Consider the following 144,179-nt stretch of genomic DNA (forward strand, 5'->3'; position numbering starts at 1 on the left):
CATGGCATTAGTAGGGGATGCCTGTCTGACCGGGGCAAAGCCCTCCAAAACTTATCAGTCACTATGCGGTCCAGCATGGCTGTGGGGGACAACACCTCAGGCTGTAGCCACTTTCGTGACAGGTGCAACAGGTCGTAATACTGGGACCGATCTGTCTTGGAGAGGGTAAACTCCCACTGGTGTATTCTCTGGGTTCCGATCTAACACATTTACCCCAAGACGTGCCAGTATCTCACCCTTGATGATTGTGTAGTCCGCCCTTTGCTCCGTGGGTAGGTCCTGATATGCTTTCAAAGGTCCTGGGGCCAGAAACAGAGCGATGATTTCTGCCCACTGGTCCCGGGGTAGCTTCTCTCTCTCAGCGACTCCTTCGAACATCTCCAGGTACGCCTCCACATCGTCCGACTTCTCCATTTTGGGAACTGCTGTACAAACCGCTTTCCGGACATCATAGATTCCACGGTTAGTTTCTTTTGTCTGCACTGTCGTGATATGCTGTATCAACAGCTAATTGGTTTCCTGCTGCTGCTGCATAGCCTGCTGCTGCATAGCCTGCTGTCGCATGGCCTCCTGCTGCTGCTGCATGGCCTCCTGCTGCTGCTGCTGCATAGCCTGCTGCTGCTGTGTAGCCTGCTGCTACATAGCCTATTGCTGCTGTCGTATGGCCTCTATGAGCGTTTTGACCGTAGCCTCCATTTGTGGAAAGTTCCCCGCCTGGGTCTGTGCCACTTGTTTCACCAAGGAAATAGGCTGGGGTACAGATCAAAAATAAGCAAAAACAGCCTGGCCTCACTGCATTTGCCCGCATTCATTCCACCAATTGTAGGGATTCGCTCTGGTAGGTAATAGCAAGGCTGCAGTAACGAGGCAACACACAGGCTTAAAGTCCAATTTCAGTGGTTTTAATGTCAAACGTGACCATGACCTCATCGTAGGTCCTGTCTTTAGGGAAAACCCCGGGCCAAACAATAATCTGCTGGGAGAAATGTATCTCCCATCCAGAAAAAAACACCCTTTACTGTACCACAGTACACACACACACACATACACACACATACTTACATACACACACACATACACACACTCACACACGTACTCACATACACACACGTACGTACTCACATACACACACGTACTCACATACATACACACGTACCCATATACACACACACGTACTCAGATACACACACATACTCACATACACACGTACTCACACACAAGTACTCACACACACACACGTAATCACACACACGTACACACACACACACACGTACTCACATACACATACTCACACACACACATACTCACATACACACATACATACTCACACACACGTACTCACATACACACACATGTACTCACACACAGAATCTTGCTCTCACATATTACTCCCTTATTCAACATCTGTGACAGCATCCCCTTCATCTCTTGGTACATTTGTGGGGGTATCTGGCGATACCGTTCCCGGACAGGTGCCGCATTCCCGGTGGGTATTTCATTGCGGTGGTGCCCCCAAAGTCATCTTAGTTTTTGGAGAACACTTCCTGATATTTTCCTAGCAAGGACTCCACTCGGGGAACCTGTTGGGGGGTCAGTTCCGAGAGTTCCGCCCGCATGTGTTCCAGTATCCGTCGCCCCTCCTTCAGCAATCTGGAGTCTGGGGTTACTTCAGCCCAGTCAATAGCCATGGATCTTCTGGTTTTGCAGTCAGCTGTACTGTTTCAGATGGCACAAGCTCGTCGGCATGCCTAGGATGTGGGCCACTTCACTCCTGGGAGGCAAGGTCACGTTATTCTCTCCCAAATTTACACAACGCACGAGGAAAGTTCCATTCCGCACCATAGCCAGGGTCCGTGCGACTAACATTCCTGATGGCAGCTGGTCAGCTTTGCTGGGTTCAACTTGTACCTCCACCCCTTCCAGGGGAATACCAGCTCAGACAGGCAAGGGAAGCACGGTCTGTCCAGGAGGCAACACTCGGTTGACAGAGGCGGATACGATTACTTTGCCAAGCGCCTTCCCGTCACTGTATGTTTCCTGGACCTGAGCTGTACATATCAGTTGCTGGAAGACCCTCCTTTGGGGTGCGCCGTGCGCGCCAAAATCAAACTTTTCGGATTTTGGCGCGCACGGCGCACCGTCAAAAGTGCGCAGCGCAGGTCAAAGCGCAACTAGCGCACGGCCTGCGCACGATCTGCGCACCCTATGCTAAAGATAGGGTGCGCCGATCGCAGGCGCCGCTGTGCGCTAGGAGGCGGCGCTACAAGCAAGGGGCGGGCACGCCGGGCAGAGAGCCGTCTCGGGGGCGGAGCTACCCCCGGCCGTGCGTGCGCTTAAAAAGCGCTAATGTGAAACCACCCTTACAGGGTATAGACCCTTCATGCAGGGAGAAGCAGTGGGGGTTAAAAGTGATAAAGTAAAATGGTACACAGCAGGCTAGGTAAAGCTATGAAACAGTAAAGAAGAGTAGAAATGGTTAAATGGGAATTCTTGTAACTTATCAGTCCTGTGAAGTCTTGATTGCAGGGTCTCTTTCTCCAACGTTGGCACCGTCAACAGCGACACTTGAAGTCTCTGTAGTTTCTCCTCTCTTTGAAACCAGGAACTCAGGGGTTAAAGCAGGAAGTAGGGAGATGTTGTGAACCTGAGTCTCCCCTGCTCTAAGTCTCTGTATGTAAAGCTAACAGTCTCTCTGCAAGAACGATGCTACGCACACTGAAAAGTCTCTCTGCCACACTCAGGGGCTCCGGCCTGTCACTGCGGGCACTGAGGCTGTGCGCACGGGTCACTGTCTCTGCACTGTCAGAGGGAAAGCCTCCTCTGTTCACAGGGGCTACAGAGTCCACGTACTCACAGACGGCGTTTTCTATATCTCGTCCTTCAGCCCCCGTCCTCTGATGGGGAGTTCTCTCTCTCCTGGAGCGTGGTCCTGCAGCCTGCTTCTTATATGACGTGCGCTGCTCTGCCTCTGGCAAGCTCTGCTTTCGTGCCCTCAGCCTGCACAGCTTCCGGTCCAACGCCCCTTCTCTTCCCCCACGGCCCCTTTCAGTCACATGGTGCAGTCAGTCCAAGTCAGTAAGTCTTCCCCCTGGCAACTCAGCTGCCCGGCTATGTGGGACAGGTAAGGCCTCTTTCACACATCCGTCTGTTACCATCAGTCAAAATCCGCCGTTTTGCAAAAAAAACGGATCCGCCATTTTTCTTGGCGGATCCGTTTTTCTTCCGATTGACTTGCATTATCGGCGGATCTTGACGGATGGTCATCCATAGTATCCGTTTTTTCACGGATCCGCCAAAATTTTGGTGTCTGCTGACATGACTGGACGGACACTGAAACTTTTTTTGCTGGCCGGATCCGCATTTGCCCGGAAGAATTGCCTTTGCTGGAAATTTAACCCTAAATCCTGTTCTGGCGGCTGAGAAATTCTCTCTCTCTCCTTTTACCAGGCACCGGTTCCTTTAAAATTCAACCTTACACGGATCCGTCATCACAACAGTCCAGTGCCACCCGTTTCTTTCAATCCGCCTACGGATCAGTTTTCCGCCATTTTAGCGGATTTCGACTGAGCTGAAAAACGGATGTGTGAAACAGGCCTAACCCCCTTCTGGCTCTTCTTTCACCCCCTTACATTCGCATGACCCAGAACCTGGAGCACCGGATTAACAATGGGTTAAAAGGGGATTTCTGAAGAACAAGAGGCAAATATGATTATTTTATGTATTCTAGTACCTGAAGGCCTATATTAATAGAATAAGTGCGTCCAAGGGGCTGACAGATTCCCTTTAAGCCTAGGGATCGGGTACTTGTGTTAGTGCCCACAGGGGAGAACAGGATCCTTAATCAGTGGCAGGGGCACTATAAGGTGGTCGAAAAGGTGCAGAGGTAAACTATAAAGAACACTGACCAGGGAAAAGGAAGTCTTTTCCCATATACAATGAACAAAAACATAAACACAACACTTTTATTTTTGCTACCATTTTTCATGAGCTGAACTCAAATATGTAAGACTTTTTCCATGCATACAAAATGCCTTTATTTCTCAAATATTTTTCACAAAGTTGTTTAAATCAGCATGATCATCGCACAGGTGTGCTTTATGCTGGCCACAATCATAGCCCACTATAAAATGTACAATTTTATCACACATCACAGTGCAACAGATGTGGTAAGTTTTGAGGGAGCGTGCAATTGGCATGCTGACTGCAGGAATGTCCACCAGAGCTGATACCCATGAATTGATTGTTCATTTCTCTACCATAAGCAGTCTCCAAAGATGTTTCATAGGGTTTAGCAGTACATCCACCCTACCTCACAACAGAAAACCACGTGTAATCAAACAAGCTCAGGATCTCAACATCCAGCATCTTCACCTTCATGATCATCTGAGACCGGCCACCTGGACTGTTGCTGCAACAATCAGTTTGCATAAACAAAGAATTTCTGCACAAACCCATCTCAGCAAAGCACATCTGCATGTTCGTCGTCCTCATCGGGGTCTCCACCTGACTGCTGTTCGTCGTTATAACCAACCTGAATAGGCAAATGCTCACATTCGGTGAGAGGCCATGTCCGCAACGTTGGAGAGGTCATTGATGAAGGTAGATGCCGAAATGCCCGTCGGGGTGGGCACATCCTTGCTGGCTCCAATATAAGTATATACTGAACCTTATCATTATATAGTTACCTACATGATTATTTTCTGCCACAACCTCATATATAATACTTTCTATTCACTTGGATTACCACCATGCTTTTATTCTGGTTGTTTCCCCTACTCTTGTACACTAAATACTTGATCAATAAAGTTTTGATTTCTGTTTCACCATTACTATTGACCTCTCTGTCGGTTTTCTCTTCGTTTTGGGTTTCATGGGTTATACAGTGCCTTGCGAAAGTATTCGGCCCCTGGAACTTTTCAACCTTTTCCCACATATCATGCTTCAAACATAAAGATACCAAATGTAAATTTTTGGTGAAGAATCAACAACAAGTGGGACACAATTGTGAAGTTGAATGAAATTTATTGGTTATTTTAAATCTTTGTGGAAATTAAAAAACTGAAAAGTGGGGTGTGCAATATTAATCGGCCCCTTTACTTTCAGTGCAGCAAACTCACTCCAGAAGTTCATTGTGGATCTCTGAATGATCCAATGTTGTCCGAAATGACTAATGATGATAAATATAATCCACCTGTATGTAATCAAGTCTCCATATAAATGCACCTGCTCTGTGACAGTCTCAGGGTTCTGTTTGAAGCACAGAGAGCATCATGAAGACCAAGGAACACAACAGGCAGGTCCATGATACTGCTGTGGAGAAGTTTAAAGCCGGATTTGGATACAAAATGATTTCCAAAATTTTAAACATCCCACGGAGCACTGTGCAAGCGATCATATTGAAATGGAAGGAGTATCATACCACTGCAAATCTACCAAGACCCGGCCGTCCCTTTAAACTTTCATCTCAAACAAGGAGAAGACTGATCAAAGATGCAGCCAAGAGGCCCATGATCACTCTCGATGAACTGCAGAGATCTACAGCTGAGGTGGGACAGTCTGTCCATAGGACAATAATCAGTCGTACCCTGCACAAATCTGGCCTTTATGGAAGAGTGGCAAGAAGAAAGCCATTTCTCAAAGATATCCATAAAAAGTGTTGTTTAAAGTTTGCAACAAGCCACCTGGGAGACACACCAAACATGTGGAAGAAGGTGCTCTGGTCAGATGAAACCAAAATCAAACTTTTTGCCAACAATGCCAAATGTTTGATGTAAAGGCAACACAGCTCATCACCCTGAATACATCATCCCCTCATCCCCACTGTCAAACATGGTGGTGGCAGCATCATGGTTTTGGACCTGCTTTTCTTCAGGGAAGATGGTTAAAATTGATGGGAAGATGGATGGAGCCAAATACAGGACCATTCTTGAATAAAACCTGTTGGAGTCTGCAAAAGACCTGAGACTGGGATGGAGTCTTCCAACAAGAAAACGATCCCAAACATAAAGCAAAATCTACAATGAAATGGTTCACAAATAAACGTATCCAGGTGTTAGAATGGCCAAGTCAAAGTCCAGACGTGAATCCAATCGAGAATCTGTGGAAAGAGCTGAAAACTGCTGGTCACAAACAATCTCCATCCAACCTCACTGAGCTCAAGCTGTTTGCCAAGGAAGAATGGGCAAGAATTTCAGTCTCTCGATGTACAAAACTGATGGAGACATACCCCAAGCGACTTGCAGCTGTAATCGCAGCAAAAGGTGGCGCAACAAAGTATTAAGTTAAAGGGGCCGAATAATATTGCACGCCCCACTTTTCAGCTTTTGAATTTCCACAAATATTAAAATAACCAATACATTTCGTTCAACTTCACAATTGTGTCCCACTTGTTGATTCTTCACCAAAAATTTACATTTGAAGCATGATATGTGAGAAAAGGTTGAAAAGTTCCAGGGGGCCGAACACTTTCGCAAGGCACTGTATCATGTAGATGTCTCAATTTATAAATTATGTGGTATTGGTGGGGTATTGATGTTATAATAAATATTCATAATTTATTGATAATAGTTTGTTAATAATATACAGTTTTTATATGATAATTTGTAAGTAATCATTTTTACGTAAATTGTGATGTCACCACTTGCCTCTATAAAGGTCAAGGGTGACTTCCTGTTTGTATATATCTAATGAAGTTTGATGAGCCGTCCTCGAAACATAAACACAGAAAAACTCAGTATAACAATAGTATAAAAATACTCTGCTGTAAAAAAAATAACAGTAAACAGCAAGTGCTAGTAAAAAGATGATAACAAAGCAGGGTATTTGGTTGATACGTTTTTAGCAAAAAAATGTATACTAAGCTGCTCTCACAAACGCCAAGGTACACCCATATCAGAGCAGTCCCTAACCGATGCATTTAAAACCTGACCATGTGTATGGTACCTATATGAGCAGGATTCAGAACGGGAATGTCTGATGTGGACACGCTGTGGAAGACGGCTTATATGTACATGGCCCACAAGGGAGGGGTGGAGACCTCCCTAATCTTGCAGAAACAAGAAACCTTGAAACATGTCGTCCATTAGAGTCTTTAATCCGACCTAGAATCGTCTTGTTTCTATTTATTCTAAAACGCTCTTTATATGAACAAGATCAGTGAGTCTCATTCTACCGAGCAGAGAAGTTCCAGGGACAAAGACCCCATCTCGTACTAACACTAACATCAATTTATGTGCAAGAAACAAACGTTGGGGGCATGACAATGTAGTGTAGCTAAAAAGTTGTGCTTGAGCTGAGCTCCCACCATTCTGATCATCAACTTGCACATATACCTCGCTAAGAAAACTACTGTGCCCATACATTACATCCCAAGAGGCGGAATCTGCTGGGCTTCAGAACAGTTGCTGTGGTGAGGGCTCCGGCTCACAGGATCCGTGAAACCTCAGCATGAAGAAAGTACTTAGGGGGACGGCGGATATTTTTTGAGCCATGCTCTCGGCAGTCTGGGGAACGGAGCTAGAAATTCCTTCTCTCCTCTGCACTTGGTACGGCAGCGTTCGGATCTTTACCAGAAGCTAGGAGGGAGCCATGTTGCGTGCCCTGAAAAATTGGCCCCATGGCCTCTCTGACAGCTGCACAGCTCTGCATAAAGCGCTGGTCATCTTGGTTATTTAACCTGAAGCCAGGAGGTGAGCAGAAAGTAACAAGACCTAAGGGGTCATAGCAAGTACACATCCCTCAGTTATTAATATATCTAACAGGCAGTGGTGAGATAAACCATGAAGCTGGTGCTGAAGGATAACAGTACCAGCCATAGAAATCCTTTTATTTTACACCTCTGAGCAAATTATTCGGGACAGTATGAAACTCCTATTTTGCAGTACAAGACACCACTATCGTAAAAGGTATCTATTCCTGTGCCATATTTAACTCTGAATCTCCATAATAATGAGCAGTGTGAAGGGTTCCAGTGTAGCTGGTAAGCTTAAAGAATTTGCTAGGTGGGACCACCCAAGTACTCCCTGCGTGTTAAGAAGAAATAACCTCTCCACAGCCAAAGTATAGGCCAAAACTCCAATGATGAGAAGAAGGGGAATGGGAAGCCAACTCTGAGACAGGTCTATGAACAACTTCTGCAGGCCATACCTATCTGCAACCCTCTGAAATGGGTCTTCTTTGTCAGGATATTCAGACCCTAAGGAATCATATTACAGAGGTCGAGTCAAGGCTATCTTACCTGGAGGACAAAATGTCACCTATGACTCACTGAACTAAAAAAAGTGGCAGGTTCAATGAACGTTTGACGTCAGAAAGCAGATGATCTGGAAAATCAGATGCGCCGTAGCAATAGCCGTAATATAAGCCTACCAGAATGCTCAGAGGGACAGCGGCCGGAACATTTTCTAGAAGAATTGCTTAAAACCACCCTGGGAGATGAATTTTCCCCAACATTTACTGGGGAGAGGACTCATAGAATTCCAACTAGGCCTCTTCCTCCGGGAACCCCACCTGACCCCTTTCTCACATGACTTATTAATTGAAAAGATAGAATTACTGCACTCTGCGTGGTTCGGCAGAAGGGTCCACTTAAATATAACAGTGCTACCATATCAGTCTTCCATGACGTATCAGTTGATCTACATAAACAACAGGCTCAATTCATAGAGGTCAAAAAGAAACTCATAGACACAAATATCATATACTCTATGTTTTACCCAGCTCGCCTTCGTATTGTCCATGAAGGTTCTTCAATATTTTTGAGTGACCCATGCAGAGGCAACAGAATGGCTACAGCTTCTTCCGGGTTCAAAGGAGAAATAACTTTTTTCTTCGTATTCCATTTTTACATTTTAGGAGAAAAAGGAGCTGAAATTCCCCTTTAATTTGCAGTAAAAGGTTTTCTCTCTTTCCGCATCCAGTATAACATCTACACCAAACACTCTGTTCAGTGAAGGTATCCCTTTTTTGGAATAATGTGAAGAGCCTTGGACTTAGCTCTTTGTTTATTTTTCCTTTCCTCTTGTCTTTTCTCTCCTTAGTCATGTTGACTAATGTTTACAGTAATCCGAAAGAAAAATTGTACACATGAACCAATAATTATTAAAAACGTACAAATTTTATTGATTAAGAAAAAAAAAACCACAATAATGGCGGACAAGGTTTAAACAAGTGGGAAACCACAAAGTGGCACCAAAACACACAATATGTCAAATAGAGGCTGTACACAAGGGGTTATATGCTATAAATCACTTTCCAAGGTAATATATACAAATCAGAGAACACCATATAGTCATGATATTCCCAAAGAAAAGCACAAGGAAGCCAGAAAACAGAGGATCAATAAAGTACAAAGATTACCTCTTGTGGGTGATGGTGCCAGCCCCAATGCACGTTTCGGCTACTGCCTTCTTCTGACCCCCAGAAGAAGGCCGTAGCTGAAACGTACGTTGTGTACAGCCTCTATTTGATATATTGTGGGTTTTGGTGCCACTTTGTGGTTTCCCACTTTTTAAACCTTGTCCGTCTTTATTGTGTTTTGTTTTTTCTTAACCAGTAAAATTTGTACATGTTTAATCATTTTTGGTTCATGTGTACAATTTTTCTTTCGGACTTCATTTATTTGTACTGAACCTGATACACAGCTCTGGCAAAAATTAAGAGACCACGCCATCAAACCCCTGTCATGGGCAGCCCGTTCTCCTGACCTGAACCCCATTGAAAACCTCTGGAATGTAATCAAGAGGATGAAGGATAGTCACAAGCCATCAAACAAAGAAGAACTGCTTACATTTTTGGGGTGGGGTCTATTTGTCTCCAAGCAGAGAAATCGCATGTTACATCCCACACATAAAACTGTGTAGAAAAGGGGCGTGGAGTAATGAGAGGTAAAGTATAATAGTAACACGTCACCACTTCCGTATTTACCTCCCACGCCTGGTTTTCGCTTACAAATACTGAGGTAAAATACTGACCAAATACTGAAAGTGTGAAAGTGACCTGAGGAGACGTTTCCATCTCCGAGGATCAGGCAGTGTACAGGAGCCGCTCAGCTCACACTGCATACACTGAGGCCCCCGATCATGTGACCCCTGACTCCGCCCCTCCTGTGACCTCATCCCAGGTCCTGTGCGCACAGAGCAGCCATATATGTGGAGTGCGGCGCTGCAGGTGGAGGTAGGTGCTGGAGATTCCCCATTACTGGGCACAGGGGGCAGTAACCCCTTCAGCGCTGAGACTATTTTGGTGTTTTTCTGTTGCCACATTATAAGAATCATAACGTTTTTTCTTCTTTTCCTCTGATAGACATATACGACCCAAATATGAGGCCACATCATGGGAACATGTATTATTCTCATAGTACGATGCCACATTCTTGGCCCTACACAGTTTAATGCTCCTACAATGCTGCCATACCCCCTACACACAGTATAATGTTCCCACTGTGCCGCTATCCCCCCCACACACAGTATAATGTTCCCCCAGTACCGCCACCCCCCCCACACACAGTATAATGTTCCCCCAGTACCGCCATCCCCCCACACACAGTATAATATTCCCCCAGTACCACCATCCCCCCACACACAGTATAATATTCCCCCAGTACCACCATCCCCCCACACACAGTATAATGTTCCCACAGTACCGCCATCCCCCCACACAGTATAATGTTCCCACTGTGCTTCTATCCCCCCACACAGTATAATGTTCCCACAGTACCGCCATCCCCCCACACACAGTATAATATTCCCCCAGTACCACCATCCCCCCACACACAGTATAATGTTCCCACAGTACCGCCATCCCCCACACACAGTATAATGTTCCCACTGTGCTTCTATCCCCCCACACAGTATAATGTTCCCACAGTACCGCCATCCCCTCACACAGTATAATGTTCCCACTGTGCTTCTATCCCCCCCACACAGTATAATGTTCCCATAGTACCGCCATCCCCCACACCAGGGCTGTGGAGTCGGTAAGCCACAGTTGCGACTCCGACGCCTGGATTTTATCAGGCTCCGACTCCGACTCCTTCATAAATGGCCAATTCATAACAACAAATTTACTGTTGTAAAATATTAAACATCGTGCTTATTCAGTTTCTCACCATCATATAAGTAATCAGACCACTTAGAGCAAAAACTACATTTATTAGAATACAATTAGAATATAGCAAATAACTTTTATAAACTTTTCTAAACTGTAAGTAAATATGCAATAAACACTTTTATGTAGTTAATAAGAAGAAATCTATAAATTTGTCCTCAGAAAAAGTATTGCCTCTGTCAGATCCTCCTTCATGGATGCCCTCAAATCTGATCTAATTATTTTGAGAGCAGAGAACAACCTCTCTACACTAACTTGTGTTGGTGGCAAAGCAGTAACCACTCGGGCAACATCTCTGACAATGTCAGGATACAGAGGAATCGCTTGTTGCACTGTTATTTTTGATGAACGGTCAAATTTCTCAATTTCTTTTAGTGCACATGAAAAATTCTGCTGAAATGTACTGGCTGTGTTCCTTGATGGGGATGACTCTTCTTCTATGCGGGAACGCTTTGCACGGTCCTTGTGATCCAAATATTTTTCCAAATTAAATTCTTCATCAGTTGATGATGAGGGTGAAGATGTGGCAGGACGACCAAATTCTTCTTGTTCCTCCTGACTGTTCTGCAACCCTTTCATCCTTACTGCTATTTCAAACAGAGCTTCTTTTCCTTTACTTAGCTGTTGATCATCTAGAAGAATCCGATGCATTGGGTCTACATAAACAGCTGCCAAAAGAATGTTATTTTGTAATAGTAGCTCCTCTCTCCGTTTCATTGATGTAGCAATGCCACTTGCAATTAACCCTCCTCTTTGGGACAGGCGAAACATCAGGTTCTTCCACTCCTTTAAGAAAATACCTGGAGTTAAGTCCTCTGCTTGTAATTTTTTAGTTACTGTAAATGGGTGCTCTAGCAATTTTTCCAGCTCAGTCACCTGATTCCACTGACTTTCATTTAGCGTCAGTTGAGGGTTAGCCATGTCTACAAGAAAGGTTTTCAGTTCAACCAAGCGCTGAATCATTAAGTAAGTACTGCCCCATCATGTGGCTTGATCAATAATTGCCCCTTTTCCAGCACATCTCTTCAAAATTGAGTCAACTTTAGGGGTTCTGGCAACAGTAGCCAATTTTGTCACCTTGCCAATCAGTGCAGCAGCATGTCCTTCTTGCAGACTGTCTCTTATAGCCAGCTGTAGCGTATGCACAACACAGCGCATGTGATGAATGAAAGAACATATTGACACAGTTTCAACAAGATCATCTAAACTATCATGTTGCTGTTCATCTGAAGCAACTTCAGTTTGCTCCTCAGTTACAATACTGTGTTCCTCTATTTCAAACATTTCTGTGTCTGTGGACCCAGAATGTTCTTCTAGCTGCTGGTCACCATCATTACTCTCATTCATTAGCTTAATAGTACTTATCATATTTGAAGCATTGTCAGTTACGACAGAAAGAACTTGCTCTTTTTTAAGTTCATAGTCTTGCAGAACCTTTTCCACCAAGACCTGGAGAAACTCACTGGTGTGATGAGCTTTGGTGTCTTTTACTGCCAATGTCTTGGTAACTATTTCATTTTTGTCACAAACAAATCAGACATTGATGGCAAAATAGTTCACTCTGTGACGTGTGCAGGCATCCATTTTAAGAAACAGAAAGCGTCCCTTGGGAGTTTTTTTTAAGTTCTTCCTTTTGTTTAAAAGCTTCTTCGATTACTAATTTTCTAATACTCTCTCTCTCCAGAGAAACACCAAGCTTGCGGGCCATTTCCCCATTCAGACACATAAAAGCTGGTCGTGAAAATAATGAAATAGGCACAGTACCGTCATCCCCCACACACAGTATAATGTTCCCCCAGTACCGTCATCCCCCACACACAGTATAATGTTCCCCCAGTACCGTCATCCCCCACACACAATATAATGTTCCCACAGTACCACCATCCCCCACACACAGTATAATGTTCCCCCAGTACCGCCATCCCCCCAACACAGTATAATGTTCCCACAGTACCACCATTCCCCCGCACACAGTATAATGTCCCCACAGTGCCGCCATCACCCCACACAGTATAATGTTCCCCCAGAACCACCATCCCCCCAAACAGTATAATGTTCCCCCAGTACCGTCATCCCCCACACACAGTATAATGTTCCCCCAGTACCGTCATCCCCCACACACAGTATAATGTTCCCCCAGTACCGCCATCCCCCCACACACAGTATAATGTTCCCCCAGTACCGTCATCTCCCACACACAGTATAATGTTCCCACAGTACCGCCATACCCCACACACAGTATAATGTTCCCACAGTACCTCCTGTAATATATAATGATTTGACCTGTCTCTTTAAGAAAAGAAATCTTGTGACTGGAAGGTTATAGACAGGAAGTGGGTTGGTGTAGTTTCAGTTTCAGTTTAGCCTGATGAGGGAAAAATGATGCTGTGTGCTGGAGGAAGGAGAATAATAAAATACAGTTAAAGCATTCTCTCTTGAATTCCTTATACTGTGTGGACTTTACAACTGGCGACGAGGATGGGATGCAATCACCTGCTGCTGTGAGTACCAACCCCTGCTTTATTGCTTCACGCGCCAGCACCACTGAGAGACGCCATCATGGCTGGCCACTTGCACACATTCCCACAGTTTGATATGACGGATGTCATTCATCTCTCTCATAACTGGAGAAAATGGCTAAACCTGTTTGAGAATTTCCTGGACGCTATGGACATAAAAGAGGAGAAAAGAAAGAAAGCCGTGCTCCTGCACTGCGTGGGCACAGGAGTCTATGACATCTACAGCACATTACCTGCAGCAGAGACAGACACGTACAGCAACTGGACCAAAACTCTCACTGACTATTTCAACCCCAAACAGAACATCAGATATGAAAGATACAAGTTCAGGATTGCTAAGCAGCTTCCAGAAGAATCCATAGACACCTATGTCACAAGGCTAAAAGAGCTAGCACATGGATGTGCATTTACGGATGTAGATGATGAAATTCTAACTCAAGTAATTGTCACCTGCTCGTCTAATAACATAAGGCGTAAAAGTCTGCAGCAGGATCTCTCTCTGCATGATTTACTCAAGATGGCCCGTGCTATAGAGATAGCAGATCATCAGGCCACCGCAATGGAGAATGGGGATAATTTACATGTGCATAATCTCAAACATAAAAGTGCATACCAGCTCACATCCTTGAATGGCCGACTAGGCGGTGAGAACTCACTCTGGGGATACCTCGGGAAGATGACATGCGGTGTGTGCCCTGAGAGATGGGTCCCATACCCACTCATTAATAGCATGCCAGACCCGTCAGTGCCACCATATTAATGGTCCCTGGACTCTTGCTGCTGTCACTGCAGGTGCTTCAGGTCCTCTCAGCTGTGTAGAATCCCGGTAACAACCCGGAGCCTATTATAACTTTAAAAGCACTATATAATCCGTTTGGCCAGAGCTGTTTCAAGACACATATTTTGTATAATAGTCCTGCTGTATTTGTGACGGGGAGTGAGAAATCCCCATAAATTTAAGTTCGGTCATCCTGCTGTACCAGATTGCTGTAAACAATAAATCGTTCAAGGGAGTCAGGAATAGCCGACAAATTAAAGGAGTTTGCCAGAACTGATACATCTGATAATGCACGGTCCCTCAGACACAATTCCTCACAAGCTAAGACTGCAGATCAGCGCAAAAACCGTCCCTCTGACAGTGAGGAGGGGAGTGAGCAGGAAAAATTGACTCTCAGACAGGCGTCCGAACAGTTAATGCAGGACATATCCTTAACCAGAACATTCCTGACTGGGAAAAGAGGATATGTACACTGAGGTGAGGCGTCTCCAGCAGGACATGCAGGCCATGAGGGGGTGCATTACAGAAGTGGAAACAAGAGTGTCCCATATAGAAGATACTATTGCACCCCTGGAGGTTAAGTGGCTGACTCCATAAACGCCTGGAAGCAAAAACAGACAATAGACTACATTGGATCAATATCCAAATCATTGGTCTGCAGGAACATTCAGAAGGCCAGCTACCAGAGAAATTTTTAGAGGACTGGCTTAAAACTTCCCTACGTTCTCTGTGGAAAGGGCTTATAGTGTCCCTACAAAACCTCTTCCCCCGGGCGCTCCTCCTAGACCCATCCTGGCATGCCTCCCCAATTGCAAAGACAGGGATACTATTCTAAGTCTGGCATGGCAAAAAAGCCCCATTAAATTTAATAATGCTACGATTTTAATTTTTCTGGATTTCTCTATGGAACTCCAGACACGGTTCATGGAAATTAAGAAGCAACTTACAGAAAAGATGATTTATCCATGTCGACTCCGAATTGTCCACAAAGGTTCTTCCATATTCTTTTCGGATCCAGCAGAAGCAGCTGAATGGCTGCAGTCCCATAGGGGGTCATAGTAACGTAGTAACATAGTTTTGAAGGCTGAAGGAAGACCTTATGTCCATCTAGTTCAGCCTATTTTTAGTGCAGCTGTTCTGCATTGTTGATCCTGGGGAAGGTAAAAAACCCACAGAGTAGAAGCCAATTTTCTCCATAGGGAAAAAAGTTCCTTCCCCTAAGCTGGGTCAACCATCTACCTATAATATTCTGTTATTCGTAACCTTCTATACTGTTACTCACAAGAAAAGCATCCATTCCTTTCTTAAATTCATTCAGTGAATTGGCCATCACCACTTCCTCAGGAAGAGAATTCAAGAGTCTCACTGCTCTTACCGTGAAGAACCCTCTTCTATGCTGGTGCAGAAATTGTCTTTCCTCCAAACGAAGAGAATGCCCCCTTGTTCTTGTCACAGTCCTTGGTACAAACAGTTCATTGGAGAGATCTCTGTATTGCCCTCTGATATACTTGTACATATATATTAGGTCTCCCCTAAGTCTTCTCTTTCCTAGAGTAAATAGACCTAATTTTGATAACCTTTCTGGGTATTGTAGTGAACCAACTCCATTTATCATTTTAGTAGCCCGCCTTTGAACACTTTCAAGTTCAGTAATGTCTTTCTTGAGCACCGGCGTCCAAAATTGCACACAATCCTCCAAGTGTGGTCTGACGAGTGATTTGCACAGAGGGAGAATTATGTTTTCATGTCGTGTCCCCAGACCTCTTCTAATGCATCCCATGACCCTATCTGCTTTGGTGGCAGCTGCCTGACACTGGGCACTCCAATTTAGCTTCTTATTGACTAAGATGCCTAAGTCTTTTTCCATGTCTGATTTCCCCAGCAGTTTCCCATTTAGTAAGTAATTGTAGCATCTGTTTCTCCTTCCCATGTGCATAAACTTACACTTATCTGTGTTAAACCTCATTTGCCATTTTTCAGCCCAATTCTCCAATTTACTCAAATCTGTCTGTAGTTGCAAACTGTCCTCCTTTGTGTTAACTGCCTTACATAGTTTTGTATCATCTGCAAATACTGATATTTTACTGTGTAAGTCATCCACTAGATCATTAATAAATATATTAAATAGTAGGGGGCCCAATACAGAGCCCTGTGGTACCCCACTAGTAACCCTAGCCCAATCTGAGTATGCCCCATTAATAACCACTCTTTGTTTTCTATCACTAAGCCAGCTACCTACCCATCTACACACATTTTCCCCTAGCCCAAGCTTTCTCATCTTACTTACCAATCTTTTATGTGGGACAGTGTCAAATGCTTTAGAGAAGTCGAGATAAATGACATCCAATGATTCTCCTTGGTCCATTTGAGAGCTTACATCCTCATAGAAGCTGATCAGGTTAGTTTGACAGGAGCGATCCTTCATAAATCCATGTTGATATGGAGTTCAACATTTATTAACATTGAGATATTCCATAATGGTATCCCTTAGAAACCCTTCAAAAATTTTACCCACAACAGATGTTAAGCTTACCGGCCTATAGTTTCCAGGTTCCCTTTTATACCCCTTTTTGAATATTGGTACCACATTTGCTTGCCGCCAATCAAAAGGAACATACCCAGTTTCTATAGAGTCTTTAAATATAAGGAATAGAGGCCTGTCTATCACATTACTTAACTCCCTTAATACCCGAGGGTGAATGCCATCAGGACCTGGTGATTTGTCAATTTTAATCTTACTAAGGCGGTTCTGCACTTCTTCCTGGGTTAGGCAGGTAGTACTTAATGGGGAGTTTACATTATCACTCTGCATTTCCCCTGGCAAATTCTTTTCCTGTGTGAACACTGTTGAGAAAAAAGTATTTAAAACATTTGCTTTTCCCACATCGCTCTCTATGATTTCTCCCTCATTGTTCTTTAAAGGGCCGACACCATCAATTTTATTCATTTTACTGTTTATATAATTAAAGAATAGTTTGGGGGTTGTTTTACTTTCCTTAGCAATGAGTCACTCAGTTTCCACTTTTGCTAAATGTATTTGTTTTTTACACATTTTATTTTTTTCTCTAACTTTTTAATTCTTCTTCATTGCCCTCTTGTTTTAGCTTCCTAAATGCCTTGTTCTTATTATTTATTGCCCTTTTTATATCCTTATTTAGCCACATTGGTGTTCTCCTGTTCCTAGCCCTTTTATTTCTATATGGTATGGCTAGCTCGCAGTGGGTGTGTAAAACTGATTTAAATATTTCCCATTTATTTTCTGTGCTCCTATTTTTGAGGACATTGTCCCAATCAATTCTGTGAAAGTCCTCTCTAAGCTGATCAAACTTTGCTTTCCTGAAATTCAGCGTTTTTGTAACCCCCTTCCAGGGCACCTTACTGAAGGACAAGTGGAATTGTATTATATTGTGGTCACTGTTCCCTAGGTGTCCATCGACTCGTACTTCTGTTATTCTATCTGGCCTCTTGCTTAAAATTAAGTTTTGGAGAATAAATCCTAAAATGCTTGCTGTCAAGCAGAACTCTTCATACAATGATATGATTGGAGCTCTTGCCATGGGTGTCCAGTTTAACAATAATACCGGACACTGCACACAGTGAGGGTATACCCTTGTCCAATTTATGATGGGAGCGCAGGACTTTGCTCCTATACTGTTTGTTTTTTTTTCTGTTCTCTCCTTTACATTGGTTTTATTGGTTACTGTTTATGTAGAAGCCACTGCCAATAATGTTCTCTATGTGATGGTTCTAAATTTTGCTTGAGTGAGAGTATGTCATATTCAGATGAGAAGGTATGGGATCTAAAGTAATATGTATGACCTGGAATGTGAGGGGTCTCAAATCTCCCCGGAAAAAGATTAAGGTTTTTTCGCAGATCAGGCGCTATCATCTGCACATTGTGGCTTTGGTGGAAACGCACCTAACCAGGGATACAGCCCGGTGCGTACAGAAACCATGGGTGCAGTGGTTCATACACGCGTTTCATTCTAGCTACTTGAGGGGGATTTCACTATTGATATATAGAGCCATCAGGTGGGAGGTCAGGGAGGCTCGGAGAGATCCAGAGGGTTGCTTTGTTTTTGTATATGCGCTGATAAACTCAAGAAAATACGTCATATTATGCATTTATTACCCGCCCCCGGCTAATACGTCAATCCTTCAGATGGCGATGAGTTTCGCCTTAAATTATCTGGACGCGAATGTCATTTGCATGGGGGACTTCAATTCAGTCATGGATAACTGTCTCGATAGATTGTGATTGGGTGATGGGATATCTGGGGGGACGCCCTCTTCGGTTCCATCCCAGCTGGCATTATTCATAGAGGGCAGTGGATGGTTGGACCTGTGGCGAGTGCGTCACCCAGAGGTGAAGGAATATACCTGTCATTCATCTACCAGGCGCTCTCTGTCATGTATAGATTACATATTTGGATCCAGTGGTCTAGCGATGTGGGTAGACACTGTAGAACATGGTAGTAGTAGGGGGATCTCGGATCATAGCCCGGTTGTACTTAAACTTAAATATGGGCAGCTGAATAATAGTATAGTATGGAAATTTAACCCTTTTTGGTTGAAATTAGGAACTAATGATAGAACGACTGATCAGTAAAACTGAACCTTGGAATGTCAATTTATTCTGGGATGCCCTTAAGGCATATTTAAGAGGATGTTTATCTTCTACAATTTCTTATATTAAAAGGGTGACTTCGAGGGAGGATGATGAGATGGAGCAACGACTGAAAGATTAAGAAGCAGCATACATATCCAATCAGACCAATGGAAATAGAATTGAGTGGTTAGCCTCTCAAATGTTAAATACCCAACACACAGACACTAAGTCTAAACGTAAATTATTCTTTACCCGTCGGTGTTATTTCGAACTGGGGAACCAGGCAAGCAAATTTTTGGCCTTCCTGGTGTGTCAACACAATACGTCGAATACTATACTTCAGTTACACAAACCAGATGGTTCGATGGTGTCCTCAACTGAAGATATTCTTCATTGTTTTTACGATTACTATAAGCTGCTATATGAATCTAAGAGTGATTCTGATATTATAAAATGTCTAGATTATTTGTCAGATATCACATTTCCTACATTGAGTCCTGCTCAGCGGGCCTTTATGGATGCTGAGTTTACTATAGAAGAGATAGAGGATGCCATGGCCAACATGGTTTCCGGGAAGGCCCCTGGACCGGACAGGTTCCCCATTAAACTATAAAGGAAATATCGGGACATATTGGCACTACTCCTTTTAAGGGTATTTCAGGAGATTTGGGGGGGGGATCTCTGCCCGAATCCTCCTACGAAGCAAATATTATTGTGCTTAGGATAGAGGGGAAGGATCCTCTGGAATGTGGATCTTACCGCCCCATATCTCTAGTAAATGTAGACTATAAAATCTTTACTAAGGTCCTAGCCACCAGATTAAACTCGATCATACTAGACCACATACGTCCGAACCAGACCGGCTTTATGTCTGGTAAGAGTACCTCTATTAACATCAGGCGAGTTCAGTTGGTGGTCCAATATAGCTCTTTGATACCAGACAACAATTAGGCATTGGCGTCGCTGGACGCAGTCAAGGCCTTTGACTCTCTTGAGTGGCCTCTCCTGTCTGCATGTTTGCAGAGATATGGTTTTGGTGATAAATTTTTAAAATGGATTGGCATACTTTATATGAAACCCAGAGCTCGCATAATTGTAAATATTTCTGTATCTGAATCTTTTTTATTCAGGGGAACACGTCAGGGGTGTCCCCTTTCCCCGGCCCTCTCTGCTCTTGCGATCGAGGCATTGGTAATATGCATAATGTCCTCTCCTGGGATCAAAGGTATAGGTATAGCAGATCGTGTGGACACCATTGGTTTATATGCCGATGACATGGTGATATTTATGGATAAGGCAGAGGAGACATTGACACAAGTGATTCCTACTATAGATTAATTTAGTAAATGCTCTGGCCTATATATAAACTGGGAAAAGTCCGCTCTGCTACCTCTCTCCCATAGCCCTATGACCCATCTTGAGACTCTTTCCTCGCTACCTATTGTATCCAATTTCAAATATCTAGGAATTAATATATCCAAATGCAGTAAACTTGACCTACAATTCAATATTTACCCATTGTTAGAGCTAGTCAAGTCTAAATTTGCAGCTTGGAGTAAACTCCCGTTATCTGTAGCCGGTCGTATAAATCTGATCAAGATGATATTACTTCCTAAGCTCAGTTACTCCCTTCAGCACAGGACTGTATTGATACCTAAATCTTTTTTTGCAAATTTAAATTCTCAACTCACATCTTTTATATGGGGGAAAACTAGGCCCAAACTCAAGATATCTACCCTACAGAGACCTAAACAGGGGGGTGGGGCGGCACTACAGGAGTTCTTCCTATATTATCTAGCTGAGCAGGTTAAAGCACTGAATAAATGGATGCCTGACAACTATCTAGCTGATTCTGAAAGTCATTTGATTGATGCTGCACGGATTGACTGCCCACTGGGTTTCCTGGAATCAGATAAGACTAGTGTCCCTCGTTTATTGCTACTCCGATTAGCACGGTCAGTGTGGAGACAAATTAAAAAAGTTATTAGATTCGACGACATCATAGCTGAAATGCCCTTGTGGAACAACAATTATTTTCCGGTGCTGCTAAACCACCCGTCTACTGACTTCTGGATTCTATATGACGTCTCCTCGGTGGGCGATTTATATGACCGTGGTACCCTGATGTCCTTTGAGCAAATTCTGGCTAAATATAGTATCCCGAGATCCCAATTTTTTCATTACCTCCAGCTAAGATCAGCTTTCCAGTCACATGTGCGCTGTATGGGTATAGGCTGGGCTATCTCCTCTCTACCCTTGATTTAACTCACAGGGTCCCCAGGGCCTCATCTCCTTCTTATATACATACATGCTATCAGTGGGAACTGACTGCTATGAGATCAATTAGGGGGAAGTGGGAGGGACTCATCCCTGATGTGCAAAAAGAGGAATGGGAAGAGATTCTAGAATCTCCGATCAGGGTGTCCCCATCTATTAATAATAGAATGGCCCAGTTATATATTATATATCAATCCTATTTAACTCCGATATGACTCTTTAAGATGGGTCGATTCCAGACATCAGAATGTCTGCGATGCCACTTATCAGATGCAGATTTTATAAATATGATATGGGGATGCCCTATTATCCTTCTCTATTGGAAAGAAATGACGTCATTGCTGACATCCCTGGTACAAACTCCGGTTCCTCTTGAACCATTGGTCTGTTTGATTGGGGTGTTGGATGAGGAAACTTGGGGACATTATGCGGGGATCTTCCTGCAGGAGACGCTTTTCATGGCCAGGAAGGTATTGGCATTACGGTGGATGGGGGCTCACACCCCTCTCTCAGAGCCTGGATTGAATTGGTGAACTCGGTTATTCCATATGAGCGTACACTATATCAAAATAGAGGGTGCTTGGGAAAATTTGATAAAATTTGGGATAGGTGGAACTCTTCTCATCTTACTGTATGGGTGCATAGTGACTCGACACCAAGGTATAATGTTAATTTTTACATTTTGGGGCATCACATGGGGAATACTACAGTGCAAAGTGTTAGGCAACGAGATAGTAGTAGTTGTTGTGGTTGTCCTGTAGGGAACTTTTATGAGCTATATTCTGTTGAACACGTGTAAGAATGAATGATACTCAACGTTCCTTGTTTAATTGTTTATTGGTTTATTGCTTATATAATAACATAAAACTTGTATAATCTTAGTTTATTGTGCAACATTTATTGTCCTCTTGCAAATGCTCTGTAAGATATACAAATGTGTACATTTTGTATTATGTTTAAAACTATATACAACCCCTGGCAAAAATTATGGAATCACCGGCCTTAGAGGATGTTCATTCAGTTGTTTAATTTTGTAGAAAAAAAGCAGATCGCAGACATGGCACAAAACTAAGTAATTTCAAATGGCAACTTTCTGGCTTTAAGAAACACTAAACGAAATCAAGAACAAAATGTGGTAGTCAGTAATGGTTACTTTTTTAGATCAAGCATAAGGGAAAAATTATGGAATCACTCAATTCTGAGGGAAAAAATTATGGAATCACCCTGTAAATTTTCATTCCCAAAACTAACACCTGCATCAAATTAGATCTACTCGTTAGTCTGCATCTGAAAGGAGTGATCACACTTTGGAGAGCTGTTGCACTAAGTGGACTGACATGAATCATGGCTCCAACACCAGAGATGTCAATTGAAATAAAGGAGAGGATTATCAAACTCTTAAAAGAGGGTAAATCATCACGCAATGTTAAAGATGTTGGATGTTCACAGTCAGCTGTGTTTAAAACCTGGACCAAATACAAACAACATGGGAAGGTTGTTAAAGGCAAACATACTGGTAGACCAAGGAAGCCATCAAAGCGTCAAGACTGGAAACTTAAAGCAATATGCCTCCAAAACAGGAAATGCACAACAAAACAAATGAGGAAGGAATGGGTGGAAACTGGAGTCAACTGTCACGGAGTGACCTGTCCTCTATGCCGCGACCCGCAGGACAGCACTAACACCAGGACAAACAAGGGGAACACCGGGGAAAACAGATACAATGGTGGGCCCTGCAATAGGGAACGGGGACGTGGAGACCTCCTGCACTCCCCTGAGGCAGTGTCCCTGCACTCCTAACGCTCCCTATACAGACTCTTCACCTGTCACCGAGCTGGATACCTCAATCCCTAGCTTGCCCTGCACCTATCCCTGACTAGTGAACTGGATGGTGCAGACACTAATCCCACCGCTGTACTAATACACACACAAGGAAAAATATAACAAACAGGGAAAACACCACTTAACTTTGCTCTGTTGCTGTTGCTCCCAGCAACAGAGTCCGGCACCCGCATACAGCTTTCACCTGAAGCTGTTACACCAAAGCTCTGACTGAGCTGCAAGGAACTGCTCGCTATAGCTCCTTTCTTCACCAAAGTTGGCTGGAAATGAACAATATCACCAACAGTGATTGAGAACACTTGACACTCCTTTATAGGTAGGAGCCAGAGCAATCCCACCTGCTTAGTAATTCACCTGTAATAACCCCAGCGGCCACCGGGGGCAAAACCAGAACTAAATCAACTACAGTGTAATAATCCCTGCAGCCACCGGGGGCAAAACTAACCTTAAGCAAAAGGCTTAAAGGAAAAAAAGGTTACTTGTGCAAAATCTGTCACAATCCAACATGGATCGTGACATCAACGTCTGTGACGGAACTAAAGGAAATGGGATTTACATACAGAAAAGCTAAACAAAAGTCATCATTAACACCTAAACAGAAAAAAACAAGGTTATAGTGGGCTAAGGAAAAGCAATCGTGAACTGTGGATGACTGGATGAAAGTCATATTCAGCGATGAATCGCAAATCTGCATTGGGCAAGGTGATGATGCTGGAACTTTTGGTTTGGTGCCGTTCCAATGAGATTTATAAAGATGATTGTCTGAAGAGAACATGCACATTTCCACAGTCATTGATGATATGGGGCTGCATGTCAGGTAAAGGCACTGGGGAGATGGCTGTCATTACATCTTCAATAAATGCACAAGTTTATGTTGATATTTTGGACACTTTTCTTATCCCATCAATTGAAAGGATGTTTGGGGATGATGAAATCTTTTTTTAAGATGATAATGCATCCTGCCATAGAGCAAAATCTGTGAAAACATTCCTTGAAAAAAGACACATATGGTCAATGTCATGGCCTGCAAATAGTCCGGATCTCAATCCAATTGAAAATCTTTGGTGGAAGTTGAAGAAAAAGGTCCATGACAAGGCTCCAACCTGCAAAGCCGATCTGGCAACAGCAATGGGAGAAAGTTGGAGCCAGATTGATGAAGAGTACTGTTTGACAATGATTAAGTCCATGCCTCAGAGACTGCAAGCTGTTATAAAAGCCAGAGGTGGTGCAACAAAATACTAGTGATTAGAGTTGAGCGACTTTTGCTTTTTTAGGGTCGCGTTTCGTTTCGTGAAACCCGACTTTTCCAAAAGTCGGGTCGAGCAAGATCGTCCGATTATAGGGAAAAGTCGGGGTCGTCCCGAAACACGAAACCCAATGTAAGTCAATGGGGAATAAAAGTCGGCAGTGAGAGGAGGACAGGAAACACACCTACAGTGCCCATTTGAATGCCAAAAGCATCAATTCTTCTTACTTAAGCTTGTCAACCTTAATTAACTTCATAATACAAGTTACGCACTGAAAAATGGGGGTTATTTGGCTAAATTTGTGGGGGGGGAGGGCTGGCTGCAGGTTTTCATGTGCCCTGGGCGAAAGAGCGCCCCTTTAACACATACCACAACTCATCATGCTCCGATACGGCAGAGAAATAGCGGTATAGTACAATGAAAAATACCTCACTTTTTACATCTCATGACGAGGCCCATCTATTTCTCCATACAAAATCATTGGTCCCATATAATGTTTGAAACAGTATATGATGAGCTCCACATAATGCTACAGTATATGTTGGTCCCCATGGATGAAGCTCCACTGTCTTATGGGCCCAAATAATGCTCCAAACATAATGGGCCCCATTTCTAATGCTCTAGTGTATAATGGGCCCTGTAAATGCTGCTCCAGTGTCTGATGTCCACCTTTGGAATGTTCCAGTGTATGGTGGGCCCCATCTATCATTCTCCAGAGTATAGTGCTCCCCAAAAATTGCTGTCCCAACATAGAAAACAATCAAATAAGTCTCCTCGCTAGAGAATCCCTGTACTTGTCTGGACAGGTGCTGTAGCTTGCTTAACAGCTCGCCAGCCGTTCTCACGCCCAGTATGGATTGCATATGATTGCACAAAGGTTAGAAAGGGTACCGTATCCCTGGATAACATGTATGGATAGCGTACACATTCAAAATATATGTCTATACAGCATGAGGCAGGCTCAGACGGTGTTAGGCCCAGTATGGATTGCACGTCATTGCACAAAGGTTAGAAGGGGTACCGTATCCCCGGATAACATGTATGGATAGCGTACACATTCAAAATATATGTCTATACAGCATGAGGCAGGCTCAGACGGTGTTAGGCCCAGTATGGATTGCACGTCATTGCACAAAGGTTAGAAAGGGTACCGTATCCCCGGATAACATGTATGGATAGCGTACACATTCAAAATATATGTCTATACAGCATGAGGCAGGCTCAGACGGTGTTAGGCCCAGTATGGATTGCACGTCATTGCACAAAGGTTAGAAAGGGTACCGTATCCCTGGATAACATGTATGGATAGCGTACACATTCAAAATATATGTCTATACAGCATGAGGCAGGCTCAGACGGTGTTAGGCCCAGTATGGATTGCACGTCATTGCACAAAGGTTAGAAGGGGTACCGTATCCCCGGATAACATGTATGGATAGCGTACACATTCAAAATATATGTCTATACAGCATGAGGCAGGCTCAGACGGTGTTAGGCCCAGTATGGATTGCACGTCATTGCACAAAGGTTAGAAGGGGTACCGTATCCCCGGATAACATGTATGGATAGCGTACACATTCAAAATATATGTCTATACAGCATGAGGCAGGCTCAGACGGTGTTAGGCCCAGTTTGGATTGCACGTCATTGCACAAAGGTTAGAAGGGGTACCGTATCCCCGGATAACATGTATGGATAGCGTACACATTCAAAATATATGTCTATACAGCATGAGGCAGGCTCAGACGGTGTTAGGCCCAGTATGGATTGCACGTCATTGCACAAAGGTTAGAAAGGGTACCGTATCCCTGGATAACATGTATGGATAGCGTACACATTCAAAATATATGTCTATACAGCATGAGGCAGGCTCAGACGGTGTTAGGCCCAGTATGGATTGCACGTCATTGCACAAAGGTTAGAAAGGGTACCGTATCCCCGGATAACATGTATGGATAGCGTACACATTCAAAATATATGTCTATACAGCATGAGGCAGGCTCAGACGGTGTTAGGCCCAGTATGGATTGCACGTCATTGCACAAAGGTTAGAAGGGGTACCGTATCCCCGGATAACATGTATGGATAGCGTACACATTCAAAATATATGTCTATACAGCATGAGGCAGGCTCAGACGGTGTTAGGCCCAGTATGGATTGCACGTCATTGCACAAAGGTTAGAAGGGGTACCGTATCCCCGGATAACATGTATGGATAGCGTACACATTCAAAATATATGTCTATACAGCATGAGGCAGGCTCAGACGGTGTTAGGCCCAGTATGGATTGCACGTCATTGCACAAAGGTTAGAAGGGGTACCGTATCCCCGGATAACATGTATGGATAGCGTACACATTCAAAATATATGTCTATACAGCATGAGGCAGGCTCAGACGGTGTTAGGCCCAGTATGGATTGCACGTCATTGCACAAAGGTTAGAAGGGGTACCGTATCCCCGGATAACATGTATGGATAGCGTACACATTCAAAATATATGTCTATACAGCATGAGGCAGGCTCAGACGGTGTTAGGCCCAGTATGGATTGCACGTCATTGCACAAAGGTTAGAAAGGGTACCGTATCCCCGGATAACATGTATGGATAGCGTACACATTCAAAATATATGTCTATACAGCATGAGGCAGGCTCAGACGGTATTAGGCCCAGTATGGATTGCACGTCATTGCACAAAGGTTAGAAAGGGTACCGTATCCCTGGATAACATGTATGGATAGCGTACACATTCAAAATATATGTCTATACAGCATGAGGCAGGCTCAGACGGTGTTAGGCCCAGTATGGATTGCACGTCATTGCACAAAGGTTAGAAGGGGTACCGTATCCCCGGATAACATGTATGGATAGCGTACACATTCAAAATATGTCTATACAGCATGAGGCAGGCTCAGACGGTGTTAGGCCCAGTATGGATTGCACGTCATTGCACAAAGGTTAGAAGGGGTACCGTATCCCCGGATAACATGTATGGATAGCGTACACATTCAAAATATATGTCTATACAGCATGAGGCAGGCTCAGACGGTGTTAGGCCCAGTATGGATTGCACGTCATTGCACAAAGGTTAGAAGGGGTACCGTATCCCCGGATAACATGTATGGATAGCGTACACATTCAAAATATATGTCTATACAGCATGAGGCAGGCTCAGACGGTGTTAGGCCCAGTATGGATTGCACGTCATTGCACAAAGGTTAGAAAGGGTACCGTATCCCTGGATAACATGTATGGATAGCGTACACATTCAAAATATATGTCTATACAGCATGAGGCAGGCTCAGACGGTGTTAGGCCCAGTATGGATTGCACGTCATTGCACAAAGGTTAGAAAGGGTACCGTATCCCCGGATAACATGTATGGATAGCGTACACATTCAAAATATATGTCTATACAGCATGAGGCAGGCTCAGACGGTGTTAGGCCCAGTATGGATTGCACGTCATTGCACAAAGGTTAGAAGGGGTACCGTATCCCCGGATAACATGTATGGATAGCGTACACATTCAAAATATATGTCTATACAGCATGAGGCAGGCTCAGACGGTGTTAGGCCCAGTATGGATTGCACGTCATTGCACAAAGGTTAGAAGGGGTACCGTATCCCCGGATAACATGTATGGATAGCGTACACATTCAAAATATATGTCTATACAGCATGAGGCAGGCTCAGACGGTGTTAGGCCCAGTATGGATTGCACGTCATTGCACAAAGGTTAGAAGGGGTACCGTATCCCCGGATAACATGTATGGATAGCATACACATTCAAAATATATGTCTATACAGCATGAGGCAGGCTCAGACGGTGTTAGGCCCAGTATGGATTGCACGTCATTGCACAAAGGTTAGAAGGGGTACCGTATCCCCGGATAACATGTATGGATAGCGTACACATTCAAAATATATGTCTATACAGCATGAGGCAGGCTCAGACGGTGTTAGGCCCAGTATGGATTGCACGTCATTGCACAAAGGTTAGAAAGGGTACCGTATCCCCGGATAACATGTATGGATAGCGTACACATTCAAAATATATGTCTATACAGCATGAGGCAGGCTCAGACGGTGTTAGGCCCAGTATGGATTGCACGTCATTGCACAAAGGTTAGAAAGGGTACCGTATCCCCGGATAACATGTATGGATAGCGTACACATTCAAAATATATGTCTATACAGCATGAGGCAGGCTCAGACGGTGTTAGGCCCAGTATGGATTGCACGTCATTGCACAAAGGTTAGAAAGGGTACCGTATCCCTGGATAACATGTATGGATAGCGTACACATTCAAAATATATGTCTATACAGCATGAGGCAGGCTCAGACGGTGTTAGGCCCAGTATGGATTGCACGTCATTGCACAAAGGTTAGAAAGGGTACCGTATCCCTGGATAACATGTATGGATAGCGTACACATTCAAAATATATGTCTATACAGCATGAGGCAGGCTCAGACGGTGTTAGGCCCAGTATGGATTGCACGTCATTGCACAAAGGTTAGAAAGGGTACCGTATCCCTGGATAACATGTATGGATAGCGTACACATTCAAAATATATGTCTATACAGCATGAGGCAGGCTCAGACGGTGTTAGGCCCAGTATGGATTGCACGTCATTGCACAAAGGTTAGAAGGGGTACCGTATCCCCGGATAACATGTATGGATAGCGTACACATTCAAAATATATGTCTATACAGCATGAGGCAGGCTCAGACGGTGTTATGCCCAGTATGGATTGCACGTCATTGCACAAAGGTTAGAAGGGGTACCGTATCCCCGGATAACATGTATGGATAGCGTACACATTCAAAATATATGTCTATACATCAGGAGGCAGGCTCAGACGGTGTCAGGCACAGTATGGATTTGACGGCCCAGATTACACAGCGGAGGAGCAGGGAGAGGTAAAGATTGCAAATGCTGGGGCCCTGGCCAAGCAAGGGGGGCACACTCGTGGGCGTCGGTACTGGCACTGGGCCCCTCATAGTACAGCGGTGTGTCTGACGGCGGGTGTGCACCACCACCGTCAGAGACACTTGATTGCACTATGAGGGACCCTGTGCCAGTGCCCGCGCCCAAGAGTCGGCCTACCCACCTGTCCAGGGCAACGGCACTCGCACGGTGTCGTGCGCTAGGTGGTGACCCCGGCCATGGGGGGGGAGGCAGCACAGTTAGGGAGTTTTAGAAAGTGGCATATGTTGATGTTGGACATTCAACTGATGCAAAAGGTGAAATAGGTGAAGTACCAGGAAGAGGTGGACCAAAGCAAGCCATTTTTCTGTCACCCTATGTGTCATCAGGGGAAGGTGGGACAAAATCCTTGGAAACCCATGCGTGGTTCATTTTAATGAAGGTTAGATCATCCACATTTTGGGTAGACAGACGGGTCCTTTTTTCTGTCAGGATTGATCCAGCTGCACTGAAGACTCTTTCCGATAGCACACTTGCAGCTGGGCAAGCGAGCTCCTGTAAGGCATATTGGGCCAATTCAGGCCAGGTGTCCAGTTTAGCGGCCCAATAGTCAAAGGGGAATGACCTGTGTGGGAGAACATCGATATGGGAGGAAAAGTAGTTTGTAACGATAGTTGACAACTGCTGTCTCCTGTCACTTTCCATCGATGCAGTATTACCAGTTGTGTGAGCGGTATTTGAAAAATCAGTCCACAACATTGTCATGAAACCCCTGTCTCCAACGCCACTTCTGCTGTGTGCACCACGAACACCTCTGCCAAGCTGCCCCCGGCCCGTACGGCTCGTGTGAGAACCATCACCGCTGCTGTGTGCTGGGAATGCCTCAAGCAACCGATTTACCTGAGTTGCTTGTTTATTAGCCAATATTAGGTCAAGGTTCTCCTGTGGCATGATGTTTTGTAATTTGCCTTTATAGCGTGGATCCAGGATGCTGGCCAACCAGTAGTCGTCATCGTTCATCATTTTGGTAATGCGGGGGTCCCTTTTTAGGATCCGCAAGGCATAATCTGACATGTGGGCCAATGTTCCCGGTGTCAATGATGCACTGCGAGTGCTGGGTGGAGGAGCACTTTCTGGCAAATCCACATCCCTCCAGTCACGCACAAACCCTGTACCAGACCTTGCCACGCCAACATTTTCACTTGCCCCACGAGATGCATCCTCCTCCCCTAAGTAATCATCCCCATCATCCTCCTCCTCCTCCTCCTCTTCTTCCTCCACCTCGTCCAGGAGAGGTCCCTGAGCAGACAATGGCTGAATGTCATCAAGGATTCCCTCCTCCTCTTCCTCCTCATCAACATTGGCTGCAGACGCCTGCTCCTTAAGGTGCGTCAAAGTTTGCATGAGCAGACGCATAAGTGGGATGCTCATGCTTAGGATGGCGTCGTCTGCGCTTACCAGCCGTGTGCATTCCTCAAAACACTGAAGGACTTTACAAAGGTCTTTCAGCTTCGACCACTGCACGCCTGTCAACTCCATGTCTGCTCTCAAAGTGCCTGGCCGTGTATCCTCCCACAAATGCATTATGGCCTGCCTCTGCTCGCACAGCCGCTCCACCATGTGCAGGGTGGAGTTCCACCTTGTTGCAATGTCGATAATGAGGCGGTGGTTGGGAAGGTGGAGCAATCGCTGCAGCTTCTGCATACGAACGGAGTGTACAGGCGACCGGCGGATGTGCGCGCACAGTCTTCGCACCTTCTGGAGCAGGGCTGTTAACTCCGGATAATTTTTGAGGAAGCACTGCACCACCAGGTTCAAGGTGTGAGCCAAGCAAGGTATGTGGCTGAGTTTTGAAAGGGCTATGGCTGCCACAAAATTACGGCCGTTATCACTAACTACCTTGCCTGCCTCAAGATGTACACTGCCCAGCCATGACTCAGTTTGTCGCTTCAAGTACTCGGCCAGCACCTCGGCGGTGTGTCTGTCGCCCAAACACATCATCTGCAACACAGCCTGCTGACGCTTTCCACTAGCTGCTCGATAGGGGGACACATCGTGTGCAACAGTGGCAGCTGCAGATGGAGTGCTCGTACGACTGCGCTCTGTGGACGAGCTGTCGCTTCTGGAGGAGGAGGAGGGTCGAACGCCTACAGCCAACTGTTTCCTAGACCGTGGGCTAGGCAGCACTGTCCCACCACCGCTGTCCCCTGTGGACCCTGCATCCACCACATTAACCCAATGCGCAGTGATGGACACGTAACGGCCCTGGCCATGCCGACTGGACCATGCATCAGTTGTGAGGTGCACCTTTCCGCTCACTGACTGCTTGAGTGCATGGACAATGCGGTCTTTCACATGATGGTGGAGGGCTGGGATGGCTTTGCGAGAGAAGAAGTGGCGACTGGGTAGGTCATAGCGTGGTACTGCATAGGCCATGAGTTCGCGGAAAGCTGTGCTTTCCACCAACCGAAAGGGCATCATCTCAAACGAGATTAGTTTGGCAATGTGGGTGTTCAAACCCAGTGTACGCGGATGAGAGACTGAGTACTTTCTTGACCTACTCATAGTGTCTGGGAGGGTGAGCTGGACTTGAGAGCTGCATATGGTGGAAGTAGCGGTGGACAGGGCGGACTGAGAGAGGGTTGATCATGGTGATGGAGTTGGTGTTCTTTCTGATGGCCTAGAATCAGTCTTTCGTTGATATAACAGTGGGATTCCCTGACTGCTGTGGCCTTGCAACGACACCTCAACATTTGCTGCTGTGCTAACCGGTGTGCTTACAGTGGGGGAAACAATGTAGCATTGCTGACTACCTTCGTTGTGATCAGTTGCACATGTGGCACTTGAGGTTTGGTGTTGTGTCCACGCTTGCAAGTGCATGCTGGTTAAATGTCTAAGCATGCAACTGGTATTCAAATTTTTCAGATTTTTCCCTCGGCTAAAGGTCTTTGCGCACTTCTTACAGATAACCTTGGCCTGATCATGAGGATTTTGTTCAAAAAAGTGCCACACTGCACTCTTCCTACTTTGGCAGACATTTTGCGGCCTAGCACGCTGTGATCTTTTGACCCTCTGGACAAGCTGTCCAGCAACTCTTTTGATGTTTGGAACCTGTCTTTGGAGTGCTCCGGGCCTGCCAGATAACAGCTGTTGCGATGTCGATGTCTGCTGTGGATGCTCCTCATCTGAGCTATTGGAAGCAGCACCCTCTTCCCCCAATGGATGCCAATCTGGGTCAACAACTGGGTCATCCATCACCTCCTCTTCTATGTCATGTGCACCTTTCTCTGTGTCACCGTGTATGGTGGTATAGTGTGCGGGAAGGGGCACCTGAGTCTCATCAGGGTCAAAATCTGGCTCTGTACACTGCGAGGACAATGTAGTGCTCTGAGTGAATGTACCAGCAGAATCATCCATCAGCGGCTGTGCATCAGTGCACTCCATGTCAGATTCATCTTGGCCTGGGTAATTCACCATTTGACTTGATAATCCAGGCATGGTATGTGAAAACAGCTCCATGGAGTAATCAGTAGTATGGCCTGCGTCATCCTTCAATCTTGGTTGGGGTGAAGGACACAAGGAAAGGTGTGGTTCATGAACATGAGCCTCCAATGACGACTCAGTGCTTTTACTTTTTACAACTGAAGAAGAGGAGGCGATAGAGCTGGAGGCTGAGTCAGCAATGTAAGACAAAACTTTTTCCTGATGCTCTGCCTTTAAAAGCGGTTTGCCAACTCCTAGAAAACTAAGCGTTCGAGGCCTTAGGTAGACAGACGATGACGCAGGGTCAGCACCTCCTGCATTTGGTCCTATTTTGCTCTTGCCACTACCATCAGATCCACCACCAACACCATCATTACCAGCTGCCAACCCCCGCCCAATTCCACGGCCTCTTCCACCAGCCTTCCTCATTTTTGGTAGAAATGTAGACAAAATCCAACAAACTATATAGTAATGTAAAACAAGGTACAAGGTGTCTATAGGACAGGGGAGTTTTAGAATTTCTGCACACACTTGTGGACAGTGGACACTTGTGGATTGTGTGCGGCCCACTGATATCTGAGCGCTATGTGACACGCTCGATGGCACAGCTGCCTGTGACCAAAGTGACGAGAGGATAATGGAGATTTTGAATCTCTGCGTACACTTGTGGACAGTGGACACTTGTGGATTGTGTGCGGCCCACTGATATCTGAGCGCTATGTGACACGCTCGATGGCACAGCTGCCTGTGACCAAAGTGACGAGAGGATAATGGAGATTTTGAATCTCTGCGTACACTTGTGGACAGTGGACACTTGTGGATTGTGTGCGGCCCACTGATATCTGAGCGCTATGTGACACGCTCGATGGCACAGCTGCCTGTGACCAAAGTGACGAGAGGATAATGGAGATTTTGAATCTCTGCGTACACTTTTGGACACTGGACACTTGTGGATTGTGTGCGGCCCACTGATATCTGAGCGCTATGTGACACGCTCGATGGCACAGCTGCCTGTGACCAAAGTGACGAGAGGATAATGGAGATTTTGAATCTCTGCGTACACTTTTGGACACTGGACACTTGTGGATTGTGTGCGGCCCACTGATATCTGAGCGCTATGTGACACGCTCGATGGCACAGCTGCCTGTGACCAAAGTGACGAGAGGATAATGGAGATTTTGAATCTCTGCATACACTTGTGGACAGTGGACACTTGTGGATTGTGTGCGGCCCACTGATATCTGAGCGCTATGTGACACGCTCGATGGCACAGCTGCCTGTGACCAAAGTGACGAGAGGATAATGGAGATTTTGAATCTCTGCGTACACTTGTGGACAGTGGACACTTGTGGATTGTGTGCGGCCCACTGATATCTGAGCGCTATGTGACACGCTCAATGGCACAGCTGCCTGTGACCAAAGTGACAAGAGGATAATGGAGATTTTGAATCTCTGCGTACACTTTTGGACACTGGACACTTGTGGATTGTGTGAGGCCCACTGATATCTGAGCGCTATGTGACACGCTCGATGGCACAGCTGCCTGTGACCAAAGTGACGAGAGGATAATGGAGATTTTGAATCTCTGCGTACACTTGTGGACAGTGGACACTTGTGGATTGTGTGCGGCCCACTGATATCTGAGCGCTATGTGACACGCTCGATGGCACAGCTGCCTGTGACCAAAGTGACGAGAGGATAATGGAGATTTTGAATCTCTGCGTACACTTTTGGACACTGGACACTTGTGGATTGTGTGCGGCCCACTGATATCTGAGCGCTATGTGACACGCTCGATGGCACAGCTGCCTGTGACCAAAGTGATAAGAGGATAATGGAGATTTTGAATCTCTGCGTACACTTTTGGACACTGGACACTTGTGGATTGTGTGCGGCCCACTGATATCTGAGCGCTATGTGACACGCTCGATGGCACAGCTGCCTGTGACCAAAGTGACGAGAGGATAATGGAGATTTTGAATCTCTGCGTACACTTGTGGACAGTGGACACTTGTGGATTGTGTGCGGCCCACTGATATCTGAGCGCTATGTGACACGCTCGATGGCACAGCTGCCTGTGACCAAAGTGACGAGAGGATAATGGAGATTTTGAATCTCTGCGTACACTTTTGGACACTGGACACTTGTGGATTGTGTGCGGCCCACTGATATCTGAGCGCTATGTGACACGCTCGATGGCACAGCTGCCTGTGACCAAAGTGACGAGAGGATAATGGAGATTTTGAATCTCTGCGTACACTTGTGGACAGTGGACACTTGTGGATTGTGTGCGGCCCACTGATATCTGAGCGCTATGTGACACGCTCGATGGCACAGCTGCCTGTGACCAAAGTGGCGAGAGGATAATGGAGATTTTGAATCTCTGCGTACACTTTTGGACACTGGACACTTGTGGATTGTGTGCGGCCCACTGATATCTGAGCGCTATGTGACACGCTCAATGGCACAGCTGCCTGTGACCAAAGTGACAAGAGGATAATGGAGATTTTGAATCTCTGCGTACACTTTTGGACACTGGACACTTGTGGATTGTGTGAGGCCCACTGATATCTGAGCGCTATGTGACACGCTCGATGGCACAGCTGCCTGTGACCAAAGTGACGAGAGGATAATGGAGATTTTGAATCTCTGCGTACACTTGTGGACAGTGGACACTTGTGGATTGTGTGCGGCCCACTGATATCTGAGCGCTATGTGACACGCTCGATGGCACAGCTGCCTGTGACCAAAGTGACGAGAGGATAATGGAGATTTTGAATCTCTGCGTACACTTTTGGACACTGGACACTTGTGGATTGTGTGCGGCCCACTGATATCTGAGCGCTATGTGACACGCTCGATGGCACAGCTGCCTGTGACCAAAGTGGCGAGAGGATAATGGAGATTTTGAATCTCTGCGTACACTTTTGGACACTGGACACTTGTGGATTGTGTGCGGCCCACTGATATCTGAGCGCTATGTGACACGCTCGATGGCACAGCTGCCTGTGACCAAAGTGACGAGAGGCTAATGGAGATTTTGAATCTCTGCGTACACTTTTGGACACTGGACACTTGTGGATTGTGTGCGGCCCACTGATATCTGAGCGCTATGTGACACGCTCGATGGCACAGCTGCCTGTGACCAAAGTGACGAGAGGATAATGGAGATTTTGAATCTCTGCGTACACTTGTGGACAGTGGACACTTGTGGATTGTGTGCGGCCCACTGATATCTGAGCGCTATGTGACACGCTCGATGGCACAGCTGCCTGTGACCAAAGTGACGAGAGGATAATGGAGATTTTGAATCTCTGCGTACACTTTTGGACACTGGACACTTGTGGATTGTGTGCGGCCCACTGATATCTGAGCGCTATGTGACACGCTCGATGGCACAGCTGCCTGTGACCAAAGTGACGAGAGGATAATGGAGATTTTGAATCTCTGCGTACACTTGTGGACAGTGGACACTTGTGGATTGTGTGCGGCCCACTGATATCTGAGCGCTATGTGACACGCTCGATGGCACAGCTGCCTGTGACCAAAGTGGCGAGAGGATAATGGAGATTTTGAATCTCTGCGTACACTTTTGGACACTGGACACTTGTGGATTGTGTGCGGCCCACTGATATCTGAGCGCTATGTGACACGCTCAATGGCACAGCTGCCTGTGACCAAAGTGACAAGAGGATAATGGAGATTTTGAATCTCTGCGTACACTTTTGGACACTGGACACTTGTGGATTGTGTGAGGCCCACTGATATCTGAGCGCTATGTGACACGCTCGATGGCACAGCTGCCTGTGACCAAAGTGACGAGAGGATAATGGAGATTTTGAATCTCTGCGTACACTTGTGGACAGTGGACACTTGTGGATTGTGTGCGGCCCACTGATATCTGAGCGCTATGTGACACGCTCGATGGCACAGCTGCCTGTGACCAAAGTGACGAGAGGATAATGGAGATTTTGAATCTCTGCGTACACTTTTGGACACTGGACACTTGTGGATTGTGTGCGGCCCACTGATATCTGAGCGCTATGTGACACGCTCGATGGCACAGCTGCCTGTGACCAAAGTGATAAGAGGATAATGGAGATTTTGAATCTCTGCGTACACTTTTGGACACTGGACACTTGTGGATTGTGTGCGGCCCACTGATATCTGAGCGCTATGTGACACGCTCGATGGCACAGCTGCCTGTGACCAAAGTGACGAGAGGATAATGGAGATTTTGAATCTCTGCGTACACTTGTGGACAGTGGACACTTGTGGATTGTGTGCGGCCCACTGATATCTGAGCGCTATGTGACACGCTCGATGGCACAGCTGCCTGTGACCAAAGTGACGAGAGGATAATGGAGATTTTGAATCTCTGCGTACACTTTTGGACACTGGACACTTGTGGATTGTGTGCGGCCCACTGATATCTGAGCGCTATGTGACACGCTCGATGGCACAGCTGCCTGTGACCAAAGTGACGAGAGGATAATGGAGATTTTGAATCTCTGCGTACACTTGTGGACAGTGGACACTTGTGGATTGTGTGCGGCCCACTGATATCTGAGCGCTATGTGACACGCTCGATGGCACAGCTGCCTGTGACCAAAGTGGCGAGAGGATAATGGAGATTTTGAATCTCTGCGTACACTTTTGGACACTGGACACTTGTGGATTGTGTGCGGCCCACTGATATCTGAGCGCTATGTGACACGCTCGATGGCACAGCTGCCTGTGACCAAAGTGACGAGAGGCTAATGGAGATTTTGAATCTCTGCGTACACTTTTGGACACTGGACACTTGTGGATTGTGTGCGGCCCACTGATATCTGAGCGCTATGTGACACGCTCGATGGCACAGCTGCCTGTGACCAAAGTGACGAGAGGATAATGGAGATTTTGAATCTCTGCGTACACTTGTGGACAGTGGACACTTGTGGATTGTGTGCGGCCCACTGATATCTGAGCGCTATGTGACACGCTCGATGGCACAGCTGCCTGTGACCAAAGTGACGAGAGGATAATGGAGATTTTGAATCTCTGCGTACACTTTTGGACACTGGACACTTGTGGATTGTGTGCGGCCCACTGATATCTGAGCGCTATGTGACACGCTCGATGGCACAGCTGCCTGTGACCAAAGTGACGAGAGGATAATGGAGATTTTGAATCTCTGCGTACACTTGTGGACAGTGGACACTTGTGGATTGTGTGCGGCCCACTGATATCTGAGCGCTATGTGACACGCTCGATGGCACAGCTGCCTGTGACCAAAGTGACGAGAGGATAATGGAGATTTTGAATCTCTGCGTACACTTGTGGACAGTGGACACTTGTGGATTGTGTGCGGCCCACTGATATCTGAGCGCTATGTGACACGCTCGATGGCACAGCTGCCTGTGACCAAAGTGACAAGAGGATAATGGAGATTTTGAATCTCTGCGTACACTTTTGGACACTGGACACTTGTGGATTGTGTGCGGCCCACTGATATCTGAGCGCTATGTGACACGCTCGATGGCACAGCTGCCTGTGACCAAAGTGACGAGAGGATAATGGAGATTTTGAATCTCTGCGTACACTTTTGGACACTGGACACTTGTGGATTGTGTGAGGCCCACTGATATCTGAGCGCTATGTGACACGCTCGATGGCACAGCTGCCTGTGACCAAAGTGACGAGAGGATAATGGAGATTTTGAATCTCTGCGTACACTTTTGGACACTGGACACTTGTGGATTGTGTGAGGCCCACTGATATCTGAGTGCTATGTGACACGCTCGATGGCACAGCTGCCTGTGACCAAAGTGACGAGAGGATAATGGAGATTTTGAATCTCTGCGTACACTTTTGGACACTGGACACTTGTGGATTGTGTGCGGCCCACTGATATCTGAGCGCTATGTGACACGCTCGATGGCACAGCTGCCTGTGACCAAAGTGACGAGAGGATAAGGGAGATTGGATTGCTTTTAAAAAAGCAGTTTGCGTAGCAGTGGGTAAACAGCAATGCCAGCGTGTCAGGAAGCCTTAGAAGGCAGCCCAACAACCAACACCACTGATACACCACAATATAGCCTCCCCTTGCACTGCACACACAGTGACTTGTGTGTTGTGCAGGCCAAATCGCTAGCAGCAGAAGCAGTTTTTTTGTCTTCTTCCCTGCCTAACGCTCTCCCTACAGAATCAGCAGCAACCTCTCCCTATACTAAGATCGGCAGAAGTAAGATGGCGGTCGGCGTGCACGCCCTTTTATACCCCCTGTGACGCCCACCAAAGCAAGTCAATCACTTGCATGCCCTTCTGAAAGATGGTGGTGACCCGTGCCTATGTTATCACGTTGCCCACAGTGTCCGTGGATCCTGATTGGCTGAAAAAGAGCGCAAAACAAACTTTTGAAACGCGACTTTGGCGCGTAAGTCGCCGACCTCGTGGCCGACCTCATCCTAGGGTCGGGTTTCGTTTCATGAAACCCGACTTTGCCAAAAGTCGGCGACTTTTGAATTTTTTCGACCCGTTTCGCTCAACTCTACTAGTGATGTGTTGGAGTGTTTTTTGTTGTTGTTGTTTTTCATGATTCCATAATTTTTTCCCTCAGAATTGAGTGATTCCATAATTTTTCCCCTATGCTTGATCTAAAAAAGTTACCATTTCTGACTACCACATTTTTTGTTCTTGATTTCTTTTAGTGTTTCTTAAAGCCAGAAAGTTGCCATTTGAATTGACTCTAGTTTTGTGCCATGTCTGTGATCTGCTTTTTTTCTACAAAATTAAGCAACTGAATGAACATCCTCCAAGGCTGGTGAGTCCATAATTTTTGCTAGGGCTTGTACAAGTGTGTACGTTTTATTCTGTTTAATAAACCAATTAAAAAGAAAGGATATATAACAAAATAGTGAAATGAGCGTTTGTTACTGACCAAATACTTATTTTCCACCATAATTTGCAAAATAAATCTTGCCAAATCAGACAAGGTGATTTTCTGGATTTGTTTTCTCATTCTGACTCTCATAGTTGTGGTCTACCTATGATGTCAATTACAGGCCTCGCTCATCTTTTTTAAGTGGGAGAACTTGCACAATTAGTGGCTGACTAAATACTTTTTTCCCCACTGTACTATGTGGGGACATCCAGTTTGTATATAATTTCCTGCCTAGTGGCTAATCAGAATTGGTAGACAGTGGTATCTAGATATATCTAAGATGTCTCATATCATAATATTCCAGTCAATGGGGCTAAACAATGCTCCCTTAACCCCTTAATGACCGGTGCTTTTTTCGGTTTCGGCATTTTCGTTTTTCGCTCCCCTTCTTCACAGAACAATAACTTTTTCATTTTTCCATCAATATGGCCGTGTGAGAGTATATTTTTTGCGGGACCAGAGCAATAACTTTTTTATTTTTCCGTCAATATGGCCGTGCGAGGGCTTATTTTTTGCGGGACGAGTTGTACTTTTGAACAACACCATTGGTTTTACCATGTCGTGTACTCGAAAACGGGAAAAAAATTACAAGTGCTGTGAAATTGCAAAAAAAAAAAAGTGCAATTCCACACTTGTCTTTTTGGTTGGCTTTTTTGCTAGGTTCACTAAATGCTAAAACTGACCTGCCATTATGATTCTCCAGGTCATTACGAGTTCATAGACACCAAACATGTCTAGGTTCTATTTTATCTAAGTCGTGAAAAAAAATTCCAAAGTTCGCTTAAAAAAAAAGCGCAATTTTCCGAGACCTGTAGCGTCTCTATTTTTTGTGACCTTGGGTCGCCTGAGGGCTTATTTTTTGCACTCCGAGCTGAAGATTTTAATGATACCCCCTTTGTTCAGATATGTTCTTTTGATCTCCCGTTATTGCATTTTAATGCAATATTGCAGCGACCAAAAAAACGTAATTCTGGCGTTTTGATTTTTTTTATCGCTACGCCGTTTTGTGATTGGGTTATCCTTTTTTTTATTGATCAGGGGATTCTAAATGCGGCGATACCAAATATTATTAGGTTTGATTTTTTTATTGTTTTAATTTGATTGGGGCGAAAGGGGGGGTGATTTAAACTTTTGCTTTTTATTTTTTATTTTTAAACACTTTTTTTTTTTTTTTTTTACTTTTGGCATGCTTCAATAGCCTTCATAGGAAGCTAGAAGCATGCCATACTTGATCGGCTCTGCTACATATAGGCGATGCTCAGAAATGCAGCATTGCTTTGAGCGCCGACCACAGGGTGGCGCATATAGCAATCTGCCGGAAACAATCATAGAGGTCTCTATGAGATCTCTGGTTGTCCTGGCAATGCATCGCTGATCCCTCATAACGTGACTGGGGTTGGCGATGTGCTCATTTCCGGGCGGGCGCCGGAAGCGCTACTTAAATGCCCGCTGTCAGAGTTTGACAGCAGGATTTAACTAGCTAATAGGCGCGGGCGGATCGCGATTCTGCCAGCACCTATTGCGTGCACATGTCAGCTGTTCATAACAGCTGACACGTCGCGGCTTTGAGGTGGACTCACCGCCTGAGCCCACCTCAAAGCTGAGGTACTATCCCATCAGCGGTCAGTAAGCGGTTAAAATACATTTAATACCTGGGTAAAGTTGGTAGATATCGTGCAGCTAGTGGTGCTGGCCAGAGTGGTATCGCAGAGCTGCGCTCACCCTTCCCGCCCGACGGGCGCCGGTTCGCTGCTCGCTTCTTCCGGGGGCGTGTCACGGGGATATTATGATATGAGACATCTTAGATATATCTAGATACCACTGTCTACCAATTCTGATTAGCCACTAGGTAGGAAATTATATATTGTTACTATTCTTAGCACTGCTTTACTTTTTTTGATCCTTTTTTATCTATTATTAATTTTCTTATTATATTTATTATGATCTACTGTATATTATTTATGGAATTTCTTATGGATTTGATTTATAGTACCTAGTAATTTATAGAATCCATCCTGGTTTATACAGTGGCTTAGCTATGCTACTATTAGGTGCTGTACCCCCCTAGTATGTCTCCCCTTCTGTTTTTGATCTTAGCCCTGTCTATTCTTAGCGTCCATTATTATTATTTTAAAGTTGTTCATTAATAAAATCTATGTTTTTAAGTTTATACTTTGTTGGAATCTCTTCTGGTCTAGTGACAATGTGCCACATTAGACAAATTTGTTGTATACTGTTTGAAGTGTCCAACAGCCACTTTATTTTTTGGGGCACATAGGCATAATTCTGCTCAAGATTAAGAGATAAAAACTGATAGAAAAAAAAGATAAAAATTAGCTAATTTAAGTTCGGCTGGTTGGATCGGACGTCCATAGCAGTCATGGTTTTTGATGTGAGCCTTTGGTACATTTGGTACTTTCTGCTACACAAGATTCTTTATGATGTTATATCGGCTCAACTTCTCTCCATTCAGGTCTCTACAATATCGGATTTTCTCAGTGCAGATCTATTTAAGAGAACTTACCTGATTGACTCACCAATGATGGATCTGGACAGGGACAAGATAGAGGAGAGGATATTACACCTCACCCTAGAGATCCTCTTCCGGCTTACTGGAGAGGTGAGAGATTCTGATGACGTCACATTACATCATTCTTATCTATGGGAATAACAGATGGACAGAACTGGAGAGGTGAGGACTCTGGAAATGTCTGTAGTGAGATTTATTAATGTGTTTCTCCATAATTAGGATTACACAGTAGTGAAGAAGACCTCTAGTGAGCGCTGTCAGGCCCCTGAGTCTGAGAGATGGGAAAGACCCCTGATCCCAATCATGGGGCCTCCACCTCACCCCCTGATACATGAGGACATTAATGACCAGAAGATCCTAGAACTCACCTACAAGATGATTGAGCTGCTGACTGGAGAGGTGACACTGCTGGGAATGCTGGGACTTTATACAGTAATGCTATGAAGGGATCGGAAAATAACGGTATCATTGTATGTCAGGTTCCTATGAGGTGTCAGGATGTTGCTGTCTATTTCTCCATGGAGGAGTGGGAGTATTTAGAAGGACATAAAGATCTGTACAAGGACGTCATGATGGAGGTTCCCCAGCCCATCACATCACCAGGTAATAGACAGGACTAAATACACATGGCCTATAATTATCTACATGAAAAGAATGAATTCAGTCCCTGTATGTGTTTCCTCCAGATCTATCCAGTAAGAGGACAACACCAGAGAGATGTCCCCATCCTCTTCTTCCACAGGACTGTAAACAAGAAGATCCCGATGTTCCTCAGGATCATCAGGTAGATGGAGAGAAGGTGTCATGAGATCTCCCCTATGATGTGTAGACGGCTGTAAAGGTCTTGTGTTTAGTCTTGTTTTATCCACCAGTATTATATGTTTTATACTTGTGTAATGAGAACGGTGGAGATGGCAGGATTAGAGCTGATCATAGATGTGACTTCTCCGTCGGTCTGAGACTTTTACAATATTTGTTTTAGGGTGAAGATCTGACCCATATTAATACTACAGAGACATGTGTGAGGAGTGATGAGCGGTGTAAGGAGGAGATTCCTACATATGATCACCCAGGTGAGTAGTAACCAGAGTAACTAACTGCAGAAAAGTCACAAATTCTTCTCAGTCACAAGCTGTAGCTGCTTTAACAGTGTTGTAGTCTGGCCATATCACAATCATGTGATCACCATTTTGCTGCTAGACCACAACATTGTCTTCCACGCAAAACTGTTCCCCATTTCTTTGGGCATTTACCGCCCTTCTTCTTCTATATAACTTTCATCCCGGAGGATCCACATACCTCCTGGGATTAGAAGAGGCTGTCCCCTATCTGCCCAGATCTGTATACTACAAAGCCAAATGACAGCGTACGTAGAATGTGCTGACAAGTTAGAAAATCAGTTTAAAAAAAATATTATGATGGGCCTCTAAGAGAAAGAGGAGGGTAATGATGCTGTTACCTTGAAGGAATACTGCTGGCATCATGTAGGATCAATGTACCTTCTATCTCTTCTGTGCTGCTCAATGTGCTCATATGGTCCCTACAAGACCAGGTCCAGTCTTTCTGGCCAAATTTTGCTTTTATGATAGAGAACATTAATGGTTCAGTGAGGCCAAGTATGAATTTCTGTACATTAACAACAGAGTTTCCCTTTATTCTGACTTTTCAATTTCTTTTAAAACTAAATTCTAAGTGGAATGCAATAAACTACACAAAAACATTACACCTGTACCATGATGGAGTGCTAAGCTGTGAGTAGTTGATGGCTGTAATACACATTTATTCACCCCTATTGGAGATGTATTGGCATGGCTCAAGCCCTGGTTTCATAGCCTGTCGCAAAATCACAAACTCCATTATGTTTTCGATGCTAAAAAATTCAGATTACTATAATGGGGAACACGAATACCTTCTCTACTCTTCTAGTCAGGACTTATGACAGCTTCAATGGTCCATCATATATGAGTAGAGAAAATACAAAAACATAAGACACAAGAGTAGTCAGTAAAGAGGCCGGGGTCACAGCAGGAAACAAACAAGTCAGGAGCTGAGCATAGAGGACTGAACCAGAGGAGAATAAGGTTACCTGGCCGCTTCCAGCAATCTGCTTCAAGCTTTTTTTTTTTTTATTTTAAACTCTTTTTATTGAAAGATTCCACAAATGAATACAACAAGCATTTAACAGTGCAGTATAGAATTCAGATCAGCCATATAATCACCATCCACAATAGATATGAAAGCATACTTTCACTAATAGAGTAAACAAGCAAAACAAATAAAGTATAACATTAACAATATATTCTACCAAGCATTGCACCATCAAACCAACAGGTTCTTTGTCAGAGTTTGAGTCTTTCTTTATTCAGGTTATAATAGACACTTATTCCTAAGATCACTCGTAGCATCACTTTCATGCATAGAAGAAGATATACTTCAGAGGTTATACCACGAAATTGAAGAGGTTATAGCATTAGGGGCCAGATGTGTCAAGGGTGAGTCACACCATCTTTCCCAAATCCAGTGAGACTTCTGGAGGCATCCTCTATGCCTGTATAGTATATTTGATCTAGGTATCTTTTATATAGTTCTATAGGCATACCGTCAGATCCCGGAGTTTTCCCATTAGAGAGAGACGTGACTGCCTCCTGAATTTCCTCCAGAGTGACCTCCTTGTCCAGGAATGCCTGCTCTTCATGAGAAAGCTTAGGAAATTCTACCTGGCCTAAATACTCATCAATTTCTTCTGCAGTATGGTTCATTTAGGGGGTATACAACTCACTAAAATGTTCTTCAAATCTGTTTGCAATTAGGTCAGATCTGAGCACCGGGGTTCCCTCCCTTGTATTAATTGACAATATAGATGGGGATATTTGATTTTGTTGGACTATGGATGCTAAAAATTTACTTGATTGGTTAGCTAATTCGAAATAGGTTTGAAATAAGATAAGAAATAAGATAATCCTTTAATCGTCCCACCATGGGGAAATTCAGAGCATTACAGCAGCAAGGCAGGAACAAGTACAGGTACAGATGCATAAAGGCATTACATTGACAGTAGGTAGGTACATATACGAAAAAAAAAGATATAACCGGACTATCACAACTTTGGATCTATCAGTTCACTGTTTGGGTCGTTCTCCGTTTTGGACAGTGCTGGTTATACAGCCTAACTGCAGCAGGAAGGAAGGACTTTCGATAGCGCTCCCTCTCACATTTAGGATGAAGTAGCCGGTCACTGACAGTACTGCACATCTTTGTCACGGTCTCATGCATGGGATGGGAATCATTCTGCACCATGTAGCTCACCTTGGCCAGTATCCTCCTGTCGCCTACTTCCTGAACTGGATCAAGGGGGCATCCCAGGACAGAGCTGGCCCTTCTAATCAGTTTGTCCAGCCTATTCCTGTCCCTGGTTGATATGCCCCTACCCCAGCACGCCACACCAAGGAAGATGACTGATGCCACAACAGAGTTGAAGAAGGATGCAAGGAGTGCCCCCCTAACTCTGAAGTCTCTCAGCCTTCTGAGCAGATAAAGCCTACTGTGGCCCTTCCTGTACACTGCATCCAAGTGATGGGCCCAGTCAAGCTTATTATTGAGGATCACACCAAGGTACTTATAGGTGTCGACTATCTCAATGTCATTTCCCTGAATGTTCACCACTACTGGTGGATTTTTTCCCTTGCGAAAGTCCACCACCAATTCCTTGGTCTTCCCGGAATTAATCCTAAGGTGGTTCCTCTGACACCACTCCACAAAAGCTTGGTTAGTATCTCTGTACTCTTTCATCTCCTCCTGTGATGAGGCCTACTATTGCAGAGTCATCAGAATACTTCTGCAAGTAGCAGCTAGATGAGTTGCACTTAAAATCCGCAGTGTACAGTGTGAAGAGAAAAGGGGCAAGAACTGTACCTTGAGGTGCCCCTGTATTGCAGATCACCGTGTCTGACACACTGTCCCGAACCTTTACAAACTGAGGTCGGTTCGTGAGGTAGTTAAGGATCCAGGTGGAGAGTTGGAGGTCCACGCCAACAAGGCCCAGCTTGTCTCTCAGTAGACCTGGCTGTATGGTATTAAAAGCACTAGAGAAATTGAAGAACATTATTCTCACAGTGTTCCCAGGTTTCTCCAGGTGAGAGAGAGTCCTATCTAGAAGGTGGATAATGGCATCATCCACACCAATGCCCGGCCTGTAGGCAAACTGGAGAGGGTCCATATCCGAGCTCACTAGAGGACTGAGACGTGTGAGAACCAATCTCTCTAGTACCTTCATCAGGTGTGATGTCAATGCTACAGGTCTATAGTTATTAAGGTCTTTCGGATAAGGTTTCTTCGGAACTGGTACCACACACGATAATTTCCACAGTTGTGGTACTATACCTATTCTCAGGCTCATATTGAACAGATATGTAATGATCTCACTCAGCTGGTGCCCGCAGGTTTTGATTAGCCTTGCACTGATGCCGTCAGGACCTGCAGCCTTCAAAAATTTGATCTTATCCAGTTCTTTTGCAACCTGGGTACTTGTGAAGAACAGACCCTCCCTCAGTTGACAAGTTGCAGCAGGGGGTGAGGTTATTCTAGCAGAGAGGTGTGAATGGTATGCAGGGGCAGGAGCAGCCAGTGTGTGATTAAATCTGTTAAAGAATAGATTAAGTTCATTAAGCCCCTCTTTATCTACAACCATCCTGGAGACAGTCTGTCTATGCCCAGATATAGACTTTAGACCCTCCCAGACTTCATGAATCCTTTTCTGTGACAATTTCAGTTCAATATTTCTCTTATAATTAGACTTTCCCTGCCTGATTAGATTCTTCAGATCTTTCTGCACCTCTCTCAGCCTGCCCTTGTCACCTGATCTGAAGGCCAACTTCTTCTCTTTGAGAAGAGCCTTTATTCCAGAGCTGATCTATGGTTTATTGTTAGAGAAGCACCTCACTACTTTTGTGGGTACCGTGTTGTCTACACAGAAATTAATGTAGTCCGTTATACAGTGTGTGAGACCATCCATGTCATCACCATAAGAATCTTGCAGCACTTCCCAAGTGGTTGTTTCAAAGCAGTCTCTCAGAGCATCATCACTCTCCTCAGTCCATATCCTCACTGTGCGAGTGACAGCAGGTTCTCTCTGTACAAGTGGCTTGTACACGGGTTGGAGGTGCACTAGGTTGTGATCAGATCTTCCAAGGGCGGTAGGGCTGACGAGGTATAAGCCCCTCTCACATTGGCAAAGAACAAGTCCAATATTTTGTTGTCTCTAGTGAGGCAGGTAACATACTGTATGCAACCGGGTAGTATGGATGCTGGAGACACATGATTGAAGTCTCCCAAAACCAGAAGGAGTGCTTGGGGGTGAAGGGACTGGATCATGCTCACTGTGGATTGTAGGACTTCAGTGGCGGCATCAGCTTTCGCAGAAGGGGGGACATATGCAGCTATCATGATTACATGCGATAGTTCCCTCGGTAAATAAAAAGGTCTCATGCCCACAGCTAATAGCTCAATGTCCTTACAGCATGTTTGCTCTTTGACCACGATGTGCCTAGAGTCACACCATCTATCATTCACAAATATCGCCAGCCCTCCGCCTTTCCTCTTACCGCTCTCCCTTGTCCTGTCCACGCGAATGAGTTTAAAGCCATCCAACGAGACAACAGTGTCCGGAGTACCTTCGGTGAGCCAGGTCTCTGTAAACAGCAACATACTGCACTCCCTTAATTCCCGATGATGTCTGGTCAGCGCCGACAGTTCGTCCATCTTATTCCCGAGTGACCTCACATTGCCCATAATGACGGAGGGAAGAGCAGGTCTATAGCGCCTTCTTCTAGCTTTCCTGAGGGCTCCAGCTCTGCAACCTCTTCTCTTAGTCCTCCTTATTTCTGGTAGAATGTCCTCTGGTCTATTAGCAGCATGCTGCCTTGCTGTATCCCTAAGCAGCAGTATAGCTTCTCTGGAGTAGACAATAGGGTCTTTTTCAGTTCCTGGATTTCCCAACACAATAGATCCAAGTAAAAACAAGGTAAAAAGTCCATCGAAGGTCCAGGTCCTCTTATGGTTTTCCATAGTGCAATGTCCTTTGGAGTAACAATAAAAAAGAGAAAGGAAAAATACAAAAAATAGAGAAAAAAGGAGAGCAAAGAAGGAGCTACTGTAACAGGCTACCACTCCAGCGGCGCCAGGAAGTGTTGCTTAGTGAAAAAGAGTTTACTCTGGGCTTTTTCCTGCAAGTGTATCATATACTCCCTCCCCTTCTTGAGCCATTTGTGTAAAGTATTATCGGAGGGGTTATTAATATATTCCGTTTCCAGTGACTTACATTCACCAGCAAGTCTCTGTTCCCTAATATGGTATTCTCTTTCAATATACAAAATCGTAGACTTAAAACATCCCCTCAAATATGCCTTAAGTGTGTCTCACATTACCAATTTATCAGGGAAATCAGCGTGGTCTGTTATAAAAACATCTAGTTGATCTACTATTCTATCTTGTTCCCCTATAAGGGATAACCAAAATGGGTGTATACGAAATCTCTTAGGTCTATCAGAGCCACCCAAATGAAAACACATTACCAATGGAGCGTGATCTGATACTGCCCTAGGAAGATACTCAATTTCATGTAAATCTGCTGCAGTATTATTCCCAAATGCGTGATCAATTCTGGATAAACAGGGAATAGCCGGCGTGTAACAGGAGAATTCTTTCTTAAGGCTGAGTTCACACGTGGCGTTTTTTTCACGTTTCCGCGGCGGTTTTAACCGCGCGATTTTGCCGCGAAAACGCGAAAAATAAGCATCCCATGCATTCCTATGGGATTCCGCAATGCTGTGCTAATGCTGCGGTTTTTACCGCGGCGGAATCGCTTCGCGGTAAAAACCGCAGCATGCTCATTAATTTGCGGAATCGCGGCGATCCCGCACCCATAGGAATGCATTGTTCCGCTTACTTCCCGCATGTGGCTGTGCACACCATGCGGAAAGTAAGCAGAACAATTGCGGATGGTACCCATGGTCCGGAGGAGAGGAGACTGTCCTCCGGGCTATGGGTACCATATCCCTGTAAAAAATAGAATTTAAAAATAAAAAATAGTGTTATTCTCACCCTCCGACGTCCCGCGCAGTCTTTCCGCTTCTCTTCACGCTCCCGTTCCCAGTAGTCCTTTGCGAAAATGCCCGCGATGGCGTCCGTTCTCGCGGGATCGCGAAGTCTCGCGGTCATTCGCGCGACATCATCGTGAATTACCGCGAGACATCGCGATCCCGCGAGAACGGACGTCATCGCGGGCATTTTCGCAAAGGATTACTGGGAACGGATGCGCGGGACGTCGGAGGGTGAGAATAACACCATTTTTTATTTTTTTTTACATTTTATCTTTTACTACTGATGCTGCATAGGCGGCCTCAGTAGTAAAAAGTTGGTCACACACATCAAACACTATGTTTGACGAGTGTGACCAACCTGTCAATCAGTTCTCCAAGCGATGCTACAGATCGCTTGGAAAACGCTAGCATTTTGCAAGCTAAATACGCTTGCAAAATGCTAGTTTTTCCGCCGGAAAATCGCGGGAATTTAAAATGCGATTTTCCCGCGGACTGGAATTCCGGAATTCTCGCTGTAATTTCCGCGAGAGTTCCGGTACGTGTGCACTTAGCCTAAAAGGGTGCTGTTGTCTCCATAAATCAATCCAACCCATTTCCGTTACGAAAGCTTCTAACACAGTGGTGTTGTGGCCATCAGGTCCAGAGCCTGTAGCTCTCATTTTATCCAAATAAGTATTAAGAACCATATTAAAATCACCCATGGGGTTGTAGATATTAATTAGTACATAAGGCACCCCATATCTATGAATGCATATACAGTGGGGCAAAAAAGTATTTAGTCAGTCAGCAATAGTGCAAGTTCCACCACTTAAAAAGATGAGAGGCGTCTGTAATTTACATCATAGGTAGACCTCAACTATGGGAGACAAACTGAGAAAAAAAAATCCAGAAAATCACATTGTCTGTTTTTTTTTCATTTTATTTGCATATTATGGTGGAAAATAAGTATTTGGTCAGAAACAAGCAATCAAGATTTCTGGCTCTCACAGACCTGTAACTTCTTCTTTAAGAGTCTCCTCTTTCCTCCACTCATTACCTGTAGTAATGGCACCTGTTTAAACTTGTTATCAGTATAAAAAGACACCTGTGCACACCCTCAAACAGTCTGACTCCAAACTCCACTATGGTAAAGACCAAAGAGCTGTCAAAGGACACCAGAAACAAAATTGTAGCCCTGCACCAGGCTGGGAAGACTGAATCTGCAATAGCCAACCAGCTTGGAGTGAAGAAATCAACTGTGGGAGCAATAATTAGAAAATGGAAGACATACAAGACCACTGATAATCTCCCTCGATCTGGTGCTCCACGCAAAATCCCACCCCGTGGGGTCAGAATGATCACAAGAACGGTGAGCAAAAATCCCAGAACCACGCGGGGGGACCTAGTGAATGAACTGCAGAGAGCTGGGACCAATGTAACAAGGCCTACCATAAGTAACACACTACGCCACCATGGACTCAGATCCTGCAGTGCCAGACGTGTCCCACTGCTTAAGCCTGTACATGTCCGGGCCCGTCTGAAGTTTGCTAGAGAGCATTTGGATGATCCAGAGGAGTTTTGGGAGAATGTCCTATGGTCTGATGAAACCAAACTGGAACTGTTTGGTAGAAACACAACTTGTCGTGTTTGGAGGAAAAAGAATACTGAGTTGCATCCATCAAACACCATACCTACTGTAAAGCATGGTGGTGGAAACATCATGCTTTGGGGCTGTTTCTCTGCAAAGGGGCCAGGACGACTGATCTGGGTACATGAAAGAATGAATGGGGCCATGTATCGTGAGATTTTGAGTGCAAACCGCCTTCCATCAGCAAGGGCATTGAAGATGAAACGTGGCTGGGTCTTTCAACATGACAATGATCCAAAGCACACCGCCAGGGCAACGAAGGAGTGGCTTCGTAAGAAGCATTTCAAGGTCCTGGAGTGGCCTAGCCAGTCTCCAGATCTCAACCCTATAGAAAACCTTTGGAGGGAGTTGAAAGTCCGTGTTGCCAAGCGAAAAGCCAAAAACATCACTGCTCTAGAGGAGATCTGCATGGAGGAATGGGCCAACATACCAACAACAGTGTGTGGCAACCTTGTGAAGACTTACAGAAAACGTTTGACCTCTGTCATTGCCAACATAGGATATATCACAAAGTATTGAGATGAAATTTTGTTTCTGACCAAATACTTATTTTCCACCATAATATGCAAATAAAATGAAAAAAAAACAGACAATGTGATTTTCTGGATTTTTTTTTCTCAGTTTGTCTCCCATAGTTGAGGTCTACCTATGATGTAAATTACAGACGCCTCTCATCTTTTTAAGTGGTGGAACTTGCACTGTTGCTGACTGACTAAATACTTTTTTGCCCCACTGTATAAAAATGAATCTACCCTCTGGGTCTTTCTTGATTATTTGGACAGACCATCTCAAGGATCTATGTACCATAACAGCTACCCCCCTAGAATAGGACGTATGTGTGGAATGCTTCAAGCTTTAGTAGGATGTGTTTCCTTCCAATTGGCTGAAGTAGGGAGTTTATTTTTTCACCTGGAGGGCAAACACCCATACTGCCAGACTGAATGGTACTACAGATCCTAGCCACCTTCTTATGTTCCAACATCTCCTCCATTACCAGTGCACCTTCCGCGCCATAAACAGCGTCTCGGCAAGAAGACCCCAGCATAGCGATCCCAAATCTCCTCCTCCCACACCCCAAACAGGCAAACCAATGGCTCTAGAGGGACAGGGGCCTGCACCAGGGACGTCAGTAGTGTAGTCACCTCTTTCCAGTAGTGTAGGATAGTTGGACACTGCCATACCATATGAATAAAATCAGCATCAGGCGAGTGACGTCGTATACATTCTGATGATTGAAGCCGACCCATCCTAAAAAGTCGCAACAGAGTCAAATACGATTGATTTATTATATACAATTGTATCATTCTGTTATTAATGGACGGTGATACTCCAATCGGAGATGCCAGAATCTCCTCCCACTCCTCTCCTTGCGCATCAGGGATGAGTCGTTCCCACTTCATCTTTATAGAGCTTATGGCCGATTCTGCCCCTACTGACAGCATATATGTGTACAAGGAGGATATGAGACCCTGGGGACCCTGCGAATTAAGGATTCCTATTAGAGGTAAAGATGAAATAGTACGGTCCATACCCCTATCCCTCATATGTGATTGGAGAGCCGATCTCAGCTGCAGATAGCGAAAAAATTGAGACCTCGGAATATCATGTGCGGTTTGTAATTGTTCAAAAGACTTTAAGGTCCCCTGGTCATACAAGTCTCCCACTGAAGAAATGCCACACTGAGCCCAAAAAACGGCGGACAGGTGATTCAACAGCTCCGGAAAATAGTTATTACTCCACAGGGGCATTTCAGCTACAACATCTTTAAACCCTATTACCTTCTTAATTTGCCTCCATATTAATCGTGCCAGCCAGAGCAGGGGTAGCAGACGTGGAGCATTGTTTTTTTCCACCTCAAGGAAACCTAATGAGCAATCCGCTTATGCAGCGTGAAGTAGGTGGCTTTCAGAATTAGGGAGGCAATTACCTGGCATCCATTTATTTAAAGCTTTAGCCTGCCCAGCTAGGTAGTATAGGAAAAAATCTGGCAGCGCCGCCCCACCTCCCTTCCTTGGTCTTTGTAAAGTGGACAATTTAAGTTAAGGCCTAGTTTTCCCCCAAATAAAGGACGTGACCAGAGAATTAAGATTAACAAAAAAGGACTTGGGCACCGCTACCGCACTGAGCTGGAGCGAGTAGCCAAATTTAGGGAGTAACATCATTTTAATCAGGTTACTGCGTCCAGCCACAGATAATGGGAGCCTACTCCAAGACGCAAATTTACTGTAGCTTTAACAGCAGCGGGTAGACATTAAGTTGTAGATCAAACGTATTATTGTTAGAGATGTGGATGCCCAAATATTTAAAAATAGATACAATAGGCAGCGAGGAGAGAGCCTCCAGCTGGGGCATCGGGGCATGGGAAAGGGGTAACAGGGCAGACTTTTCCCAATTTATATGTAAACCTGAAAATTTATAAAATTTATCTATAAGGGATATCACCTGCGGCAAAGTTTCTTCCACATTATTCAAGAATATCACCATGTCATCGGCATATAGGCCTATGGTATCTACCCTGCCTGCTATATCTATACCTCGGATACTAGGGAAGGACCTTATACGTATTGCTAGTGCCTCAATCGCAAGGGCGAAGAGAGCCGGGGAAAGAGGGCAACCCTGACGGGTTCCCCTATGCAACATGAAAGACTCAGATATAGAAATATTTATTATAATACGGGCCTTAGGTTTCATGTATAATATTTTGATCCATGTTATAAATTGATTGCCAAAGCCATACCTTTGCAAACATGCGGAAAGGAAAGGCCATTCAAGAGAGTCAAAAGCCTTGGCCGCATCTAACGATGCCAATGCCCATCTGTTGTCTGGCACCAGGGAGCTATATTGGACTATTGACTGTACTCTTCTGATGTTAATGGAAGTACTTTTGCCAGGCATAAAGCCCGTTTGATCTGGATGTATGAGATTCAATATAATGGAATTCAACCTCGTAGCTACTGTAGAATCTTGGTAAAAATTTTATAGTCCACATTCACTAATGAGATGGGACTATAGGATCCACATTCTAAAGGGTCCTTCCCCTCCTTCCGAAGCACTATGATATTAGCCCCATAAAAGGACTCAGGCATAGAATTCCCCTCCCATATTCCCCGAAATACCTTTACCAGGAGTGGCGTGAATATATCCCGGTACTTCCTATATAGTTCAATAGGTAACCCATCAAGTCCAGGGGCCTTCCCAGAAGCCATGTCTGTCATAGCGTTATCTATCTCCTCTACAGTAAACTCAGCGTCCATAAGGGCCCGCTGTTCCGAATCTAATGTGGGGAATGATATATCTGACAAATAGTCTAGGTACCCCAAAGTGTCAAAGTCACATTTAGATTCATATAGTGACCTGTAGTAATCCTGAAAACAGCCGAGAATATCCTCAGTCGAAGACACCAGCGTACCGTCCACCCTGCGAATTTGCAATATCATATTAGAGGTGTTATGTTGGCGCACCAGGTAGGCCAAAAATTTGCCTGCCTGGTTCCCCAATTCGAAATAGGATTGACGAGTAAACAATAATTTACGCTTAGATTTAGTGTCCACGTGCTGAGTATATAACCTCTGGGAAGCCAGCCACTCATTCCTGTTCCCGCTGGTTTGGTTAGATATATATGCTGCCTCTGCGTCTTTCAGTTGTTGCTCCACCTCGTCATCCTTCCCTGCGGTTACCCGCTTAATATAAGAGATCGTGGAGGACAAACAGCCCCTCAGGTAAGCCTTAAGGGCATCCCAGAATAAATTAATATCCTGGGGATCCGGGTGGGACGCAATGAAGCAATTCAACTGATCAATCGTTCTGTCCGGAGATCCCATCAGTTTTAACCAGAAAGGATTTAACTTCCAAGCAATCCCGCTGTTTACTTGCCCATATTTGAGTTTAAGGACGACCGGACTATGGTCTAAGATCCCCCTACTTCCATGCTCTATATCAGCCACCCACATTGCTAGACCGCCAGAACCGAATATATAGTCTATGATAGAGATAGAGAGCGTTTGGTGGATGAGTGACAAGTGTACAAATAACATCTGCGTCTGGGTAGTTAAGAGCAAAACTCATTGCCTTCTGCAAAATGGATATACGAGCTGGAGGGGGGTCATAAATACATAAGACTACATATTTCCTGGTGTTCATCAATGCGTGGACAAAAATAAAACGACCCTCAGGATCCCTCCGAATTTCCCTCGCTTCCCATCTGACGTCTTTATGTACCAACAACGAGACCCCTCTCGAATAGCTGGTATGAAATGTATGGGCAGACCATTGTACCCAGGGCTTCTGCACGCACCGCGCTGTATCCCTAGTCAGGTGCGTCTCCACCAAGGCCACAATGTTAGGGCGATAGTGTCTAACCTGTGAAAAGACCTTGATCTTTTTTTGAGGCGTTTTTATTCCCCTCACATTCCATGTCATACATATTAACTCCAACCCAATACTTTGCTCCTCTGAACATGGTGCATAGTATTACCTGGGCAAAGTTTAGAGACACCACCTGGACACTGAAATTGTTGTCGACTGTGGTTATAGCCTAAAAAATACCAAAAACCTCTACGGAAAAAAACCAAAGTGAATAAACAACAAACAACGTGGGAGCAGAGTCCTGTACTCCCATTACGGAACAAACAAGGGGATACCATCACTGAGCCCAGTGTCCGGTATTGTTGGTATCCTGGACGCCTTCAAGTATAGCTCCAATCAGCCGATTAATAGAAAAATACCAACTGACAATAGATGCATTAGGATTTCTTTTCAGCAGACACTCCATGGGATCGCAGCCACTCCGTCGCCTCCGCCGGATCTGTAAAAAACAAAGTAGAACCCCTGTGGACCACTCGGAGCCGGGCCGGGTAAATCATCGAGTACACGACACTTCTCTCCCGCAGACGTCTTTTGACCTCCGTAAACTGCGCCCGTTGTTTCTGGAGTTCCGCAGAGAAATCCGGGATAATAGAGATTGTGGCATTGTTGAACTTAATAGGGCTCTTTTGCCGTGCCAGTCATAGAACCACGTCTCTATCCCTGCAGTTGAGAATGCGCGCCAGAAAGGGTCTAGGCGGGGCTCCCGGAGGAAGAGACCTAGTAGGGACTCTGTGAGCCCTCTCCACCGCAAAAATTGAGGAGAATTCATCACCCAAAGTGGTTTTAAGCCAATCTTCTAGGAATTTCTCCAGATGTTGTCCCTCCGATCACTTCAGCAGGACAATAATTCAGATGTTGTTTTGACGCATCCTATTCTCCAGGTCATCTGCTTTTTGCCTCCACGCATTCATGGAGCCCACCACTTTCGTTAGTTTAGCCTCTATGGGCGTGATGGTGTCCTCCACCTGGGATACCCGCGTCTCCACCTCCGTAATGCGGCCCTTCATGGCTTGCATATCTTGTCGGAGGCGACCCACCTTGTTATATACGTCCTCTATCTTCCCAGACAGAGACGTCCTGGTCAAGGAGATGGCCTGCATGAGTTGTTCAGACGCCTGCTTAAGGGTTAGTTCCCCCTGCTCACACTCTTTCCCACCTTCAGAGGGGCGGCTCTTACGCTGAGCTTGTGAGGGATTATTTTTAGTAGATCTAGAGCCCTCAGCATGGTCTATTCTGGCATATTCCTTTAGCTTTTCAGCCGCTATTCCGGACCCTTTGGAACGACTCATTTTAAAGGCAGTAGGGCACAGCCAGGTAGAAGAAGCCGTGCACTCCGAAGTCTCCGAATTAAAGTGACAGACAGGGTATAATGAGCAAATGGTGGCTGCAGGGTCCCAGGTACAGCACAGACCCTCAGCGTCTCACAAGGAGGCAACGTCCAGCCCTAGGCGGCAAGCAAGGGCCCCCACAGTCCAGGGAGCGACCCTCACAGGGACCACAGCCAGGGAGGGATCCAGGCCCCCATAGTTATGGTGCCAGCAGGGCAGGTTATATGGTAAAGAGGGGGATGCGGGGCCCAATTTTTCAGGGCACACACCGCTTGTACCTCACAATGATTAAATTATCTGCTCACCGTCCTTCCTGCTCCCCCCAGCGCTGCAGCGATGGATCCCAGCGCCGCGTCTCTCACCAGCAGAGCGCGCGCCTCCAAGATGGCCGCCGTTCTGTGCAGGCCCCGCCGGCCGCCCAAAGCCGCAGGCACCTGAGAGTCCAGCCCCGCTCTCCCGCGGGGGTCCCGGAGCGACCCCGGGTCCAGAGGGGTCAGAAGATAGGCAAGTATGCCGTTAAAACAGGGGTCCGCCAACCGGATGCTGTCAGGATGGCGGGAGCTTCCACAGAGCGCGTCCTTCTCCATCGCTTCCATAGCCACGCCCCCATAACTTGCCATTTCTATAGATGTTTAAGGTAGAAATGTTCAAAAATATAAATTTCAAGGATATTTTATAAAAAAATAATAATTGTTTTTTTTCTTGTCAGATTATTGTACCAGGAGATCAGAGGGAGAGCTGACATCTTCAATTATTAAATCAGATGACCTTGAGATCACACAGGATACAATTGAAGTGAATGAAACTCCAGAAATATCATCATCCCTTTACAGAAAAGATCTATTATCTGATTCTGTGAAAGACATCCTATCATCTGATTCATTACAGACTACTAATAAAAATAAAAGTCACAAAAGAGACATTAAAGAACAAACTGCTCTTAAAGCAAAGAAGACGTCTTCACATTCAGAATATGGAAATATTTTTCCCCTCGAAACGTCTTTTGTTAAACATCAAAAAATTCACACTGAGGAGAATGGATTTTCTTGTTCCAACTGTGGGAGACATTTTAGCCGGAAGTCAGATCTTATTAGGCATGAGAGAATTCATACTGGAGAAAAGCCATATTCATGTTCCGAATGTGGGAAGTGTTTTATTCTGAAATTTAATCTTGTTAGTCACCAGAGAACTCACACAGGGGAGAAGCCTTTTTCCTGTTCAGAATGTGGGAGAAGTTTTACACATAAATCAAATCTTAATGCACATCAGACAATTCACACAGGGGAGGAACTATATTTGTGTTCGGAATGTGGGATATACTTTAATCGAAAATCGACTTTTGTTAAGCACCAGAGAATTCACACAGGGGAGAAAACTTTTTCATGTTCAGAATGTGGGAAATGTTTTATCCAGAAATGCCACCTTCTTAGACATCAAAAAGCTCACCATCCAATTATTGGATCTCAAGAACTTTAAAGCCTGGCACAGGGCTGGGGTTAAGTTATCCTTTTTTACCATGGGAGAAAGATCTGAGTTCCATCCTTGTCCTTCCCGGAGTGTTCACCTACATCACCCTTTTTCTCTATGAAAATAAAGTGTCTATTGAGAGTTATGTGCTCACAAATTCATTGGAGTCCAAAACAACTCAAAAATATTTTTATCTACTGTGAGGCAAAATCCTGCCATTCATCCCAGTTTCCAGACTTGGGAGGGGTTTATCGTTGTGGGGGCCTCAAGAATTTATGCTGTGCATTGCTTATATATGATTGCAAGAGCTTTCAATCTAGGATAAGTGGGCTATTTGCCAATTTCTAAATTTCAACACATCTTTTGTTGCTTATTTGTTAAAGTGCTTCAATATGTTGGCTGCAACATTCAGTAATGAGCAAACATAGATAAAACATTAGGAGTGGAGTACTAAACCAAAGCCTATCTAGACATTTCCTTACTGACCATCTGAAAAATCCAGACTGTTTACGCCTTATAATATTGGAACATACAGTCATGGCCAAAAGTGTTGGCACCCTTGAAATTGTTCCAAAAAATGAAGTATTTCTCTGAGAAAATTATTTCAAATACACGTTTTGTTATATACATGTTTCTTTCTTTTGTGCGTACTGGAGCAAGAAAAAAAAGAAAAAGGAAAATTGGCCATAATTTCACACAAAACCCCAAAAATAGTCCAGACAAAAATATTTGCACCTTTGCAAAATTGTGAGTTAACAACTTTGTTTCAAGCATGTGATGCTCTTTCAAACTCATCTGTGGCAAGTAATGGGTGGGAAATATGAAAGTCACACCTGAAACCAGAAAAAAAGGGGAGAAGTTGACTCAGTTTTTGCATTGTTTGTCTGGTGTCTGTGTGTGCCACACTAAGCATGCAGAACAAAAAAGGAGAAGAGAACTATCTGAGGACTTGAGAACAAAAATTGAACAATGTTAACAATCTCATGGTTCCAAGTTCACCTCCAGAGACCTTAATGTTCCTTTGTCCATGTCAAGCAACATAATCGAGACATTTACAACCCATGACACTGTAGCTAACTTTCCTGGACATAGCAGAGAAAAATTAATGAAAAGTTGCAATGGTGGATAAGCAGCCCCAATCAAGTTGCAAAGAAATTCAAGCTATCCTGCAGGCTCTGGGTGCATCAGTTTCAGCTTGATCTATCCATCAACATTTCAATTAAATGAAACACTATGGCAGGTGACCGGGGAGAACCCCACTGCTGACACAGACATATAAAAAAAGCCAAGTAAAAAAATACTTGACACTCAAGATGTGATCAGAAAAGAGTTTTAATGCAGTCCAAAGAGTAGTAATAAACAATAAATGTTTCGGTCTAATTGACCTTCAGTTACCGCCTGCTGTGGAATTTGTAGAGTTGTCACTATTCAATATATGTAACTCCCATAAAGACTGGGTGTCATGGTAGAGGTTGTGCCAGAGATCCTTATAATGGGTAAATGCCCATGTCATAGGTAAACCCAGTGCCTGCTGCAACGCAGTGTCTCCAGTGTCTCAGTCGTTAACCCCTTTCTGACATGAGACGTACTATTCCGTCCATGGGACCCGGGCCCGTAAGACCATGGACGGGATAGTACGTCACCGCGATCAGCTGCGCTCAAGGGGGTAGCGCAGCTGATTGCAGCCGGGTGTCAGCTGATTATCACAGCTGACACCCGGCACTATGTTCAAAGTGCTCCCCACACATCTAGATAAGTTTGTTGGGGGGTCTAGTTTCCAAAATGGGGTCACTTGTGGGGGGGTTTCCACAGTTTAGGCACTCAGGGGCTCCCCAAACGTGACATGACACCCGCAGACCATTCCATCAAAGTCTGCATTCCAAAACCTTACTACTTCCCTTCCGAGCCCCGACGTGTGCCCATACAGTAGTTTTATTCCACATATGGGGTATCAGCGTACTCAGGACAAATTGGACAACAACATTTGGGGTCCAATTTCTCATGTTACCCTTGGGAAAATAAAAAAATTGGGGACTAAAAGATCATGTTTGTGGAAAAAATATGTTTTTTTTATTTTCACGCCCGGGCATTATAAACTTATGTGAAGCACTTGGAGGTTCAAAGTGCTCACCACACATTTAGATAAGTTCCTTGGGGGGTCTAGTTTTCAAAATGGGGTCACTTGTGGGAGGTTTCCACTGTTTAGGCACATCAGGGGCTCTCCAACCGTGACATGGTGCCCGATATCAATTCCAGCCAATTTTGTGTCAAACTGCACTCCTTCCTTTCCGAGCTCAGCCATGCGCCCAAACAGTGGTTTACCCCCACATATGGGGTATTAGTGTACTGAGGACAAATTGCACAATAACTTTTGGGGTCCTATTTCCTTTGGGAAAATAAAAATTGGGGTGAAAAGATCATTTTTGTGGAAAAAATATGATTTTTTAATTGTATGGCTTTATGTTATAAACTTCTGTGAAGCCCATGGGGGTTCAAAGGTCTCACCACACATCTAGATAAGTTCCTTGGGGGGTCTAGTTTCCAAAATGGTGTCATTTGTGGGGGGTTTACACTGTTTAGGCACATCAGAGGCTCTCCAAATGCGATATGGCGTCAAGTCAATTCTGCGTTGAAAAAGTAAAACGGCGCTCATTCTCTTCCGAGCCCTGCCATGCACCCAAGCAGTGGTTTTCCCCCACATATGGGGAATCAGCGTACTCTGGACAAATTGCACAATAACTTTTGGGTTCCCCTGGGAAAATAAAAATTGGGTGTGAAAAGGATCATTTTTGTGGAAAAAAATAAATTTTTAATTGTACGGCTGTACGTTATAAACTTCTGTGAAGCCCTTGGGGGTTCAAAGTTCTCACCACATATCTAGATAAGTTCCTTGGGGGGTCTAGATTACAAAATGGGGTCACTTGTCTAGGGGTTTCTACTGTTTAGGCACATCAGGGGCTCTCCAAACGTGACATGGCGTCCGATCTCAATTCCAGCCAATTTTGAGTTGAAAAAGTCATACGGCGCTCCTTCCCTTCTGAGCTCTGCCATGCGCCCAAGCAGTGGTTCCCTCCACATATCAGGTATCAGCGTACTCAGGACTTTTTTTGTGAAAAAAAAGTTAAATGTTCATTTTTTTAAACATTCAAAAAATTCCTGTGAAGCACCTGAAGGATTAATAAACATCTTGAATGTGTTTTTGAGCACCGTCAGGGGGGCAGTTTTTAGAATGGTAAAAATTTCTCATTGTAAAAATGAGAAATCGCTGGTTAACTTTTAACCCTTATAACTTCCTAACAAAAAAAATTTTTGGTTCATAAATTGTGCTGATGTAAAGTAAACATGTGGAAAATGTTACTTATTTAGTTTTTTTGTGCGCCGTATCTCTGTGATTTAACCCCTTCACCCCCAAGGGTGGTTTGCACGTTCATGACCGGGCCAATTTTTACAATTCTGACCACTGTACCTTTATGAGATCATAACTCTGGAACGCTTCCATGGATCCCGGTGATTCTGACACTGTTTTCTCGTGACATATTGTACTTCATGTTAGTGGTAAAATTTCATTCAAATAACTTGCGCTTATTTGTGAGAAAAACGGAAATTTGGCGAAAATTTTGAAAATTTTGCAATTTTCCAACTTTGAATTTTTTTGCCCTTAAATCACAGAGATACGGCACACAAAAAACTTGAAAAATAACATTTCCCACATGTTTACTTTACATCAGCACAATTTTGGAACCAAAATTTTTTTTTGTTAGGAAGTTATAAGGGTTAAAAGTTGACCAGCGATTTCTCATTTTTACAACACCATTTTATTTTTAGGACCACATCACATTTGAAGCCACTTTGAGGGGTCTATATGATAGAAAATACCCAAAAGTGACACCATTCTAAAAACTGCACCCCTTAAGGTGGTCAAAACCACATTCAAGAAGTTTATTAACCCTTTAGGTGCATCACAGGAATTATTTTGAATATTTAAAAAAAAAAATGAACATCTAACTTTTTCACAAAAAAAATACTTCAGGTTCAATTTTTTTATTTTACCAAGGGTAACAGGAGAAATTGGACTGCAAAAGTTATTGTGCAATTTGTCCTGAGTACGCTGATACCTGATATGTGGGGGGGAACGACTGTTTCGGCGCATGGCAAAGCTCAGAATGGAAGGAGCGCCGTTTGACTTTTTCAATGCAAAATTGGCTGGAATTCAGATCGGACGCCATGTCACGTTTGGAGAGTCCCTGATGTACCTAAACAGTGGAAAACCCCTACAAGTGACCCCATTTTGGAAACTAGACCCCCCAAGGAACTTATCTAGTTATGTGGTGAGAACTTTGAACCCACAAGGGCTTTACAGAAGTTTATAACGTACAGCGGTACAATTAAAAAATCATATTTTTTCCACAAAAATGATCTTTTCACCCCAATTTTTATTTTCCCAAGGGTAACAGGACCCTAAAAGTTATTGTGCAATTTGTCCTGAGTACGCTGATACCCCACATGTGGGGGTAAACCAGTATTTGGGTGCATGGCAGAGCTCGGAAGGGAAGCAGCGCCATTTGACGTTTTTGGCTGGAATTGAGATCGGACATCATGTCGCGATTGGAAAACCCCTGATGTACCAAAACAGTGGAAACCCCCCACAAATGACACCATTTTGGAAACTAGACCCCCTAAGGAACTTATCTAGATGTGTGGTGAGAACTTTGAACCCCCAAGGGTTTCAAAGAAGTTTATAACATACAGCCGTACAATTAAAAAATCATATTTTTTCCACAAAAATGATCTTTTCACCCTCAATTCTTATTTTTCCAAGGGTAACAGGACCCTAAAAGTTATTGTGCAATTTGTCCTGAGTACGCTGATAACCCACATTTGGGGGTAAACCACTATTTGGGCGCATGGCAGAGCTCGGAAGGGAAGCAGCGCCATTTGACGTTTTTGGCTGGAATTGAGATCGGACACCATGTCGTGATTGGAAAACCCCTGATGTACCTAAACAGTGGAAAAACCCCACAAATGACATCATTTTGTAAACTAGACCCCCCAAGGAACTTATCTAGATGTGTGGTGAGCACTTTGAACCCCCCAGTGCTTCACAGAAGTTTATAACGCCCGGGCGTGAAAATAAAAAATTCGTATTTTTTCCACAAACATGATCTTTAGTCACCATTTTTTTATTTTCCCAAGGATACCAGGAGAAATTGGACCCCAAAAGTTGTTGTCCAATTTGTCCTGAGTATGCTGATACCCCATATGTGGGAGAAAACTACTGTATGGGCACACGTCAGGGCTCGGAAGGGAAGTAGTGACGTTTTGGAATGCAGACTTTGATGGAATGGTCTGCGGGTGTCATGTTGCCTTTGGAGAGCCCCTAATGTACCTAAACAGTGGAAACCCCCCACAAATGACCCCATTTTGAAAACTAGACCTCCTAAGGAACTTATCTAGATGTGAGGTGAGCACTTTGAACCCCCAAAGGCTTCACAGAAGTTTATAATGCCAGGGCATGAAAATAAAAAAATCGTATTTTTTCCACAAACATGATCAATTAGTCCCCAATTTTTTTATTTTCCCAAGGGTAACAGGAGAAATTGAACCCCAAAAGTTGTTGTCCAATTTGTCCTGAGTACGCTGACACCCCATATGTGGGAGAAAACTACTGTATGGATACACGTCAGGGCTCGGAAGGGAAGTAGTGACGTTTTGGAATGCAGACTTTGATGGAATGGTCTGCGGGTGTCATGTTGCCTTTGGAGAGCCCCTAATGTACCTAAACAGTGGAAACCCCCACAAATGACCCATTTTGGAAACGAGACCCCCTAAGGAACTTATCTAGATGTGTGGTGAGCACTTTGAACCCCCAAGGGCTTCACAGAAGTTTATAATGCCCGGGCATGAAAATAAAAAAATCGTATTTTTTCCACAAACATGATCAATTAGTCCCCAATTTTTTCATTTTCCCAAGGGTAACAGGAGAAATTGGACCCCAAAAGTTGTTGTCCAATTTGTCATGAGTACGCTGACACCCCATATGTGGGACAAAACTACTGTATGGACACACGTCGGGGATCGGAAGGGAAGCAGTGACGTTTTGGAATGCAGACTTTGATGGAATGGCCTGCGGGTGTCATGTGCGTTTGGAGAGCCCCTAACGTACCTAAACTATTGAAACTCCCCACAAGTGACCCCATTTTGAAAACTAGACCCCCTAAGGAACTTATCTAGATGTGTGGTGAGCACTTTGAACCCCCAAGTGCTTCACAGAAGTTTATAACGCTCGGACGTGAAAATAAAAAAATCATTTTTTTCCACAAAAATGATATTTTTGCCCCCAATTTTTTATTTTCCTAAGGGTAACAGGAGAAATTGGACCCCAAAAATTGTTTGACCTGAGTAGGCTGATACCCTATATGTGGGGGTAAAACACTGTTTGGGCGCATGGCAGAGCTTGGAAGGGAAGGAGCACCATTTGACTTTTTCAACTCAGAATTGGCTGGAATTGAGATCAGACGCCATGTTGCATTTGGAGAGCCCCTGATGTGCCCAAACAGTGGAAATCCCCAATTCTAACTCCAACCCGAACCCCAACACACCCCTAACCCTAATCTCAGCCCTAACCCTAGCCCTAACCCTAATGGAAAAATGGAAATAAATAAATTTTTTTTATTTTATTATTTTTCCCTAACTAAGGGGGTGATAACGGGGGGTTTGATTTACTATTTATGGCGGTTTTTATATTTGGCAGCTGTCGCACGCTAAAAGACACTTTTTATTGTAAAAATAGTTTTTTGCATCACCACATATTGAGAGCTATAATTTTTCCGTATTTTGACCCACCGAGTCATGTGAGGTCTTATTTTTTGCGGGACGAGTTGACGTTTTTATTGGTACCATTTTCGGGCACGTGACATTTTTTGATCGCTTTTTATTCCGATTTTTGGGACGCAGAATGAACAAAAACCAGCGTTTCATGAATTTCTTTTGGGGGGGTGCGTTTACACCGTTCCGCGTGCGATAAAATTGATAAAGCAGTTTTATTCTTCGGGTCAGTACGGTTACAGCGATACCTCATTTAGGTCTTTTTTTATGTTTTGTCTGTTTTATGCAATGAAAACTATTTTATATAAAAAATAATTATTTTTGCATCACTTTATTCTGCGAGCTATAACTTTTTTATTTTTTCGCTGATGATGCTGTGTGGCGGCTCGTTTTTTGCGGGACAAGATGACGTTTTCAGCGGTACCATGGATATTTATATGCGTCTTTTTGATTGCGCGTTATTACACTTTTTGTTTGGCGGTATGATAATAAATCATTTTTTGCTTCGTTTTTTATTTTTATTTTTTAAGGGGTTCGCTAAAGGGGTTAACTAATGGGACAGTTTTATAGGGCGGGTCGTTATGGACGCGGCCATACCTAATATGTGTACTTTTATTGTTTTGTTTTTTTTTTAATTTCCAAAAAATGGATTTATTTGGGGGAATATATATATTTTTTTTCTAATTTATTTGGCGATGTTTTAAAATTTATTTTAACACTTTTTTTTATTTTTTTTTAACTTTATTAACCCCTTCACCCCCAAGGGTGGTTTGCACGTTCATGACCGGGCCAATTTTTACAATTCTGACCACTGTACCTTTATGAGGTCATAACTCTGGAACGCTTCCATGGATCCCGGTGATTCTGACACTGTTTTCTCGTGACATATTGTACTTCATGTTAGTGGTAAAATTTCATTCAAATAACTTGCGCTTATTTGTGAGAAAAACGGAAATTTGGCGAAAATTTTGAAAATTTCGCACTTTTCCAACTTTGAATTTTTTTGCCCTTAAATCGCAGAGATACGGCACACAAAAAACTTGATAACTAACATTTCCCACATGTTTACTTTACATCAGCACAATTTTGGAACCAAAATTTTTTTTTGTTAGGAAGTTATAAGGGTTAAAAGTTGACCAGCGATTTCTCATTTTTACAACACCATTTTATTTTTAGGACCACATCACATTTGAAGCCACTTTGAGGGGTCTATATGATAGAAAATACCCAAAAGTGACACCATTCTAAAAACTGCACCCCTTAAGGTGGTCAAAACCACATTCAAGAAGTTTATTAACCCTTTAGGTGCGTCACAGGAATTTTTTTGAATATTTAAAAAAAATGAACATCTAACTTTTTTTCATAAAAAAAATACTTCAGGTTCAATTTTTTTTATTTTACCAAGGGTAACAGGAGAAATTGAACTGCAAAAGTTATTGTGCAATTTGTCCTGAGTACGCAGATACCTGATATGTGGGGGGAACGACTGTTTCGGCGCATGGCAGAGCTCAGAATGGAAGGAGCGCCGTTTGACTTTTTCAATGCAAAATTGGCTGGAATTCAGATTGGACGCCATGTCACGTTTGGAGAGTCCCTGATGTACCTAAACAGTGGAAACACCGTACAAGTGACCCCATTTTGGAAACTAGACCCCCCAAGGAACTTATCTAGATATGTGGTGAGAACTTTGAACCCACAAGGGCTTTACAGAAGTTTATAACGTACAGCGGTACAATTAAAAAATCATATTTTTTCCACAAAAATGATCTTTTCACCCCAATTTTTATTTTCCCAAGGGTAACAGAACCCTAAAAGTTATTGTGCAATTTGTCCTGAGTACGCTGATACCCCACATGTGGGGGTAAACCACTATTTGGGCGCATGGCAGAGCTCGGAAGGGAAGCAGCGCCATTTGACGTTTTTGGCTGGAATTGAGATCGGACACCATGTCGCGTTTGGAAAACCCCTGATGTACCAAAACAGTGGAAACCCCCCACAAATGACACCATTTTGGAAACTAGACCCCCTAAGGAACTTATCTAGATGTGTGGTGAGAACTTTGAACCCCCATGGGCTTCACAGAAGTTTATAACATAAAGCCATACAATTAAAAAATCATATTTTTTCCACAAAAATGATCTTTTCACCCTCAATTCTTATTTTTCCAAGGGTAACAGGACCCTAAAAGTTATTGTGCAATTTGTCCTGAGTACGCTGATACCCCACATGTGGGGGTAAACCACTATTTGGGCGCATGGCAGAGCTCGGAAGGGAAGCAGCGCCATTTGACGTTTTTGGCTGGAATTGAGATCGGACACCATGTCGCGTTTGGAAAACTCCTGATGTACCAAAACAGTGGAAACCCCCCACAAATGACACCATTTTGGAAACTAGACCCCCCAAGGAACTTATCTAGATGTGTGGTGAGAACTTTGAACCCCCATGGGCTTCACAGAAGTTTATAACATAAAGCCATACAATTAAAAAATCATATTTTTTCCACAAAAATGATCTTTTCACCCTCAATTCTTATTTTTCCAAGGGTAACAGGACCCTAAAAGTTATTGTGCAATTTGTCCTGAGTACGCTGATACCCCACATGTGGGGGTAAACCACTATTTGGGCGCATGGCAGAGCTCGGAAGGGAAGCAGCGCTATTTGACGTTTTTGGCTGGAATTGAGATCGGACACCATGTCGCGTTTGGAAAACTCCTGATGTACCAAAACAGTGGAACCCCCCCACAAATGACACCATTTTGGAAATTAGACCCCCTAAGGAACTTATCTAGATGTGTGGTGAGCACTTTGACCCCCCCAGTGCTTCACAGAAGTTTACAACGCCCGGGCGTGAAAATAAAAAATTCGTATTTTTTCCACAAACATGATCTTTTAGTCACCATTTTTTTATTTTCCCAAGGGTACCAGGAGAAATTGGACCCCAAAAGTTGTTGTCCAATTTGTCCTGAGTATGCTGATACCCCATATGTGGGAGAAAACTACTGTATGGGCACACGTCGGGGCTCGGAAGGGAAGTAGTGACGTTTTGGAATGCAGACTTTGATGGAATGGTCTGCGGGTGTCATGTTGCCTTTGGAGAGCCCCTAATGTACCTAAACAGTGGAAACCCCCCACAAATGACACCATTTTGTAAACTAGACCCCCCAAGGAACTTATCTAGATGTGTGGTGAGCACTTTGAACCCCCCAGTGCGTCACAGAAGTTTACAACGCCCAGGCGTGAAAATAAAAAAATCGTATTTTTTCCACAAACATGATCAATTAGTCCCCAATTTTTTTATTTTCCCAAGGGTAACAGGAGAAATTGAACCCCAAAAGTTGTTGTCCAATTTGTCCTGAGTACGCTGACACCCCATATGTGGGATAAAACTACTGTATGGACACACGTCGGGGCTCGGAAGGGTAGCAGTGACGTTTTGGAATGCAGACTTTGATGGAATGGTCTGCGGGTGTCATGTGCGTTTGGAGAGCCCCTGATGTACCTAAACTATTGAAACTCCCCACAAGTGACCCCATTTTGGACACTAGACCCCCCACGGAACTTATCTAGATGTGTGGTGAGCACTTTGAACCCCCAAGTGCTTCACAGAAGTTTATAACACTCGGACGTGAAAATAAAAAAATCATTTTTTTCCACAAAAATGATATTTTTGCCCCCAATTTTTTATTTTCCTAAGGGTAACAGGAGAAATTGGACCCAAAAAATTGTTTTGCAATTTGTCCTGAGTAGGCTGATACCCTACATGTGGGGGTAAAACACTGTTTGGGCGCATAGCAGAGCTTGGAAGGGAAGGAGCACCATTTGACTTTTTCAACTCAGAATTGGCTGGAATTGAGATCAGACGCCTTGTTGCATTTGGAGAGCCCCTGATGTGCCCAAACAGTGGAAACCCCCAATTCTAACTCCAACCCGAACCCCAACACGCCCCTAACCCTAACCCTAGCCCTAACCCTAGCCCTAACCCTAGCCCTAACCCTAACCCTAGCCCTAGCCCTAACCCTACCCCAACACACCCCTAGCCCTAACCCTAACCCTAAGGGAAAAATGGAAATAAATACATTTTTTTTATTTTATTATTTTTCCCTAACTAAGGGGGTGATAACGGGGGGTTTGATTTACTATTTATGGCGGTTTTTATGTTTGGCGGCTGTCGCACGCTAAAAGACGCTTTTTATTGTAAAAATAGTTTTTGCATCACCACATATTGAGAGCTATAATTTTTCCGTATTTTGACCCACCGAGTCATGTGAGGTCTTATTTTTTGCGGGACGAGTTGACGTTTTTATTGGTACCATTTTCGGGCACGTGGAATTTTTTGATCGCTTTTTATTCCGATTTTTGGGACGCAGAATGAACAAAAACCAGCGTTTCATGAATTTCTTTTGGGGGGGGTGCGTTTACACCGTTCCGCTTGCGGTAAAATTGATAAAGAGGTTTTATTCTTCACGTCAGTACGGTGACAGCGATACCTCATTTAGGTCGTTTTTTTATGTTTTTGTCAGTTTTATGCAATGAAAACTATTTTATATAAAAAATAATTATTTTTGCATCGCTTTATTCAGCGAGCTATAACTTTTTTATTTTTTCGCTGATGATGCTGTGTGGCGGCTCGTTTTTTTGCGGGACAAGATGACGTTTTCAGCGGTACCATGGATATTTATATGCGTCTTTTTGATCGCGCGTTATTACACTTTTTGTTTGGCGGTATGATAATAAATCATTATTTTTTGCTTCGTTTTTTATTTTTATTTTTTAAGGGGTTCGCTAAAGGGGTTAACTAATGGGACAGTTTTATAGGGCGGGTCGTTACGGACGCGGCGATACCTAATATGTGTACTTTTATTGTTTTGTTTTTTTTATTATTATTTCCAAAAAATGGATTTATTGGGGGAATATTTTTTTTTTTCTAATATATTTGGCGATTTTTTTTTTAATTATTTTTACACTTTTTTTTATTTTTTTTTTTACTTTATTAAATAGTCCCAGGTGGGACATCACTGTGACAGATCAGCAATCTGTCACAGGCATTGAAGAAGACTTCCTCATGCCTGCGCTTTGCAGGCACTGAGGAAGCCAGCTTCCTCAGGCCCCCGAAGGCCCCCGTCGCCATCTTGGATTCGGGGGCCTTGAGGAAAGGAGCCCCCCGCAGCAGCGCTGCACATTGCGCTGCTGTGGGGGGCTCAGGGATGCACGGAGGGAGCCCCCTCCCTGCCGATGCTTCCCTTTAACCCCCGGTACACCGCGATCGTGTTTGATCGCGGGTGCAAGGGGTTAACATGTCGGGGGCGGTCCGTGACCGCCCTGACACATTGTGCCGGGTGTCAGCTGTGATAATCAGCTGACACCCGGCCGCGATCAGCGGCGCTCACCACGTGGGCACCGTTGATCGCGGTAGACGTACTATCCCGTCCACGGTCATACGGGCCCGGGTACCGTGGACGGGATAGTACGTCGGATGTCAGGAAGGGGTTAAATAGTCCCAGGTGGGACATCACTGTCCTGTGACAGATCGCTGATCTGTCACATCACAGATCACTGTGACAGATCAGCGATCTGTCACAGGCAATGCAGAAGGCTTCCTCATGCCTGCGCTTTGCAGGCACTGAGGAAGCCAGCTTCCTGCAGGCCCCCGTCGCCATCTTGGATTCGGAGGCCTGCAGGAAAGGAGCCCCCCGCAGCAGCGCTGCACATTGCGCTGCCGTGGGGGGCTCAGGGAAGCACGGAGGGAGCCCCCTCCCTGCCAATGCTTCCCTTTAACCCCCGGTACACCGCGATCATGTTTGATCACGGTGTGCAAGGGGTTAACGTGTCGGGGGCGGTCCATGACCGCCCCTGACACATTGTGCCGGGTGTCAGCTGTGATAATCAGCTGACACCCGGCCGCGATCAACGGCGCTCACCACGTGGGCGCCGCTGATCGCGGTAGATGTACTATCACGTTCATGGGCATAGGGTCCCGGGTCCCATGGACGGGATAGTACATCAGATGTCAGGAAGGGGGTTAAGGGCATAAAAATTCAAAGTTGGAAAATTGCGAAATTTTCTAAATTTTCGCCAAATTTCTGTTTTTTCACAAGTAAACGCAAGTGATATGAATGAAATTTTACCACTAACATGAAGTACAACATGTCACGAGAAAACACTGTCAGAATCACCAGGATCCATGGAAACATTCCAGAGTTATTACCTCATAAAGGGACAGTGGTCAGAATTGTAAAAATTGGCCTGATCATTAACGTGCAAACCACCCTTGGGGGTAAAGGGGTTAACTAAAGAAGGTCAGTCAGACCAAAATGTTTTTTGTTTATTACTTCTCTTTGGACTGCATTAAAAACTCTTTTCTGATCACATATTGAGTGCCAAGTTTATTTCTACTTAATAACGGTTTGGGAACCTACTTGAGCACCAAACACAGTAGTGCATACGGTTTTTGTTAATCTCTATATATAAAACTGAATGTGTGTGTGTATCACCAACCAATCATGAAGCAACTTTCATTTCAACAGAGCTGTTCAAAAGAAGCTGAGCTATGATTGGTTGCTATGAGCAACAGTTTTCCTTGCAACCAATCACTAAGCATCTCTCATTTCTTCATAGCTGTTTAAAAGAAGCTGAGCTGTGATTGGTTGCTATGAGCAACAGTTTTCGCACTCAATAACAACACCTCAGCAGACACTGACCGGGTGGGAGAAATCTAACATCCCTGGGAACATAAGCTCCCAGCCATTGTCTGCCCCCCAGAAAGGAGCAGAGAGCACATGACAGAAATTAATCACCCTCTCTCGTGACCATATACCCATCACACATCCTCCATCCCAAAGGGTTCCCCGGTATGGAAGTTAGGACCATTCCACTCAGCGCTGTGGTTCTATCCCCAGGGACTCTTAAAGGGATCATTGGTATAGAACTGAGGGCAAATCCACTCTGCAATCTGATTCTGACCCCAGGCCTCTCTTAAAGGGATCTCTGGTATGGAAGTTAGGGTAAATCCCTCAGCGCTCTGATTCTCACCCCAGGCTTCTATTAAAGGGATCATTGGTATGGAAGTCAGGGCAAATCCACTCAGTGCTCTGGTTCTGACGCCAGGCCTCTCTTAAAGGGATCCCCGGTATGGAAGTTAAGGCCATTCTACTTAGCGCTCTGGTTCTGACCCCAGGCTGACGGGATGGTGTGGGATATTAGGGGAGTAGTCCGGCGGCTGTGACGGGATGATGTGGGATATTAGTAGTAGTTGTCCGGTGGCTCTGGCTGAGGGGATGATGTGGGATATTAGTGGTAGTAGTCTGGTGGCTTTGACAGGATAATGTGGGATATTAGGGGTAGTAGTCCGGTGGCTCTGACGGGATGATGTGGGATATTAGGGGTAGTAGTCCGGCGGCTCTGGCTGATGGGATGATGTGGGATATTAGGGGTAGTAGTCCGGTGGCTCTGGCTGACGGGATGATGTGGGATATTAGGGGTAGTAGTCTGGTGGCTCTGACGGGATGATGTGGGATATTAGGGATGGTAGTCCGGTGGGTCTGGTTGACGGGATGATGTGGGATATATGGGGTAGTAGTCCAGTAGCTCTGGCTGACGGGATGATGTGGGATATTAGTGGTAGTAGTCCGGTGGCTCTGGCTGAGGGGATGATGTGGGATATTAGGGGCAGTAATCCGGTGGCTCTGGCTGACGGGATGATGTGAGATATTAGGAGTAGTCCGGTGGCTCTGGCTGACGGAACGATGTGGGATATTATAGTGAATGTGGCTATGCGGAGTGGGCGGGGCTCTACACTCACCTTTATATATTATATATATATAGTCATTATAATTTGTTATAACTAACTGTAGTTAGTTGCTATGCCCGGGCAGCGCCAGGCTCTTCAGCTAGTTAATATACAAAAGGCATGATGACGCAACATAACATAAAAAATCATAAAAACATAAGACCCTTAATAAAATGAAAATCAATTAAAATCACAATGTATGCAAGGGGCAGGGTAGGTCATCTTAATTGGCATGAAAATCCAATAAAAAAAAAAAATTAGATGTACTGAATAATTAATTTGTGGTTATCTATACTAAAAATACATGATAAATAAAGTGCATGTAGAAAAAGAAAAAAATATACAGTATATCTCCAAGTGAAAACCAGAATAACTTAAATGGTGTATGTAAAAAATATAGTTAATTAAAGAAAAATGAGGCAATGAATAATAATATAAATAATCAAATGTGAATTAATTCATGATAAAATTAAATAAAAAATCTCTAAGAGCAAGTGTCTATTCAAATAAACGCCATGATCCAAGTAATAAACAATCCACATTATAAGAGAAAAGAAAAGGTATTCAATAAATATCCATAGTAGAGACCACAATACCAACCAATATAACGCCCCTCTGAGCCCACACACCACTCCTTGCATACACTGTGATTTTAATTGATTTTCATTTTATTAAAGGTCTTATGTTTTTATGATAAGTTATGTCATCATGCCTTTTATATATTAATAAAGCATTACATATTTTCCTATGCATTTTGAATACTATTCTTTTGGGGTTATGGATGTGTTTTTGAGCTGAAGAAAGCGAGAAGCCAGAATCCCTATCTGAGACCAGACTGCACAGGTAGTGAGGTGTGATTTGGAAAGCAGCTGTTTTGTTTGACCGAGCTGGGGCTAGCTCAGCTGTATAGTAGTAGCCATGGTCTGTTTTTGTTTAGCTAGTGCCTGGACAAGGCTAGGATCTAAGGGGTAGGGTTTCTCCTTGTGGAGAGTGATATGCCAGGTCTGGCACGCCAGTATGATGGGACTTAAACAGCTTGCATGCTCCTCTGGGAAATTAAATGGGCACATATTCTCTTCAGAGAGGAAGAGGACTTGAACTCTAGTTCCTCCTATTGGAAACAGCAATCCTACAAGTCATTATCGAGACTTCAACGGACCTTGAAATATGCCATAAAAGCCATACTATGACCTTACCCTGCAGGATGCAAAAGGAGTACGACAAACTGAAGGAGGAGATTATGGCACGTTTGGGCAGCACCCTGGCAGTCCGAGCATAATGGGTGCACCTGTGGCACTACCAAAAGGATGGCATCTGTGCAGAAGAAATAAGAACACAATGCCCATAGAACTGCGGACTATTGCAATTACAGGGCTAAGGCGCGGGTCAACCACTAGATGTCACAAGGCCCTGTTACCCTGATGCGAGGAGACAGGCACGGAAATAAAGACTGGAGACAGAGTTTCCTTCCAGGCACCGCATGACCCAGAGCCTGGAGCACTGGATTAACCAGGGCTGTGGAGTCGGTAAGCCAAACCTGCGACTCCGACTCCTCAATTTCCCTTACACCGACTCCAACTCCGACTCCCACACATATTGCTTATATTTAAGTGAAAAATTTATTATAGCACATTGTGAACATCAGACATTTAATCATTTCTATGATCCAATAATCAAGATATTTAGATAGAACATAAGATATATTTATTGGAATACAACTTTAGAACACAAAAAAATGTAATAAATTGTAAATATGTAATACACTATGTAATATCGATTACATATATACAGTACAGACCAAAAGTTTGGACACACCTTCTCATTCAAAGAGTTTTCTTTTATTTCATGACTATGAAAATTGTGGATTCACTCTGAAGGCATCAAAGCTATGAATTAGCACATGTGGAATTATATAATTAACAAAAAAGTGTGAAATAACTGAAAATATATCTTATATTCTAGGTTCTTCAAAGAAGCCACCTTTTGCTTTGATTACTGCTTTGCACACTCTTGGCATTCTCTTGATGAGCTTCAAGAGGTAATCACCGGAAATGGTCTTCCAACTGTCTTGAAGGAGTTCCCAGAGATGCTTAGCACTTGTTGGCCCTTTTGCCTTCACTCTGCGGTCCAGCTCACCCCAAACCATCTCGATAGGGTTCAGGTCTGGTGACTGTGGAGGCCAGGTCATCTGGCGTTGCACCCCGTCACTCTCCTTCTTGGTCAAATAGCCCTGACACAGCCTGGAGGTGTGTTTGGGGTCATTGTCCTCTTGAAAAATAAATGATGGTCCAACTAAACGCAAACCGGATGGAATAGCATGCCGCTGCAAGATGCTGTGGTAGCCATGCTGGTTCAGTATGCCTTCAATTTTGAATAAATCCCCAACAGTGTCACCAGCAAAGCACCCCGACACCATCACACCTCCTCCATGCTTCACGGTGGGAACCAGGCATGTAAAGTCCATCCGTTCACCTTTTCTGCGTCGCACAAAGACACGGTGGTTGGAACCAAAGATCTCAAATTTGGACTCATCAGACCAAAGCACAGATTTCCACTGGTCTAATGTCAATTCCTTGTGTTCTTTAGCCCAAACAAGTCTCTTCTGCTTGTTGCCTGTCCTTAGCAGTATTTTCCTAGCAGCTATTATACCATGAAGGCCTGCTGCACAAAGTCTCCTCTTAACAGTTGTTGTAGAGATGTGTCTGCTGCTAGAACTCTGTGTGGCATTGACCCGGTCTCTAATCTGAGCTGCTGTTAACCTGTGATTTCTGAGGCTGGTGACTCGGATGAACTTATCCTCCGCAGCAGAGGTGACTCTTGGTCCTTTCCTGGGGCGGTCCTCATGTGAGCCAGTTTCTTTGTAGCTCTTGATGGTTTTTGCCACTGCACTTCGGGACACTTTCAAAGTTTTCCCAATTTTTCAGACTGACTGACCTTCATTTCTTAAAGTAATGATGGCCACTCATTTTTCTTTACTTAGCTGCTTTTTTCTTGCCATAATACAAATTCTAACAGTCTAATCAGTAGGACTATCAAAAACCTTTCAAGTGATGCAGTTTTTTAAAAAGCTGATCGGCTTTTGCAGCTGAAAAACGTATCCGCAAAAAACGCAGGAAAAACGCTGTATGTGAATGTAGCCTTAGATCAGGAATATAACAGCCATTTATAGGACATTTCATAACTTTCCCAAATTCCTATGAAAAAATGTTCAGCACATCCTGCATTGAATTACTGTACCCAATTTATTATATATTTTAGGAGTCGGAGTCGGTCCATTTTATACCGACTCCAACTCCGACTCCACCAAAATGAGCACTGACTCCGACTCCACAGCCCTGGGATTAACAAAAGGTTAAAAAGGGATTTCTGAAGAACCAGCAGAGGCATCCAGGTATGATTATATTGTGTATTCTAGTACCTGAAGGCCTATATTAATAGAATAAGTGCATACAAGGGGCTGACAGATTCCCTTTAAGCCTAGAGATTGGGTACTTGTGCTAGTGCCCACAGGGGAGAACAGGATCCTTAATCAGTGGCAGGGGCACTATAAGGTGGTCGAAAAGGTGGAGAGGTAAACTATAAAGAACACTGACCAGGGAAAAGGAAGTCTTTTCCCATATACGATGAAAAAAATATAAACACACTTTTATTTTTGCTACAATTTTTCATGAGCTGAATTCAAATATGTAAGACTTTTTCCATGCATACAAAATGCCTTTATTTCTCAAATATTTTTCACAAAGTTGTCTAAATCAGCATGATCATTGCGCAGGTGTGCTTTATGCTGGCCACAATCATAGCCCACTATAAAATGTACGATTTTATCACACATCACAATGCCACAGATGTGGTAAGTTTTGAGGGAGCGTGCAATTGGCATGCTGACTGCAGGAATGTCCACCAGAGCTGATACCCATGAATTGATTGTTAATTTCTCTACCATAAGCGATGTTTCATAGAGTTTAGCAGTACATCCAACCTACCTAACAACAGAAAACCACATGTAATCAAACAAGCTCAGGATCTCAACATCCAGCATCTTCACCTTCATGATCATCTGAGACCGGCCACCTGGACTGTTGCTGCAACAATCAGTTTGCATAAACAAAGAATTTCTGCACAAACCCATCTCAGCAAAGCACATCTGCATGTACGTCATCCTCATCGGGGTCTCCACCTGACTGCTGTTCGTCGTCATAACCAACCAGAATAGGCAAATGCTCACATTCGATGGTGTCCGCAACGTTGGAGAGGTCATTGAAGAAGGTAGACGCCGAAACGCGCGTCGGGGTGGGCACATCCTTGTTGGCTCCAATATAAGTATATACTGAACCTTATCATTATACAGTTACCTACGTGATTATTTTCTGTCACGACCTCATATACTGGGAGTTGACTGTCCTAGGTATCCATGCACTATACCACTTTACTGGCCTCTTGCAGAAAATTGGATGCTGGTAAATATTTTTCTATGGGCTAACACCATTATATATATCATGTCATTGTACTTAGATTTGTTCCATAATATTATTTTATATATGACATCATCAATACTACAGGAGAAGATTGTATAACCCATATGACTGCTGCTAGGTATCAGAAAAACAATCTCTTTTCTATACCTATTTATTATCCATGATTTCAGGTTTTATAATACTTTCTCTTTCGTTTTCACTTTCTTTTTGGTTTTCATGGGATATATCATGTAGATGTCTCATTTTATAAATTATGTGGTATTGGTGGGGTATTGATGTTATAATAAATATTCATAATTTATTGATATAATAGTTTGTTAATAATATACAGCTTTTATATGATAATTTGTAAGTAATCATTTTTAAGTATATTGTGATGTCACCACTTGCCTCTATCAAGGTCAAGGGTGACTTCCTGTTTGTATATATCTGATGAAGTGGGATGAACCATCCTTGAAACATAAACACAGAAAAACTCAGTATAACAATAGTATAAAAAGACTCTGCTGTAAAAAAAATAGCAGTAAACAGCAAGTGCTAGTAAAAAAATGACAACAAAGCAGGGTATTTGGTTGATACGTTTTTAGCAAAAAATGTATACTAAGCCGCTCTACCAAACGCCAAGGTACACCCATATCAGAGCAGTCCCTAACCGATGCATTTAAAACCTGACCATGTGTGTGGTACCTATATGAGCAGGATTCAGACAGGTAATGTCTGATGTGGACACGCTGTAGAAAACGGCTTTTATGTGCATGGCCCACAAGGGAGGGGTGGAGACCTCCCTAATCTTGCAGAAACAAGAAACCTTGAAACATGTCGTCCATTCGAGTCTTTAATCCGACCTAGAATCGTCTTGTTTCTATTTATTCTAAAACGCTCTTTATAAGAACAAGATCAGTGAGTCTCATTCTACCAAGCGGAGAAGCTCCAGGGACAAAGATCCCATCTCGTACTAACACTAATATCAATTTATGTGCAAGAAACAAACGTTGGGGGAATGACAATGTAGTGTAGCTAAAAAGTTGTGCTTGAGCTGAGCTCCCACCATTCTGATCATCAACTTGCACATATACCTCGCTAAGAAAGCTACTGTGCCCATACATTACATCCCAAGAGGCGGAATCTGCTGGGCTTCAGAACAGTTGCTCTGGTGAGGGCTCCGGTTCGCAGGATCCGTGAAACCTCAGCATGAAGAAAGTACTTAGGGGGACGGCGGATATTTTTTGAGCTACGATATCGCCAGTCTGGGGAACGGAGCTAGAAATTCCTTCTCTCCTCTGCACTTGGTACGGCACAGTTCGGATTTTTACCAGAAGCTAGGAGGGAGCCATGGCATGTGCCCTGAAAAATTGGCCCCATGGCCTAAGGGGTCATAGCAAGTAGACATTTACCCCTCAGTTTTCCTTTCCTCCTGTCTTTTCTCTCCTTAGTCATGTTGACTAATGTTTACAGTAATCCGAAAGAAAAATTGTACACAAGAGCCAAAAATGATTAAAAACGTACAAATTTTATTGATTAAGGAAAAAAACACAATAATGACGGACAAGGTTTAAAAAAGTGGGAAACCAAAAAGTGGCACCAAAACCCACAATTTATCATATAGAGGCTGTACACAAGGGGTTATATGCTATATATCACTTTCCAAGGTAATATATAAAAATCAGAGAACACCATATAGTCATGATATTCCCAAAGGAAAGTACAAGGAAGCCAGAAAACAGAGGATCAATAAAGTACAAAGATTACCTCTTGTGGGTGATGGTGCCAGCCCCAACGCACGTTTCGGCTACTGCCTTCTTCTGACCCCCAGAAGAAGGCCGCAGCTGAAACGTATGTTGTGTACAGCCTCTATTTGATATATTGTGGGTTTTGGTGCCACTTTGTGGTTTCCCACTTTTTATGTTGAATCTATTTTATTGAGAAAAATTAAACATATAACATACAAGACATAAGATACAGGATTATACACCATGCCGTACTAGATTACAGAATAATCGCTCTCCTATAAAGGCGAGATGTCTTCCGGCCCAAAGGCTCGTAATGTCCCAGTTGAACGAAAGTCACTGCATTTTCATCAGGCCTACTTCAAGCGAGAGAACAACAGGAGACCGCCATCCCAGGCCGACAAGTACAACTATATGAGCATTTTCCATACAATACCTGCTCGCCTATAATAACTGTCCGAGAAGACAGCGTTCCCCCCTGCATGCCCTCCCGCACGTTAACATCATCAATAGTTAAATATGAAAAATAGTAATTACTAGCATATTCAACAACGTCGTTACACGTAACCTGTGGAGGTGTATTTCAAGTAATAAAGAAGAAAAAAAAATTAGAAAGAGTAAGGAGACTTACAGGGCGTATAGAGAGAAAAGGGAGAAGGGAGAGGGAAAAGGGGGGAGGGGGGAAAAGGAAGACGGGCTTCAGACCTCCGAGCCGTTCCCTAAGAAGCGTCTTCGACCAATCGAAGTAGTTCAGGAGTTTCCTTGAACACGATCCAAGGCTGCCATAATCGGACCAAACGGGAGTTATCTCCCTCCAGTTCAGCCATTAACTCCTCCATATGAAAAATGTCTGCGAATTCTGATAGCCATTCTGCCATAGTTGGCAGTGTCATCGTACGCCAGTGGCATGGGATCACCATCCATGCCGCAGTAATACAAAACCGGAGAAGGCTCTTTTTTTGACTGGATATGGAACCCGGGAGAATTGATAGGATGGCAATTTGTGGGGAAGGAGGGACATATTTTCCAGAGATCTTTTCGTAGGCCCGAAACACCTTTTCCCAGAAGGGTCGTATAGAAGGGCATTGCCACCATATGTGGAATAGCGTGCCTCTCTCTACTGCACAGCGCCAGCATGTATCATCTACTGTCGGAAAGATGGACTTTAATCTAACGGGGGACAGATACCACCTGGTCAGTATCTTAAAATTTTTCTCCTATGCGCCCCCGGCCGGGGACATTTTGTGTGTAAAGAGAAATGCTTTGTCAAGGTCTTCCACTGAAAATTTGCATCCCATCTCATCCTCCCATGCACGGACGTAGCTTGGAACCACGTCCGAGTCTCCTGAATGAAGTTCCTTATATAAAAGAGAAATCAGATGAGAAGGAGGGTCCTGCAGTTGCAATAAAGCTTCCAACCGTGTCATGGGGGGGGCGAGAAGTACGGTCGGCCGAACGTCCCTGTATAAACAAACTCAGCTGGTTGTATTCCAATCAGGAGAGTGTGCTATTGGGGAACTTTTCCCATAAGGCATCCCATGTCGGAAAATTCCCTTCCACCAGTACCTGTCCCAGTCGTAAGTCAGAACTACTATGCCAACCTAAAAATTGGTCTCTGAGAAATCCTGGAGGAAAATCCGGGTTACCAAATATTGGTGTCAACGGATTCAGAGTGCTGATCAATTTCTTTTTACGTTTAACACGATTCCAAATCTGTAAAACGTCTCGAGTCAAGAAACCTGTGGGTCCCTTAAAATCGTTTACAACCGAGTCAGGGCGTCGGATCCATGGAAGATGACGCAATGGAATACTAAAAGATGTCTGTTCCAATTGAACCCATTGCTTAGAACGGTGACCGAATTGCCAATCAAACAAACGTGTAAGTATGGAAGCTCTATGATAGAGTTCCAGGTCGAGAAGGCCCGCCTCTGGGCTTCGGGGCTGTTAGAATAGAGTATTTGAGACGAGGTTTAGATGTCTGCCAGATAAAGCGGATTAACACAGATCTAATGGTCTGGAAGAATATCTTTGGCGGTACAATCGGAACCGTCTGGAACAGGTATAAGAACCTGGGAAGAATATCCATTTTAAATGAATTCATTCTGCCAAACCATGGGTTGCTCTTCCGTCCGTATTCCCTCAACCGTTTCAGAGTCGACTCCAACAGGGGCACATAGTTTAGTTTATATAAGTCAGTCGTGTCAGTAGGGACACGAAATATTGAATGGCCCAAACGCCCAAATATTGAATGGCCCCGGTTTTCCACCGAAAGGGGAAATTTCCCATAATTCTTGTGAGTTCTGTCTGTCCTAGGGATATGTTAAGGGCTTCAGTCTTCTGAAAATTAATTTTAAAATTACTGACTGCTCCATATTTTTGGAACTCTTCGATCAATGATGGGAGGGTAATATGTGGCTGAGATATATACAATAGGAGGTCATCTGCATAAAGAGAGACCTTATAATGAACACTGTTTACCCATAGACCGTGCACACTGTACCCATAGACCGTGCACACTGGGGTTCTTCCTGATCGCCACCGCCAAATGTTCCATAACTATCGCATATAAAAGGGGCGACAGAGGGCACCCCTGTCTGGTCCCGTTCCCAATGGCTATAGAGTCCGACATTGCTCCGTTAACCTTAACCCTTGCCGAAGGGCCAGAGTATAGGGCCGCAACCCTATGCAAGAAGCGGTTTTGCAGGCCCATCTGTCGTAGGGCCGAGAACATGAAGCCCCAGTGCACACGGTCAAAGGCCTTCTCCGCATCTATCGACAGCAAAACCAACGGCTTACTTTTTGATTTAGCATATGCAGTCAAAATGAGGGCCTTACCTATGCCGTCTCTCGCTTCTCTTCCCCGCACGAACCCCACCTGGTCTGAATGTATTACTGAGGGTAAAAGAGAGGAGCTAGTCGGTTCGCCAGGATTTTTGCGTATAGCTTTACGTCAACATTAATGAGAGATATTGGGCGGTAATTTGATACTATTTTAGGGTCCCTCCCTGGCTTCGGTATTACTTTAATAAAAGCCTCCAGAGATTATGGAACAAACGCAGATTCAACTGCGATTGAGTTAAACACCAGAGTCATAATGGGGCCAAGTTGTTCTCGAAACATCTTATAAAAGTGAGGGGAAAACCCATATGGTCCTGGGCTTTTACCAGCCGGGGTATTTTGGATGGCTTCATCAATCTCTTCGGTCGTAAAGTCCGAGTCTAATGGAGTCGTTAAATCCGTGGCCAAAGTAGGAAGGGCAGTGTCCCGTAAATAAGAGTCTATGTGTGGTTGAGGATCCAAGGGTGATTGAGAGGGACGATCTCCGTTGATGTTATATAGTGTATGATAATAACTCCGCATTATGTCCAGGATTTCTGTCGGGTTTGATGTCGTTCGGCCCCCGTTCTGTTGGAGAGATGAAATGTATGTGGTCTGATTACGTGGGTGTAAAAATCTAGCCATCAGACGTCCACATTTGTTAGCTTGACCATATAATATACTTTTAAAACGGTTTCTGTGGTGTCGGTACTTTTCATTTAGTAGGGACTTCAGATCGTCTCTGCATTTAATCAGTCAACGTTTCCGTCTCCTTATTCGTCTTATGCTTCGTCTCTAACGTTAATATCTTTTCCGTCAAGTCTATAATTTCTTTACTTTTTATTTGTTTCAAACGAGATCCATGTTTAATGAGTACCCCTCTAAGGATGCATTTAAGGGCTTCCCATTTAATAGGCATGGCAGTAGTATCATGTGCATGGTCTTGTAGAAATTCTGCTATGGTAGTCTTAATGTCGGCCACACAAGTATTATCTTTTAAAAGATTATCTCCATGTCCACTGTCGCATCACTGAATCAGGAGGACTAATGTCCAAAAAAATTGGAGCATGATCTTACCACAGAAAACTCCCAATGGAAGGTCTCAGGTTCCAGGCCAGTGCGCAATGACTAAGGAGAAAGAAGTCTATCCTGCCATATGAGTTATGTGGTGTGGAAAAGAACGTATAATTTTTCTCAGTGGGATTACAGAGTCTCCAGACATCAGTGAGCCGTAAATCTTGGAGGTCCCTTTTCAAAGAGGACAGCTGACGAAGAGATAAGTAAGACTTTGCTGCCGTGGAGTCTAGAATCGGGTTAAGAGTCATGTTAAAGTCACCTCCCAGTATAACCACTCCTTCAGCAAAATCAGCCACAGTTCTCAAGAAAGATCTAGCAGCTCGTATTTGGTCCTGGCCAGGGGCGTACCAACCCGCTATAGTATATGTGGTTGAAAAAATCTGGATTTTCAAGATCACGTACCCGCCCTCCGTATCAACCAGTGTGTCCAATATGGTATGCTGGAGGGATTTATGGAGAGCTATAGACACCCCCGGGATCGTGAATTTGGTTTAGCACTATGGAACCAGGTTGTGTAATATCGATCGTGAATATTAGGAATATGTCCAGCTTTAAAATGTGTCTCTTGTAGAATCAACACATTTACTCTTTTCTTGTGCATGCCATATAAAATATGTGACCGCTTCTGCGGGGTATTAAAGCCTCTAGTGTTCAAGGAACCCAGTGTTATCTTTTGTGCAGCAGTCTTACCCGGCATTATGTTTGTAGTCCGGGGTCAAGGATGTACAGTAAGTTTCGGCTACAGGGATGGATCGGCTTCGGAGTCCAACGCCCGTTGTTGAAAGGGGAGGGAAGGCTAATGAGGGAGGTGGATATAGACAAAGAAAGTAGATAAAAGTTAAAAGAAGACAAAGGTAAATGAAATTTTAACGATACGAGTGTGGATAGACACACTCCAATAGACATTTTAACCTGTTGGAGGTAAACGTTAATAGCTGCGTGCCTCAGTGGCAAACAGCGCCTCCAGGGGTCAAGTGTACAGCAATAGAGGAGTCGGAGACACCGTCTCCCCTGGTTCCCAACCCCGTAATGATCTAACAGTCGTATTCCTTTATATCGAAAACTTAACAGATAAAGACCATGTATTTTTTATCTTAATTATAAACGAGTGAAACATATCCCATTTCGTAACTAATTTCAGTATCATCAACACTGATAGTATTATAAGTGCCCCTTTCTGTAGCTCTGAACCAATATAATCTTTTAGACAACGAATTATCCCTCAAAACATGACACCCCAGAACCATCTCCAATTCAGGACAAGACATGTTAATCAGTCAGCTTCTCCTTCTGCTAGATGTATGCGCCCCGGTCCATTGGGCCGTCCCCCGCGACGACGCTGCTGCTGAGGATTCTAGCCTCTTCGGGGATGTTCCATTCTATAAAATGATGGTAAGGATGGCCAGTCAGGAATATCCACCTAAGTTATATCCAAGGCGGCCGAGAATGCCGGAACTTCACTAGGATGACTCAAACGATGCATTCTGCTTCCCTTCCGAACTCGGAGACAAAACGAAAATCCCCAGGTGTAAGGAAGGTCGTGCTGCCGCAACTCGTCCAAGAGGGGGACGAAGAGCTCTGCGTCTCTGTAAGGTCCATCTGGACAAATCTGGAAAGAGCTGTATTCGGGATCCCAAGTGGTTTATAGGCTTTACTCTCCTGGCTGCTCCCATGACCGCATCTTTAAGTTGGTACTTGTGTACCCGGCATATCACATCTCTCGATGGGTCTTGTTCGCCGGGACGTGGACCCAAGGACCTATGGGCGCGATCCAGTTCCAATGGGGCGTCCTGGGGCCTATCTAATACCGAGTTAAAAATGCCTCTCAAAGTGGTATTCAACTCCTGGGGGGGTATAGATTCGGGCAATCCCCTTACTCTTATATTATTTCTGCGTCCCCTTTTCTCAGAATCATCCAGCATTTCTGCTAGGGTCTGCAACTGTCTAGCTTGAGCGGCTGTGACAAATTCCTGAGCCTCTATTCTTTCGTTCAAAGAGGCTAAAAGCTGGTCATGGGATTCCACTTTCTCACCACATTGTTGGATATCATCTTTTAGTATGGAAAGTTCAGCCTTATAGGAGGATTCCAAACGGGCAATGTACTGCTCCATATCCTGCTTCGTCGGGATATCTTTTATCTTGTTATATAGTAGATTGAAATCAGCTCCCATGGGTGCTGTGGAGTGTCCTGTCAAAGGAGAGGACGACGTCCCACACTGTGATGTTAGGGATGCATCTGGTCGTTGGAAAGGTGGAGGAGCTGTATTGTATGGCAGGCCAGCCTGAGGAGCAGGTGATGCTGTGTAATCTGCCTGTCCTCTCGTCATGGGGTCTGCTCCCCGTTGCTGTAGAGTCACCTGCGGTATCCATGTCGGCACTTGGGGGAACACTGCCTCCTCCCTGTGGTGTGGGGAGTTCCACATACATCTCCCCCGGGTCCCCGCGCGACCCACTGGCATGTGGTTGCGCTGGTCCGTCTGCGGGGCTCCCCTGTGAAGGACGGGTCTCCCGGGGCCCGGTGGATTTATCCTGGGGAGAGCGTCTCACCGTTTGCGAGGCTCCTGTGGTCGCGCCGCCAGTTCTCCTAGGGGGCCCCCTACGGTCTTCTGTCTCCCCGGACCGTTCTCCCGCCACCTGCACCTTACTTCCCGTTAGTGGTGGGGCCTGCTGCGCTCTGCTCGCCGCGTCTGTCATGGTGCCCACGGCCTTCCTTATTCCCGCTCCTGTAAAGTAGCGGGAAATGCCTTGAGGAGCGCTGTCGGGTGCTGAAGGACCTGCGGATGTGCTCCCCCTGTTCCTTCTAGTAGACATCGGTGTACAGGGTATGTATATCGGGCTCTGTTCGGGTCGGTCACCGGTGTGGGAGCGGGAGCTCTCCAAAGTGCGTCCACACTCCTCGCCCGCCATGCCACACCCCGTTTCCCACTTTTTAAACCTTGTCCGTCTTTATTGTGTTTTGTTTTTTCTTAATCAGTAAAATTTGTACATTTTTAATAATTTTTGGTTCATGTGTACAATTTTTCTTTCGGATTTCATTTATTTGTACTGAACCTGATACACAGCTCTGGCAAAAATTAAGAGACCACCACATCAAACCCGTCATGGGCAGCCCGTTCTCCAGACCTGAACCCCATTGAAAACCTCTGGAATGTAATCAAGAGGATGATGGATAGTCACAAGCCATCAAACAAAGAAGAACTGCTTACATTTTTGGGGTGGGGTCTATTTGTCTCCAAGCAGAGAAATCGCATGTTACATCCCACACATAAAACTGTGTAGAAAAGGGGCGTGGAGTAATGAGAGGTAAAGTATAATAGTAACACGTCACCACTTCCGTATTTACCTCCCACGCCTGGTTTTCGCTTACAAATACTGAGGTAAAATACTGACCAAATACTGAAAGTGTGAAAGTGACCTGAGGAGACGTTTCCATCTCCGAGGATCAGGCAGTGTACAGGAGCCGCTCAGCTCACACTGCATACACTGAGGCCCCCGATCATGTGACCCCTGACTCCTCCCCTCCTGTGACCTCATCCCAGGTCCTGTGCGCACAGAGCAGCCATATATGTGGTGTGCGGCTCTGCAGGTGGAGGTAGGTGCTGGAGATTCCCCATTACTGGGCACAGGGGGCAGTAACCCCTTCAGCGCTGACACTATTTTGGTGTTTTTCTGTTGCCACATTATAAGAATCAACGTTTTTTCTTCTTTTTCCTCTGATAGACATATACGACCCAAATATGAGGCCACATCATGGGAACATGTACTACTCTTATTACGATGCCGCTTTCTTGGCCCTACACAGTTTAATGCTCCTACAATGCTGCCATACCCCCTACACACAGTATAATGCTCCCCCCAGTACCGCCATCCCCCTCACACACAGTATAATGTTCCCCCCAGTACCGCCATCCCCCCACACAGTATAATGTTCCCCCAGTACCGCCATCCCCCCACACACAGTATAATGTTCCCCCAGTACCGCCATCCCCCCACATACAGTATAATGTTCCCCCAGTACCGCCATCCCCCCACACACAGTATAATGTTCCCCCAGTACCACCAACCCCCCACACACAGTATAATGTTCCCCCAGTACCTCCATCCCCCCACACACAGTATAATGCTCCCCCAGTACCACCAACCCCCCACACACAGTATAATGTTCCCCCAGTACCTCCATCCCCCCACACACAGTATAATGTTCCCAGAGTACCGCCATCCTCCCACACACAGTATAATGTTCCCACAGTACCACCATCCCCCCACACACAGTATAATGTTCCCCACAGTACTGCCATCCCCCCACACACAGTATAATGTTCCCCCAGTAGTGTCATCCCCCACAGTATAATGTTCCCCCAGTACCGCCATCCCCCACACACAGTATAATGTTCCCCACAGTACTGCCATCCCCCCACACACAGTATAATGTTCCCCCAGTAGTGTCATCCCCCACAGTATAATGTTCCCCCAGTACCGCCATCCCCCACACACAGTATAATGTTCCCCCAGTACCACCATCGCCCCACACACAGTATAATGTTCCCCCAGTACCACCATCCCCCCACACACAGTATAATGTTCCCCCAGTACTGTCATCCCCCACAGTATAATGTTCCCCCAGTACCACCATTCCCCACACACAGTATAATGTTCCCCCAGTACCACCATTCCCCACACACAGTATAATGTTCCCCCAGTACCACCATTCCCCACACACAGTATAATGTTCCCCCAGTACCACCATTCCCCACACACAGTATAATGTTCCCCCAGTACCACCATCCCCCACACACAGTATAATGTTCCCACAGTACCATCGTCCCCTACACACAGTATAATGTTCCCACAGTACCACCATCCCCCACACACAGTATAATGTTCCCCCAGTACCGCCATCCCCCACACACAGTATAATGTTCCCCCAGTACCGCCATCCCACTGCACACAGTATAATGTTCCCCCAGTACCGCCTTCCCACCGCACACAGTATAATGTTCCCACAGTACCGGCATCCCCCCACACACAGTATAATGCTCTCCCAGTACCGCCATCCCCCACACACAGTATAATATTCCCACAGTACCGCCATTCCCCCACACACAGTATAATGTTCCCCCAGTACCGCCATACCCCAGACACAGTATAATGTTCCCCCAGTACCGCCATCCCGCCACACACAGTATAATGCTCCCCCAGTACCGCCATCCCCCCACACACAGTATAATGCTCCCCCAGTACCGCCATCCCCCCACACACAGTATTTTGTTCCCCCAGTACCACCATCCCCCATACACAGTATAATGTTCCTCCAGTACCACCATCCCCCCACACAGTATAATGTTCCCCCAGTATCGCCATCCCCCACACACAGTATAATGCTCCCACAGTACCGCCATCCTCCCACACACATAATGTTCCCCCAGTACCGCCATCCCCCCACACACAGTATAATGTTCCCCCAATACAACCATCCCCCCACACACAGTATAATGTTCCCCCAGTACCACCATCCCCCCACACACAGTATAATGTTCCCCCAGTACTGTCATCCCCCACAGTATAATGTTCCCCCAGTACCACCATTCCCCACACACAGTATAATGTTCCCCCAGTACCACCATTCCCCACACACAGTATAATGTTCCCCCAGTACCACCATCCCCCACACACAGTATAATGTTCCCACAGTACCACCATCCCCCACACACAGTATAATGTTCCCCCAGTACCGCCATCCCCCACACACAGTATACTGTTCCCCCAGTACCGCAATCCCCCACACACAGTATAATGTTCCCCCAGTACTGCCATCCCCCCACACACAGTATAATGTTCCCCCAGTACCGTCATCCCCTCACACAGTATAATGTTCCCCCAGTACCGCCATCCCCCCACACAGTATAATGTTCCCACATTACTGCCATCCCCCCTCACACAGTATAATGTTCCCCCAGTACCGTCATCCCTTCACACAGTATAATGTTCCCCCAGTACCGCCATCCCCCACACAGTATAACGTTCCCACAGTACCGCCATCCCCCCACACAGTATAACGTTCCCACAGTACCGCCATCCCCCCACACACAGTATAACGTTCCCACAGTACCACAATCCCCCCACACACAGTATACAGCCAGAGAAGGGCAGAGATAGGTGGGAAGGTGCACTTAATGATTGGCTTGTGCTCGGTTCGAACTGTCAGTCTGAGCTGGAGAGAATTTACCACCCTCCCCATATAAACTCCCTGTTTTTGTGGAAAAAAATGAATTCTCAAATATGAAATAATTATGTAACAAAAAGTCACTGCTTAAAAGTGATTTGCTATTGTCTGTATAAGTACTCAATGTATTTACCTGGAGTTTCAGACATTCAGTTAATAGATGTGAGAAATGGATGGATACAATGCTATAGCATCTCAGTTTAGCCATTTATCAACTTCTAATCAATGCATCTTAGTACAGACCTTAATTTTTTTTATGTCCTCAATATATCCTGGTGAATCCTGAAATAGTGGTTGATGCAGGCTCCAAGTCTCTCATTCAAGAAGCCTATACTTGCCAGCTAAGGGGTACTTACAAGAATACATTACTAGAACCGCCATCAGTACATTAATACATCACCAGAACCAAGTTTTCATTAATTGAGAAGGATTGAGAGTTTCTACTCCCAAAAGAAATCAGTATGAATACACACTAACAAACTAAGTTCTTCCAGCAGAAACTTTCCCAATAATCCTCTTCATCTCAAATCCCTAAGTTTTATAATTTTTTGAAATTTAAACATCGCCATGAAGCACAACAAAGATAGCTACATGTACAAGATCAGAACCAAAGTAAGTACATGAATGCATCACCTCACTGCAAAGAGTAAATGGGAGAGGGAGGTGGGTACCCTCACAACAGAACAATGGGAGACTATTCTTGAATATGTCCCGAAGATCTCTCTAAGCGAGCAGGCACGGCTCTCCCAATTATATGTAATACATAGAACATACAAAACACCGCTGGTCCTATTCAAGGCGGGCTTGAGGGGAGACTCTAGCTGCCCTAGATGTGGCCAGACCAGGCCGGACTGTTACATATGTTATGGTCGTGTCCGCGGCTGGTGGCATACTGGCTGGTCATTATCAACAAAATTGAGAGAGCTTATGCATGTACGCTCGACAGGAATCCAGTGCTGTGTGTTTTGGGGGAGGTGGATGGGATACCTGTCTCAGAACATTACAAAGTGGCAATAGCGAGGTTGCTGTATGTGGCACGCAAACTAATAGCACGAAAATGGAAGGATTCGGAACCCCCCACTAGGAGGGAATTTATTGCTCAGACACGTACGGTAATGCATTTAGAGGAAAGCATTTACAGGCGAAGGCATGGTGAAAGCACTTTCGAAAAAATATGGTCCACCTGGATGGCGGTGATATGATTGCTAAGACTCTCAAGTATACCCGGCATAAGGAGTATTGGGGGAGGGGGGAGGGGGGGATAGCTATGATTGTATTACTACAAGATATGTGAATTGTTACATGTATATTGATATCCACTGTTTATTGTTTAAAATCTTTTGAAACCTAAATAAAAATAACTGGTTTAAAAAAAAAAGTACATGAATGCAGCACCAGAACCACAGTCAGTAAATGTACACAGCACCAAGCTTAGTACAGCCGATCAATTGTATGGTCAAGTCAGCCCCATGTTTAATTGTATTGCTCGAGCCTACAATTCCCAGGATATATTTAATCCCTTCACGACATACATCCAGGCGATTTTAAATTCAGAAGATCTGTGCGAGCACCGCCTGCTATTCAGCTGACACCCGGGTCTCACTTCTAGGAGGTGTGCCCGTACTGCTGGCGTCAGTTTAACAATCGTAGCATTTAGAAGAGAGGGCTCCCTCTGACCTCCCAATCGGCGTCATCGCAAAAGGCCAATTGTTGCCATGATGACCCGATATCAATACGACATTCGGGTCACCAGGGCTTGAAAGGTACGGCAGTTAGATCATGAGCAATGAATTTTAATCTGAGCGGCGCAGCACTGACGACGGGAATATTCTCACTCTCTGTTTTTCTTTCTCTCTTCTTCTCTCTCTGTCTTCTACTTCTCTCTTTCTTGTCTTCTCTCTTCTCTCCATTTTGCTCTCTCACCATTTTGCTCTCTCTCACTCTTTTCATTTCCCTCTCTCTTCATCACTCTTTCTACATCTCTCGTGCTCTCTCTTCATCAATATCTCTCGCTCTTTCTCCATCTCCCTCGCTTTCTCTTGACTGGTTCACTGACGTCCAGTATTTTCGATACTCGAGTCGAGCTCCTGAGCAGTCTGACGTACACTTTCAGTACACCAGAGCAGTTTACAGCTTGCTCATCACTAATGTCGTCCTCATCCTGAAGTAGTTATTCCTCCTGTCACGTGTAATGAATATCTCCTGCAGTATTACTAATGCCGATTCCAGTGTCGGTAAATGAGACGAGAATTAGCGTTATGGAAGATGAGTCCATGAGGAACGTATTCAGCTGCCGACTCCAAGGGAGAAACTGCTTGTTGTGTGTGGTCTAAAATATAAAGATTTTATTAGTAGATGGAAAGAAGAAAACAGAATCCTGCGAAATACTAAAAATAGTAATACATAAAGTATCACCCACTACTGCTGTACCACCAGTGCTTGAGTCCACCGCTATTTCCTGGTCAATTCTGACAAAAATGTCATAACCAGTGTTTTTGAGCATGGATGAGCGGTCTTAGTCAGCAGTTCTACTTATGTTCCAGTGTATATGAGCCAAGAAAGAATACATACATGATTGCTCTTTTAATATTATTACATGGGATTCTTTATGATTTTACATCGACTTATCATTATCTAGTCCTTACCATATCGGATCCTCTCAGTGGAGCTCTTCTATATAAGAAAATTTTCCTGATTTACTCATCAAGGATGGATATGGACAGGGAGAAGATGGCGGAGAGGATATTACACCTCACCCTAGAGATCCTCTTCCGGCTTACTGGAGAGGTGAGAGATTCTGATGACGTCACATTACAGCATTCTTATCTATGGGAATAACAGATGGACAGAACTGGAGAGGTGAGGACTCTGGGAATGTCTGTAGTGAGATTTATTAATGTGTCTCTCCATAACCAGGATTACACAGTAGTGAAGAAGACCTCTAGGGGGCGCTGTCAGGACCCTGTGTCTGAGGGATGGGTAAGACCAATGAGCACAGTCACAGGGCCTCCACCTCACCCCCTGATACATGAGGACATCAATGACCAGAAGATCCTAGAACTCACTTACAAGATGATTGAGCTGCTGACCGGAGAGGTGACACTGCTGGGAATGCTGGGACATTATACAGTAACACTATGAAGGGATCGGGGATGACAGTATCATTGTGTGTGTCAGGTTCCTATAAGGTGTCAGGATGTCGCCGTCTATTTCTCCATGGAGGAGTGGGAGTATTTAGAAGAACACAAAGATCTGTACAAGGACGTCATGATGGAGGTTCCCCAGCCCCTCACATCACCAGGTAAAGACAGGACTAAATACACATGGCCTATAATTATCTGTATGTAAAGAATGAATTCAGTCTCTGTGTTTCCTCCAGTTCTATCCAGTGAGAGGACAACACCAGAGAGATGTCCCCGTCCTCTTCTTCCACAGGACTGTAAACAAGAAGATCCCGATGTTCCTCAGGATCATCAGGTAGATGGAGAGAAGGTGTCATGAGATCTCCCCTATGATGTGTAGACGGCTGTGAAGGTCTTGTGCTCAGTCTTGTTTTATCCACCAGTATTATATGTTTTATACTTGTGTAATGAGAACGGTAGAGATGGCAGGATTAGAGTTGATCATAGATGTGACTTCTCCATCTGTCTGTGACTTTTACAATATTTGTTTCAGGGTGAAGATCTGACCCATATTAATACTACAGAGACATATGTGAGGAGTGATGAGCGGTGTAAAGAGGAGATTCCTAGATATGACTACCCAGGTGAGTAGTAACCATTAAATGCAGAGTTTCCAGATTGTTCTCAGTCACTTGCTGTGGCTGCTTTACTAGTAGTGTTGTCCGGCCATCTCACAGTCGTTGCCTCCCCATCTTGCTGCTAGACCACTACATGCTGCGCCACCCGAAACTGTTCCAGTTACTTTGGACATTGGAGGATTTCCATCAGTTCTCCAATCTACAAATCCAATTGACAGAATTTGCTGAAAACTTAGAATATCATGGGGAAAATTAATATTATCTTTGTAATGTTCCTCTAATGCCGGGGTCACACTAGCGTTGAATACGGACGAATGCTATGCGATAAAACAAGTCTTGGCTCACTCGCACCCATATAAGTCTATGGGTGCGAGTGACACACCGCACACCACTCGGATATCATCCGACTGCTGTGTGATAAACGCTGACCCCAGCAATGGAGGAGATGGAGAAATTCCCCGCCTTTGTCACCTTCTTAGCTAGATAAAAATTATAACATACATTATTTTATTTTTTTCCATTCTTTGGGGTTGGGTAAGGGTTGTGTTAGGGCTGGAGTTAGAATTGGGTTTTTTTCTCAAAAGAAAAAAAACAATGATGACGATATGATGGCTAGTGCTAAACACAAGTGCATTAGGTGCACGGGTATACCAAAAGTATTACGGATCCCCACGGGTTTTTTTGAGTGTCACAAAACATGCGGGGCGGGGACTCAAGCATGCCACTTCGGTGCATACCCTAGAGTAGAGAACGCTTGCGCTCAACACTATTGACGATGTATTCAATTTGATAATCTAATGTTATCAAATTGTGCGTCGTACCTGTGGGTTAAAAATTCTCACTATACCCCTGGATAAAATAAAAAATGGAGTCACTTGTGGGAGGTTTCTACTGTTTAGGCACATCAGGGGCTCTCCAAACACGACATGGCGTTCGCTAATGATTCCAGCAAATTTTCCATTCAAAAAGTCAAATGGCGCTCCTTCCCTTCTGAGCTCTGCCATGCACCCAAACAGTGGTTTTGCCCCCACATATGGGGTATCGGCGTACTCAGGAGAAATTGCACAACAAAATTTGTGGTCCATTTTCTCCTGTTACCCTTGTGAAAATAAAAAAAGTTTGGGTCTATAGTAATTTTTTTTGTGAAAAAAATAAATGTTAATTTTTTTCCTTCCACATTGCTTCAGTTCCTGAGAAGAAACTGAAGGGTTAATACATTTCTTGAATGTGGTTTTGAATACCTTGAGGGGTGCAGGTTTTAGAATAGGGTCACTTTTGTTTTTTTTCTGTCATATACAGTGGGGAAAAAAAGTATTTAGTCAGTCAGCAATAGTGCAAGTTCCACCACTTAAAAAGATGAGAGGCGTCTGTAATTTACATCATAGGTAGACCTCAACTATGGGAGACAAACTGAGAAAAAAAAATCCAGAAAATCACATTGTCTGTTTTTTTTTTCATTTTATTTGCATATTATGGTGGAAAATAAGTATTTGGTCAGAAACGAGCAATCAAGATTTCTGGCTCTCACAGACCTGTAACTTCTTCTTTAAGAGTCTCCTCTTTCCTCCACTCATTACCTGTAGTAATGGCACCTGTTTAAACTTGTTATCAGTATAAAAAGACACCTGTGCACACCCTCAAACAGTCTGACTCCAAACTCCACTATGGTGAAGACCAAAGAGCTGTCAAAGGACACCAGAAACAAAATTGTAGCCCTGCACCAGGCTGGGAAGACTGAATCTGCAATAGCCAACCAGCTTGGAGTGAAGAAATCAACTGTGGGAGCAATAATTAGAAAATGGAAGACATACAAGACCACTGATAATCTCCCTCGATCTGGTGCTCCACGCAAAATCCCACCCCGTGGGGTCAGAATGATCACAAGAACGGTGAGCAAAAATCCCAGAACCACGCGGGGGGACCTAGTGAATGAACTGCAGAGAGCTGGGACCAATGTAACAAGGCCTACCATAAGTAACACACTACGCCACCATGGACTCAGATCCTGCAGTGCCAGACGTGTCCCACTGCTTAAGCCTGTACATGTCCGGGCCCGTCTGAAGTTTGCTAGAGAGCATTTGGATGATCCAGAGGAGTTTTGGGAGAATTTCCTATGGTCTGATGAAACCAAACTGGAACTGTTTGGTAGAAACACAACTTGTCGTGTTTGGAGGAAAAAGAATACTGAGTTGCATCCATCAAACACCATACCTACTGTAAAGCATGGTGGTGGAAACATCATGCTTTGGGGCTGTTTCTCTGCAAAGGGGCCAGGACGACTGATCCGGGTACATGAAAGAATGAATGGGGCCATGTATCGTGAGATTTTGAGTGCAAACCTCCTTCCATCAGCAAGGGCATTGAAGATGAAACGTGGCTGGGTCTTTCAACATGACAATGATCCAAAGCACACCGCCAGGGCAACGAAGGAGTGGCTTCGTAAGAAGCATTTCAAGGTCCTGGAGTGGCCTAGCCAGTCTCCAGATCTCAACCCTATAGAAAACCTTTGGAGGGAGTTGAAAGTCCGTGTTGCCAAGCGAAAAGCCAAAAACATCACTGCTCTAGAGGAGATCTGCATGGAAGAATGGGCCAACATACCAACAACAATGTGTGGCAACCTTGTGAAGACTTACAGAAAACGTTTGACCTCTGTCATTGCCAACAAAGGATATATCACAAAGTATTGAGATGAAATTTTGTTTCTGACCAAATACTTATTTTCCACCACAATATGCAAATAAAATGAAAAAAAAACAGACAATGTGATTTTCTGGATTTTTTTTTTCTCAGTTTGTCTCCCATAGTTGAGGTCTACCTATGATGTAAATTACAGACGCCTCTCATCTTTTTAAGTGGTGGAACTTGCACTATTGCTGACTGACTAAATACTTTTTTTCCCCACTGTAGGCTCCTGAAAGTCACGTCACATGTGGTCCCAAAAGAAACTTTGGTAAATTTTGTTGTAAAAATGACACATCGCTTGTCAACTTTTAACCCTTCTAACTTCCTAGCAACAGAAAATTATGTTTAAAAGATTATGCTGATGGAAAGTAGATACATTCGATGAGAAGTTTAATAACACTTTAGGTGCTTCACAGGAATTTTCACAAAAAAATTACTTCAGACCCCATTTTTTTTATTTTTGACAAGGAAAACAGGGATACCCCATATGAGGGGGAAAACCGCTGTTTGGGTGCACAGCAGAGGTCAGAAGGGAAGGAGTGCCATTTGACTTTTTGAATGCAAAATTTGCCGGAGCAATTGGCTTGAATCGAAAGCAGATGTCACATCCCATTTGAAGAGCCCCTGATGTGCCTAGACAGTGGAAACTCCCCAAAATTGAAAAGTACTGTTTGGGCGCACAGCAGGTTTTGGAAGGGAAGGAGTGCCATTTGTCTTTTTGAACACAAAATTTGCTGGAATCATAATTTTAGCCCCAAATTTTGCATTTTCATATGGGTAACAGAAGAATTGCACCATACAATTTGTAGTGCAGTTTCTTCAGAGTACGCGGATACCCTATATGTGGAGAATACTACTTTTGAGGCACAGTGCAAAACTCAGAATGGAATAGGTGCCATATTTGAGTTCAGATTTTGCTGGAATGGTTTGAGGGTACCATGTCACATTGGCAGAGCCCCTGAGGTGCCAGAACAGCAGAAACCCCCTGATCTTGTTTTACAAACTACACTCCCCAATGAATTATTCTATGGGTGAGGTGATCATATTGACACCACATGTGCCTCACAGAATTTTATGCCACTGAGTGGTGAAGAAAGAATAAATTACATTTTTACCACTAAAATGTTGTTTTAGCCCCAAGTTTTTAATTTTTCTATGGGCTAATAGGAAGTTTCTTTACAGCAAACTGAGGTCCATTTTTTCCTGAGTGCGCTAATACCCTACATGTAATCAGGAAATATTTTTCAAGCACAGTGTTAGGGTACCGTTACACCTAGCGATGCACCAGCGATCCCGTCTAGCGATATGACGCGGTCAGGATCGCTGGTGCATCGCTAGGTGGTCGCTAGTGAGCTGCCACACAGGCAGATCTCACCAGCGACATCGCTGGGGACGGGGATCGCTACTTACCTGTCTGACGCGGCAATCCTGCGTCCTCCCGCCCGGCTCCACACGTCGCTCGTCGGCGCCACAGAAAGCCCAGCAGGAAGTGGCCGACGAGGAATGGTCCAGGAGCTTCTCGCGTGATCAGCGATAACCAGCGGGGGAGCCGGTCGGAGGTAAGTATCACATGTAGCGATATCGCTAGCAATATCGCTGCAGCGTCACAAAATCGGTGACTTTACAGCGATATTGCTAGCGATATCGCAGTGTGTAATGGGGGCTTGAAGGGAAGGAGCGCCAGATTTTACTGTAATTGATTGCAGGTGCCATGACGCACTGGGAGAGCCCATGAGGTGCCAGAACAGCAGGACCCCCCCATAAGTGACCCCATTTTACAAACTACTTCTCTCAATAAATTCATCTAGGGGTGCAGTGATCATATTGACAGCATGGGTGCGTGACAGAATTTTATACTATTAGGCAGTGAAAAAAAGATACATTTTTTAACACCAAAATTTAGTTTTAGCCCCAGATTTTACTTTTTCCCACAAGAAATAGGTAAAATGGCACCATAATTTGTCCCACAATTTCTACTGAACCTGTCAATACCCCATATGTGACTGTACGGTATTACTTAGCCATATGGAGACACTCGGACGAAAGGGAGCGTTATTTGCACTTGGAGTGTAAATTTTCCTAGAACAGTTTGAAGACTCCATATACTGAGCTCCTAATTGCTAGAAGAGCAGAATCCCCCCTCAATTGACCAAATTTTGGTAACTATACCCCTTTGGGAATTTATCTACAGGTGTAGTGACAATTTTGACTCCAAGGCTGTTTCCCAGAAACAAGCAGCAATGAATGTTGCAGAGTGAAAATTGCAAACTGCCATTGTAGTGACCAGTACGTTGCAGTCACCAGGATGTTATCCCCAGCTCGTGCTTCTGGAGTCATGCGTGCGTAAGTTAGGCAGGCTTTCATCACTTCAGAAATGACAAACATGTGGACGCTATATGTGGTTTAGGTACACTGTGGGGCTCAGAAGGGGGGGGGGGCATTTGGATTTGGAATAGCAGAATTTGCAAAATTTCTTTTGAAAGGTGAGGAGCCATTTCGCTTTTCCAGAGCCTTTGTAATACCAGCAACGTGGAAGCCCCATATATTTCCGTTAACAAATGACAGGCCTGAGAGGGGACTTGCTTTTTTGTTGATTGAATTGAAGCTTTTATTGGGATATTTTACAAAACGTTTGGGATCACATTTATCCGTCGCTCTATGCTAAACACTTAGTTTGGGGTTTCCATATAAATCTCTGTGTTTTGATTCAGATGAAACTCCCGAGGGATTCATTCACTATAGTGAGGTAGCAGTTACTCTGAACTCCGTCTGGCCTCTGTTCAGCTGGGTACTTCTTTTCAGAAGTGAGCAAAACTATGGCCGATGGCACTTTTATGAAATCGTAAAAAGAAGGACACCATCGGATCACAGGTCAGATAGCGTCCACAGTGCCTCCATCTGCCTCATTATAGGGAATATTCCTCCGGACATTCCGTCTGAATCATGTATTTCAGAGATTTACACAGAAACCCTGGTGTAAGCGCTCTGCGAAGAGTGCAGGATAAATGTGCGCCGAGGCAGAATGAAAAAATCAACAGCAGGTAAAGAATTGGTTTTGTTTATTTTTTACGCCGTTCCTTGTGCGGTAGATATGTGATTAGGCGACTTTATTGTTCGGGTTAATGCGATTACAGCGATACCAGATTTAAATCAGTTTTTTTTTTTGTTTGGCACACTAAAAGATGCTTTTTATTGCAAAAAAAAAAGGTTTTGCCTCACCAGATTTTGAGAGCTATAATTTCTCCATATTTCGACCCACAGAGTCATATAAAGGCTTGTTTTTTGCGGGACATGTAGATGTTTTTATTGGTACCATTTTCAGACATATGACTTTTTTACTGCTTTTTATTCAGATTTTTGGGAGGCAGAATGAACAAAAACCAGCAATTCAGGATTTTTTTTTTTGAGGGTAGTAAATTTGTATGTTAAAATTGATAAGGCAGCTTTATTCTTTGGATCAGTACGATTACAGTGTTACCACATTTATATTTTTTTTTTATGTGGTGGCACTTTTACACATTAAAAACTATTTTCTAGAAGAAAATAATTATTTTTGCATCGCTTAATTCTAAGAGCTATAAGTTTTTGTTTTGTTTTTTTCCACTGATGGAGCTATATGGTGGCTTGTTTTTTTTTGTGGACAAGACAACATTTTCAGTGGTACCATATTTATTTCTCGCCATGTTTTTGATCGCGTTTATTCCACTTTTTGTTCGGTGGTATGATGATAAAACATTGTTTTTTGCCTTGTTCTTTATTTATTTCTTTTTAATGGTCTTCGCTAAAGGGGCTAACTAGTGGGACAGTTTCATAGGTCGGGTTGTTCCGGACGCGACAAAACCAAATATGTGTACTTTTATTGTTTATAATTTTTTGTTCATACAAATATTTTTTCATAGGTTCAATATATTTTGAATTTTTTTAATAATTTTTATTTTTCTTAAAATATTTTTACAATTATTAAAAAAAGTTTTACAATTTTTTTTATTTTTGCTATTCAAACTGTCAGTGCTGCACTGACAGATAAAGTTGACATATAAAGCTTCTGATCATGCTCTGTAGTCCCATTTTTTTCATTTTCACACAAGGTAATAGAAAATAGATGTAGCCCATTGTTTGGCACACGGCAGTGGTCAGAAGGGAAGAAGTGCCATGTTGGCTTTTGGATTGTAGTTGTTGCAGGGATCATTCTTAGACACCATATCACCATTTCCAAAAGTTCTGTTGTGAAAAAACGGCAGAGAACCAGAACAGCTGAAAAACCCATGAAATGACATAATTTTGGATATTATACCCTTCAATAAATTCCTCCATAAATGTTGTGACCATTTTGACTCAAAGGCACTTTTCAGACATTAGCATTTAGTGGATGTTTTATTGCCCAACCCATGGTACCCAGATTGTGCTTCAGGAGACACGCAAAACGTAAATTAAGTGGGTTCTTCTCACTACAGCATGGTCAAGTACATGGATGCTAAATGTGGTTTGGGCACACCGCAAGATACAGAAGCAAGAGGGGAGATTTGGCTTTGGAAGAGTAGATTTTGATGAATTAGTATATGGAAGCCATGTTGCTTTTCAAGAGCTTTTGAGCCACTAATAATGTGGAAACCTTTGTTTTTCCCATGTAAAGATGATGGACCTGAGTGAGAGCCTGTTTTTTTTTGGATAAGTGGAAGCTTTTATTGGTATTATTTTAACTCTGCAGAACATTATTTGGTGGCTTCTTATTCCAATATTTTGCAGGCAGAATTACCGTATTTTTCGGACTATTAAGATGCACCTAGGTTTTAGAGGATGAAATTAGGAAAAAAAACTGAAGCAAAAAATGTGGTTAATTCTGTACTTAATATCACCTATCCTGGTATACATGGTCCCCTCATCCCCATCTTGATACACATGGCCCCTCATCCCTATTCTGATATGCATGGCCCTCATACCCATGCTGGTATGCATGCCTCCTCATCCCTAGCCTGGTAATCATGCCCCCTCATCCTTATCCTCGCAGGAATGATCACCCTTATCCCTATACTGGTATGCATGGCCCCAGCCTTATCCTGGTATGATTGGCCCCATCCTGGTCCTGGTATGATTGTTCCCATCCCTATTCTGGTATGATTGGCCCCATCCCATTCCTGATTTGATTTGTCCCATCCTAATTCTGGTGTGATTGGCCACATCCTGTTCCTGGTATAATTGGTCCCAACCTTATTCTGGTATGCGTGGCCCCATCAGAAAAGATAAAAAAACCCAAAACATTTCACTTACCTTACTCCTCTCCCTCGCAGTGTCCTGCTCCGGTGCCAGCAGCTTCTTAATGCTTGTAAGCAGCGCATGGCAGGGACATCATGCGCTTCTCACAAGCAGAGCACAGCTGCCGGAATACTCACCGGGACTGTTCATCGCAGAGAGGGTTATTTATTCCTCTTCAGTAGCGAGCAGTGTCATGTGCGGATATTAATTTCTCTTCAGTATCGGCACACATGACCACCGGCAGCAGCAGGAAACCGGTGGCTGACACTGCTCGCTACTGAAGAGGAATAAATACTCATCGTGATCTCCGATGAACAGTCTCTGTGAGTATTCTAGCAGCTGCCCTTCGACTTGCAAGTAGCGCATGATGTCCCTGCCATGCTCTGCTTAATGCTTGTAAGCAGGATGCTGCGACTGAGAGGGAGCAGAGGAAGGTAAGTGTAATTTATTTTTAATATTTTCTGATGGGGCCAAGCACACCAGGATAAGGATGTGACCATGCATACCAGGATGCCAGAAAGGAATGAATATTCATTGCCCTCCAAGCCCATGGGCATGGAATGCAGTGCATATTCATTTCTCTTTAGCAGCAGGCACAGGAGTTATCCTGAGCCACTGGCTCCTGCCTCTGTGACCCGCTGCTCTTCCGAAACCGCTCTCCCACCTCTCCACCACAGCCAGAGCCGATACATCTGGACTATAAGAATCACCCCCCATTTTCCTCTACATTTTGGGAGGAAAAAAGTCCTTCTTATAGTCTGAAAAATATGGTAACAAAGAGGGTTGCTGGTCTGAGAGTTACTATTAGATTGTGAACTGTTTTTGTCCAAAAAAATATTTTGTAACATAACATTACATTTTTATAAATATTTTATATGCAAATAAAAAAAATATATAATTTTAAGGATATTTTATTTAAAATTAGTAATTGGGTTTTATTATTGACAGATTGCTGTATCAGGAGATCAGAGGGAGAGCTGACATCTTCAGTTTTTAAATCGGATGACCTTGAGATCTCACAGGATACAATTGAAGTGAATGCCATTTCTCCAGATATATCATCATCCCTTCACAGAAAAGATCAGTCATCTGATACTTGGAAACAGGTCCTATCTTCTGATCCATTAAAGACCATTACGAAAAATCCAACTGACAAATGGAGAGTAAAAAATCAAAATATTCTTACAACAAATAAGCTATTTTCATGTTCAGAATATGAAAAAAGTTCTCTCAAATTGTTTTTTGTTGCACAACAAACAATTAGCACAGAGGATACTAGATATTCTTGTTCCAACTATGGAAAATATGATAGCCAGAAATCAAATCTTGCTAAGCATGAGATAATTCACACAGAAGAGAAACCATATTCATGTTTAGATTGTGGGACTTGTTTTGGATATCAATCACATCTTATTAGACATCAGAGAAATCACACAGGGGAGAAGCCATATTCATGCTCAGAATGTGGGGAAAGTTTTACAAATAAATCACATCTTGTAAGACATCAGAGAAGTCACACAGGGGAGAAACCATATTCATGTTTAGAGTGTGGGAAAAGTTTTGCAAATAAAACATATCTTTTTACACACCAGCGAAGTCACACAGGGGAGAAACCATACTCCTGTTCAGAATGTGGGAAATCTTTTGCACAAAAATCACATATTCTTAGACATCAGAGATGTCACACAGGGAAGAAACCATATTCATGTTCCCAATGTGGGAAAAGTTTTGCAACTAAATCACATCTTGTTAAACACCAGAAATTTCACACAGGGGAAAGGCCTTTTTCATGTTCAGACTGTGAGAAATGTTTTACAGAAAAATCAACTCTTATTAGACATCAAAGAACTCACACAGGGGAGAAACCATATTCATGTTCAGAATGTGGGAAATATTTTAACCAAAAATCGTCTCTTGTAGTTCACAAGAGAACTCACACTGGAGAGAAGCCTTTTTCATGCTCAGAATGCGGAAAATGTTGTGCAGATAAATCAAATCTTTTGAAACACAAGAAAATTCACACTGGGCAAAAGCCCTTTTCATGTTCAGAATGTGGAAAATGTTTGGTAGACAGGCAAAGTCTCTTGAAACACCAGAGAACTCACACAGGGGAGAAGCCATTTTTATGTGTTGAATGTGGAAAATGTTGGGCAGATAAATCAAGTCTGGTTTCACATCAGAAAATTCACACAGGGGAGAAGCCATTTTCATGTTCAGAATGTGGGATTTGTTTTCTACGTAAATCACATCTTGTTAGACATCAGAGAATTCACACAGGGGAGAAACCATATTCATGTTCAGAATGTGGCAAATGTTTTACCCGAATAGCGCACCTTTTTAGACATCAAAAATTCCACATGGGAAGAAGCCTTTAACATACCTAGAAGGTGAAAAATCTTTACTGGAAAATCATATCGACCAAAACTGTGCCACTAACTATTAACTTGTCTCTAATCTTCCCTTAATCTCTAAACTCCTGTAACGCCTGGTTCACACTCCACTTATCTGCTATCTCTCAGATAACTCTCTTCTCAATCCTTTACAATCCGGTTTCCGCCCTCACTAAAGTCTCTAATGATCTTCTAACAGCGAAATCTAATGGTCACTACTCCATGCTAATTCTCTTGGATCTCTCCACAGTATTCGACACTGTGGATCATCATCTCCTCCTCACTATGCTCCGCTCCAACGGCCTCAAGGACACCGTTCTCTCCTGGTTCTCTTCCTATCTCTCTGACTGCTCCTTTACTGTATCTTTTGCTGGCTCCTCCTCCTCTCATCTTCCCCTTACTGTTGGGGTTCCTCAAGGATCGGTTCTAGGCCCCCTCCTCTTCTCCTTGTATACTGCCCCTATTGGTCAAGCAATCAGTAGATTTGGGTTCCAGTACCATCTCTATGCTGATGACACCCAATTATACGCTTTTCCTGATATCACGTCTGCCTTTTTGGAAAACACCAGTGATTGTCTTACCGCTGTCTCTAACATCATGTCCTCCCTATCTGAAAATGAAACTGTCAAAAACAAACTCCTCGTGTTTCCTCCCTCTACTAACCTACCTATGCCCGACATTGCCATTTCCGTGTGTGGTTCCACCCTTACTCCCCAGCAACATGCCCGCTGTCTTGGGGGTCATAATTGATTCCGAGCCTTCATTCGCCCCCCCACATCTGATCACTGTCCCACTCTTGTTATCTGCACCACAAAAACATTTGTAGATTTCAACCCTTTCTTACTTTTGACTCTGCAAAAACTTACTGTTTTTCTTATTCATTCTCGTCTGCACTATTGTAACTCTCTACTAATCGGTCTCCCTCTTACCAAACTCTTCCCTCTCCAATCTGTCCTGAATGCTGCAGCTATGATCATATTCCTCACGAATCGTTATACTGATGACTCTACCTTGTGCCAGTCATTACACTGGCTACCCATCCACTCCAGAATTCAGTGTAAACTTATTACTCTCACCCACAATGCACTCCATGGCTCAACACCATCCTACATCTCCACCCTCATCTCAGCCTACCACCCTACCCGTGCCCTCCGTTCAGCTGATGACCTGAGGTTAGCATCCTCATTAATCAGATCCTCCCACTCCCGTCTCCAAGACTTTTCACGAGCCGCGCCAATTTTTTAGAATGCACTACCCAGGCTAGTATGACTTATCCCCAATCCCCACAGTTTTAAGTGTGTCCTAAAAACGCATTTATTCAGACTGGCCTATTTCCTGAACCCATTAACCTAAATATCCCTGTGTGGCTCATTCAAAATTTTTTACCATATCCAGGTTCCTTGCATCATGTTCCCACATGCTTTATGCATTTAGTAGCCCTCTGTGTCTGTACTGTTACATATTTAGACTGTTACAGGAACACCCGATTCTTACACTATGGCTGGTCCGAACTATAAAAGCAACAGTTACCATCCACTTTTCGTGTCTCCCCTGTTTTCCTCATAGACTGTAAGCTAGCGAGCAGGGCCCTCATTCCTCTTGGTATCTGTTATGATTTATGTGATTATTGCTATGCTGTATTGTCTGTAGAAGTCCCCTCTATAATGTAAAGTGCTGCGGTATATGTTGGCGCTATAGAATATCATTATTACATGAGACAGTCGTATAAGTAAACAAGAAAGAGAAAATTATTTAGAACTTATACTAGAATTAAAAATATATGTAGTTACTAATATCTGTCATTCAAAAAGGAAATAAAAAGCAACGTTCAATGTGCATTAAATATCTCATTCTCATTTATTTATGTATATACCGTATTTTTCGGACTATAAGGCGCACCGGACCATAAGACGCACCCCAATTTTCAGTAGGAAAATAGGGAAAAAAAAAATAATGTGTCAAATGGGGGTCCGTCTTACAGTCCGACTTCAGCTTACCTGGGAAGGGATCCGGCACAGGTGGAGAAGTAGTCACAGGGGTCATTCAGTGGTCCAGGCTCGTGCGGTGGCGGCTCTGTGCTGGGGCAGGTTGGTTGTGCTGGGGCAGGGGCAGCTGTGCTGGGGCAGGGCAGCAGGGCTGGGGCTGGGGCAGCAGTGCTGAGGCAGGGGCAGCTTTGCTGGGGCAGGTGGGCTCTGCGGTGGTGGCAGCTGTGCTGGGGCAGGGGCAGCAGTGCTGGGGCAGGGGCTGCAGTGCTGAGGCAGCAGTGCAGGGGCAGCTGTGCTGAGGCAGGGGCAGCTGTGCTGGGGCAGGTGGGCTCTGCGTTGGTGGCAGCTGTGCTGGGGCAGGTGGGCTCTGCGGTGGTGGCAGCGGGTGGCGCTCTGCGGTGCGGTGGTGGCAGCGGGCTGTGCTCCGGTGCAGGGGCTGCAGCTCCGCCGGCATTTCTTCGCAACCCGGAGGCCCCCGCAGTTCCCTTGCTGGCCGCCGCCTTGTTGCAATGGCCTACGGGAGCATGGACGCCGGAAAGATGGCCGCCGGTCCGGAGACGGCGCATGCGCAGCTTCAGATCTCGTCCCAAGATCTCGGGGGACGAGATCTCGTTGCCGAGATTTGAATCTCGTCCCCCGAGATCTCGAGACGAGATCTGATCCCGCGCATGCGCCGTCCCCGGACCGGCGGCCATCTTTCCAGCGTCCATGCTCCCGGAGGCCATCGCAACATGGCGGCGGCCAGCAAGGGAACTGCGGGGGCCTCCAGGCTGCGAAGAAATGCCGGCGGAGCCGCCGCCCCTGCACCGGAGCACAGCCCGCTGCCACCACCGCACCGCAGAGCCCCGCCCGCTGCCACCAGGTTAGACCGTGTATTGCGACCATAAGACGCACCCCCCGCTTTCCCCCAAAATTTTGGGGGAAAAAAGTGCGTCTTATGGTCGGAAAAATACGGTACTACATCAACAAATGTATTGCAATACTTTTTAAGCCTCTCAAAAAAAAATCCAATACTTCCTCCTCCCTCTTCAGCAATAAGACATTCATTATTTTCAATCCACAATCTCCTTGTCTGAACAGTCTTTAACTTATAAACCTTACAATTCTAAACATGTTCATGTTACAACTTATTTTTTCCATGTACGATCCATTCTGTCTTTGTAGAAACATCAGGTGTGATCCATTTTTTTAAACCCCTTAATGTAAAATCTCCTACGGGGATGCAGTGCCTTAGGCTAGGTTCACATTTGCGGTTTCGTCCGCAACCATGAACTCCTGCAAAAATGCATGCAAACACGTAAAACTGCAGCAGTTTTTAGCCGCATCATCTTACACTCGACATCAAAAAAATGTGTGTTTTTTATGCGCATGCTTCCCATTTGGAAAATTTTTTCCATGACATATTCTGAGACACAAGCCACCCCCAATGGGCGTGCCTCATGGGATTTCGTTATATAGACCCTTGTAGTGCTGAAAACAGCAGATTTTGAGCCTGTATCCTGCATCAAGATGGATATTCCCAAGAAGAGTTTCTTGTTTAAACTGGATTTGGATATCAAATTGGCTCTTGCATTTGCTTCTGAGCAAGAAAGGGAACGAGAAAGACGGAGAATACGGCGTTGGCTCTTTTGGCAACACCCCATTCTTGAAGTCCATGATAGCCGTGGAGCCTACCACTCCTTATTCAGTGAGTTCCGTGAAAACCCAAACAAATATTTTGAGTACACAAGGATGTCTCAAGAGAGCTTCCAGGAATTACTGGCTCGTGTAGAAGCCATCAGCAGACAGGAAACCCAGCTCCGTAAAGCTAGTCCAGCTGAGGAACGTCTGCAGGTGACATTAAGGTACGTAATATTTAAAAATAAACGCACACCTGTCATAATTACTATTGTTCTGCAATGTCCTTTTTTTTGCAAAACCCCTGTCGTTAATATTATTATTCCTAAAAAAAATTTCTTTCTCTGTTAGGCTCTCTCCGGTAGCCAGGAATCTTCCTATCATTGCTCCATTTTCAGTTCCAAATAGGTCTTTCAACCCTTTCTGGGATTATTGCGGACACTTGCCGGGCTTTGTGGGAAGTGCTTCGTCATGAATTTATGAATTTATCCCTCTACCCACCACGGAATTGTGGCAGGAAAATTCTGGAAAATTTGTAATTTCCCCAACTGTGTCGGAGCAGTGGATGGGAAACATATTAGGGTAACAAAACCGGCTCGAAGTGGATCCGAGTACTTTAACTATAAAAAATACTTTTCTATAGTGCTCATGGCCATAGCAGCTGCAGACTGTAGTTTTATTGATGTGGACATTGGTTCTTTTGGCTGTGGAAATGACTCCCAGACCTTTAAAAACTGGGACATGGGCCAGCGCTTGTATGCCAATATTTTTAATTTCCCCCTCCCATAACCTCTACACAAAACTCAAGGCCCGCCAATGCCATTTGTTGTGGTAGGGGATGAGGCCTTTCCGATGTGTGGAAACCTGGTAAAGCCATACTCCAGTCGGGACTTGAACCACACAAAAAGGATTTTTAGTTACCAACTGACCAGGGCCCACAGAACTGTTGAGTGTGCCTTTGGTATTGTCTCAAAATGGCGCATTCTAGGGACAGCAATTAATCTTAAAATTTAAACAGTTGATGAAGTGGTCAAGGCGTGTGTGGTTCTCCACAACTACATAATGGCTAAAGAGCAACTAGCCATCGAGTCTGAGTCTGCTGCAAAGCCTGAACGTATGCAGCATTGCAGGCCTGCATCACATTCAGCTGAAGTTCAGACGTAAGGTTTTCCGCCATGCCCCGTTCAATGGCCGTAAAAAAATGATGTGTTGGCCTCTGGATGTCGGATTTCAGACGGTCAAGGCGCTGATGGACAGACTTGAAAAGTGTGTCAACATGGTTCCTAACACTCTCCAGTCTATCTACCATCAACTTCTTGCCATCCTGGAAAACCGAGCTTACGTGTAGAAACTCGAGCATGAGTGTCCTGTCCGAGGCCTTCTGCCGCTGTCAGGAAGACCCAACATTAAAAAAAGAGAAGGAGGCCTGGGACAGGGAAAGACCTGATAGACCAGCTGCCTGTTCTCCAGTCTGTGACGCCGGCCTACTTGCTGCGTCGCTGGTGGATGGCTGGGACTGCTCCGAGGCTATTCGCTGAAGGACCGCTCCAGAGGACGAACCAGGTTTGAGGGTGCTGCTCCAGGTGCTGTGAAAAGAAAAACCAAACATTAGTACCACAAAAAAATAAATTGTACAAGCGCCAACTCCTGTGGAATAGAAAAATTTAAGATTAGGGAGCACAACACTATGGAATACAACACAAAAATACTTGCATTTTCTGAGCAAGCACAGGCCTCGGGAAAGCCAGCATACGGTGGTATTTATATTTCCTGAGCCTTGCTGCACCACCACCGCGAGCCTGGTTCTCCTGTCTGAGGTCCTTGTTGAAACGATCCTTGATTGAACGCCAACGGGTTCTGACTTTGTTCACTGTGAAGGGAGATAAAAATAAAAAGGATTAAACAAAGCACTTTAGGCCGAGATCACACAACCGTGTGTGATGCGAGAAACTCGCAGGAGTTTATTGCATCACACACAGTTGTGTGATCCCGGCCTTTACAGGTTCACTGACGCATCAGACAACATTGCAATACTTACGAAGGTCCTTTCTGGCTTGTGGCGTAGCGTTGTCCCAGTCATCCATCAGCTCTTTGGCCACCTCATTCCACTGACGCCGAAGCACCATCATGTCCGAGTGCTCTCGATGCCGGGTGTCCCACAGGGCGACTCTCTCCTCAATGAGGGAGATGAGGAGGTCGTTATCTATATAGTCCTCCTCCCGTTGTGGAACCTAGAAATGAAATAAAAACATTACTGTTGTCAAGATAAACAAGGAAAATCCCCCCCCAAAAAAGCCAGTAAAACTATAACTCAAAGGAAAAAATAGAGAATCCCCACCAAAAAATTGTTTTAGAAAAACTATCAACACTCACAAAGGAAAAAAAAAGAGAACCCCCCCAAAAAATGTGAAAAAAAAAACAACTATCAACACTCAAAGAAAAAAATTTAAAAAAAACTTACATGCCGTCTGCCCACCGGTCCTTGTGCCTCCCTCTGCTGGTCCTGCTCCTGCTGCTCTGGTTCCTGGGCACTTGATGAAGTGTTCTGTAAAAGAAAAAACATGATTTTGGCACATGCAGTTGTGGCCAAAAGTATTGACACCCCTGCAATTTTGTCAGATAATACTCAGTTTCTTCCTGAAAATGATTGCAAACACAAATTCTTTGGTATTATTATTTTCATTTAATTTGTCTTAAATGAAAAAACACAAAAGAGAATGAAGCAAAATACAAAACATTGATCATTTCACACAAAACTCCAAAAATGGGCCAGACAAAAGTATTGGCACCCTCAGCCTAATACTTGATTGCACAACCTTTAGCCAAAATAACTGTGACCAACCGCTTCCGGTAACCATCAATGAGTTTCTTACAATGCTCTGCTGGAATTTTAGACCATTCTTCTTTGGCAAACTGCTCCAGGTCCCTGATATTAGAAGGGTGCCTTCTCCAAACTGCCATTTTTAGATCTCTCCACAGGTGTTCTATGGGATTCAGGACTGGACTCATTGCTGGCCACCTTTAAAGTCTCCAGTGCTTTCTCTCAAACCATTTTCTAGTGTTTTTTGAAGTGTGTTTTGGGTCATTGTCCTGCTGGAAGACCCATGACCTCTGAGGGAGACACAGTTTTCTCACACTGGGCCCTACATTATGCTGCAAAATTTGTTGGTAGTCTTCAGACTTCATAATGCCATGCACACGGTCAAGCAGTCCAGTGCCAGAGGCAGCAAAGCAACCCCAAAACATCAGGGAACCTCCGCCATGTTTGACTGTAGGGACCGTGTTTTTTTCTTCAAATGCCTCTTTTTTTCTCCTGTAAACTCTATGTTGATGCCTTTGCCCAAAAAGCTCTATTTTTGTCTCATCTGACCAGAGAACATTCTTCCAAAACATTTTAAGCTTTTTCAGGTAAGTTTTGGCAAACTTCAGCCTGGCTTTTTTATGTCTCGGGGGAAGAAGTGGGGTCTTCCTGGGTCTCCTACCATACAGTCCCTTTTCATTCAGACGACGACGGATAGTACGGGTTGACACTGTTGTACCCTCGGACTGCAGGGCAGCTTGAACTTGTTTGGATGTTAGTCAAGGTTCTTTATCCAACATCCGCACAATCTTGCGTTGAAATCTCTTGTCAATTTTTCTTTTCCGTCCACATCTAGGGAGGTTAGCCACAGTGCCATGGGCTTTAAACTTCTTGATGACACTGCGCACGGTAGACACAGGAACATTCTGGTCTTTGGAGATGGACTTGTAGCCTTGAGATTGCTCATGCTTCCTCACAATTTGGTTTCTCAAGTCCTCAGACAGTTCTTTGGTCTTCTTTCTTTTCTCCATGCTCAATGTGGTACACACAAGGACACAGGACAGAGGTTGAGTCAACTTTAATCCATGTCAACTGGCTGCAAGTGTAATTTAGTTATTGCCAACACATGTTAGGTGCCACAGGTAAGTTACAGGTGCTGTTAATTACACAAATTAGAGAAGCATCACATGATTTTTCGAACAGTGCCAATACTTTTGTCCACCCTCATTTTTATGTTTGGTGTGGAATTATATCTAAATTGACTTTAGGACAATTCTTTTTGTGCTTTTTCATTTAAGACAAATTAAATGAAGATAATACTACCAAAGAATTTGTGTTTGCAATCATTTTCAGGAAGAAACTGAGTATTATCTGACAAAATTGCAGGGGTGTCAATACTTTTGGCCACAACTGTAGACTCTGGTGGTTAGTTGTGTGTGTGATGATGTATGAGACTGGTGACTGACTCATTATGAAATCCCTACCCTCGGTTGTGTATGAATTAGGGTTTAGGGAGATAGGTTATGTCACTACTTGCGCTGACTCTATGTGCCACAGAGCATCCCGCTTTCCACACGAGCGTTAGCACCAGATAGCGCCAGTCAGCACAAGGCACCACTGGACCGCATGTGCAGCAGCGTTCCTCTCTGCGGCGCCGTGCACAAGTCAAGCGGTTTCCTCCCTGCTCTGGGTGGTTAGTGGCGCCCACTGAACTGGTGCAGTGCACACGTGGTGCGATTACATTATTTAGTTCAGGCATCGCAGTTGCGGTGCGGTATCGAACAATAGTGGGACTAGAGGGACTCTAACCCTGTGTCCTTGGGGCAGAGTCCTGTGTCTCTTAACTAGTGTTCACCTTGCTGAGCCCTGTGAGGTTAACAGGCTCCAGCACTTGTGTTCAGCGGCTCTGTGCAGTAACAGAGTTCGCTCCTGTACACACCGGGTCAGCAGTTACCCCGCCGGTGTTCAGTCAGTGTTCGCCATTACCGAGCAGCAGTATACCATCTCTGCACGGTGGACTCCGGTTTGTGAACGCACCTTATTATTATATTTTATTTGGTGCGTTCCGCCAACCCTAACATCTACCTTCTTAAAGAGACCATGTGCCATCTTAAAGTGTCCCAGCCAATAGCTAGGAGACTTATTATTTAAGGCATTTCCATTCAGGTGGAGGCTGAGCAATGTGTAAAGTTAGTCCCTTGCATTCTTGCTTGCTGTCTGGTCCCCAATAGCCACCAGTCTACCTGTCTGCCCATACTCGCCTTATCTTCCAGGCACCAGTCAGTGCTTATCTGTATACCAGCCAAACTAGTCCGCATCTGCCAGTGCTTATCTGTATACCAGCCATACCTATCTGCATCGGTGTTCCTGCCGTGCCTGTCTGTAGCAGCTGTACTCTCCTACCGGGCCATACCAACTACCTGCCCCTTGGAGGTCAGCTGCCGTGCGTACGAGGTGTGTCCTGGAGTAGGAGGATATTCATTATGATAACTACATTGAGGAAAAAAAAGTATTTAGTCAGCCACCAATTGTGCAAGTTCTCCCACTTAAAAAGATGAGAGAGGCCTGTAATTGGATTATTGCTTCTACAGTTGATTTCATCACACCAAGCTGCTTGTCTATTGCGGATTCAGTCTTCCCAGCCTGGAGCAGGGCTACAATTTTGTTTCTGGTGTCCTTCGATAGCTCTTTGGTCTTCACCACAGTGGAATTTGGAGTGTGACTGTTTGAGGTTGTGGACAGGTGTCTTTTATACTGATAAGTTCAAACAGGTGCCATTACTACAGGTAATGAGTGGAGGACAGAGGAGCCTCTTAAAGAAGAAGTTACAGGTCTGTGAGAGCCAGAAATCTTACATGTTTTTAGGTGACCAAATACTTATTTTCCACCATAATTTGCAAATTAAATCTTGCCAAATCAGACAATGTGATTTTCTGGATTTGTTTTCTCATTTTGACATTTATAGTTGTGGTCTACCTATGATGTCAATTACAGGCCTCGCTAATATTTTTAAGTGGGAGAACTTGCACAATTGGTGGCTGACAAAATACTTTTTTCCCCACTGTATATACATATATATATTGTGGTGTAGTGACCACTGTGTCCGCTAGGGGGCGCTGTGTGGGTGTCCCAGGATAGGCGTATAAGCATTTCCAGTGTCCTGATAGAAGTAGGATGCTGATTGACCGTTATGTATCCCAAGGTAGGTGGCCTTGGGATGGAAGCTTGAACATGTGTGTTGATCAGCAGAGGTACTGCGGAGCTTTCGTTACACTGTGTCAGGGAGAAGCTACCTACAAATCCACCCAGGGGTGTATTTAAGAATGCCATAGTAAAAGACTATGTGAGTGTGTGAAGGACCTGTGATGAGGTCATAGCCATGTGACCCGGTGGGCGTGGCTACGGACCATATAAGGTGGCCAGGGTAGGTCACATGGGTGAATGCAGGGACCTGGTTGGTCCGTTTTGGAAGGTCCCGTCTGAGAGAGATGGGGCTGCCTTTTGACAGCAAGTGAACGCTGTGTGTAATGGCTGCACATGCCTGGTAATTCCCTGAAGGGAATCGACGTCGGCAGCATGGAGAAGGAACCATGAGTGAACCCTGATGGGTGAGATAACTGAGGCTGAAGAGCCTGTGTGCATAACCTGTGTGACCACAGGGATTACAGAGCTGAACTCTGTCATGGAAGCTATGCTGAATCTATGGAGTTTATGTTACTGCTGTGGGTTTATGATGCCTAATAAACCGCATGGACTATGATTATGGAAAACCCGTGCCGGATCTGGTTTTGTGGCTGCTAAGCGAGTATCCCCTACCCGAATGACAACGCTACCTTACAATATATACTAGCTGAAGAACCCGGCATTGCCTGGGCATAGTAACCAACTGTGGTTGGTTATAACAAATTATAATGATTATATTGCCCATAAAAGCCGTGCATCTAATCCTATCCTGTGTGATACTGACTGCTGAGCCATGTATCTAATTTATTCTGTGTGATACTGTCTGCTGAGCCATGTATCTAATATTCTGCGTGATACTGTGTGCTGAGCTGCGTATCTAATCCTATCCTGGGTGATACTGTCTGCTGAGCCATGTATCTATTCCTATCCTGTGTGATACTGACTGCTGAGCTGTGTATCTAATCCTATCCTGTGTGATACTGACTGCTGAGCTGTGTATCTAATCCTATCCTGTGTGATACTGCCTGCTGAGCCATGTGTCTAATCCTCTCCTGTGTGATACTGACGGCTGAGCTGTGTATCTAATCCTATCCTGTGTGATACTGCCTGCTGAGCCATGTGTCTAATCCTCTCCTGTGTGATACTGGGCTCCCCTGCAGTCTGTGTCAGAGGGTGGTCTGTGTTGGCATGGTAATAAATTGTGTTATTTCCAGCTTTACAGAAGGACGATAACACCATAGAAATGATCAGAATAATAGGCCTCAGTTACCACAACTGTCTACAAAGAAAACTGTTGCTGATAGCAACCAATCACAGCTCATTTTTCATCTTTTAAACAGCTCTGGGACAGCGTGGCGAGTTTTGAGTGGCGACTTTTGTGTTTTGACTTTTATGTGGCGAGGTTGGTGTATGTGTGGTGAAATGTGTGCTGAGGGTGATATGTGTTGAAGCATGTTGTCGTGTGTGGCGCATTTTGTGTGTGTGTTCATATCCCCGTGTGTGGTGAGTATCCCATGTCAGGGCCCCACCTTAGCATCTGTACGGTATATACTCTTTGGCGCCATCGCTCTCATTCTTTAGGTCCCCCTTGTTCACATCTGGCAGCTGTCAATTTGCCTCCAACACTTTTCCTTTCACTTTTTCCCCATTATGTAGATAGGGGAAAAATTGTTTGTTGAATTGGAACGCGCGGGGTTAAAATGTCACCTCACAACATAGCTTATGACGCTCTCAGGGTCCAGACGTGACTGTGCAAAATTTTGTGGCTGTAGCTGCGACGGTGTGGATGCCAATCCCGGACATACACACATACACACACACATACATACACACATTCAGCTTTATATATTAGATTTTCTAAAGTCCTTCTGACCACTATCCAATTTATCCAATCTTGTATGGTTTTAATTGGTGGTATAGTGGTCCAGACTGATTCTTTATTATGCTGATAAACGTGCAGGTAACTTCACCACATACTTTTCTATACATGCTGCATGTGGAGCACATTTGTGCTACAACTGAGATTTCAGATTCCACCACTGATGCACGTCACTTCCAGTGACGAGGTACTGACTGTGGAGCGGACATTATGCATTCCAGCAGCTAACTAAGCCTATTTCCGATAGGTGGCCAGCAGAAACATCTGAAAAGGGATCCGGAATCATTGGAACGCACGCAGCTTTCCATTTTGACACATGCTGCTCGGATGGCAGTGGCTCCACAGTAGCACCGCTTCTCATTTCAGATTATTACCCCTGATGAAGCCCTTTCTACAGCTATGGTGGGGAAACGCTTCGATATGGGATACTCTACCCAGTACATTACTATGAGGTGTTGTGTTTTTCTGTACCCAGTTTTCAATTAACTATTTTGAGTATGTTTAAAAAAAAAATCTGGCATATACTGCATTGAAACTGCTATTGGTATTATGGTTTGTTGGGTATTTACATTTATAACCTAAATCCTAATATGGAAATGTTGAATTATAGGACCTTTTTCACTACCATGATATTCTCCCTGAGTTGATTACTCTGTGATCATAATATTCTGACTAACGTGATAATGTCTATTTTTTTATGACACTGTGATCAGAACTCTCTATAGCCATTCAAACTGCCATGTTGCTCTAATCCTATTATGGATATTTCGGGCTTTATGGATGATAATACGATTTTGCTATTGATTTTGTATAAATGAACTGATGGTCTGTATTGCAGTTGACGTGATATACAGGGTGGGCCATTTATATGGATACACCAAAATAAAATGGGAATGGTTGGTGATACCAACTTCCTGTTTGTGGCACATTAGTATATGGGAGGGGAGAAACCCTCTTCTCCCACTCTTGACACACTGATAGCAACACCGCAGAAGAAATGCTACTACAGGCTTCCAGTATCCGTTGTTTCAGATGATGCACAATTGTCATAATATATTGTTGATCTTGACCCTCTACAACCCTGGTTTATTTTAATTTAGGGTACTTGTGGAATTTATTAAAAATTATTTTTTAAGGGTTATTTTTTCATGTGGTTGTACTGTTGATAAACCCTTGTTCACAATATTCAGGTTTTTACTTGCTTTGACTGTACCATCTGCTCCCTGGCTGCATATTTGGATGGATTTAATTACCAATCTTCCAGTATCGGCCGGGTGTACCGGCATCTGGATGGTTGTACGCTTCTTTAAAATTTCACTCCACTGTCCGGTCTCCAATCTGCTCCTGTGCTTGCCGAGAAGTTCATACTACATATATTCTGGCTCCATGGTTTATCTCTCCATGCAATCTTAGGCTGGTTTCACATTAGGGTACCAGGCTCTGCGGAGGGCTGCGTACTGCCTACCTGAAGCTCCGCACATCTATTGTTTAGGTCCACCTACTTCTGCATGTGTCCTGCATACCAATTTTTAACATTGGGTATGCAGGACATGCGGATGTGTCGCTTTGACACGCCCGCCATCTGTGCAAAATGCAACTTGTTGCGTTCCCATGCGGTCAGCAGGCGCGTCAAAACAATGTATCCGCATACATCCGCATGTCCTGTGTACCCAATGTTAAAGATAGGTACGCAGGACGCATGCAGATATAGGCAGACCTAAACGGAAGAAGTGCTGAAGTGGGAGGAGCTTCAGGGAGGAAGTACACTGCCCTCCGCAGAGCCCCAGAAAGCTAATGTGAACCTAGCCTTAGAGGAGTTCAGTTTACATCTCACTTCTGGAAGGCTACATGCAAACTAATGAATATCACTTTGTATTTCTCTTTAGCCTACCATCCACAGTCCAATACGCACGTAGAGTGGGTAAATCAGATCCTGACCAACTTCCTGCAGCACTTTGTTAAAGGGAACCTTAGCAGGATTGTGCTCAGTAACCTACAGGCACTGTCAGGTTGGCGCCGTTATACTGGTTAAAATGATATCTTGGTTAATTAAATCCGTCTTGTGGTTGTTTAATCTTTATTTGCAGTTTACAGTTAATGAGATTCTCGTGCTCCGTGGCGGCCTCTGGGCGTGGCTTTAGATGGTGTTCTGCTTAGATATTCATACTGGCTTATGACAAGTCGCTGAGCCCTCAGTGACCTGCCCCCTATTTTACATACTGTATATAATATGTATTGAAAAAAAAAATCACATTCAGCAGGCAGGCTCTGCAGCATGATCACATCAGTAATATGCATTAAATTATTTTATTTAGTCATATAAATTTATTCTAAAAAAAAATTCTGTGGTAAAATGGTGCTGGCCGTGCTTGCGCAATAGCATCTATTGGCAATCCGATAGATGCTACAGTGCAGGCGGCGTCATTTTGCTAGAGGACGAAAATTGTCTCCACTAATCTGGCATTGGCGGCGCCTGCGTAGTAGCATCTGGATGTTTCGTCCAGGTTTGGCTGTCATGTAAGTATGTCCATCTCAAGCTACCCTCATATAAATTGAGTCCTCGCTTCATTTGCCCGTTCGAAGTTCTCCCAAGAGATAAATCCTGTAGCCTACAAGTTCTAATTCCTGGACTCTTTACAGATTCCTTTCAAGTGTCCCTCCTAAAGCCAGTCGTTTTCAGTCCCTTCTTCCAAGATAAAGGGACCAGCCCTGCTCCAGTCAGCTCTGAAGACGTTTTCAAGGTAGAGAATATTTTGGAATAGGAATAGAGTACTTGTCACTCCGTCTTTGAGGTGCCCGGAAAAGGATACCACTCCTCAAAACTTGTAGTATAAGAAATTCAGGCACTCAAAAGAAGCCACGGGGTGCCCCTGCCCCCTTGCTAGCACTGCGTATACGCCTGACTATGTGACCACAGGGACTCTCTCCCTTTGTCCCAAGTGCTTGATCTCCCCCCTGAAAAGGAGAATTTTGCTACTTACTGTGGCTGCCTTCCATGGACTTTCCATGCTCACATACTGTATATCTCTATACCTCTAGGTACTAGTGTATGCTCGTATATTTCCTTTGGTCCGTCTGATGAAGGTCTGAGTTGTAGAACGAAACGTCACATGAGTTTGGGAGAATCTGTTGTACAAATAAATTTTCTCTGCATATACTTCTTTTGAGTGCCAGAATTTCTTATACTATAGAGAATATTTTGGCTACCAAGATGGTAAGATGAAAACTTTTTTATTGTGGATTGGAATTGATTCGGTCCTGAGGAGAGGTTGTGGGAGGTCTGTAAGGGTAATTTTCAGATTTCATGATGCCTTGCACGCAGTCAAAACACCTAGTGCCAGAGTCAGCAAAACAACCGCTAAACATCTTTGTTCTTACACCATATTTGACTATAGGTGCTGTGTTCTTTTCTTTGTAGGCCTCTTTACGTTTTCTGAAAACCAGTAGATGTGTTTCACCAAAATGCTGTCTTGGTCTCTTCTGTCCATAAGATGCTTACGCCTGTACATTTTGGCAAACTGCAGTCTAGCTTTTTAATATATTAACAAAGACCGCATGCACTACCGTGTTTGATGCTCAAGTAGGTTCCCAAACCGTTATTAAGTAGAAATATACTTGGCACTCAAGATGTGATCAGAAAAGAGTTTTTAATGCAGTCCAAAGAGTAGTAATAAACAAAAACATTTTGGTCTGACTGACCTTCTTCAATTAACCCTTTTACCCCCAAGGGTGGTTTGCATGTTAAAGACCAGGCCAAGTTTTACAATTCTGACCACTGTCCCTTTATGAGGTAATAACTCTGGAACGCTTCCATGAATACTGGTGATTCTGACATTGTTTTCTCATGACATATTGTACTTCATGATAGTGGTAAAATTTCATTCATATAACTTGCGTTTATTTGAGAAAAAAAGGGAAATTTGGCGAAAATTTTGAACATTTCGCAATTTTCCAACTTTGAATTTTTATGCCCTTAAATCACAGAGATATGGCACACAAGAAACATAATAAGTAACATTTCACATGTTTACTTTATATCAGCACAATTTTGGAACCAAAATTTTTTTTGTTAGGAAGTTATAAGGGTTAAAAGTTGACCAGCGATTTCTCATTTTTGCAAGACCATTTGAAGTCACTTTGAGGGGACTATATAATAGAAAATACCCAAAAGTGACACCATTCTAAAAACTGCACCTCAAGGAGCTCAAAACCACATTCAGGCTATGTGCCCACGTAGCGTTTTTCAAGCGATTTTTTCCTGAGCAGAAACGCAGGCGCTTGCCAGGGAAATCGCAAGCGCTTTTTGACACGCGTTTTTGACGCAATTGTCAAGCATTTTGACATGCGTTTTCCCATACGTTTTTGCTCATATAATTGATGGTATGCGGAATCGCGGGCGATTCTGCAAAATTAAAGGACATGCTACGTTTTTTACCGCTAAGCGATTCCGCAGCGGTAAAAAAACGCACCATTGGCACAACATGTGCGTTTTCTATAACAAATGCATGGAACGCTTATTTTAAGCGTTTCCGTGGCAGAATCGCGCATTTAAGAACGCCGCGGAAAAGCTTAAAAATTGCTACGTGGGCACACAGCCTCAAGAAGTTTATTAATCCTTCAAGTGCTTCACAGGAATTTTTTGAATGTTTTAAAAAAATGAACATTTAACTTTTTTTCACAAAAAAATTACTTCATGTCCAATTTTTTTTATTTTACCCAGGGTAACAGGAGAAATTGGACTGCAAAAGTTATTGTGCAATTTGTCCTGAGTACGCAGATACCTGATATGTGGGGGGGAACCACTGTTTCGGCGCATGGCAGAGCTCAGAAGGAGTGCCGTTTGACTTTTTCAATGCAAAATTGGCTGGAATTCAGATCGGACACCATATCGCATTTGGAGAGCCTCTGATGTGCCTAAACAGTGGAAACTCCCCACAAATGACACCATTTTGGAAACTAGACCCCCCAAAGAACTTGTCTAGATGTGTGGTGAGAACTTTGAACCACCATGGGCTTCACATAAGTTTATAATGTACAACCGTAAAATTAAAAAATCATTTTTTTCCACAAAAATGATCTTTTCACCCCCAATTTTTATTTTCCCAAGGGAAACAGGACAGCAAAAGTTATTGTGCAATTTGTCCTGAGTATGCTAATACCCCATATGTAGGGGTAAACCACTGTTTGGGTGCATGGCAGAGCTCGGAAGGGAAGGGGCACCGTTTGAAGCAAAATTGGCTGGAATTTAGATTGGGCGCCATGTCATGTTCGGAGAGCCCCTGATGTGCCTAAACAGTGGAAACCCCCCACAAGTGACCCCATTTTGGAAACTAGACCCCCAAAGGAACTTATATAGATGTGTGGTGAGCACTTTGAATCCCCAAGTGCTTCACAGAAGTTTATAACGCCCGGGCGTGAAATTAAAAAAATCATATTTTTTCCTCAAACATGATCTTTTAGTCCCCAATTTTTTTTATATTCCCAAGGGTAACATGAGAAATTGGACCCCAAATGTTGTTGTCCAATTTGTCCTGAGTACGCTGATTCCCCATATGTGGAAGAAAACTACTGTATGGGCACACGTCAGGGCTCGGAAGGGAAATAGTGACGTTTTGGAATGCAGACTTTGATGGAATAGTCTGCGGGTGTCATGTCGCGTTTGGGGAGCCCCTGATGTGCCTAAACTGTGGAAACCCCCCACAAGTGACCCGATTTTGGAAACTAGACCCCCCCAAGGAACATATCTAGATGCGTGGTGAACACTTTGAACATAGTGCCGGGTGTCAGCTGTGATAATCAGCTGACACGCGGCCGCGATCAGCTGCTCTCCCCCCTGTGAGCGCAGCTGATCGCGGTGACGTACTATCCCGTCCACGGTCATACGGGCCCGTGTTATGAATGAGTCACCGGAGGAGGAGAAAACAAAAATACAAGCTAAGTCCAGAAAACCGGAGAGGTTGGTAGCTATCGGATTGCAGACCCCTGATCCTATTCACCACAACTAACAGTAGTCGTGAGGGGTTCCTACGGTGCCCTAGACCCCTCATCACAGCCGGAGAACTACATAAGCCTAAAGAAAGAAATGGGAAATCTAAACTGCCCCAGAGCAGACCCCAAAGCAATAGACAGCCCCCAACATGTATTGTCGGTGAAAAACAGATGAAAACACAAACACATACAGAAAGACAGGCTGAGCAAACGATGGGGCCCAACTAACTAGATAGGACAGGACAGAAAAGATGCTGGCTGCAATCTGCAAGAAAACCTACAAAAATGTCCCAACCGTCTGATAGGAAAAAAGGCCCTGAAGTCGCTAGACTTCAAAATCACTATATCAGCACTCAGGTATATTCTGAAAACAGAGCAAAGAGATCAACTGATCAGAGACAAAAATGGAATTCAGCCAGTCCCAACCAGGACTGGCTGAATACAAACACTAAGGAAACAAGACAAAATCTCATGGAATAATAGCAGGGCAAAAACTTAGCTTTTAGTAGACAGGAACTAAAACTGGATGCCAGAGCTCAGAGCAGAAAGGATCACCAGCAAACCCTGCAGGGCGTCGGCTGCCTTATATCCACTCAGAAATTCCAGATGTCCAATCACACTCCGCCTGTTCAGATGACAGGTTCTTCCCATCCCAATCAATTTCACAACCTCTCTTCACCAGCAGAGGGAGTTCATCAGACATCAAAGGTGAAGGGGAAAATGAACTCACAACAGGCCCGGGTACCGTAGACGGGATAGTTCATCACATGTCAGAAAGGGGTTAACGACTGCTGGAGACACCGCGTCGCAGCAGGAACTGGGTTTACCTATGACATGGGCATTTACCCATTATAAGGATCTCTGGCACAGCCTCTACCATGACACCCATTCTTTATGGGAGTTACATATATTGAATAGTGACAACTCTACAAATTCCACAGCAGTCGGTAACTGAAGGTCAGGTAGACCAAAATACTTTTTGTTTATTACTACTCTTTGGACTGCATTAAAACTCTTTTCTGATCACATCTTGAGTGTCAAGTATTTTTTTACTTGGCTTTTTTATATGTCTGTGTCAGCAGTGGGGTCCTCCCCAGTCACCTGCCATAGTGTTTCATTTAATTGAAATGTTGATGGATAGATCAAGCTGAAACTGATGCACCCAGAGCCTGCAGGATAGCTTGAACTTCTTTGCAACTTGATTGGGGCTGCTTATCCACCATTGCAACTTTTCATTAATTTTTCTCTGCTGTCTATGTCCAGGAAGGTTAGCTACAGTGTCATGGGTTGTAAACTTCTTGATTATGTTCCTTGACATGGACAAAGGAACATCAAGATCTCTGGAGATGGACCTGGAACCATGAGATTGTTAACATTGTTCAATTTTGGTTCTCAAGTCCTCAGATAGTTCTCTTCTCCTTTTTTGTTCTGCATGCTTAGTGTGGCACACACAGACACCAGACAAACAATGCAAAGACTGAGTCAACTTCTCCCCTTTTTTTCTGGTTTCAGGTGTGACTTTCATATTTCCCACCCATTACTTGCCACAGATGAGTCTGAAAGAGCATCACGTGCTTGAAACAAAGTTGTTAACTAACAATTTTGCAAAGTTGCAAATATTTTTGTCTGGACTATTTTTGGGGTTTTGTGTGAAATTGTGGCCAATTTTCCTTTTTCGTTTTTGTTGCTCCAATACGCACAAAAGAAATAAACATTATATACCAAAATATGTGTATTTGCAATAATTTTCTCTCGGAGAAATACTTCATTTTTGGGATCAATTTCAAGGGCGCCAACACTTTTGGCCATGACTGTATGTTCCAATATGATAAGGCGTAAACAGTCTGGATTTTTCGGATGGTCAATAAGGAAATGTCTAGTTAGGCTATGGTTTAGTACTCCACTCCTAATGTTTTATCTATGTTTGCTCACTACTGAATGTTGCAGCCAACATATTGAAGCACTTTAACAAATAAGCAACAAAAGATGTGTTGCAATTTGGAAATTGGCAAATAGCCCACTTGTCCTAGATTGAAAGCTCTTGCAATCATATATAAGCAATGCACAGCATAAATACTTGAGGCCCCCACAACGATAAACCCCTCCCAAGCCTGGAAACTGGGATGAATGGCAGGATTTTGCCTCACAGTAGATAAAAATATTTTTGAGTTGTTTTGGACTCCAATGAATTTGTGAGCACATAACTCTCAATAGACACTTTATTTTCAAAGAGAAAAAGGGTGATGTACTGTAGGTGAACACTCCGGGAAGGAAAAGGATGGAACTCAGATCTTTCTCCCATGGTAAAAAAGGATAACTTAACCCCAGCCCTGTGCTGGGCTTTAATGTTCATGAGATCCAATATTTGGATGGTGAGCTTTTTGATGTCTAAGAAGGTGGCATTTCTGGATAAAACATTTCCCACATTCTGAACATAAATATTGTTTCTCCCCTGTATGATATCTCTGATGTGAGATAAGATTTGATTTCTGTATAAAACTTCTCCCACATTCTGAACAAGCAAAAGGCTTCTCCCCTTTATGACTTCTCTGGTGTATAGTAAGATGCGATTTCCGGGTAAAATATTTCCCACATTCTGAACATGAAAAAGGCATTTCGCCTGTGTGACTTCTCTGGTGCTTAAGGAGATTTGATTTTTGGCTAAAATTTTTCCCACATTCTGAACAGGCAAATGGCTTCTCTCCTGTATGACTTCTCTGGTGTATAGCAAGATAAGATTTCATGTTAAAACATTTCCCACATTCTGAACATGAAAAAGGCTTCTCCCCTGTGTGAATTCTCTGGTGCCTAACAAGAGTCGATTTTTTATGAAAATATTTCCCACATTCCGAACATAAATATAGTTTCTCCCCTGTGTGAATTGTCTGATGTCCAATAAGATTTGATTTATGTGAAAAACTTCTACCACATTCTGAACAGGAAAAAGGCTTCTCCCCTGTGTGAGTTCTCTGGTGACTAACAAGATGAAATTTCAGAATAAAACACTTCCCACATTCTGAACATGAATATGGCTTTTCTCCAGTATGAATTCTCTCATGCCTAATAAGATATGATTTCTGGCTAAAATGTCTGCCACAGTTGGAACAAGAAAATCCATTCTCCTCAGTGTGAATTTTTTGATGTTTAACAAAAGACGTTTTGAGGGGAAAAATATTTCCATATTCCGAATGTGAAGACGTCTTCTTTGCTTTAAGAGCAGTTTGTTCTTTAATGCCTCTTTTGTGACTTTTATTGTTATTAGTAGTCTGTAATGAATCAGAAGATAGGACCTCTTTCACAGGATCAGATAATAGATCTTTTTTGTAAAGGGATGATGGTGTATCTGGAGTAATGGCATTCTCTTCAGTTGCATCTTGTGTGATCTCAAGGTCATCTGATTTAAAAATTGAAGAGGTCAGCTCTCCCTCTGATCTCCTGGTACAGTAATCTGACAAGAATAAAACCAATTTTTTTTTACTAAAATATCCTTGAAATTTTTATTTTTGAACATTTCTACCTTAAACATCTATAGAAATGGCAAGTTATGTAGTAAAATTCAATTATTCACATAAGGACAGTTCACAGGCTTATAGAACACCTCATAGCATAAATCAGTAAAGCATGTAGATAAGCTATTTGTTCATTTGACCTCCTAAAAATTGTAATACAAAGCCCAAAATAAAAAGTCTAGTCATCCCATAAAAAACAAGCCCCCGCTAGGGTCCATCATCTCTCAATGAAAAAACAGAGGTTTCCACATATTTAGTGACTCAGAGGCTCTTGAAAAGCAACATGTCTTTCATAAACCAATCCAGCAATATCTGCTCTCCCAAAGTAAATTCCCCCTTGCTTGTGAGCCTTGCAGTGAGCTGGTAATGGAGGAGATGTTGGAAACATAAGATCGGGCTACACAGTCTCTGTCCAGCCACTAAGAAGAAGGTGGCTAGGATCTGTAGTACCATTCAGTCTGGCAGTATGGGTGTGTGCTGTCCAGGTGAAAAAATAAGCTCTGTGCTTCAGCCAATTGGAAGGAAACACATCTTACTAAAGCTTGAGGCAGATTGCTGGAAGCGGCCAGGTACAACTTTATTCTCCTCTGGTTCAGTCCTCTATGCTCAGCTCCTGACTTGTTTGTTTCCTGCTGTGACCCCGGCCTCTTTACTGACTACTCTTGTGTCTTATGTTTTTGTATTTTCTCTACTCATTTATGATGGACCATTGGAGCTGTCATAAGTCCTGACTAGAAGAGTAGAGAAGGTATTCGTGTTCCCCATTATAGTAATCTGAATATTTAGCATGGAAAACATAATGGAGTTTGTGATTTTGCAACAGGCTATGAAACCAGGGCTTGAGCCATGCCAATACATCTCCAATAGGGGTGAATAAATGTGTATTACAGCCATCAACTACTCACAGCTTAGAACTCCATCATGGTACAGGTGTAATGTTTTTGTGTAGTTTATTGCATTCCTCTTTGAATTTGGTTTTAAAAGAAATTGAAAAGTCAGAATAAAGGGAAACTCTGTTGTTAATGTACAGAAATTCATACTTGGCCCTCACTGCACAATTAATGTTCTCTATCATAAACGCAAAATTTGGCCAGAAAGACTGGACCTGGTCTTGTAGGGACCATATGAGCACATTGAGCAGCACAGAAGAGATAGAAGGTACATTGATCCTACATGATGCCAGCAGTATTCCTTCAAGGTAACAGCATCATTACCCTCCTCTTTCTCTTAGAGGCCCATCATAATATTTTTCTTCAACTGATTTTCTAACTTGTCAGCACATTCGACGTACGCTGTCATTTGGCTTTGTAGTATACAGATCTGGGCAGATAGGGGACAGCCTCTTCTAATCCCAGGAGGTATGTGGATCCTCCAGGATGAAAGTTATATAGAAGAAGAAGGGCGGTAAATGCCCAAAGAAATGGGGAACAGTTTTGTGTGGAAGACAATGTTGTGGTCTAGCAGCAAAATGGTGATCACATGATTGTGATATGGCCAGACTGCACCACCGATAAAGCACCCACAGCTTGTGACTGAGAAGAATTTGTGACTTTTCTGCAGTTAGTTACTCTGGTTACTACTCACCTGGGTGATCATATGTAGGAATCTCCTTACACCGCTCATCACTCCTCACACATGTCTCTGTAGTATTAATATGGGTCAGATCTTCACCCTAAAACAAATATTGTAAAGTCACAGACAGATGGAGAAGTCACATCTATGATCAGCTCTAATCCTGCCATCTCCACCGTTCTCATTACACAAGTATAAAACATATAATACTGGTGGATAAAACAAGACTGAGCACAAGACCTTCACAGCCGTCTACACATCATAGGGGAGATCTCATGACACCTTCTCTCCATCTACCTGATGATCCTGAGGAACATCGGGATCTTCTTGTTTACAGTCCTGTGGAAGAAGAGGACGGGGACATCTCTCTTGTGTTGTCCTCCTCCCGGAAAGAACTGAAGGAAACACATACAGGGACTGAATCCATTCTTTTCATATAGATAATTATAGGCCGTGTGTATTTAGTTCTGTCTATTACCTGGTGATGTGAGGGGCTGTGGATCATCCATCATGACGTCCTTGTACAGATCTTTGTGTCCTTCTAAATACTCCCACTCCTCCATGGAGAAATAGACAGCAACATCCTGACACCTCATAGGAACCTGACACATACAATGATACCGTCATCCCCCGATCCCTTCATAGCATTACTGTATAATGTCCCAGCATTCCCAGCAGTATCACCTCTCCAGTCAGCAGGTCAACCATCTTGTAGGTGAGTTCTAGGATCTTCTGGTTATTGATGTCCTCATGTATCAGGGGGTGAGGTGGAGGCCCCATGATTGGGCTCAGGGGTCTTCCCCATCCCTCAGACACAGGAGCCTGACAGCGCTCACTAGAGGTCTTCTTCACTACTGTGTAATCCTGGTTATGGAGAGACACATTAATAAATCTCACTACAGACATTTCCAGAGTCCTCACCTCTCCAGTTCTGTCCATCTGTTATTCCCATAGATAAGAATGATGTAATGTGACGTCATCAGAATCTCTTACCTCTCCAGTAAGCCGGAAGAGGATCTCTAGGGTGAGGTGTAATATCCTCTCCTCTATCTTGTCCCTGTCCAGATCCATCATTGATGAGTCAATCAGGTAAGTTCTCTTAAATAGACGATCTGCACTGAGAAAATCCAATATTGTAGAGACCTGAATGGAGAGAAGTTGAGCCGATGTAACATCATAAAGAATCTTGTGTAGCAGGGGTGGGCAATTCATTTTCCCAAAGGCTCACATCAAAAACCCTGACTGCTATGGCCGTCCGATCCAACCAGCCGAAACTAAATCTTCTCATTTTTATCTTTTTTTCTATCAGTTTTTATCACTTAATCTTGAGCAGAATTATGCCTATGTGTCCCAAAAAATAAAGTGGCTGTCGGACACTTCAAACAGTATACAACAAATTTGTCTAATGTGGCACATTGCCACTAGACCAGAAGAGATTCCAACAAAGTATAAACTTAAAAACATAGATTTTTATTAATGAACAACTTTAAAATAATAATTATGGACACTAAGAATAGACAGGTCTAAGACCAAAAACAGAAGGGGAGACATACTAGGGGGGTACAGCACATAATAGTATTATACATAAGCCACTGTATAAACCAGGATGGATTCTATAAATTACGAGGCACTATAAGTCAAATCCATAAGAAATTCCATAAATAATATACAGTAGATCATAATAAATATAAAGAAAATTAATAATGGATAAAAATGGATGAAAAAAAAAGTAAAGCAGTGCCAAGAATAGTAACAATATATAATTTCCTACCTAGTGGCCAATCAGAATTGGTAGACAGTGGTATCTAGATATATCTAAGATGTCTCATATCATAATATCCCCGTGACACGCCCCCGGAAGAAGCGAGCAGCGAAACGGCGCCCGTCGGGTGGGAAGGGTGAGCACAGCTCTGCGATACCACTCTGGCCAGTACCACTAGCTGCAAGCACGATATATCTACCAGCTGTACCCAGGTATTAAATGTATTTTAACCCCTTACTGACCACTGACAGTATAGTACATCAGCGATCAGTATCCCCTGCTTTGAGGTGGGCCACGACATGTCAGCTGTTATAAACAGCTGACATGTGCCCGCAAGAGGTGCGGGCGGAATCGCGATCCGCCTGCGCCGATTAACTAGATCAATGAAAAAAAAGGAAGAAAATGGGGGAAAGCAACATGTCTATGAATTGAGAACACAAAATTTGATTAAACAAATTAAACAAACTTTATTGCTAAATGCTGACACATATATAGAACAAACACAGTATCCAATATAAAAACAATTAAAATTGCAAGAGAAGCAAACAAGTCATGTCATGGAATAATGATGCAATGACTCTCCCACATCAAAGACCCCTCCACACAGAAAAGCCTGTATAAGAAATATATGAACACAGGGCAACTGTCAGGAACACCGCACTGCACTTGCTCACTGAGCCAGTGCGCGTGTCCTGAGTAACACAAACTGTGCTCAGAGATACCTGTGTAGCGGGCAGCAGCAGAGAAGATGCGTGCTTCAGACCCACAGGACCTGTAGCATGTGACTGCTGGGGGCGTAGCCTAAACTCCAGAGAGCTAGGAGCGGCAGGAAAACTCTTAGAATGGTAACTACGGAACAAAGTTACTAATTGGCATAGATAGGGACATAAACCAGATCAGGCCGGGGTCAAAGCACGAGATAGCACGACAATTACCAAAGGGCAAGACAGAATGGATAGTCAAGACGTAACCAAGAAGTCAGAAACCAGAGAAGCAGATATACAGTACAGAATCAACAGGCAAACTCACAACGGGGGACAGAACCGGATCAGAACCATATAAGCAAGCTATAAGACAACTAACAGGCACACAGGGGTCAACACACTCGGCCAAAGGCAAAAGTGTAACTGACAGGGATTGGAGTATCTCAGGGCAATAAAAAGCTCTGCCTGAACCAAAGAGAGGCCACAATAATTAACCCCAGGTGTGCAGGTCAAAGCCTGCACTGAGCTCAAGACATTAACCCCTGACGTGCAGGTCAAAACCTGCACTGGGATCATGACAGCAACCTGCATGAGGAAATAATATATATAGTTACCATACAATGGCATCCGTGTTGATGGCAAAAAAGGGGAAGTGGGGGGAGCAAAAGCCCCACGCGTATCGCCCCTGCCTACGTGGCTTCCTCAGGGGAGAATAAAGTGCTGAGCATCTATATGTGCCGGATATATATAAGTAGTACACATGTGAGGCATAATTAGTTTGAAAAAACGTTACTAACTAACCTAATGCATGTAATTTGCGCCTTCAGAATTGGTTATTGGATCTATAAAGTTTCGACCCTCAACATCATTGGTTCTGCTCATTTTACACTGTTTTCTGTTCATGCTTCACTGCACTATTTGTGCATGCACACTGGCAGGGAGTCATATTATATCATTTTTGCATAATTCGTGCAATTTTTTACAGCACGGTGTGCACGTGTATCCTGGTTTTATGCACCATCTGCGTCATTCATGCATATACTGATTGTATAGCTACGTCGTTTATGCATGTTCTCCTCTACCTATTGTACGTAATCTACATTGGAATGCAACAATTAGACCTTTTGATTTTTGACCAATATCATTGGATCTATGTATGTTTTCAGTCTGTGCACACTATGATTGGTTGGCGTTCTTTCTTTGAAATATCATTATTTGGTCTATACCATCAGGCTATTTGTGCATATATTTTTTGGTATTGGGCTATATTAAATAAATGAAAAACTTTTTACCATCTGCATTTTTACACTCTGTATGCGCCTTCTTTGTGCTGTTTCTGACTGCATCTTCGATATTGGGTCGCGCTTTTTACACTTTTCGCGCTGTGTGCATTTGCACCTCTTCACATAATCATACGCACTGCACGCATATGAGCTTTATTTTGCACATGCATGCTTATATCTAACACACGCATTGTGTGTCTATTCACACTGCTCTCAGGTCTCAGGTTTCCTCCGGAGTGCCCGGAGGAAACCCACGCAAACACGAGAACATACAAACTCCTTGCAGATGTTGTCCTTCGTGGGATAGTGCTAGCCACTGAGCCACCGTGATGCCAAATTCTGACAGCGGGCATTTAACTAGCGCTTCCGGCGCCCGGCCGGAAATGAGCGCATCGCCGACCCCCGTCATGTGATCAGGGGTCAGCGACGCATTGCCAGGATAAACAGAGGTCTCATAGAGACCTCTATGATTGTTGCCAGGAGATTGCTATGAGCGCCACCCTGTGGCCGGCACTCATAGCAATGCTGCATTTCTGTTACATATAGGCGATCTGAGCATCGCTTATATGTAGCAGAGCCAATCAAGTATGGGATACTTCTAGCATCCTATGAAGGCTATTGAAGCATGCCAAATGCAAAAAAAAGTGTTCAAAAATAAAAAAAAATTAAAAAACATAAAAGTTTAAATCACCCCCCTTTCGCCCCAATCAAAATAAAATAATAAAAAAATCAAACCTACACTTATTTGGTATCGCCGCATTCAGAATCACCCGATCTATCAAAAAAAGGATAACCCAATCGTGAAACGGCGTAGCGAGAAAAAAAATCAAAAACGCCAGAATTACCTTTTTTGGTCGCCACGACATTGCATTAAAATGTAATAACGGGTGATCAAAAGAACTTATCTGCACAAAAGTGGTATCATTAAAAACGTCAGCTCAGAGCACAAAAAATAAGCCGTCCGCTGACCCGAGATCACGAAAAATGGAGATACTACGGGTCTCGGAAGATTTCGCTTTTTTTTTTTTTTTTTTTAAGCAAACTTTGGAATTTTTTTTAATGACTTATATAAAAGAGAACCTAGACATGTTTGGTGTCTGTGAACTCGTAATGACCCAGAGAATCATAATGGCAGGTTAGATTTAGCATTTAGTGAACCTAGCAAATGAAGCCAATCAAATAACCAGTATGGGATTGCACTTTTTTGCAATTTCACAGCACTTGCAATTTTTTTCCCGTTTTCGAGTACACGACAATGTAAGACCAATGGTGTCGTTCAAAAGTACAACTCGTCCCACAAAAAATAAGCCTTCACATGGCCATATTGATGGAAAAATATAAAAGTTATGGCTCTGGGAAGAAGGGGAGCGAAAAACGAAAATGCAAAACCGAAAAAAGCTCCGGTGATTAAGAGGTTAAGGGAGCATTGTTTAGCCCCATTGACTGGAATATTATGATATGAGACATCTTAGATATATCTAGATACCACTGTCTACCAATTCTGATTAGCCACTAGGCAGGAAATTATATACAAACTGGATATCCCCACATAGTACAGTGGGGAAAAAAGTATTGACATCATAGGTAGACCACAACTATGAGAGTCAAAATGAGAAAACAAATCCAGAAAATCACCTTGTCTGATTTGGCAGGATTTATTTTTCAAATTATGGTGAAAAATAAGTATTTGGTCATTAACAAATATATATATATATCCTTTGTTGGCAATGGGAGAGGTCAAATGTTTTCTGTAAGTCTTCACAAGGTTGGTACACACTGTTGGTGGTATGCTGGCCCATTCCTCCATGCAGATCTCCTCTAGAGCAGTGATGTTTCGGGCCTGACGCTGGGCAACACGGACTTTCAAATCCCTCCAAAGGTTTTCTATGGAGTTGAGATCTGGAGACTGGCTAGGCCACTTCAGGACCTTCATATGCTTCTTACGAAGCCACTCCTTCATTGCTCTTAGCGGTATGCTTGGAATCATTATCATGCTGAAAGACCCATCCACGTTTCATCTTCAATGCCCTTGCTGATTGAAGGAGGTTTGCACTCAAAATCTCACGATACATGGCCTCATTCATTCTTTCATGTACACGGATCAGTCGTCCTGGTCCCTTTGCAGAGAAACAGCCACAAAGCATGATGCTGCCACCCCCATGCTTCACAGTAGGTATGATGTTCTTTGGACGCAACTCAGCCTTCTGTCTCCTCCAAACACGAGTTTTGTTTCTACCAAACAGTTCTACTTTGGTTTCTTCAGACCATATGACATTCTCCCAATACTCATCCGGATAACACAAATGCTCTCTAGCAAATTTCAGAATTGCCCGGACATGTTATGGCTTAAGCAGGGGGACACGTCTGGCACTGCAGGATCTGAGTCTATGGCGACGTAGTGTGTTACTGATGGTAGCCTTTGTTACGGTGCTCCCAGCTCTATGCAGGTCATTCACTAGGTCCCCTCCCCCCTGTGGTTCTGGGATTTTTGTTCACCCTTTTTCTGATCATTTTGACCCCAAGGGGAGAGATCTTGTGTGGAGCCCCAGATCGAGAGAGATTATCAGTGGTCTTGTATGTCTTCCATTTTCTTATTATTTCTCCCACAATTTATTTCATCACACGAAGCTGCTTGCCTATTGCAGATTCAGTCTTCCCAGCCTGGTGGAGGGCTACAATTTTGTTTCTGGTGTCCTTTGACAGCTCTTTGGTCTTCAACATAGTGGAGTTTGGAGTGTGACTGTTTGAGGTTGTGGACAGGTGTCTTCTATACTGCTAACAAGTTCAAACAGGTGCCATTACTATAGGTAATGAGTGGAGGACAGAGGAGCCTCTTAAAGAAGAAGTTACAGGTCTGTGAGAGCTAGAAATCTTGCGTGTTTTTAGGTGACCAAATACTTATTTTCCTCCATAATTTGCAAAATAAATCTTGACTACTCAGACAAGGTGATTTTCTAGATTTGTTTTCTCATTTTGACTCTCATAGTTGTGGTCTACCTATGATGTCAATTACAGGACTCTCTCATCTTTTTAAGTGGGAGAACTTGCACAATTTATGGATGACTAAATACTTTTTTTCCCCACTGTATGTCACCACAGAGTCCCTCACCATGCATTATGATATCCTCACACAGACCAATTACATAGTATGATATCACCATACAGCCTCCATGCAGAATAATACCCCCACATATGCCCCATAGGGATCAGCATAACCCATTGGGCTCATAATGATGTGCCTAAATGCATCCTATAGGGCACAGCATGATGTCCCTAAACATGCCCCATAGGCCACAGCATGATGTCCCTAAACATGCCCTATAGGCCACAGCATGATATCCCTAAACATGCCCCATAGGTCAAAGCATGATGTCCCTAAACATGCCCCATAGGCCACAGCATGATATCCCTAAACATGCCCCATAGGCCACAGCATGATATCTCTAAACGTGCCCCATTGGTCAAAGCATGATGTCACTAAACATACCCCGTAAGGCATTTAATAATAAATAATATTTTACCTATATAGCGCCAACAATTTACAATTACCGTATATACTCGTGTATAAGCAGAGTTGTTAGCACTTTTTTTTTTGCTGAAACCCCCTCCCTCAGCTTATACACTAGTCATTGTCTCAGAAGATGGCGGGGGAGGGGGAGCGGCGGAGCAGCGGGTCACAGGAGGCAGGAGTCGGTGGTTGCGGCTATAGCCTGTGCCCCACTGCTAAAGAGAAATGAATATTCACTGCACTGGCAGTGAATATTCATTTCTCTTATAGTGCGCACAGTTACAGCCGCAGCCCCCAGCTTCCAGCAGCGGCCTGGCTATCATGGGTGCCCACTCATTAAGGTGTGGAAAGAGGTGAATATTCATTACCTTAATGAGCGGGAACATGTTATCACTCAGCCGGAAGAGCTGCTGGCTCCGAAATGAGATGCAGCGAGGGCGCGCAGAGAAAGTAAGTAGGATTTTTATCTTCTGGTACCGTCCCCTCTGTCTTCAAACATGCCACCATAACACCCATCTTCAAAAAAACAAACTTGACCCAACTGCTATGCCCAGCTATCGCCCCATATCACTGCTCCCGTTTGCTTTCAAACTCTTTGAACAGCATGTACATGCTCAATTTTCCTCCCACCTCTCATCTAATTCCCTCCTTGACATTCTCCAATCTGGCTTCCGCCCCCACCACTCCACTGAAACTGCCCTGACCAAAATTACTAATGACTTACTCACAGCCAAAGCTAACAGACAGTTCTCTATCCTCCTCCTTCTCGACCTGTCCTCTGCCTTTGACACAGTCGACCACTGCCTACTGCTATAGATTCTTTTTTTCCTTGGCATCAAAGACCTTGCTGTCACGTGCCCCATCCTGAGTGACACGGCCAGCAGGCCGGTAACTAATACAACAGGACGCAGCACGTGTAATTGTCCTACGTGACACGGCCCGCAGACCGGTAATTAATACAATAAGACAAGGGAATAGGGAAAACCTGGGTAACAATAACAATGGTGGCCCTGTGATAGGGAACAGAGAAGTGGAGACCTCCTGCACTCCCCTGAGTCAGTATCTCTACACTCCTAACGTTCCCTAGGCCAGTTCCGCTCCGGGCGCCGATCAGGAACCTAAAAACCTTGAGTCGCCCTGCACCTAAACCCTCGCTAGGGAATTGGTCGGTGCGGAAACTAATCCCACCACTGCACTAAACACACATAAGGAAAAGTGACAAAACAGGGGAACACCACTTAGCTTTTGTCACGTCGGCGGCGGTAGCCGCCGCCGTCCCAGCAACAGCGGGGCCCGCCGCCGCCTTTACTTACCTGCGCTCGCCGCGCCGCTCTGTGCCCGCCTCCTCTTCCTTCTCCTCCATCCGGCGTGTGCCGGCTTCCTGCGGGCGCCTTAGGCCGCGGGCGCGCGCTCTGCAGGTCCTTTAACTCTGCAGCGCCCGCCCAGCGGTCTGAGCGCCCAATCAGCCGACTTCTACAGGGTATATCAGGCGTCTCCAACATGGTGGAGACGCCTGATTATCGTGTGGACTTCCCGTACGGTATCCTGGCCTGGGTGTTTAGGGGTTTCTCCCCTTCTCACTCCTTACACTCCTCTGCCCAGTCCTGTATGCCGTGTCTCCCTCCTGTACTCCGTGCCTCCGTCCTGTGCTCCAGTGCCCAGTCCTACACTCCTCTGCCCAGTCCTGTACTCCGTGTCTCCCTCCTGTACTCCGTGCCTCCGTCCTGTGCTCCAGTGCCCAGTCCTACACTCCTCTGCCCAGTCCTGTACGCCGTGTCTCTCTCCTGTACTCCGTGTCTCCGTCCTGTACTCCAGTGCCCAGTCCTATACTCCAGTTCTCAGTCTGGCACCCTCCACTCAGTCCTTCGAGCTGCCCCTCTTGGTTCTAGCAGTCGCGGCATCTGTCTCCCTAGGGTCTGCCCCTAACGGCCCCTGTATAGGGGTCGGCACCACCTGGTGCGCTCACCCCTGGGAGCTCCAGTGCCGTGATAAAGAGGGTCCACTCTCGGACGTAACCTATTTGTTATCACAGCATACGTCACAGTATCAAACACTATATTTGCTTAATTATTTATTTAACAATTGGACTAAAGCTGCCCATACATATGAGATAGCTTTCTGACCAACATTCAATGTTCAGCTATCTATCCCATCCCCCCATACGCATTGGTGCTTAACTCGGCCATAAGTTTGTGAGCCTAATCCATCAAGCAGTTTCTGCCAGAATCCTGGTGTAAAACAGTTTGAAATGCTACAACATTTTGCACAACTTGTAGGTATGCAACTTTTGCCAGTTTTACTCCAGTCATGGCGAGCTTTGCCATAGTTTTTAAAAACAGGCAAAGCTTCATGAGGAGGCAGAGTTGATTAGCATGTCATGAAAAGTGTTCATATATAAAGCACACACATACATAAAACATGCACAAAGCACATACATAAGATACTGTACATAAAAGTACAGTAAATTTGGACAGAAATATCCACAACACATGGACACACTGCAGCTGAAAGATGAGTCAAATTCATTAAGAGGCTCATGCTTCCTAATGAGTTTGGTGTACCTTTCTCCAGCGCATTGTTCAAGACAGTTGTACAAAATGCCAGTCATAAAATAAATCAAGGCCTATGTGTTTTTAATAGGAGAGGAGAAGCAGCTTATTTTGACTTTAAACTGAAGGATCAATGTAGAAATTCCAACTTTGTCAGGAGTCAGAAGGCTCCCCCATACATATCAAATGGTCATTTGGTCCCACCAAACCTGGTCAATTCGGACAAGTGTCATCTAATCTATATGGAGTCCTTAAAGTAATATGTTTAGATATATTTTAAAGTAGCCATTTATATTTTTTTATTATTATAATGTAATTATAATATTGTATTTACAAGTACTAATCCTACAATTATAACTTATAACACCGATCACATTAGTTCAAAGTACCTGTAATAGAGGTTCAAATTTCTATTAACAAATGTAATATCAAATATGATTGACATTTTTTTCATTTTCACTGGTATTCACATGCTGACAGTACTCAAAGTGGTAGACTACTTATATATAGTATTCTTTTAATTGCCCAAAATGGTACCACTCATGAACATATTGTAACATACCTCAGCAACCTTCCTCACTGTGATACATGTTATTTATGCACAATTTAGTATTTTTCATTTCTACACCTGGTAGCTGTGCTCAAGCAGTTATCTTGCTGCTCAGTCACAGGTTCATATATGCTTAACCTCATGTGCACTCTGTGATCTTCCTGGGGAGCCTGACTTCTTAGTGTTGACATCTGTTTTTTCCATGGGGTCATTAAAACAGTGCTTCTTCTTTCGTCAGTCAGGCACATTCTCACATGATGAACACAATGTAGATGCTGCATGCACATGCCAAAATTCTGTTGTGACTAAAAATTCTTGATTCTTTCCTATAATCCACTCTTCAATTATTTTCTGTTTAAACCTGTTGTGCTGAATCGGTACTGCTCAGTTCCCCCTTCTTCTCCTCAGCCAGTAGGGGCCGATGATATCTTTGAGGTGAAAGAGATTCTTGCCGTGAAAAAAGTTCGGGGGCGTACCCTCTACCTCATTGATTGGAAGGGTTTTGGTCCCGAGGAGAGGTCCTGGGAGCCTAAAGAGAATATTAATGCTCCTCGTCTTTTAAAGAGGTTTTTGTCTAACCTCAAGAAGGGGAGACGTAAAGGGGGGGTACTGTCACGTCGGCGGCGGTAGCCGCCGCCGTCCCAGCAACAGCGGGGCCCGCCGCCGCCTTTACTTACCTGCGCTCGCCGCACTGCTCTGTGCCCGCCTCCTCTTCCTTCTCCTCCGTCCGGCGTGTGCCGGCTTCCTGCGGGCGCCTTAGGCCGCGGGCGTGCGCTCTGCAGATCCTTTAACTCTGCAGCGCCCGCCCAGCGGTCTGAGCGCCCAATCAGCCGACTTCTACAGGGTATATCAGGCGTCTCCAACATGGTGGAGACGCCTGATTATCGTGTGGACTTCCCGTACGGTATCCTGGCCTGGGTGTTTAGGGGTTTCTCCCCTTCTCACTCTTTACACTCCTCTGCCCAGTCCTGTACGCCGTGTCTCCCTCCTGTACTCCGTGCCTCCGTCCTGTGCTTCAGTGCCCAGTCCTACACTCCTCTGTCCAGTCCTGTACTCCGTGTCTCCCTCCTGTACTCCATGCCTCCGTCCTGTGCTCCAGTGCCCAGTCCTACACTCCCCTGCCCAGTCCTGTACGCCGTGTCTCTCTCCTGTACTCCGTGCCTCCGTCCTGTGCTCCAGTGCCCAGTCCTACGCTCCACTGCCCAGTCCTGTGCTTCGTGTCTCCATCCTGTACTCCAGTGCCCAGTCCTATACTCCAGTTCTCAGTCCGGCACCCTCCACTCAGTCCTTCGAGCCGCCCCTCTTGGTTCTAGCAGTCGCGGCATCTGTCTCCCTAGGGTCTGCCCCTAACGGCCCCTGTATAGGGGTCGGCACCACCTGGTGCGCTCACCTCTGGGAGCTCCATTGCCGTGATCCAGAGGGTCCACTCTCGGACGTAACCCATTTGTTATCACAGCATACGTCACAGCTTTGCTCTGTTGCTTACGCTCCCAGCAACAGAGCCCATCACCTGCGTGCATCTTTTCCTCCACCGAGTCCAACGTCTGGGTGCACTGTCCAGCAACGGAGTCCAGCACCTGAGTGCAGCTGTCCAGCAACGGGGTTCAGCACCTGAGTGCAGCTTCAGCAAAAGAGTCCAGCAACTGAGTGCAGCTCTACACCATAGCTGCCACTCCACCAAGCTTTGCAAGAATTCTTCACTGACACCATAGCTGCCATTCCACCATGCTTTCCACGAACTCCTCGCTGACACCATAGCTGCTACTCCAGCACTCTGACTGGGCTGCCAGTGACTCTCCTTCAGCTCTATTCTTTACCCAGGCTTGCTTGCAAATGAGGAACTATCACCAACAGTGATTAACACACCTGATACTCTTTTATAGAGCAATCACACCTGTTACATAATCACGTGCACAAACTAAGGTAACCAGAGTGCAATGACCCTAATGGCCACCGGGGGCAAAAACACCTTTGCCACACAGCCAAAGGAAAAAAAAGGTTACTTTGTGCATTTAATCTGTCAGATCCAACCTGGATCATGACACTTGCCCTGTCCTGGTTTGCCTCATACCTTTCTGACCGCACCTTCAGCATTTCCCACTCCCACACTACCTCCTCATCTGGCCCTCTCTCTTGGAGTCCCCCAAGGCTCTGTCCTGAGGCCCCTACTTTTTTCCATCTATACCCTTGGCCTAGGATAACTCCTCTCTGCTGTCCAGAATCCCAGAGTGTCTATCAGCCATATCCTCCTTTTTCACCTTTCGCTTCCTAAACATCAATGTAGACAAAACTGAACTCATGATCTTTCCTCCATCTCACGTATCTTCCCTACCCGATCTATCTATTATGGTAAATGGCATCATGCTCTCTCCCGCACCTGAAATCCGCAGCCTCGGAGTAACTCTAGACTCTGCCCTGTCCTTCAAACCACACGTCCAAACTCTTGCCACCTCCTGTCGCCTCCAATTCAAAAATATTTCCAGAATCCATCCCTTCAATAGCCCTCAATCTACTAAAACTCTTGTACATGCCCTCATCATCTCCTGCCTTGACTACTGCAACACTCTCCTCTGTGGCCTCCCTGCTATCTCTCTTGCACCACTCCAGTCTGTCCTCAACTCTGCTGCCTGACTAATCCACCTCTCTCCTCGCTACTCCCCTATCTCATCCCTCTGCAAATCCCTCCACTTGCTCCCAATTCCCCAACGAATCCAGCTCAAACTATTAACACTGACCTTCAAAGCCATCCATATCCTGTCCCCTCACTATATCTCTGAACTAATCTCCCAATATCTTCCCTCACATAATCTTCGATCCTCCCAAGACCTCCTACTCTCCTTCACACTTATTCGTTCCTCAAACAACTGCCTCCAAGATTTCTCCCGAATATCCCCCATCCTCTGGAATTCCATGCCTCAACACGTCCGATTATCCACCACCTTCGAATCCTTCAAGCGGAACCTGAAAACCCATCTTTTCAGGAAAGAAAACAGCCTGCAATAACCATTCTGCCGACTCACCACCGCCCGAGCTGCCACCTTCTCACCACCAGAGCTGCTACATAACCATTCTGCCGCCTCACCACTGCCCAAGCTGCCACCTCATCACCACCAGAGCTGCTGCACCCCCGACCTTCTGCCTCTTCCCCACTATCCCGTAGAATGTAAGTCCGCAAGGACAGGGTCCTCTCCCCTATGCACCAGTCTGTCATTGTAAATTTGTTTACGTTTAATGATATCTATAACTTTGTATGTAACCCCCCTTCTCATGTACAGCACCATGGAATTAATGGTGCTATATACACTACCGTTCAAAAGTTTAGGGTCACTTAGAAATTTCCTTATTTTTGAAAGAAAACCACAGTATTTTCCAATGAAGCTAACATTAAATGATTCAGAAATACCCTATATACATTGTTAATGTGGTACATGACTATTCTAGCTGCAAATGTCTGGTTTGTAATGCAATATCTTCATAGGTGAATAGAGGCCCATTTCCAACAACCATCACTCCAGTGTTCTTATTGTACTTTGTGTTTGCTAACTGTGTAAGAAAGCTAATGGATGGCTAGAATACCCTTGAAAACCTTTGTGCAAGTATGTTAGCACAGCTGAAAACAGTTTGACTGATTAGAGAACCTATAAACCTTACCTTCCTTTGAGCTAGTTGAGAATCTGGAGCATGACATTTGTTGGTTCCATTAAACTCTCAAAATGGCCAGAAAAAAAGAACTTTCATGTGAAACTCGACAGTGTATTCTTGTTCTTAGAAATGAAGGCTATTCCATGTGAGAAATTGCCAAGAAACTGAGATTTCCTACAACGGTGTGTACTACTCCCTTCAGAGGAGAGCACAAAAAGGCTCTAACCAGAGTATAAAGAGAAGTGGGAGGCCCCTCTGCACAACTGAGCAACATGACAAGTACATTAGAGTCTGTAGTTTGAGAAATCGATGCCTCACAGGTCCTCAACTGGCAGCTTCATTAAATAGTACACGCAAAACGCCAGTGTCAACGTCTACAGTGAAGAGGCGACTCCGGGATGCTGGCCTTCAGGGCAGAGTGGCAAAGAAAAAGCCATATCTGAGACTGGCTAATAAAAGGAAAATATTAATATGGGCAAATGAACACAGACATTGGACAGAAGAAGATTGGTAAAAAGTGTTATGAACAGACAAGCCCAAGTTTGCGGTGTTTGGATCACACAGAAGAACATTTGTGAGATGCAGAACAACTGAAAAGATGCTGGAAAAGTGCCTGATGCCATCTGTCAAGCATGGTGGAGGTAATGTGATGGTCTGGGGTTGCTTTGGTGCTGGTAAAGTGGGAGATAAGTACAAGGTAAAAGGGATTTTGAATAAGGAAGGCTATCACTCCATTTTGGAATGCCATGCCATAGCCTGTGGACAGCACTTGATTGGAGCCAATTTCATCCTACAACAGGACAATGACCGAAAGCACACCTCCAAATTATGCAAGAACCATTTAGGGAAGAAGCAGGCAGCTGGTATTCTATCTGTAATGGAGTGGCCAGCGCAGTCACCAGATCTCAACCCCATTGAGCTGTTGTGGGAGCAGCTTGACCGTATGGTACGCAAAAAGTGCCCATCAAGCCAAACCAACTTGTGGGAGGGGCTTCTGGAAGCGTGGGGTGAAATTTCTCCAGATTACCTCAGCAAATTAACTGCTAGAATGCCAAAGGTCTGCAATGTTGTAATTGCTGCAAAGGGAGCATTCCTTGACGAAAGCAAAGTTTGAAGGAGAAAATTATTATTTAAAATAAAAATCTTTTTTTTGAACCTTGTCAATGTCTGGACTAGATTTTAAATTCATTTGGCAACTCATTTGATTCATAAAAGTATGAGTTTTCATGGATAACACAAAATTGTCTGGGTGACCCCAAACTTTTGAACGGTAGTGTAAATAAATAATAATAATACAAAGACAGAGATGGGGAGACATGCCACAAGGACGGGGATGAGGAGCCATGCATACAAGGATGTGGATGGGGAGCCATACATACAAGAACGAGGTTGGGGAGCCATGCATACAAGGATGGGGATGGGCAGTCATGCATACAAGGAAGGGAATGGGAAGCCATGCATACAAGGAAGGGGATGAGAAGCCATGCATACAAGGACGGAGATGGGAAGCCATGCATATAAGGACAGGGATGGGGAGCCATGCATACAAGGACAGAGATGGGGAGCTATGCAGACAGAGATGGGGAGCCATGCAGACAGGGATGGGGAGCTATGCAGACAGGGATGGGGAGCCATGCAGACAGGGATGGGGAGCCATGCAGACAGGGATGAGGAGCCATGCAGACAGGGTTGGGGAGCCATGCAGACAGGGATGGGGAGCCATGCAGACAGGGATGGGGAGCCATGCAGACAGGGATGGGGAGCCATGCAGACAGGGATGGGGAGCCATGCAGAAAGGGATGGGAAACCATGCAGACAGGGATGGGGAGCCATGCAGACAAGGATGGAGATGAGGAGCCATGCAGAAAGGGATGGGATGCCATGCAGACAGGGATGGGGAGCCATGCAGACAGGGATGGGGAGCCATGCAGACAGGGATGGGGAGCCATGCAGACAGGGATGGGGAGCCATACAGACAGGGATGGGGAGCCATGCAGAAAGGGATGGGAAGCCATGCAGACAGGGATGGGGAGCCATGCAGACAAGGATGGAGATGAGGAGCCATGCAGAAAGGGATGGGAAGCCATGCAGACAGGGATGGGGAGCCATGCAGACAAGGATGGAGATGAGGAGCCATGCATACCAGAATGGAAATGAGGAGACAATGCATACCCAGCCTATATTCGAGTCAATACGTTTTCCCAATTTTTCCTGACAAAATTAAGTACCTCGGCTTATACACGAGTATATACGGTAAGTGGGGACATGTACAGACAATAAAGACAATACAAAGTAACACATGGTTCACCAGTTATAGGAAGAGTGAGTCTTCTGATTAGTAAGCAAAAAAATACTCAATTACTAACACAAATGACAATGGAATTAATTAATACCAGACTAAAGCTGACAATCCAATTTAGACTTATGTCAGACGAACCTGCCAGCCTAATGTGCATGGGGGGAGGCAACTGACTGATGGTCGGGAGAGATGTTGATCTTGGATTTCCGATTGTGGACTGCCGATCACATTGCTCTCAGAGAGATAAGCCGCCGTCCGACATGTCAATCAACAGTTTCACATACAGAGCACAAAAGCACTCGGCCGAATGAGCGCTCCTGTGTTCACAGGAGTCTGAAGAAACAGCTATTCTCAGAACGTTCTTTGCGACACATACCCATCTAATGTGGTTATGCTAATTGGTTTATAGAAAGCAAACAAAAAATAATAATGAACAAACTAGTACTATCAGATGACAACAGACATAAAAATAAAAAAGAACAATGTAGAACCTTAACAACTAATTAATGTTTAGCATACAATGCAATAATATCTATTGTACACAAAAATAGCTACCCATGTTGTACCATGATCCGGGTCAGAACAAGATCTTGCAACATGATGTCGGATTTGTTCCCAGCAGAGCCCCTAGCATTGCTAACAGGCTTTGTCCAAGTTTCTTTTCCCGTATGTTTCCAGTATACAAAGTCATACAGAGAAAACTATCTATGTCAGGCTTTTTTGCTTGTGGTCAGACTATCTGCAAAACATTTTGTTATGTAGACCTGACACACACTTTCCAATCTCACCAAAATGACAAATATTTAAGAATCTAGATTTCTACAATTATACTACCAGGTTTGTAGAATGTTTAATCGAGTGTACTCTTTGTAAAGTTCAGTATGTGAGACGTACCTCGGGAGCCCTGAAAATTCTAATCAGAAGGCATATATGTCATATACACTGAATCTGAAAGCAGTGAACTGTGGGAACACTATAATGTACTGGGGGAACATTATACTGTGTGTGGGGGGATGGCAGTACTAGGGGAACATTATACTGTGTGTAAGGGGATGGCAGTACTGTGGGAACATTATACTGTGTGTGGGGGGGATGGTGGTACTGGGGGAACATTATACTGTGTGTGGGGGGATGGCGGTACTGGGGGAACATTATACTGTGTGTGGGGGGATGGCGGTACTGTGGGAACATTATACTGTATGTGGGAGATGGTGGTACTGGGGAACATTATACTGTGTGTGGGGGATGGCGGTACTGGGGGAACATTATACTGTGTGTGGGGAGATGGTGGTACTGGGGGAACATTATACTGTGTGTGGGGGAGATGGCGGTACTGGGGGGAACATTATACTGTGTGTGGGGGGGGTGGTGGTACTGGGGGAACATTATACTGTGTGTGGGGGATGGCGGTACTGGGGAACATTATACTGTATGTGGGAGATGGTGGTACTGGGGAACATTATACTGTGTGTGGGGGATGGCGGTACTGGGGGAACATTATACTGTGTGTGGGGGATGGCGGTACTGGGGGAACATTATACTGTGTGTGGGGGAGATGGCGGTACTGGGGGGGAACATTATACTGTGTGTGGGGGGGTGGTGGTACTATGGGAACATTATACTGTGTGTGGGGGGATGGCGGTACTGTGGGAACATTATACTGTGTGTGGGGGGATGGCGGGACTGTGGGAATATTATACCATGTGGGGGATGTTTGTACAGTGGGAACATTACACTGTGTGGGGTGGGATGGCGGTACTGGGGGAACATTATACTGTGTGTGGGGGGATGGTGGTACTGGGGGTACATTATACTGTGTTTGGGGGATGGAGGTACTGTGGGAATATTATACTGTGTGTGGGGGGATGGTGGTACTGTGGAAACATTTTACTGTGTGGGGATGGCGGTACCGTGGGAACATTATACTGTTTGAGGGAGATAGCAGTACTGTGGGAACATTATACTGTGTGTGGTGATGGCGGGACTGTGGGAACATTATACCGTGTGGGGGATGTTTGTACTGTGGGAACATTACACTGTGTGGGGGGGATGGTGGTACTGGGGGTACATTATACTGTGTGTCGGGGGATGATGGTATGATGGTACTGTGGGTACATTATACTGTGTGTGGGGGATGATGGTACTGTGGGTACATTATACTGTGTGTGGGGGATGATGGTACTGTGGGAACATTATACTGTGT

At 44.3% G+C, this 144,179-nt stretch overlaps 2 protein-coding genes across 2 annotated transcripts in view; one reads left to right on the top strand and one right to left on the bottom strand.

Moving 5' to 3' along the window:
- Positions 1-39,488: 39,488 nt before the first annotated feature.
- LOC141052995 (uncharacterized) lies at positions 39,489-104,981 on the top strand. The gene is made up of 16 exons (XM_073550318.1): positions 39,489-39,597; positions 42,191-42,337; positions 42,467-42,646; positions 42,727-42,850; positions 42,934-43,031; positions 43,230-43,320; positions 57,374-58,139; positions 76,499-76,592; positions 76,689-76,892; positions 86,388-86,430; positions 91,700-91,848; positions 91,978-92,157; positions 92,239-92,362; positions 92,441-92,538; positions 92,737-92,827; positions 101,705-104,981. The coding sequence occupies exons 2-16, from the start codon at positions 42,257-42,259 to the stop codon at positions 103,129-103,131; spliced, it is 3,750 nt and encodes a 1,249-aa protein (XP_073406419.1). The 5' UTR covers positions 39,489-39,597; positions 42,191-42,256; the 3' UTR covers positions 103,132-104,981.
- A 17,818-nt stretch (positions 104,982-122,799) lies between these two features.
- LOC141052996 (uncharacterized) overlaps positions 122,800-144,179 on the bottom strand; it is a 143,404-nt gene continuing 122,024 nt past the window's right edge. Inside the window, exons 24-30 of the mRNA XM_073550319.1 lie at positions 142,115-142,232; positions 126,673-126,822; positions 126,364-126,543; positions 126,158-126,281; positions 125,977-126,074; positions 125,692-125,779; positions 122,800-124,046 (exon numbers count right to left, since the gene is read on the bottom strand). Coding sequence (XP_073406420.1) covers positions 122,941-124,046; positions 125,692-125,779; positions 125,977-126,074; positions 126,158-126,281; positions 126,364-126,543; positions 126,673-126,822; positions 142,115-142,232 — 1,864 coding nt within the window. The 3' untranslated portion in view covers positions 122,800-122,940. The remainder of the gene's footprint in view (positions 124,047-125,691; positions 125,780-125,976; positions 126,075-126,157; positions 126,282-126,363; positions 126,544-126,672; positions 126,823-142,114; positions 142,233-144,179) is intronic.

Source organism: Dendrobates tinctorius, unplaced genomic scaffold (assembly GCF_039654945.1).
Source record: "Dendrobates tinctorius isolate UK_male_01 unplaced genomic scaffold, ASM3965494v1 ptg000164l, whole genome shotgun sequence".
In the NCBI taxonomy this organism is placed as follows: Eukaryota; Metazoa; Chordata; class Amphibia; order Anura; family Dendrobatidae; genus Dendrobates; species Dendrobates tinctorius.

What these genes read in the sequence shown, in the direction of transcription:
- LOC141052995 (XM_073550318.1), top strand. Translation starts at nt 42,257, where the DNA reads ATGATGGATCTGGACAGGGACAAGATAGAGGAGAGGATATTACACCTC. An exon ending in TTGAGCTGCTGACTGGAGAG is followed by an intron (nt 42,647 to 42,726) that starts GTGACACTGCTG and finishes ATTGTATGTCAG; the next exon opens with GTTCCTATGAGGTGTCAGGA. An exon ending in ATGTTCCTCAGGATCATCAG is followed by an intron (nt 43,032 to 43,229) that starts GTAGATGGAGAG and finishes TATTTGTTTTAG; the next exon opens with GGTGAAGATCTGACCCATAT.